This window comes from Haematobia irritans, chromosome 2 (assembly GCF_050003625.1).
Source record: "Haematobia irritans isolate KBUSLIRL chromosome 2, ASM5000362v1, whole genome shotgun sequence".
Taxonomy (NCBI): Eukaryota; Metazoa; Arthropoda; class Insecta; order Diptera; family Muscidae; genus Haematobia; species Haematobia irritans.
In genome coordinates, this window is record NC_134398.1 from 9,592,400 (window position 1) to 9,736,578 (window position 144,179).

A 144,179-nucleotide genomic window follows, 5' to 3' on the forward strand; every position below is an offset into this window, starting at 1 on the left:
CTGGCCGAACTTACGGCCGTATATAGTTGTTATTTTATTATAATTTTATTTTTATTTTACTTATTTTTGTCAAATCTTTGTTTTTTAGAAAATTTTGTCCAAATTTTATTTTTGTATAGAATATTTTGTCAAAATTTTATTTTTTATACAAGATTTGTGAAATTCCTCTTAGTTGGAGAGGAATATTTGGCAAAATCTACCAAAACATCAAGAATTCTACCAATCTACCAAACAGTAAAAAAATCTACCATTGTTGGTAGAATTTTAACAACTGTGACAACCATGTTCTCCACCCATTATCTTCAATGCGGACTCGTCATGCGTCCTAAGATTCTCCCGTTCACTTCACTCTTATCGCCGCCATTATTTGTGCCACGAACCGTAAACATTTACATAAAATATTACGTTATAAAAAAGTTTACTAAACAAATGGCATAAATGAATCAAAAAGTGGCAAAAATTATAAAATTAAGGGAGTTAGTGGCACATATTGGGTAACTTCGGTCTACATAGGACATGATAAGGAGATGCCTCCATGTGTCGTTAAGACATTGGTTGAGGAGTCACTGAAAACAACGACAAAACTCATTATGGTATGTGATGCAAATGCACATCATAGTATTTGGGGAAGTTGTTATACTAAAGGAGGGGAGAGTCGCTAATAGAATTTATTTTGCTTACTAACCTGCTAGTTTGCAATAAGGGAGATGCACCAACCCGTCGTCACCAAAAATAGGCAAGAGGTTTTGGACGTCGCATTGGCCTCTCCGGAACAGAATGATAAGATATCTGAGTGGCAAGTTTTGAGGGAACATAGCTTCTCAGATCATCGTTACATCAGTTTCAAATTGGCTGTTCGTACTTCAAAGTCCATAAATATTTCCGCCAAATGTGAGGAAAGCTGATTGGAATAGGTATAGGGATACGTTCAATATGATATTACCAGAATTACCGGAGATACATATAAGCACTGTGCAGGATATCGAACAAACCGTGGAGCGGATTTCAAATGCTTTCAACATCTCACTAAAAGCTGCATGCCTTAAGCTGAGTACTATGTTCATTTTTCAAGCTGAAAATCTGCTTTTTTTCACGGTTACTTTTCTTAATTAATTCATTTAGAAATATAAAATGATTATCAATCAATTCATTGGATCTTTTCCATCCATTATTTGATAAGACTTGATAAAAATATATAAGTCTTCATAAACATTTTTGTACTTTTAATTTAGTGTTTTGGTGAAAAAAACCGAACATAGTACTCACCTTTAGAGGAAAGCCAAGGGGGAAAAATCGACCGCCATGGGTCTACAGAGTTAAGTAATATGAGGAAATCCTGCAGGAAGCTCTTTAAGAAAGCAAAGTCCACAAGAGCTCCGGGGGATTGGGACACTTACAAGATTAATCTGAGAGGATATAAACGAGAACTGAGAAGGGCTCAGCATAATTCTTGGAATGATTAGTGTAGCAGTATTGAGAACATGTCCGAGGCTTCCAGACTGCGGAAGGTACTAGCATCCACTAACTCCGCTCCAGGTTTCATTAAAACATCGGAGGGCAATTGGACAACGTCCAGTGAGGAGACGTTGGAGGTACTTTTGGACACAATTTTTCACGGAAATCAGACGGTTGAACCATGTTCTAGCGGTGCGACAGAGGCTCAGCGGGCATTTCCTATCGACGAAATTGTATCGGAATCTAGAATAAAATGATCTTTAAATAGTTTTGGGCCATTAAAATCCCCCGGCCTGATGGAATTACTCCGGCGGATATTCCAGAAAAGGGTAGGGAAACAAAAGTCTTTTTCATACCTAAAACGGGAAAAGCCTCTCACTCGAGTGCGAAGGATTTCCGACCAATCAGCTTATCCTCATTCCTACTTAAGACTCTGGAGAGTATGCTAGATATTTATCTTAGAACTAGCGTCGATTCAAGCTTGATCTCGAAACGACAGCATGCATACTCGAAGGGCAGGTCTACTGAGACGGCATTGCATGAACTAGTCAGATTTATTGAAAGCTCACTATCTGTCAATGAATACACAATTGTGGCGTTTCTAGACATCGAAGAGGCATTCAATAACGTCCATCCGAGCTCGATATTAAATGGACTGACAACTCTGAATGTTGATCGAGGTATTAGACCAACTTCTAACGAAGCGACTTATTTCAGCCACACTATGACAAGCAAACATACAAAAGTATGTGAACAGAGGCACTTCCCAAGGAGGAGTTCTATCGCCTCTTCTTTGGAATGTTGCTATAAACAACCTTCTGGTTTCCCTAGAAAAAGAAAGGATAAAAGTGGTGGAATATGCAGACGATGTAGCTCTAGCAGTCAGGGGAAAATTCCCATCCGAATGACTGAGAAATGGGCGAAAGAAAATGGTCTTGGGGTAAATCCTGCTAAGACAGAATTAGTCATGTACTGCAAAGATAGCAAAACTCCCACGATTGAGCCCATATCCTTAGGAGGTATTGAAATTCCCTTTGGTGAATGTGCAAAATATCAGGAAGCTGAACTTTAAGCTTAATATTGAAGAAATGGCGAGAAAAGCAACGGTAGCTTTGTACTCGTGTAAAAAGGCAATACGAAAAAAGTGGGAACTAAAACTGAAAATCGTGCATTGGCTATACACGGCAGTGGTTGGACCTATAATGCTATATGGCGTTGTAGTCTGGTGGTCGGCACTTCAGTAGCCGACAAGTTTAGATAAAGTTCAACGTATGGCTTACTTTCAGGCGCATTCATTAAGACAAGAGCAGATTCCCTTAATGTCATGCTGCATCTATCGCCTTTAGACAGTCAGCTGCAACAACGGCAGTGAGGTTGCGCGAGCTATCGCTGTGGTCCGACCACAAAAAGGTACGGTCACAGTTCGGTCCTCAAAATAATGCCAGAAGTCCCAAACGTAGAGGATTACACTCTGGCGAAACCACTTTTCGACAAAAAGTTTGAAACTCTAATTCCCAACAGTGAGGTGGTGCATACAGACCCCTGGGAATATCACTCCTGATATCTGCTGTAACGGGTCGCTGTCTGATAGGCGATTTTGCAAAAACTATTTGCGCGACTACTGTATGAGCGGTCATGATGCGGAGGAAAGAAATGAATTAAACACCTTTTGTGTGAGTGTCCTGCATTTTGTGTAAGGCTTTAGATTACTGGCGGACCTGGAAATCGTTAACTTAAGCAGTCTGCTAATGTTTTTGAGACAATCTGGTTGGTTCAACATAAGAAAATAATCGAGAAGGTTCAGCGGTTAAAACTAGAAGTGCCCATATGTAATAGGTACTTTTAGTTAATGTGGTATCACAATGGACTGAATAGTCTAAGTGAGCCTGAAACTTAATCGGGCTGCCAATTTAACCTAACCTAACCCAACATACAAATATCAACTCATCGTCTAATGAAATATTGTCTCTTTTTGATTTAGTTTTCATGTCGTGATACGTTTTCTTTATTATATTAATTTATGATTTACTTATATAGATATATGATTGGTTTATTTATTATTATTATTAATTTATACGTTTTAAATTAAGGCCAATTTAAAAAATTGATATCATTTTTGTGTATATATTTATGAATAAAAATTAAAAATATGTTGTATATATCATATATTTCGTAATTAATGTTTAAAATAATTCCAAATTACTATTTCCGGCAACCGAATATGATAATAAATGAAAAAAAAAACATAATGATAATAGTAATATTGAAAAACAAAATATACAAGAGCAGATCGTTTAAAATGATTCAACATTTCCCTATAAAGAAAAAGTAAAGGAATATTTTAAATTAATACTATAGAAATGATAAACATGGATGAGCGAGTAAATAAAAAAAAATAAAAAATTAAACAAATAATAATACATCAATAGATTGGGGAATATTTTCAAAAAAGTATACATATATAAAAAAATAAGAATTTAAAAAAATACCACATTAACTAAAAAAGATGGAAAGATATGTAAATGAATCTTAAAAAAATTTTTTTCAATAATTACGAAAAAATTTATAACAGACAATATCGAAATAGTTGTTTAAAATATAAAAAAAAGTTTCGAAAAGTTTTATAAAAATCAATAATTTTGTCTCCACATAAAACAGGTCTAATATTTTGTTTTTGTTTTTAATATATAATAGACTTAAACAAATGTTAATTTTTTTAGCAATGATAATTATTTCGGTTTGATTAAGAAGTTGGGAAGTATCGTGGGTACTATTTACCCCAGGTATTCTTTCCAATGCTTTTATGAAAGCCAATTAGTCTTTTTTATTTTGTTGTTATTCTTCTCATTTGATAAAATATTTTTGAACAATAAAGAAATTGAAAAAAAAGTAGAATAGTTTTTTTTACATAAAATCATAGACTAAAATATACCTCCATATCAAAATTTTCTACTCAAAAGATCGAGGTTATTTTCTGTTTTCTTTAATAGATATTTTAGCTTATGATTTTTCTTTGTTTACTTATTTGGAGGCTTAGAAACTCATGTAGCCACGAGAAGAGGAACGGCGACGAGCACACAGATATGAGATCAAAACAATCAAAATTAAAGCTCCCAAAGCAATGCCCACAGCTATGGGGGCAACATCTGAGGTCTCCGAACTGTCACAGTCACGGGCTGTGGAGAATCCAGAAGTATTAGCACTACGGAAAGCTTCAACTTGTACATCATGCACTTTAACGGTTCCAACAACTTCAAGATCTTCTACAGTTTTGGTTAGATTGAACATTTGTGGACGGGTGCAATGGTAAGACATCTTAGATGGAGCACTGAATTCACCAGAACGATGTACCAATTGAATAGTTTGATTTTCTGTAAAAAGTAAATTTTAAAATTAGTATTAGCAAAAAATAAAAATAAAATCAAATTAATAGGAACTCTATATATCCTACAATACTAGGTGATCAGGGCATTGTGATCTTTATAAAAATTAGCTACCAGACTCTTCGATTTCTGAAAAGTCGAAGACTAACACGAGTGGATAAAATTATTTGTATATGACTTCAGACTTAAAAAATTTCAAAATCGACTCTAATCAAATTTTATTCAGAAGTTAAATTTCGCAAACAACAATTTCAGGGCGACAACAATTTCTTGATTTTCGTACGCACATTAAAATATGTATAATGCCGCCAGAGGTAGCAAGAATAAATGACAGCTAGAGGTTGATAATGTTCGAGATGGATGGATGATGGAATTTAACCAGCGGAGGCAAAATGCCAGAGCAAGGGCTAGACCGGTTATGTCCGCACAACAGCCACCTTAAGTCCTGACTTCATGAATTGCAGTCGCCATCTTACGAACTACAAATTCATGTGGACAGGTGGACAGACAAATGGAATTTAACCAGCGGAGGCAAAATGCCAGAGCAAGGGCTAGACCGGTTATGTCCGCACAACAGCCACCTTAAGTCCGGACTTCATGAATTGCAGTCGCCATCTTACGAACTACAAATTCATGTGGACAGGTGGACAGACAAATGGACAGACAAAATCAAATCATTTAATGATTCTGAATTGATGGATATATGACTGATATTTCAGTTGAGTTCACTGTGATGAAGAACAAAATTTCCGTACCCTGATGACAATGTGGTATGGCTACGAAAAGCAACGCCCAAAAAAAACACTTTCGAGTATATAAACTTACCCTTAGCATCGGGGAAATCGGTGGACAACAATGGCAACGTAAACATAATCATAGTCATATTGGAAACTCCTTTAACATTATCGAATTGCATAAGCATTATGTGTTGAGCGGTGGCAGGTCCCCAGTTAATTTGTAAGAATTGAGTGGTGTTCATATCACAGTGTTGATCATCGACAATTGCATTCTTGGGAATGTTATATAGACCTCTAGCAACTTTGTTATCTGAATTGGAAAAATTAGAAATTAAAATATACTTTCTCAATTGTGAAATGTTTTGTATCCAATTACTTACCTTTGGTTTCATAGGTGAAATTCAATTGTACTGCCATTCTTACCATAATGCAAGAGGAATTCCATGTTACCACTTCTGGTTCAGGGAAAGGCTTGGGAGATGGTGTTGTAGTAACAGGAGCTGCGGTTGTAGTATCAGGGGCTTTGGTTGTTGTAGGAGCAGCAGTAGTTGAAGTGGTAGTTGTAGTTGTTGTTGTTTTTGGCGTGGGTGGCTTGGGTGGCGTGGGTGGCTTTGTAGTTGTAGTGGTTGTGGTTGATGTCGTGGAAGTGGAGCTCGATGTCGATGTGGTACTTGTAGATGTAGATTCGGTTGTTTTATGTTTTTCAGGCAAAATGGGCACAACTGTAGAGGGTATTTCAGCTTGACTCAAATTTACGCTTATTTGAGCCGCTAAAAAGATTCAGAGAAAATACGTTTAACGTTAAAATGAGTCAATACAGATATTAAATACCAATAATTTAGATTCAAAAATTAGAAGTATTAACATAAAAAAATGGATATAAGTTATGCTAAATATTCGACAGATATAAAGACATTTGATTTATGCAAATATATAATGTGATAAGCACGATTGCTAATTGAGCCCAAAAAACCTACCAAAATTTGAAAAAAATTACCAAAAAACTACCAAACAAAAAAATATTATTTTACAAAATTTTTTTCTTCGAAAATTTTGTCAAAATTTTATTTCTATAGAAATTTTTTTCAAAATTTTTACTTCTATAGAAAATTTTGTCAAAATTTTATTTCTAGAGAAAAATTTTGTGAGAATTTTATTTTTCTGGAAAAATTTTGTGAGAATTTTATTTCTATAGCAAAATTTGTCAAAATTTTATTTCTATAGAATATTTTGTCAAAATTTTATTTCTATCGAAAATTTTGTCAAAATTTAATTTCTATAGAAAAATTTTGTCAAAATTTTATTTCTATAGAAAATTTTGTCAAAATGTATTTTATAAAGAAAATTTTGTCAACATTTTAGTTTTATAGAAAATGTTGTCAAATTTTTATTTCTATAGAAAATTTTGTCAAAATTTAATTTCTATAGAAGATTTTGTAAAAATTTTATTTCTATAGAAAATTTTTTCAAAATTTTATTTCTACAGAAAATGTGTTCAAAATTTTATTTCTATAGAAAATTTTATCAAAATTTTATTTCTATTGAAAATTTGGTCCAAATTTAATTTATAAAGAAAATTTTGTCAACATTTTATTTCTATAGAAAATTTTGTCAAAATTTAATTTCTATAGAATTTTTTTTCTAAAAATCGTATCTCTATAGAAAATTTTGTCAAAATTTTATTTCTATAGATTTTTTTCTAAAAATCGTATCTCTATAGACATAAAATTTTGTCAAAATGTTATTTCTATAGAAAATTTTGTCAAAATGTTATTTCTATAAAAAATTTTGTCAAAATTTTATTTCTATAGAAAACTTTGTCAAAATTTTATTTCTATAGAAAATTTTGTCCTAATTGTATTTCTACAGAAAATTTTGTCAAAATTTTATTTCTATAGAAAATGTTATCAAAATTTTATTTCTATAGAAAATGTTGTCAAAATTTTATTTCTATAGAAAATTTTGTCACAATTTTATTTCTATTGTCAAAATGTTTGTCAAAATTTTATTTCTATTGTCAAAATTTTATTTCTATGGAAAATTTTGCCAAAATTTTATTTTTATGGAAAATTTTGTCAAAATTTTATTTCTATAGAAATTTTTGTCAAAATTTTATTTCTATAGAAATTTTGTCAAAATTTTATTTCTATAGAAAATTTTATCAAAATTTTATTTCTATAGAAAATTTTGTCAAAATTTTATTTCTACAGAAAAATTTGTCAAAATTTTACTTCTATCGAAAATTTTGTCAATATTTTATTTTAATAGAAATTTTTATCAAACTTTTATTTCTATAGAGAATTTTGTCAACATTTTATTTCTATAGAAAATTTTGTCAAAATTTTATTTCCATAGAAAATTTTATCAAAATTTTATTTCTATTGTCAAAATTTTGTCAAAATTTTATTTCTATAGAAAATTTTGTCCAAATTTTATTTCTATTGTCAAAACTTTATTTCTATGGAAAATTTTGTCAAAATTTTATTTCTATGGAAAGTTTTGTCAAAATTTTATTTCTATAGAAAATTTTTAAATATTTTATTTCTATAGAAAACTTTGTCAAAATTTTATTTCTATAGAAAATTTTGTCAAAATTTTATTTCTATTGTCAAAATTTTATTTCTATAGAATATTTTGTCCAAATTTTATTTCTATTGTCACCTCCAATGTTTTAATTTTCTAAACTCTACTCGTAATACTCAAATTCTAATAGAGACTTTCGTTTATCCAGATTATGGAATGCAATTCCATCTGATTATAAGAACTTTTCCGTAAGTCTAAGCGGTTTTAAAAGTAAACTAATTCAGTATTTTAATTATAACAATTAACTTTGTTTTTGTATCATCACTGATAATACCTCCATATGCGGTGTTGCGTTTTTTTTGGTGTTTAGGTAAAGAAATGTGCGTGTAGTTTTTCAGCTATTGAGAATATTGTATTCACATTAGTTTGATTATGATTTTTTCCTTTGCATTTGTAATTTCTTTAGCTTGTTGTACTTTTTTTCAAATCTATCAATGTATGGTCCAAGAGGGCTTAATTGATTAAATAAATGTTTGAATTGAAAAAATTTTATTTCTATGGAAAATTTTGTCAAAATTTTATTTCTATGGAAAATTTTGTCAAAATTTTATTTCTATAGAAAAATTAGTCAAAATTTTATTTCTATAGAAAATTTTGTCAAAATTGTATTTCTATAGAAAATTTTGTCAAGATTTTATTTCTATAGAAAATTTTGTCAAGATTTTATTTCTGTAGAAAATTTTGTCAAAATTTTATTTCTATAGAAAAATTTGTCAAAATTTTATTTCTATAGAAAATTTTGTCAAAATTGTATTTCTATAGAAAATTTTGTCAAGATTTTATTTCTATAGAAAATTTTGTCAAGATTTTATTTCTATAGAAAATTTTGTCAAAATTTTATTTCTATAGAAAAATTTGTCAAAATTTTATTTCTATAGAAAATTTTGTCAAAATTTTATTTCTATAGAAAATTTTGTCAAATTTTTATTTCTATGGAAAAATTTGTCAAAATTTTATTTCTATGGAAAATGTCAAAATTTTATTTCTATAGAAAATTTTGTCAAAATTTTATTTCTATAGAAAATGTTGTCACAATTTTATTTCTATAGAAAATGTTGTCACAATTTTATTTCTATAGAAAATTTTGTCACAATTTTATTTCTATAGAAACTTTTTTGTCAAAATTTTATTTCTATAGAAAAATTTGTCAACATTTTATTTCTATCGAAAATTTTTCAATATTTTATTTCAATAGAAATTTTTATCAAAATTTTATTTCTATAGAAAATTTTGTCACAATTTTATTTCTATAGAAAATTTTGTCAAAATTTTATTTCTATTGAAAATGTTATTTCTATAGAAATTTTGTTAAAATTGTATTTTCATAGAAAATTTGTGAAGTACCTCTTAATTGGAGAGCAGAGAATTTGCAAAATCTACCAAAACATCAAGAATTCTACCAATCTACCAAACCGTGGTCATAGGACCCTTGGTTAGATATGACAGCGTAGCTACCATCCCGCCACTTGGCACTCGCCTCCTATGGATGAATATCGCAACATAGTCAAATCAAAACGGAATCCTAGTGGCACTAGTTCTAGTGATGCTTATTGTAAACTAACTAAAGTGGCTGCAATAAGTTATTGTGGCGCCATGGTCTGCATTCTTGCGTTCAGTATGGTTAATGCTATGTTTGTACAATCATTCAATCATGGCTCAGATTCAATAATTGTACAATCATACAATCGTGACTCATATGCAGAGGATGAAGACGACCTACACATTCACCAGTCGACTGCGTTTGCCACTGTCGACAGCGTTTGGCACTCAAGTATTGAAATCGGAAATGGCATTCAAGTCTTCGCTTCATATCGACTGAAATGTAGCCACCAATCGATCAACATATATTCCTTAAAATCTGATTAAACGTTTCAAAATGTTCCCATTTTCCCCTAAAAGTTTAAACTTTCGCCCAGAATATTACATCACTACGATTTTATAATAATTTAGCAAATAGATCAGAGAATTAATTCAGCTTATCTTCACTAAAATGTAGCAGCCAACCAATCAGTAAACATTCCTTGAAAGCTGAAAAAACTTCAAACATTACTAACAACAAATGTGAATAAATTGTAAATTTGATTATAAGATTGGTTGTAGGATTTATCTCATAGGGGTTTGGATACTTTTAGTTTGATTTTTTGATGGACAATTGACCGATGCCGACCAAAAATATTGGTTTCGGCTCAGACGCCATAATTTGGCCAGCAACATTCTGTGATCATGACCCATATACTGTGGTATCACAATGGACTAAATAGTCTAAGGCTATGATCACACTAGGCAAATATTTGACCAAAATGAGTGTCAAACAGTTTTCCAGAACTATTTTCCATATATCTGGATACGGTTTTTGGAAAATAACCCTACCGTGATGTTGGGAGCCACTGTGGTGCAATGGTTAGCATACCCGCCTTCCATACACAAGGCCGTGGGTTCGATTCCTACTTCGACCGAACACCAAAAAGTTTTTCAGCGGTGGATTAGCCCACCTCAGTAATGCTGGTGACATTTCTGAGGGTTTCAAAGCTTCTCTAAGTGGTTTCACTGCAATGTGGAACGCCGTTCGGACTCGGCTATAAAAAGGAGGTCCCTTGTCATTGAGCTTAACATGGAATCGGGCAGCACTCAGTGATAAGAGAGAAGTTCACCAATGTGGTATCACAATGGACTGAATAGTCTAAGTGACCCTGAAACATCGGGCTGCCACCTAACCTAACCTAACCTAACCTATGATGTTATATATCCAATATGAGCTCAAAATGTTTGCCTGAAATATCGGGCTACCAATATATCCAACCTCACACCTAACGACAGCATCGAGTGCCCAAAATCCTCGGTGCGACTCGACGGCTTCATTCTCTGTTCCATATGCCATGATTGTATATTGTGATTGTACAATCATACATATATTATTTATGTTAGATTTTTACTATTGAACATAAAACCAAATTTCGAAACAAAATTAATCAAACAAGTTTTACAAATTCTCCATTAAGGGCCAAAGTCTGCATGTAAAAATAAGAGAAGTCAACGTTTTAAATTAATAATCACCAGAATAACATGAAGCTTGTGATAAGAAATTTCCAAATATATATGTATGTATATTTGCATTTATTTTTATGTCTGTAAATGATATCTATAAATGAAGAAATTTTTTAACTTCCTTTGTTTAAAATGAAAATAGCTTTTATTTTCATATGTATATCTAAGAACAATGCCAGTCAAAATCCATTGGTGTTGAATTTTCGCATAAACTCTCAAATATAATATACTGCGGTAGTTTAATATGGCTTGTTTTTTTATCAAAGCAAATGAGTCATTAATCCGTCAACTGCTTTCACCTCCAACCCTCCCCCCATCAAATATCGCTCACCCTTTGGGGACGATAATTTTTGATGAGACATACAAGTAATTTTTTGTACTGTTGTTATTGTTTTTGCAAGCTTTGAATAAAATATAGCAAAAAAACAAAACAACTATAATATAATATCCAACTGGTTGCCAAGTGTAACTAATAAAAAAACCTTTGGAATATTTTAATAATAGAACACCAATAACACAAAAACACAATCATTTTTAATATAAACAAAAACCATCAAATATCGTGTCAACTGTTCACCACTATCCATTAAATGGTTATTTGAATTGTTTTGATTTTTAATTGATATCGAGAAGATTCAAATATTGCAATGTTTCTAAACATACTGTTTGTATGGTATGGAAATCACAGTGTACGTTAGGTTAGGTTAGGTGGCAGCCCGATGTATCAGGCTCACTTAGACTATTCAGTCCATTGTGATACCACATTGGTGATTATTACTGAGTACTGCCCGATTCCATGTTAAGCTCAATGACAAGGGACCTCCTTTTTATAGCCGAGTCCGAACGGCGTTCCACATTGCAGTGAAATCACTTAGAACAGTGTAAAGTAATATCTTTAAAATGTATGTATATAAAAATGTAAATACAGTTGCAGGATTTTTCATATTTCTGTCGTTTTCTAAAAAAAAAGTCTATGCCACAAATTCACATTTTTCAGTAGAGCAAAATATCTTGGTTTTCGAGAAACCGAGAAAAATTTGTCTACTACAGCCAAATGGCAAAATATGGGATTGAATCTGGAGGCCTATTTTTTTCATTTGACCATAGTGATCATATTTCACTCGAGGAGCAGTAACTCCGCTGTTTCGTAGAATTCTTGATGTTTTGGTAGATTTTTCAAAATTTTCTATAGAAATAAAATATTGAGAAAAATTTTCTATAGAAATAAAATTTTGAGAAAAATTTTCTATAGAAATAAAATTTAACAAAATTTTCTGTAGAAATAAAATTTAACAAAATTTTCTGTAGAAATTAAATTTTGACAAAATGTTCTATAGAAATAAAATTTTGACAAAATTTTCTATAGAAATAAAATTTTGACAAAATTTTCTATAGAAATAAAATTTTGACAAAATTTTCTATAGAAATAAAATTTTGACAAAATTTTCATAGAAATAAAATTTTTAGGAAATTTTCATAGAAATAAAATTTTGAGGAAATTCTCTATGGAAATAAAATTTTGCGAAAAATTTTCTATAGAAATAAAATTTTTCTATAGGAATAAAATTTTCACAAAATTTTCTGTAGGAATATAATTTTGAAAAAACATTTGTATAGGAACCAAATTTTCTATAGGAATAAAATTTTGACAAAATTTTCTATAGGAATAAAATTTTGACAAAATTTTGTAAAGAAATAAAACTTTAAAAAATTTCTTTAGAATTAGAATTTTGCGAAAAAATTTTGTATAGATACGATGAGAAAAAATTCTATAGAAATAAAATTTTGACAAAATTTTCTATGGAAATAAAATTTTGCGAAAAATGTTCTATAGAAATAAAATTTTGATAAAATTTTTCTATAGGAATGAAATTTTTACAAAATTTTCTGTAGGGATAAAATTTTGACAAAATTATCTATAGAAATAAAATATTTACAAAATTTTCTATAGAAATAAAATTATGACAAAATTTTCTATAGATATACAATTTTGACAAAATTTTCTATAGAAATAAAATTTTGACAAAATTTTCTATAGAAATAAAATTTTGACAAAATTTTCTATAGAAATAAAATTTTGACAAAATTTTCTATAGAAATAAAATTTAACAAAATTTTCTGTAGAAATTAAATTTTGACAAAATGTTCTATAGGAATAAAATTTTGACAAAATTTTCTATAGGAATAAAATTTTGACTAAATTTTCTATAGAAATAAAATTTTGACTACACTTTCTATAGAAATAAAATTTTGACAAAATTTTCTATAGAAATAAAATTTTGACAAAATGTTCTATAGAAATAAAATTTTGACAAAATTTTCTATAGATATAAAATGTTAACAAAATTTTCTATAGAAATAAAATTTTGACAAAATCTTCAAAAGGAATACAATTTTGACAACATTTTCTATAGAAATAAAATTTTGACAAAATTTTCTAAAGGAATACAATTTTCGCAAAATTTTCTATAGAACTAAAATTTTGAGAAAAATTTTCTATAGAAATAAAATTTTTACAAAATTTTCTATAGCAATAAAATTTTGGCAAAATTTTCTATAGATATAAAATTTTGACAAAATTTTCTATAGAAATAAAATTTTGACAAAATTTTCTATAGATATAAAATTTAGACAAAATTTTCTATAGAAACAAAATTTTGACAAAATTTTTCTATAGAAATAAAATTTTGACAAAATTTTCTATAGATATAAAATTTTGACAAAATTTTCTATAGAAATAAAATTTTGACAAAATTTTCTATAGATATAAAATTTTAACAAAAATGTTTATAGAAATTAAATTTTCACAAAATTTTCTATAGAAATAAAATTTTGAGAAAAATTTTCTATAGAAATACAATTTTGAGAAAACTTTTCATAGAAATAAAATTTTGACAAAATTTTCTATAGAAATAAAATTTTGACAAAATTTTCTATAGAAATAAAATTTTGACAAAATTTTCCATAGAAATAAAACTTTGACAAAATTTTCTATAGAAATAAAATTTTGACAAAATTTTTTATAGAAATAAAATTTTGAGAATAATTTTCATAGAAAAAAGATTTTGAGGAAATTTTCTATAGAAATAAAATTTTGACAAAATTTTCTATAGAAATAAAATTTTGACAAAATTTTCTATAGAAATAAAATTTTGAGGAAATTTTCTATAGGAATAAAATTTTGACAAAATTTTCTATAGAAATAAAATTTTGACAAAATTTACTATACAGATAAAATTTTGACAAAATTTTCTATAGAAATAAAATTATGACAAAATTTTCTATAGAAATAAAATTTTGACAAAATTTTCTATAGGAATAAAATTTTGACAAAATTTTCTATAGGAATAAAATTTTGACAATATTTTCTATAGGAATAAAATTTTGACAAAGTTTTCTATAGAAATAAAATTTTGACAAAATTTTCGATAGAAATAAAATTTTGAAAAAATTTTCTATAGAACTAAAATTTTGACAAAATTTTCTATAGAAATAAAATTTTGAGAAAAATTTTCTATAGAAATAAAATATTGAGAAAATTTTCTATAGAAATAAAATATTGAGAAAATTTTCTATAGAAATAAAATATTGAGAAAATTTTCTATAGAAATAAAATTTAACAAAGTTTTCTGTAGAAATTAAATTTTGACAAAATGTTCTATAGGATTAAAATTTTGACAAAATTTTCTATAGGAATAAAATTTTGACAAAATTTTCTATAGAAATAAAATGTTGAGAAAAATTTTCTGTAGAAGTAAAATTTGAGAAAATTTTTCTTTAGAAATAAAATTTTGAAAAAATTTTCTATATGAATAAAATTTTGACAAAATTTTCTATGGAAGTAAAATTTTGAGAAAAATTTTCTATAGAAATAAAATTTTGAGAAAAATTTTCATGAAAATAAAATTATGACACAATAGTCTCAAATACCAAATACAAATTTTCTATAAATGACTTTAAAATGTTCAATTTTTGTTTTAGGCCATACTATCACAGTCTCAAGGGATATTCATACACTTAAATAAATTGTCGCTATTAGGGGTGATCAAAAAATAATAAATAAACTGTCCAAAATAAAATAATAAAAAACATTTTTGCATAATAACCACCAAAATTTGATCAAACTCGGCAAAACATTTTTTTTGTAGGTTTTTGGTAAAATTTATTCAAATTTTGGTATATTATTTTTGGCTCGAGTGGCAACCGTATTCATGACAAGAGACTTTAGTTTTATAGCCGAGCCGAAGTGCGTTTTACATTACAATGAAACCGCTTAGAGGGGTAAACTTTTTGGTGTTCGGTGAAAACCGTGATTTAACCTACGACCCTTGTATGCAATGCGAGACTGCTAACCATCACACGACGATGGTTGAATAATATTGAGATTTAGATTCCCAAAGTTGCTTGGGCTCATTCTTAGTATTGGACAAATATCAATATATTTGACAAACCTAACCTTAGTTTTAATTACCAAAATTTCGCGTCTTTACCACATAGACGTTCGTTTTCTGGCTTGGTCAATGAACCATATTTCTACCTCTCTCCATGTTCAGCCATTAACAGACTACAGAATCTCAACTTGTCCAAATTTTCAACAAGTCCAGATATCTTTTTTTTTGAGACCAATTATTTTTCTAAATGATAGTTATTCCTATGAGATTTTTGTAAAAGAATAAAATAATCTTAGTAGGCCTTTCTTCACTGTCCCATATTTCCATTCTAGTTCTAGCAATATTTGTTGTATTTCATTTCTAATCACGCAGATGTTTTAATCACCAACTATTATTTTTAGCCTCATAAGACAAGCGACCGATTGTTGAGCAAAACAAAAAAAGTCTAGAAATGTGTAAACAAATCTTATATATGTACATTAGATTCCAAAATAGATTAACTTATCTTATCGAAATTAAGCAACGACTATGTAAGTACCCATAGGATTTATATGCAATGCTGATAATGTTCAAATTAAAAGAAGAAGATACCCTTAAAACTCCACAAACAATTAATACACTATAAGAAAAAATGTTCGATATAGACAATTGTTCGCTACAGAAAAAAAGTTTATAAAAAATAAATTCATATAAAAAAAAATCAGGTGGTGGTGGTTTCTTATTTTAAGCAACTAAGATAATGACAGAGCACCAGACTTAAATTTAAATTTCATCTGCAACCCCGCCAAATGTATACCTTGATGCTCCATAGTTTTAGTACAATGCTGATTCAGCAAAATTGGTAAAATCTAGAGCGTAGTACGTAACAAACAACCGCTGAGTATAAACAATTTTTAAATAACAATCTGTGAGATGGATGACTACCGTATAAAAAAAAGAATCTCTATATTTTGATTTGCGTCTATTGTTGCATCAACAAAAAATTATTTTATACTGATCTTAAATTATGTGATGTAAAATTATTCCTTCATCCCTCTTATTCCAGAGGCAGAGTCCATCCATGTGGACTCAACAATGCTAAACTCCCATCTAGAGTAATTTACACTGATTGATGTTATTTAATTCATTTGCATTAGGTTGTCCAGGAAAAATACCTTAGACCTCATACACATCATACACTTTCAAAATCCACTTTAAATGGATTTCAACTGTAATTTGCCCAATAAAAAAGGGATTTCGTTCCATGTTTTCCAAAATTTAGATCAAAATCAATGGTTGAGGTGATAATAAAAAAAGTATTTCAGACTCATTTTGTAAAAACAACACAGGTGGTTTTAATGCTACGTTTGAGCTACTGACATTAAAAATAGATCCTGAGTGAAAATCCGGGCAAAGCAAGGATCCAGCCTCGTCGTGCATTGGTCCAATACAAGCGAGAAAGTTGGCACGAGCATCTGAAATATTCTGATATTGAATAAAAGCGTATGTGGACCAGAGAATGGAGTATCTTTGCTATGAAAGCCAGGCCACCACCTCCACTTCTTGTGTGATCCTTTCGAAGCACATTGTATCCATCACAATGGCGTAGGCTGCAGGTGGAATTCAGCTTAGTCTCCTGGATCGCCGCGACCCTTATCCTTTTCCGATTCATAAAGTCCACGATTTCGCTAATCTTACCTCGGAGCCCGTTGCAATTAAATTGCAAAAACGATGCACTATCCGGAACTGGAACAACAATATTGGGTGTAAGATGCTGCGACGGAGAATATTGTTGTACGGGAGATGTCGTGGGGGTCGCATAGTCAAACGACCCACTGCTGCTATCGCTGGCACAGCATTCTGCCACGTAGTCAGTATGACTATACTCCCGCAGCGATGTTAAGCCGGAGCAGTTCCGGTAATGCACCCACTCCAAGCACCGGTTACACCTGACCGAAACCGAACGGCGGTGGATCAGATTTCGGCGGACTGAACAATACCATGGTCCGGGATTTTCCTCTATACCGGCTCGGACCAACAGCAAACGGAGAAGGCTCCCAGGGAGCCTTCACAAAAAGACGGACAAAACAACACGTACACTGATGTGGCAGCCGCTGGCCAATAGAGTATCGTTGCTGATTCTTGTCGCCGCCTATGATCATCAGTAAGTAAAATGTATTCCAATAAATAAAGGCCATCAAGGGCCCGGCAGCTACTGATCCAAATGACCTGGCCAAGAGAATACTAAAGAACATTAAAGAGAATATCGCTTTATCTTCATGTGGGAAGCCACCTTAAATATCCTGGAAAATAGATAATTTCTTATGACACTTAAACTGAAAACAGGCACGAATTCCCCCAATTACTCTACTATTCCCGCTAACGAATATTTTGCAAGTTAGATTTTTCGCTCGAACAGGACAACTACTGTTTTGTGTGCGTGAAAAATCTTCAATGCATTACGTTACTGAAAATATATTTCGTTACACCCTATTAAACACATACCAATGAATTTGATTACTAAGTACTTTTATTGTGATCTCCGCCGAGTGTCTTCATAAATGTATGTTTAAATAACAAACAACATCTCTTGCTTTGGATAGAAATGTGCTTACTTTGTATATGGGGTTTTTGATACTATTAAGAGCAAGCATCGCACAGGGAACAAGGGAAAATTGAGTAAGTATATCACACTGTGGCATAACTTTCGTCTTCTTAGGAGTTTGTTCAGCAAGTGCTGTCCACTATTTCCGGTGTGTACCATATTTCATTGTGTGAGAAGTGAGAAAAACGAGACATTAATCGAGGCTGCTGCTTTGTCATGCCCCACAATATTGTGCAGGTTAGGTCAGATTAGCTATAGTGGCAGCCCAATAAATCAGGCTCACTTATGCTATGGCCACACTGGACAAATATTTGACAGAAATCTAAAGAGGATCCGTCGCCACAACCACACCAGCGGACATTTTTACCTCATATTGGATATATAACATGATGATAGGATTATTTTTCAAAAACCAGATATTTGGAGAATGGTTCTGGAAAAATGTTTGACACTCATTTTGGCCAAATTTTTGGCTAGTGTGACCATAGACTTAGACTATTCAGTCCCTCGTGATACCACAGTAGTGAACTTCTCTCTTATCACTGAGTACTGCCCGATTCTATCGAGTCCGAACAGTGTTCCAAATTGCATTGAAACCACTTAGAGAAGCTTGTGTATATTGAATTTTTTTCACTTTTTCCTTCATGACAGTCATTCTCGTCTTGGCTCATCAAAAACCAATTTTTAATGTTAGACATTGAGAGTACCGAGGGTGGTACCTCGTATACCGTTTACAATGGGTTTGAATCGCTGGTCTCTCAAATTTTAATACCAAATTGTGATTATTAACCGTCTGCATAAAATATGAGTTTTTAGAGCCAGAACTCAAAGAATCAAAATCAGGGCTTCCAATAAAATTTCAAGAAAAATCGTCACTTTTTCCGAAGAAATCGTCATAATCGTCACTTCTATTTTAAAAATCGTAAAAAAACTATGTAAAAATATTAAAACAAACTAATTTTTTGCTTAAAAGAACAGAAAATTAACATGCATAACTATGTATTTCATCAACAAAAGCATAATGAATTCAGTTTTGTATAAAAACTAACATAAAAAGCAAACATTTTTAAGATTAGATTTAAATTTTTATTTTGTTTTCATTTCATTTATTTCATAACATTCCGTTTCTGCTTTTTCTTTACATTTATACTTATTTCTAAAGAGATTTTTTTTATTTAAATTTTTATTTAAAAATAAAAATAAAGATATTTAATATTTAAGTATATAATCTGCCAACGATCTTTCAAAATTTGATCATAAAACTTATTGATTGACTCTCTAATAAAGAGGTATAATTTTCTATAGAAATAAAATTTTAACAAAATCTCCTATACAAATTTTTTACTATAGAACAAAAATGCCAAAAATGTTCTATAGAAATAAATTTTCACAAGAAAGAATAGAAATAAAAATGTGCAAACATTTTCTACAAATATAAAATTTTGACAAAATTTTTTATAGAAATAAAATTTTAACAAAATCTCCTATAGAAAATTTTGCTAGAATTTACTATAGAAAAAAATGCCAAAAATCTTCTATAGAAATAGAGTTTTGCAAGAATGTTCTATAGAAAATAAAAATGTGCAAAAATTTGCTACAGATATCAAGTTTTGAGAAAGTTTTCTATAGAAATAAAATTTTGACAAAATTTTCTATAGAAATAAAATTTTTAAAAAAACTTTATATAGAAATAAAATTTTGACAAAACTTTCTATAGAAATAAAATTTTGACAAAATTTTCAATAGAAATAAAATTTTGATAAAATTTTCTATGGAAATGAAAATGTGCAAAAATTTTCTACAGATATAAAGTTTGGAGAAAATTTTCTATAGAAATAAAATTTTGACAAAATTTTCTATGGAAATAAAATTTTAAAAACCTTTCTATAGAAATAAAATTTTGACAAAACTTTCTATCGAAATTAAAATGTGCAGAAATATTCTACAGATATAAAGTTTTGAGTAAGTTTTCTATAGAAATAAAATTTTGAAAAAATTTTCCATGGAAATAAAATGTTTAAAAAACTTTCTATAGAAATAAAATTTTATTCTGATTATTAATTTTGTTTGGCTTGAGGTCATAGAAACAATCGATTATTGATTTGTTTTAATATTTATTTCCAATATTTCGGTTAGTGCCACTAACCATCTTCTGGGATTTTGTATCTACATAAAATACAAAATTTTAAATTACTTTTAATGTTCACAAATCACAATATTATGCCATTGGGCATATGTTGGCTTTGTCTCCATTACATTTAATTTTGTACACTATATTACTCCTGTCTTCATTCTTTATTTTTGACTTTGTGTTGCTGAATAATTCCTTTACTGTTCTCGATGTGCGTGAAGCAATTTGAATCTTGTCCTTGTTATATACGTCCGATTTGAAAAAACGCTCTGAGAATCCTTCAACGTAAGTCATGGGTTTGTATGACTTATCCTTTTATGTTCCAGCTCTTCAATTGTCTTTAATTTTGACAAAACTTTCTATAGAAATAAAATTTTGACAAAATTTCCATAGAAATAAAATTTTGACAAAATTTTCTATTGAAATAAAATTTTTAAAAAATTTATATAGAAATGAAATTTTGACAAAACTTTCTATAAAAATAAAATTTTGACAAAACTTTCTATAGAAATAAAATTTTGACAACATTTTCTATAGAACTAAATTTTTCAAAAAAAACTTTATATAAAAATAAAATTTTGACAAAACTTTCTATAAAAATAAAATTTTGACAAAACTTTCTATAGAAATAAAATTTTGACAACATTTTCTATAAAAATAAAATTTTGGCAAAAATTTCTATAGAAATAAAATTTTGACAAAATTTCCATAGAAATAAAATTTTGACAAAATGCATTTGAAATATAATATAATGAAATATAATATAAACTTATATTTATTTATTGTTTCCTATTTAAATAATGTTCACCCATAGTATTATTATTATTTCTAGTCTTAAGTCATAATGTTTATATAATTTTGTATTCTATATTTTGGAGTAGTTTTTATTGTAATTTAACCTATATCGGCCCATGGCTTCAAATTACAAAATCGAGCAAATAAATAAAAAATAAAATACAATTTTCTTCAAATGAGGTATAGCTCCTACATGTATGAACTTTTTAGCAAAAACTCTCTTTTGCTGGCTCTAAAAGTGTAAACAAACTCCTTCTGCTCAAAATTTTTGAACGGACCTAATATCGTCATTTTTGGGACAAAAGTCGTAAAGTCGGCATTTGCTATTTTTTGGGTAGAAAATTGTTCAAATGCCGATAAATCGGCCAAATTGATGACCCTAAAGATGCTCTATCGAGAAACTAAGCCTTCAAGATGATCAAGAAACAAGAAATCATACGTCCTCTAAAACTCTACAGGAGGTCATTCCATATTCAGTAACAAACGTATATATCTACGATCTGTCTATTTTCGAGCGAAATTCGATATGGTCTATTTTTTGGGGTATTTTCTGTACAAAATCAAATTTGGGAACCCCCTCCCATATGATATAACCTACACAAATTCCATGAAATATATCTGTTATTATATACAGTTTTTCCACTAGTTTTCCACCAAATACAAATGTGGTTTCTTCTATTCCCTTGGACTTCTAATAGGTATCTCAGCAATGGCAAAGACATTTAATACCTGCAACAATACATTACTAATCATATTAGATGCATCATTCACCGCCATAGGGGTTTATTGATTTTTTTTGTAGTTATGTTAGCGGTTATGAGATTTTTGCATTTACCGCCACCATGAACTTCATAATATTCCCTGAACTTGGTGGATGAAGATAAAATACAAAACGACGCCCACTAATTTAATCGAAATTATGTAGAGAATGTTTAGATCACCAAAAAAAAACAGAAAAACCACATGGCATAATCATGGTGGTTTATTGTTCCAAAAGGGAAAGGGAGGTATATACCAACAACACGAATGTCTCCACAATCACTCATCATTGTAAACATTATTTGTTTGTATTTAATGTCATCCATTTGTGGTGGCATGGCGGTGTCACTAGTCAGACTTAGTTCTCTCGTAATGTTTGTTTTGAAAATCCCATAGGGTAATTAAAGGAATGAATGTATGCCAACTTATTGTAAAATATAGGCGATTTCTTAGAACTTCTGGAAACCATTATCACTATTAGTTTTACAATAAAATTGCTTCTGTTTGATATGGACATAAAGACATAAAGAACTAGCATTCATTCATTTTAAAATTCCCGCTGATTGATTTAAAATTTTCCATAGTTTCTGCATATTGAATTTACAAGACTTTACAACTGCAATATGTACATCATCATATATTCCGAAGAGATGACTGATAAGCATACATGGACAATGTTTGGTATATACACTTAATTATATACCAAGTAAATTGTTTAATCACAGTTCACAATTGTTATATACAAACATGTACATATAAACTTCATATATTTACACAAGTTGTTTTATTTTTTGTTTTTGATCGGTGAATAGTGGTATCAATGTCACAGATTGAAGGCAATACCCCCAAACCAGAACTAAATTGAATCATTGAAGCCAAGCGATATTTTTAATATGAAATAATTGTGTTTTATCAATTGCATTATTTGTGTTGCTTTACAAGTTTATATCATGAACGGGGTTTATTCATTTTAAAAGCAATTGTTGGCAAATAAATAAGTAAATAAATATTTGCCCCAATCCTATCAGAGACTCGCTTAAAATCCTTCTTCAAATAAAAGTTTAGAATTTCTTCGAATAATATCATACATGTTTTATTTTTCATTTTTAATTCCCTAATTCAATAGAAATATAAGTTAACCACTATGGTATCACAATGGGCTGAATAGTCTAAATGAGCCTGAAATATTGGGCTGCCACTATACCCAACCCAATAATATTTTGCCCCAATCCTATCAGAGACTCGCTTAAAATCCTTCTTCAAATAAAAGTTTAGAATTTCTTCGAATAATATCATACATGTTTTATTTTTCATTTTTAATTCCCTAATTCAATAGAAATATAAGTTAACCACTATGGTATCACAATGGGCTGAATAGTCTAAATGAGCCTGAAATATTGGGCTGCCACTATACCCAACCCCCAACCAACCCCATGTGACTATGTTACCAAAAAAGTTATAACATAAATTAGAACATAAATTTTAATTTTGGTTTTAATTAAAACAAATCTAATAAAGAAAATTATTAAAATTGCTTCTGCTTTAGATAATTGATTTTGTACAGAATACCTACTAGAGCTACGCTTTGAAGCTACAAAATCTAAAAAAATAATCAGCTGATGGCTTTCCAATATCTGTCTAAAAGTAACCCCACCCAACACAAATCTTATTATAAACACATTTTAAACTTTCCATTATATCCACATTAGTGTAATCATTTCATAATCGTCATATGTAAGCGTTCGAGTTCATTGACTTTGCATTTGTAAATTTAGTGAAGTGTAACATTTCACTTTCAAATGATTCTTATAACCGTTAATGGATTTTAGCAACAAATTAGGAATAAAAGATGTTAATTAAGTAACAAAGAAATGTTACGATACCCACAAATAACTTAAATGAGGCCACACCTGCATTAGACGAGAATAAAGTCAGAAGTAACTCGATTCAAATTCTTTGGAAAGCGCTATAGAGAGGCAAGAGATATGTACCAATATACTTGTAAAGTAGGGAGAAGTAAAGATAGGACCATGACAGAGGTTGAAATTCATCTTAAGACCAGGGATACAAAGGTAGATGTTTTTCTCAATAAATGTCGAAGTCCATTATTGATTTCTTTTTTTAATCGAGCCAAATCTTATTATCATAGTGACTAAAACCGAATAATCGAACGAAAGACACGAAAAGTCGAATATGTTTTGTACGGATATTTTTATGCAGAAAACGCATCAAAAAACGCGCATAGCAACCACAAAAGTCAACTTTAAAGTTTCCAAAATTGGTGATAAAATAATTCTTATTGAATTTCCCAATTTACAGACAAATCCCACTTCCCTCAATGGACACTTGAAACACTTAGTCTTTCGAGGCTAGCGCAAATATTCTTTGAAACTGTTTCCGGAAACCGGGAGTAAGGCTATACATATTATTACCACCAACCAAACCGTGTGACAGAATGGATGGTACCGCCAATGAAATTGCAAACACACCGCGGCCGAAACATTGGTCCATGAACATTATTTTCGGATACTAATCGTACGTTTTATATTAATACTCACAAAATATAGAAAATTTTAACAACATTTTATTTCTATAGAAAATTTTAACAAAATTTTATTTCTATAGAAAATTTTGCCAACATTTTATTTCTATGCAAAATTTTGTCAAAATTTTATTTCTATAGAAAATTTTGTCAATATTTTATATCTATAGAAAATTTTGTCAAAATTTTATTTCTATAGAAAAATTTGTCAAAATTTTATTTCTATAGAAAATTTTGTCAAAATTTTATTTCTATAGAAAATTTTGTCATAATTTTATTTCTATAGAATTTTTTTTTCAAAATTTTATTTCTATAGAAAATTTTGTCAAAATTTTATTTCTATAGAAAATTTTCTCAAAATTTTATTTCTATAGAAAATTTTGTCAAAATTTTATTTCTATAGAAAGTTTTGTCAAAATTTTATTTCCATAGAAAATTTTGTCAAAATTTTATTTCTATAGAAAATTTTGTCAAAATTTTATTTCTATAGAAAATTTTGTCAAAATTTTGTCAAAATTTTATTTCTATTGAAAATTTTCTCAAAATTTTATTTCTATAGAAAATTTTCTCAAAATTTTATATCTATAGAAAAATTTTGTCAAAAATTTTTTTCCATAGAAAATTTTGTCAAAATTTTATTTCTATAGAAAATTTTTTCAAAATTTTATTTCTATAGAAAATTTTGTCAAAATTTTATTTCTATAGAAAATTTTTTCAAAATTTTATTTCTATAGAAAATTTTGTCAAAATTTTATTTCTATAGAAAATTTTGTCAAAATTTTATTTTTATAGAAAATTTTGTCAAAATTTTGTCAACATTTTATTTTAAAGAAAATTTTATTTCTATAGAAAATGTTGTCAAAACTTTATTTCTATTGAAAATTTTGTCAAAATTTTATTTCTATTGAAAATTTTGTCAAAATTTTATTTCTATTGAAAATATTGTCAAAATATTATTTCTATAGAAAATTTTGTCAATATTTTATTTCTATAGAAAATTTTCTCAAAACTTTATTTCTATAGAAAATTTTGTCAAAATTTTATTTCTATAAAAAATTTTCTCAACATTTTATTTCTATGGAAAATTTTGTCAAAATTTTAGTTCTATAGAAAATGTTGTCAAAATTTTATTTGTATAGAAAATTTTGTCAAGATTTTATTTCTATAGAAAATTTTGTCAAAATTTTATTTGTATAGAAGGGAGCCATCGTGGTGCAATGGTTAGCATGCCCGCCTTGTATACGCAAGGTCGTGGGTTCGCTTCCTGCTTCGACCGCTCACCTCAGTGCATTACTGATGGTGATATTTCTGAGTGTTTCAAAGCTTCTCTAAGTGGTTTCACTGCAATGTGGAACGCCGTTCGGACTCGGCTATGAAAAAGAGGTATCTTGTCATTGAGGTTAACATAGAATCGAGCAGCATTCAGAGATAAAAGAGAAGTTCTTCACTGTGGTATCCCAATGGACTGAATAGTCTAAGTGAGCCGGAAATATCGCGCTGTCACCTAACCTAGGCATCACCCACCCAAGAAAGTCGAGTCCGATGTTCACTATCTAGAGTGCGAGACCTAGCGTTACAAAACAGAAAATTCGAAAATTCAGTTCATAAAGTCTCAGTTCATTAATCTCGCTTTTGCAGCTCACATGAACGTGATCTCCAACGGCATACCAGAGAAATTTCATCCCTAACAAAATCCCCAACTACTGCCAGAAGTGTGACTGACTTGCATTCCATTTGGAACCAGATATCATATCACCTCTTTTTATTGCTGTGCCTGAACGCCTGTAGGATTCTATAGCCCTTCATTACATGGCGCTAGTCTTATATGTGGCTATAAGAAAAAGACTCCCCCCATTGAATTTGAAATGAAAACACCAATGAAATTACAGAACTTCCTCCCTTGTTATTAAAAAATTCGTCAATGATCTTGGCAAATTTCATCAAAATCTTGAGCTTCTTTATCCTTTTCTTTTCTGCCATTTCATTGGCATGTAAAGAACATTTTTAAAAGTCATAGCTCCCACCAAAAATTTATGATGGCTATATAAAAAATAAAATATATATTTTTTGCATTAAACTGTCTGCATAAAAACCAAAGTCAATAGCAGCAGCTAACACAGCAAAACAAAGAGCTAGCAAAAACATAAAAATAACTGGAAATTTTGTTGTTTTTGTTTGTGCGAATTTGCATTCGCTTTCTGCTCATCGGTCGGTCTCTTTATAAAATTTAAAAGAACAGTGTTGTAAAAGAAGTTTTACATTAGCTAGACACAACAAGAACAAAGTAAACAGCACTGCTCTCAAAACCCCATCATTTGTGGGGGGCTCTACCCCCCCCTAAACCCTTTTCACCTTTCAATTACTTTTTCCAAGTGATTTCCTTATATTGCAAAGGGTAGAGATGGAAAGAGAAAAAAAATAACAACTACAGTGACGGGCAATGACGTTGGTGGAGACTCGATAGATATGAAGCTAGCTAGTCGAACAAAGAACAAGCAAAAATTTAATAAGAGTTGTCATTTTGCATATCCAAACTTTTTTTCTATAAATTTTTTCTCAACTCACCTGTAATCAAACATGCCGAAGACAAAAGTAAAAATAACGCCGTTTTATTATGAAACATTTTAGTGCTGGAAATTCAATTACTTATGTATTTTTACCCGAAAATATTATATATCAATTGGTTTTCGAGTTGACCTTTCTATTTTTTTTTTCTAATTATTTTGCACCAGTATGTGGAATTAGGTCTAGTATTCCTTCCCGATTTCTATTTTTTCCAATTTTTATGCGTAGTAATTGAATTATAGTATGCGTTTTTGCGTTTCTTTTCAACCTTTTCACAGCAAAAAAACAATATGACGAACAACGACGACGCGAAGTGCAACAGTGAATTGTTAAAATAACTATTGAATTCAAGATTATCTGAGTTCTTCAACACTCTAATTCAAAATCGTTCCATAGTTACCCCCTCACCACATACTGAATACGTCAAGGAACATATACTGTCGTTTAATCAGTCGAATACGAGGGGATGCGATTCCATTTGGAGCGCTTTTTTGGAAATAATTGGAAAGTGTGAACGCCGTTGGTTGATGACAAACAAAATTCAACAGTGTTGCCATTTATTTGAGCTGCTACATTTCTAATTGGCAACGCGGGATTGAGAGATAGCAGCACAACATACTAGGTAGTTTCATTTTTACTAAATGCTCATTTTCTTATATTTTATTCTCTGGTTTTGTCGTGTTTAGGTGGGTATTAAGTTCGAGTTTAGCCGCTAAAAACGTCATTTTTTCACGATTACTTTTCTTTAATAATCAATTTTCAGGAATACAAACTTTGTGAAAATTTGCTTTGGGCTTTTCCCCATCAAGTTATAATAAAATTTGCAACAAATACGTATAATTTCATGCATTTTTCTTACTGATTTAGTTTTCACTTTAGCGATTTTAGCAGCTAAACTTGAACTTAATACTCACCTTTTTAAGCTGAGTACTATGTTAAGTTTTCAAGCTGAAACCCAGCTTGTTTTCACGGCTACTTTTTTTAATTAACTAATTTAGAAATATAAAATTATTTGCAATCAATTCCTTGGATCTTTTCCATCCATTATTTGGCAAGACTCGATCAAAATATAATCGTCTTCATAAATGTATTTGTACTTTTAATTTAGTGTTTTGGTGGAAAAAAGTACTCACCTTTAAGGCCGGTACTCTGTTCGGTTTTCGTGTTGAAACTCCATACAAAACCAAAAAATGCGAAAAACTAGCGAAATTTTTTCCATTTTGGGTACTTTGTTTTTTCGAGTTGAAAAACTGACGTTTATAGCATGGCGCCATTTGCAATGTGAATTAAGAAATAATTTATTTATTAAAACTATTTGTGTGAGTTTATAACGCAAACACGGATCATATTGTTGTTCCGAAAATATACAAAGGATCAAAGGAGTAGCAGATCAATTGCCCAAGGAAAAATAAAATGTTAATTTTATAATAGCAAGCAGCAACCATCAAATTAATTCAATATCGCTCACAATTAAATAGCACCCCTTGTTACCTAAATAAACACCGCTTTCTATATGCGAAATAATGGTTTCTATAAAATTTTTCGCAAGAATGAACATAGTCTATAGACTCTAGTTTGACTGAAGTGCAAATGCAACTCTTTCGTTTTCTTTTTTTGTTTAATATGCGCACATATTTTGCATTTTGCCGAATTCTATTGTAAAACTAAAGCCTCACACAATGGCGAAAATGCGGCTATTGCTCTTAAAAGCACAGTTTTATATGCTGTTGTAGTAACTTGAATAACTGATTATGGTTTTAATGAAAATTTAATAATTTCAACCTTTTAAGCCCTATTTTATATCAAGGAAATATATTGCACAGGTATAAGGATATAAGATATAAGCAATGTTTATATTTTATTATTTTTTTGTGTTAGCTCCTTTGAGTTCTATTCTGCCCGTTAAGATGACAACATTTTTTAGGTTGCTGGCAACATTTTAAAAATGTTCACTCGTGTAGTCATATAATTTTTTTTTATAAAAAACACCATTAATTTATAATAGCTCCCGTTTTATACACAGAAAAAATTTCACCAAAATATTCCCAATTAAAAAGTTGATTGAAGTTGGAAACGTTTTCAATTAAAAAATTAATTGATACTATTAACCTTTTAATGAAACTAGAAACATTAAGTCAATTAAGTTAATGATTGAAAATTTTTAAATTTTCAACTAAAAAATTAATTGATAAAATTAACTTTTTAATCAAACTCGGGAGAGTAAGTCATCTAAAAAATTATAGATATTTTTTTTAATTATACCCTGCGTCACACTGTGGAACAGGGTATTATAAGTTAGTGCATATGTTTGTAACACCCAGAAGGAGACGAGATAGACACATGGTGTCTTTGGCAATAATGCTCAGGGTGGGTCCCTGAGTCGATATAACCATGTCCGTCCGTCCGTCCGTCTGTCTGTCTGTGAACACATTTTTGTGATCAAAATCTAGGTCGCAATTTACATGTTCCCAATTTGGGTCAGAATAGAACCCTATTGATTTTGGAAGAAATCGGTTCAGATTTAGACATAGCTCCCATATATATTGTAGTGTCATGAATTGAATTCCCTATTTAATAATTGCATTTATTTACATTTCCCCTTTTGTAACATAGAATATATTTCCAATACAATTCCAATATAACGTTATGCGTAATGTGTACATAATTATGTATTTCCAATATGCATCAATATTCTCATTATAAATAAGAATCTCAGTGAATAAACGGTACAGTAAAAGAATAACCTTCAAAATATCAAGTGTTTCAATTGCCTCGGTTACAACAGTTGGCGACGAGGCTAAAAGTTTTGCCAATATTATATCCGTGATCAAATTTTCTACAAAATGGATGAAGAACAGTTTAAAATGTTTATGGACGTCCACAATCGTTTAATCGAAACAATATCCAGAATGCCGTCGACAAGTCAATCAAGTACTGCGGCTTCCACACCGGTACTTGTGCCCAATTTCGATGTATTTGATTCAACAAAGGAAACCTACAAAAATTATTTTCGAAGGTTCAAAAATTACATCGAAATGAAAAACATAAGTGAGAATAAGGAGTACTGTGCTAAGCTTTTGTTAAATTCGATAGGAGCAAAAATGTTTAATATGGTGGCTGCCTTGGCGGCACCTAAAGAAGTGAGTGCTCTGAAATACGATGAATTGTGCAAAACCTTGGAAGCACATTTATCCCCAAAAATGAACCTCTTGGTTACACAGCACAAATTTTTGAGCAAGTATCAGACACCAGAACAAACAATTTCGGAATATGTAGCTGCCTTAAGGGAAGAGATTGGAGAGTGTGCTTTTGTGTCCCCATGTAATTGTAGAACGTCAGTGGCGGACCTGTTTTTGCGCGCTCAATTTATACGAGGTATAATGGACAACAGTATGAGGGAACAATTGTTACAGTCCGAAGCTGCGGAATTCGACGAAATAGTCAGAAAGGCAATTAGTTTAGAATCTGCTAGAGCTGATGCCCGAACAATGACAAACTCAACGGGGGACGTCAATAAAGTAACTCACATAAACAGGAAGAAAGCAAGTTTCACCAATCGCAAGAAAAACTTTCAAAATACAAAGGTTGATTATGTTAAACTTGGAATCAGTGGATTGTGCCTACGTTGTGCCAAAACTGGCCATTTTGCTAAAGATTGCCGCATTGACAAATCCAAATTAAGTTGTTCTGGGTGTGGTAAAAGTGGGCACCTGGCTAAAGTATGTATATCAACGATTATGAATAAAAATATAAACAAAATAGAGGATGAAACAGCATATTCACAAAGTGCACAAAGTGACTATGAAGGTGATGACTACGGGGTGTATACCATAGTGAATGTATATCAAAATGGCTCAGATTCTAGAGCACGTTATATGGCAACAATTGATATCGAAGGAGAGCCAGTGCGATTTGAAATTGATTCCGGTTCTGGATATACTTTTCTTCCCAGGAAAATTTTCAAAAACCTGAATATTAAGAATTCAATCACGTCAACCAACATCGTGTTTCGATCATATACACAGGATACCTTTGTCCCTGATGGGAAAGTTCGGGTAAACGCCAAGTTTAAGGGAGTGTCGATTACGGATGAATTGTACATTGTCCCTGACGTATGTCCTCCACTTGTAGGACGATCATGGATACGTAAACTGAGAATCAATCTTAATGATATCGATAACAATGTACAATCAGTCGAAACCCAAAACGTTGACGTATCCAATCAAGCAGTCACCGAGAATATAATCACAGAATTTGCAAGTGTCTTCGAAGAAAAGGTGGGGTGTACACCAGGGTACAACGTATCTCTAAGGCTTAGAGAAGGAACAACACCAATTTACATCAAAGAGAGAAATGTACCCTATTCGTTGCGAGAGCGTGTTGAAGCAGAACTGGACTCACTGGAAAAGGCAGGTATTATCTCGAAAGTTCAAAACTCAGATTGGGGCTCCCCTCTTGTGGTAATACCTAAAGCGGACGGTGGTGTCCGGCTTTGCGTGGATTATAAAGTGGGTGTAAACCCGAAATTAGTTGATGCACATTATCCTATAAGACGCATCGAAGAAATCTTTAGTTGCCTACGTGATTCGAAATGCTTTTGTCGCCTCGATCTATACAAGGCTTATCTGCATATCCCAGTAGATGAGGAATCCAGTATTATACAAACAATTTCGACACATCGAGGAACCTATCGGATGCAAAGGCTGTCCTTCGGCATAAAAACAGCGCCAGCGGAATTCAATCGGGTGATTGACCAAATTCTGCGAGACGTCCCTAATACTGAATCCTATTTCGATGATATCATCGTGCATGGTAAGTCAACTGAAGAATGTGTTACTAATCTAAAAAGATGTTTGAGACAATTGCAGAAGTATGACTTACATCTAAATCGAAAGAAATGTTCATTTTTCAAAGAAAGTATCGAATTTTTGGGGCAAGTCATCGAACACAACAAAGTAAAAAAATCGCCATCAAAAGTAGAGGCAATTATCAACATGCCTCCACCAGGAAATATCGATGAAGTACGGCGTTTTTTGGGGATGGCAACGTACTACGGCCGTTTCGTACCAAATATTTCAACAATTAGTGCACCTTTACGAGAGCTTCTAAGGAATAATGCTAAATTTAGATGGTCACCAGGATGCAAAAAATCATTCGAAAAAATTAAAGCGGAATTGGTTAGTGATAGAGTTTTGTATCCTTTCCATCCACTATTGCCTATTCAGGTGGCTTGCGATGCGGGACCAACAGGTATCGGTGGGGTTCTGTCACATTTGGTAGATGGATGCGAGCGACCTATTGCCTTTGCCTCTAGAGCTCTTACGTCAGCCGAGAAGAATTATTCTCAATTGGATAGGGAGGCATTGGCAATCGTTTTTGCAGTGCGCCGTTTCCATGAATATCTGTTTGGCCGTCATTTTAAGCTCATAACAGATAATCAGCCGATAATGCGAATATTTCATCAAACAGCAAAACTACCACATATGACATCAGCACGCTTGCAACGGTATGCAGCCTATTTATCAGGCTTCGATTATGAGGTGGAATTTAAAAAAGGCTCAGAAAACGTTAATGCAGATTGTCTCTCAAGAGCACCGTTGCCTACAAACTCATCATCTGTATGTCCATTTGATAGAGAAGTACGTCATATATGCCACTTGAGTGTGCAACAAATTGGGAACCGGCATATAAATTTTCAAACAATTCAAAACGAAACATCTACAGATATTGAACTATCAAACATATTGGAAGAGCTACGTAGTAAGAATATTGAATCGGAGTACACTATTGAAGACAACGTTTTGTTACGAGGACATCGAGTTGTGGTACCAAAAACCTTACAAGAGCAAGTGCTACGAGAGCTCCATTCAACCCATGTCGGGATTACAAAAATGAAACAATTGGCACGTCGTTATGTGTATTGGAAGAATATCGACAAAGACATAGAACACTTGGTGCGCTCTTGTACTTCATGTGCGAAAATTAGGAATTCCCCTCCGAAAGCTGAAGTGCACCCTTGGGATGAACCGACTTTTAATTGGCAAAGGGTCCACATCGACTACGCGGGACCAATTCAAGGCAATCATTTTCTGGTAGTTGTGGACGCGAAATCGAAATGGGCTGAAATCGGAATAACTAAATCCGCACCAACTTCTGCGTCGACGATAAAAATTTTGGAAGAAATATTTTCAAGAAATGGAATCCCGGTTATCTTGGTTTCGGATAATGCGTCAATTTTCACTGGTGAGGAATTCTCCTTTTTCTGTAAAAAATATTCAATTTTCCAAAAGTTTATCGCTCCGGGCCATCCAGCCACTAATGGGCTGGCAGAGAGGAATGTACAGACGCTAAAGCGCAGAATAGTGGCTATGTCTGAGGAAGTCCAGTCGATCAATGAAAAAATTAGAGAAATATTATTTAAATACCGTGCAACTCCTTTGAAAAATGGTAAGACTCCTTCAGAACAATATTTGGGAAGGCAAATTAGATCCCAGCTGGACACACTTAAACCCCCAATAATTGGTAAAAACCAGATGTCTTACAAAAGTGTTAGGAAGCTTAAAGTTGGCGATAGAGTGCAAGTTCGAATTTATAAAAATAATAAAAACTGTTGGGAATTTGGGATAATATTAGAAAAACTCGGCGAATTACATTACATCATTAAGCTCGACAGTGGATATGTATTGAAAAGACACATAAATCAACTTTGTTCCACACAAGTCCCACCAGACAACAATAATGGCAGCGTTGAGCCGGAGTCAAGTTTAGAGGCGCCATCTTCTAGACAGGATAACATATTGGATAATTTAGTATGGATGGGAAATTCTCAAACGTCGCATTCACAACATCAAACATCAGTGCACGAACCAGACGATTCAAATCAAAGCCAAGCTATTGAGCCACAACGTCAAGAAGAACGTACAACGCAAACTCCACCAAATATTGTTGAGCAATCGCCGGTACACACGGCAACTACAACAACTACACCTGAATTAGCTCGCCGGATTTCAAAGAGATCTAAGAAGATGCCAACACATTTAAGGGACTATATTGTATCCAATCAAGTTCCAAATACTTCTAAAGAACCACCATTCCACACGTCGGGAGCACTAACCAGTACCGATACGGCTAGCCGAGTATCAACTAGACTCAGGAAAATACCCACACATTTCAATAACTATGTTGTAGAATCTGATTAATATTTTTTTTAATATTACTCTATAAATCGTATATGAATAACTCTTATAATGTTTAAATAAGTGGGGGAGAATTGTAGTGTCATGAATTGAATTCCCTATTTAATAATTGCATTTATTTACATTTCCCCTTTTGTAACATAGAATATATTTCCAATACAATTCCAATATAACGTTATGCGTAATGTGTACATAATTATGTATTTCCAATATGCATCAATATTCTCATTATAAATAAGAATCTCAGTGAATAAACGGTACAGTAAAAGAATAACCTTCAAAATATCAAGTGTTTCAATTGCCTCGGTTACAACATATATCTTTCGCCCGATATGCACTAATATGGACCCAGCAGCCAGAGTTTTATACCGATTAGCTTGAAATTTTGCACAAGGAGTACAATTGGTAGTATAGTCATGTGTGCCAAATTTGATTGAAATCGGTTCAGATTTAGATATAGGTCCCATATATATGTTTTTCTGATTTCGACAAAAATGGTCAAAATACCAACATTTTCCTTGTTAAATCGCCACTGCTTAGTCGAAAAGTTGTAAAAATGATATTTCGTCCGTCCTCAGGGAAATTAACTTTAACAAAAGAAAACAAACACAAATTAACCAAACAGAAAGACAAATATGTAAAAAAAATATGTCACAAAAATTTATTAGGACATTTACATTGTTTTAATAAGACAAAGTGACTTGCTCGCCACTGCGTTTGAGTTTACACTAAACACTATTACTTTTTACTGTATTTTTTAACTATATTTCTATATATGTGCGCACAGTGGTCCGTGTCAGTCTTATAATTTATTCTTTTTTCCGTCGGTACTTTTATAATATTGTTACGAATTTGATAATTATAGATATAAGTTTATTTAAATTAGTTTCCGTTAATTTAAAATTTAAAATTGTAACGATAAAATTTCGCTATCACTTGTTGGAATCATCCATTCATTTTCTAGTATTTTCCTGAATTTCTTTTATGTTCTTTTGTTTGCTTACCGAAATGTTAGTTCTTACTCTCTCATAGAATAACAACCCCTTTGCTTTGTTATTTTGCTTTCTCATTTCATCTCATTGTCTATTGTCATTGTTGTTGTAGTAATGCGAGCATATATCTATGTGAGTGTGTATGTGTTTGGCAGCCACCAGACGAATTACTTAATGGTCGTAGATCCTTCTAGCATTGTCTAAGAATGTTCTGGCGTTGCCAGAATATTGTAGTGCTACCAGAATGTTCTCGTATTGCCACACCGTCATATATAAAAGCGCTCGCATGCTGCTAACGAGTCAGTCTTAATTAAAGCGTCAAACGAATAACTTCAGTGTGAACGAATTGTAAAGTGTGAAGTCATAGTAAATAAATTGTAGATTGCCGTTATTTAAAAGAACTGTGTTTTAATTGTCGGGTAATTAAAAACGCCTAAATATAAAAACGTAACAATTGGTGTCGGAAGTGAAATAACGAAAAAAATCTACAATGAAGTTTAATGAGCTTCGTGTGGAAGGCTTAAAAAAGGAATTGAGCAAACTGGAGCTGCCGACAACAGGCAATAAGGCCCAGCTTCAAAAGCGTCTACTGGAAGAGTTTGAACGGCGTAATATGGACATTGCGACGCATGAGTTTGATTATAAGGAAGACATTGATGAATCAATACTCGTCAATACAAGCAGTGTAGAAACTCCATCTGTGGCTTCGAGTGTTGTGGATTACACATCAATGCTCAATGTTTTGAGCAAAATGATGGAAGCAAATTCTAGAAAAATGGAAGAAAAATTCGACGAAAATTCTAGAATGGTCAACGAAAAATTACAACAAATTTCTGAAGGCATGGAGAAACGTGTGGACCATATAGAAAATCAAATTGTGGAATTGGATAAGAAAGTTCTTTCCGTGGATGAGAAAATTATGGTTCATGATGAGAAGTTTCTGCACATCGAGAAAAAAATGTCAGAGCTGGAAATTAAAGGTGGTCCAGTGCGCGTCATCGAGGGCTCAAAAATCAAAACTCCTGTTTTCGATGGCTCAACGTCATTTGATGTCTTCAAATTCCAATTCGAAATGGTTGCTTGTAGAAATTTGTGGAATGACGATGATAAAGCAATTGAACTTCTATTGGCATTAAAGGGCAATGCTGCTGATGTGATACAAAGCATTCCCGCTGCTTCTAGAAATAACTATAATGAAGTAATAGCGGCACTTCAACGCAAGTATGGTGGAGAGCACAAGCAGGACATCTTCAGAATGGAATTGAGAGGAAGAATCCAGAAATCGAATGAAACCCTACAAGATTTCGCAACAGAAGTTGAGCGGCTAGTGCTTTTGACATACCCAGGTGAGAGTCATCCTCTTGTGGACCGCATCAAGATTGAAACCTTCGTCAATGGAATTCGAGACCCAGATATAAAATGTGCAACATATGCGTCACAAAAGGCTACATTCGCTGAAACAGTAACATTCGCACTTGCACAGGAGACTGCGAGATTGCTAGCGCGGCCTCAAATTCACAAAGTACGTAAAGTAGAGACAGAGTGTGATGAATCAAAGTCCGTTATTGAGTCGATGAAAGAGGCCATGAAGCAGGCAATGCAAGAAATGAAGCAAGAGGCAAATAAATCCCGGATCAAATGCTATAACTGTGATAAGCCGGGACATCTAGCTCGAGAATGCAAAGCACGACGCAAACGGTCAAGGTCCACATCACCATCTCCATTAAACAATAGCCATAAGAAGGTGACCCCACAGTCAAGTGAGTCATCTTTAAACTAAATCGAGCTAGTTCAGCGGGGCAAGAGCTGGCTCCCACAGACGATGGCCCCACCATCTCCATAGCAATAGTTCAACAGAAAAATAACAATTTAACTATTGCGGGTGTTATTAATGGCGACAAGCGTACTTTGACGTTGGATACTGGTGCATCAAAGTCTATCATTAGATCTGATTTAGTAAAAGGAAAAGTTACACCACTGATTGGAGTCAAGCTACGCACGGCTACAGGGGAACCCGCAACCGTATATGGAAAGGTCACCGTAAAATTAACTATTGCTAACAAATCCGTTACTTATGATTTCATTGTGGCCGATATTGTAGACGAAGTTATAATTGGAGCGGATTTCATGATTGCTTTTGGCCTCAATCTGGATATGAAGCGTCGTGTAATGACATGGTGCGATGCCGAAATAACGGTAAACGTGGGATACGACGAGAATACACCTGTCAGACGTTTGACAACGAGCCAGTCAGAGTCTATACCACCGAATGCCGAAGCAATTATATGGGTTCCTATGAATGGAGATTGTGAAGTCGGCCAATTGTGGGTTGTTGAACCAGCAGAAAACAAAAGCAACAACATCTTGATAGCAAATGCCCTGGTAACAACGAACGAAGAGAGACTAATACCAGTTCGTGTCTTGAACTTGTCTGACAATCACGAGCAAATTGTAAAATTTTCTGACATTGGCAAATGTACACCAGCCGAGGCAATAGTCAATTTGGAAGGCAACTCATCAAAGACACATGGAGCAGTGAGAAAACATCTAGAAGCGTATGTCGAGGCTTGGACACGTCATCTATCGCCGTCAGAGAGAAATAAAGCCAAGCAATTGTTGTGGAAAAACGCCTGTGCTTTTGCTTCTGAAAAGGGAAATCAAGGAAGAACATCTGTAGTGAAACATGAAATTAAAACCGCAGAAGAAAAGCCCATAAAGCAGGCACCACGAAGTGTTCCCCTGGCAAAAAGAGACGAAGTTCAAAAGCTCATAAAGGAAATGGCGGAGAGTGGAGTGATCGAGCCATCATCAAGTCCTTGGTGTTCCCCAGTTGTGCTGGTCAAAAAGAAAGATGGAAGTACCCGATTCTGCGTGGACTACAGAAAACTGAATGATGTCACCAAAAAGGACAGTTATCCGCTTCCACGCATTGATGACACGTTGGACACACTAGCCGGAACAACATGGTTTTCTACGCTTGATTTGCAGAGTGGATATTGGCAAGTAGAGATCGCCGAGAAAGACAAGGAAAAGACGGCTTTTGGCGTTAATGGCGGTCTCTGGCAATTCAATGTAATGCCGTTCGGGCTCTGCAACGCTCCGGCTACCTTCGAAAGATTGATGGAGCGGGTACTGAAGGGGTTGCACTGGAAGTCGTGCTTGATATACTTGGACGACATCATAGTGATGGGCAAAACATTTGACGAGCACCTTAAGAACTTGAAAGACGTTATCCAGCAATTGTCAGCCGCTGGTCTACGCATTAACGCAAAGAAATGCTCCCTTTTCCAGCGGGAAGTTAAATACCTGGGTCATCATGTGACTGCAGAGGGCATATCCACCGATGAAGACAAAATCCAAGCTGTCAGAGATTGGCCACGACCCCGAAATCTACACGAATTAAGAAGTTTCCTTGGGTTATGTACATATTACCGACGATTCGTCCCAAACTTCGCCAGCATCGCCGCTAGTCTCCATAAATTGACGCAAAAAGGTCAGAAGTTCCAGTGGAGCGACGAACAGGAGGATTCATTCCAACATTTAAAAGAACTTTTATGTTCAGCTCCTGTTCTAGCGTATCCTATTCCGGGCGAAAAATTTGTTTTGGATACAGATGCTAGCGCGCATGGTATTGGAGGTGTGCTATCCCAACAGATAGACGGCAAGGAGAAGGTCATCGGATATTTCAGCCGAACGTTGTCCAAGCCCGAAAAGAACTACTGTGTAACGCGACGAGAGCTGCTAGCCGTCATAGAGAGTGTAAAACATTATCATAAATATTTGTATGGACAACACTTCTTGCTCAGGACTGATCACTCAGCTCTACGATGGTTGCTCCAATTCAAGAATCCGGAAGCTCAACTGGCACGTTGGATCGAGAGGCTCCAAAGCTATGATTTCAGTATCGAGCATAGAAAAGGTGGAAAACACGGTAACGCTGACGCCTTGTCACGTCGACCTTGCAGTATAGAATGCAAGCACTGCTCGAAAGCTGAACACAAGGAGGAGATTGTTGATATTCGGCTGTTACACGTCGAATCTGGAGTGGACTGGCCAACAGAACAGCGTAAAGATCCCATTTTGATCAAAATTATTTTGGCAAAGGAAGAGAACAAGAAGCCCAGTAAGAAAAACATTGCAGCCGAAAGTCCACTTATGAAATCATACTGGGCTCAATGGGATAGTTTAGTTCTAGTCAATGGATCCCTGCAACGTAAATGGGAAAGCGAAGATGGCAAGAGCAGCCGAAATTTGATCATCGTTCCAGATTCCAAAATAAGAGATGTTTTGGCGGAGTTCCATAATGGTCCCAGTGGAGGTCATCTGGGAATAACCAAAACCGCCGAGAAAGTGAAGCAACGATTCTACTGGGTTGGATGCCAGAAATCAATTGCTGAATGGGTAGCCAATTGCGAGAAGTGCATGAAGGCGAAAGGTCCAACAAGGAAAAGTCGAGGTCCTATGCAAGAATATAGACCAGGAGCCCCGTTTGAAAGAATAGCAATGGACGTGGCAGGCCCTTTCCCAGTAAGTGATTCTGGAAACCGTTATGTCCTTGTGGTCATGGATTACTTCAGCAAATGGCCGGAGGTGTATGCAATTCCAAACCAAGAAGCAAAAACGATTGTGGATGTTGTCAACAAAAACTGGATATGTCGCTACGGTGTGCCGTCCGAGATTCACTCAGACCAGGGAAGAAATTTTGAATCGGCCATATTCAAAGAGATGTGTGAATCCCTTGGTATCAAGAAAACGAGGACTACACCATTACATCCACAATCCGATGGCATGGTAGAAAGGTTTAATCGCACTCTGGAGGAACATCTTCGAAAAGTAGTGGACAACGGCCAGAGGGACTGGGACGAGCATATACCAAAGTTTTTGCTGTCGTATAGATCTGCCATTCATGATTCCACCTCTCGAACACCGGCCAATGTTCTATTCGGAACTGAGTTGAAGTTGCCTGGTGATCTGATATTCGGTGCTAAACCTAATGAGCTCGCCATGGAAGAAAACAGAAACGACATCCCAAACACTTTCGGTGAAGTTCACGAATCAGTGCGCAACAAAATAAAAATGGTCAGCAACAGAATGAAGGCGAGATACGATCGTGCTGTAAATACTGAAGGCTTCCAAGAAGAAGAATTGGTTCTGCTATTTAACCCGCAACGAAAGAAAGGATTGTGTCCTAAACTGCAAACACAGTGGGAAGGCCCATACAAAGTCATCAAGAAGATCAATGATGTTGTATACCGGATTCAGAAGGACGACAGCCCTAGATCAAAGATGAAAGTTGTACATCTGGAACGATTGGCTCCTTACGGAACAGGTTCTGTGCCTGTTCGGGACGAACAGGCTTAAGCGGGAGGCAGTGTTACGAATTTGATAATTATAGATATAAGTTTATTTAAATTAGTTTCCGTTAATTTAAAATTTAAAATTGTAACGATAAAATTTCGCTATCACTTGTTGGAATCATCCATTCATTTTCTAGTATTTTCCTGAATTTCTTTTATGTTCTTTTGTTTGCTTACCGAAATGTTAGTTCTTACTCTCTCATAGAATAACAACCCCTTTGCTTTGTTATTTTGCTTTCTCATTTCATCTCATTGTCTATTGTCATTGTTGTTGTAGTAATGCGAGCATATATCTATGTGAGTGTGTATGTGTTTGGCAGCCACCAGACGAATTACTTAATGGTCGTAGATCCTTCTAGCATTGTCTAAGAATGTTCTGGCGTTGCCAGAATATTGTAGTGCTACCAGAATGTTCTCGTATTGCCACACCGTCATATATAAAAGCGCTCGCATGCTGCTAACGAGTCAGTCTTAATTAAAGCGTCAAACGAATAACTTCAGTGTGAACGAATTGTAAAGTGTGAAGTCATAGTAAATAAATTGTAGATTGCCGTTATTTAAAAGAACTGTGTTTTAATTGTCGGGTAATTAAAAACGCCTAAATATAAAAACGTAACAATATATATCATTTCTAACACATATATCCCTTTGTTATTGTTCTCCTGAATATTGCAATTAACATCAATTAAAAATTGAATTGAATCAATTAAAAAATTAATTGAAATTTGCAAACGAAATCAATTAATTTTGTGATCTGTTTTAACTGATGCTCAATTAAAACAGTGATTGTTACTATCATTTTCGTGATTGAAGACATTTAATTAAAAAATTAATTGGATCAATTAATATTTTGATTGAATCAGAAAAATGTTTTTTGTGTGTATATGCTTTTCTAGCATAGTTGAGTCAGTCTCTATTTTTTAGCTAACATTGACTGCTTTTGCTTTTTTCAGCAATTTTTTGTGTCTACTTACAATTTTATGTTTACTTGTGGAATTATATTTTCAGTCATTTAATATAGAACGTTTTTTTTATCAAAAATAATGTTAATATAAAATTCGGGTGTTATACAATATATAATAAAACATTTTATAAATAAATATACATGTTTTTTTTAACTTAATTATGTACAATTTCATATCGATTATTTAATTCGATAGTATTAGAATATCCTAATATCTACTACCTAAAAAATTCATTAAATTCACTGCGTAACTTGGTGTATATCTTCAATAAATTCTCTAGATGTAAGGAAACTGTTCCAGAATCGTTATTAACATGGTCGGTGGACGTGAGAGAAGTTGATCCGTAACCATTTTCAACGTTCGCCTGGTATTGCTAAAAAAAAAGAAGAAACAAACTTTAGAAAACTTCATAATTAAAATTTAAAACTGTAAAGCTTACCATAATCTTTTGAAGAATTTCTTTATTGTCTTCAGGTTTATCAAACAGCGGTTTGAATTCATACAATAAAAATATTTTAAAATAAAATAAAGCTTCTGGTTTGTGTGTTTTTACGACCAATTGTTGTTGACTTTCATCATAATTTAGGTGCAAAGCATGCTCGCGAAGAAAATACAATTTGAACTCTAAATTTAAATTATTTTCATAATTTTTGTGGAAAATTTTTAGTATATGACTCATTTTTTGATGACTTATTTTATGGAATTTTTCTTCTATTATTGTTGTGTTGGGAAACTTTAATCTAGCCGACATATCATTTGATGGATGATTATAATCCTGTAATAGATTATCTATCTCACTATTGTTATGTCCCTGTAGAAATATTTGTGGAGCTAGGGAAAATAGACGTCTATATGTTTTTTCGCTTTTTAAAACATTCAAAGTGTTACTTATGCATAAATACACAGAACTGTGTTGGACAAAGGTTATTAGGCTTACAGAGAAGTCGGGTAATAAGTGTCTTTTCCTTGTTGAATGTTTTATAAGAAAACAAAGTCTCCTGTTAACAATTTCCGAGGCAGGGGGTAGAGTAAGAAATAAACTTTGTCCATCTACAGAGAGCTGTAATTTCCAAGTAGCCATTTGTATAATGGATAGAAATATATTGTCTTTACTTGCTATGGTTATATAGAGAGCTGTATACACACTACTAAAATCGCGACAATCTCGATCGTTATCAAAGGAAGCTCTTATAGTTAGTTCATCACTTTCACATTGCATTGATGGTTCTAACAGATATTCCAAATTACATTGTAATATCTTATTCCATATCTTCTTCTTGCTGCCCAATGCAAGAAGTTGTTGTTTTTGCCATTCAGCTTCAACACGTTCATGCAATTTTTTTGGTTGTTCCATTAGTTCTCTAACAATTTGAGCCCTACCCAATATATCCTTCATACGCTTACTATTTAAGGTATAGAGAGTATTGAAGTTTTCATATTCCACATTAGTATCCTTAATATTTGCGTTTTCATTTGTATTACTAAGGCTATCAAAATGCAATCTATAGAATATGTTATTGAAACTTAAACAAATCAATTGTTGAAGATTTTCAACCCATGTACATGCAATCATACCAGCTATAGCCTTATTAACTTCTTTAATTGTACATTCCTTTCCATCTGCTGACTCTCTATTGACGAATATACGAAGTTGTGTTATTTCATCAGGTTTTGTAAAATAAAACGTATTATCTCCAACACTATAGTCGTAATGTGTGAAGTTGGGAATTTCATGGCTTAAGTGGCATATCGACCCAAAAATATGTGAACTTTTATACCATATGTCCATGTGACCTGATTGTAGGAGTACTATGAGAATATTTTTTTCATGATCAATTTTTATGCATTCAATTGTTGCCGCATATGAATTAAGTAATTGTATAGTGTAGTCCTGAACTTCTGCATCTGAAGATGAACTGCTTTCATTGTCAGAAATTATAGCTGTAAATAAAATTAAAAAATATAAACAATGGATATTAAAAAGTGATATTACACAGAAGTTTAAAATATGGTCCAATATATCTACCAATATCGGTGGAAAGCAAAATGAACGATGGTATTTATACAGGGCAGATATATATGAGGATCTATGTGCTCTAGATGCGAATTAAGTAGGTTTATTAGGAAAAGCTAACATATAGTCAGATAAAATACTCCAACTGGGCAACCTGGGGGAAATACGGTATTTCTTGCTAACTTCTTAGGGTACGTTAGGTTAGGTGACAGCTCGATGTATCTGGCTCACTTAGACTATTCAGTACATTGTGATACAACAGTGGTGAACTTCTTTCTTGTCACTGAGTGCTGTCATGTTAAGCTCAATGACAAGGGACCTCCTTTTTAATGCCTAGTCCGAACGGGCTTCCATATTGCAGTGAAACCACTTAGAGAAGCTTTGAAACACTCAGAAATGTCACCAGCATTACTGAGGTGGGATAATCCACCGCTGAAACTTTTTGGTGTTCGGTCGAAGCAGGAATCGAACCCACGACCTTGTATATGCAAGGCCGGCATGCTAATCATTGCACCACGGAGGCTTCTAAGGGTAGATATTTGAAGATTTGCTCGACTTAAATGGGAATTGCTCTAGTATATCTAGCTTAAGTATATCTAGCTGTTTGCAGCTCACCCACATCAGTTGGGCTTGCTTAGAAATAGTCAGATATGATGATGTACCACCATAAGCGAATTGTATTAAATTATATAAAATATTTTTGGTGTATTTCCTCCCATGGTATTACTAATGACATTGGCCATAAATCTTAAAATAATTTACATACCTCCGATTAGAACAAACAAATTCCCCGATATTGCAAATATATGCAATTCTTGATTTAGTTCAATGGTAGTCTTCTCCTCTACAGGACGTATAATATTTCCAATTGATATTAACTGTGTTAGATAATCAATATTTGACTTGTCCACAATCAAAGATATCAGAATATAATTTTCCATACTCCAATTACAATCGAATATGTTTTGCTGATCAAAACTTATATCATACCGATGACGGATAACATCATCCACATTGGCTATTTTTCCCAATTGAGGTATATCTCTATAAACTTCCAGAAGTAATTGTTTGGCTCCCTTCTCCAGGGCCTCGGAGAAGCGTATGACACTAAACTGTGTTTTCGGACAACTGCAGAAACATCGAATATTGTTTAACCATGGTACAATATGCATGGATTTCACAGAACTAAAATAGTAAACACAACCACTTTTCATTAACAACAAAGTATTCATTTCCAGTATTAACATATCTAAGATTTCCTCAGTTTCATCGTCCTCCGGTGACTTGGGCATGGCAAGACGGACTTTTGTTAGTGTGGTTTTATTCGTTTTACTCGATGTTTTAAATACAAAATTTAGTAGGTAGTTTTCATTCCATGTAACAAATACCGATTTTCCTCTTCCAGCACTATGATTTCTTAGACCTTGGGCAAAAAACATTGAGTCTTCGATGGACCAAAGAGACGAAGATTCATCGCCTCCGTCATCCTCGAAATCATCATCGTCCTCTTTTGTAGACGTCGTTGAACTTGTAAAAGCATCTTTCATTTCAATATCATTTTCATTCATTATTTAATGCAAAAAATACTCGCGGGTTAAGTTTGTTTACTTTTAATTTCATTCACTACGAATTGCTAACCCCTATTATTACGTATGTATTTGGCTACACTATGATAATTGGATTGGCAACACTAGGAACATATGTCCAGTCGGTGTTGTGTTTACTATTAGAAGTGTCTGCTTATTTGAGTTTCCTTTTACAAGCAGTTTGTTATTTAGTTTTATTGTAAATAATGTCGCGATTTAGTGGAGCTTTGCAGTTAACAGATTTGGATGATTTTATTACGCCATCACAGGTAATTAGTATGTGAATTTTACAACGATTTTTGTTCCTACGATTCCAACTATCATATCTATGAAAAGGGAAGTATAGCCAAGTGAAATTTAAAATTTTAAAATCACTTATTGGCTTAGACCAATCGGGCCACTTGTACTAAAGTAGTACAAGTGGCCCGATTGGTCCAATTTCAGCGTGTAGACTTTTCGATTCTAAACACAAAATGTAATATACCACTTTTTGTCGGAAAGACATATTTGCGAAGTTACGGGCCCCTAAAGTTTTCATTATCATTTGATTTAGTATCCATCGCACATAATCATCCTAAAAGTAATATATTTAGAATAACATAGACTCGGAGAGGTCCTAGGTTTGCGTTAACCCACTTTGGACTCTGTCCATAGGAGAAAGTCTCAAACCCAGGCCAAAAGCTGAGGCGGCCTACAAAATTTTTACTTTACATTTTCGCTTTAAAATCCCTTCTCCTTCACTCAAAATGGTTTGTTTTTAACAACTTTTGTTAAAGTAGATTTGTTCTAAATAATTTATTATTGGAACTGATCGTTGTCACAAGTCAAAATTTCGTCTCCCTACCGAAATTTTCATGTAGATGCTCGAAAATTTTCTGCAGACTAACTTAACTTCCAATTTAATAATAATTTCCCCATTATTTTACAGGAATGCATAAAGCCGGTTACAATAGAAAAAACTAAAACAAAAACTGGAGCTAAGATATCAATACAGGAAGATGGTTACTATGAAGAGACAGAGGTAATATAGAAATATTATTAATACAATTTCTGCTCAATTACTTTATAAATATTGAATATATTGAAAGTAGACAGGGAAGCAAAAGCTGCAAAAGGTTGAAATTACTCTACAAGATTGTTTAGCTTGTTCTGGCTGTATCACATCTGCAGAAGGTGTTCTAATAACCCAACAAAGTCAAGAAGAAGTTATGAAAGTTTTGAAAGAAAATCAAGAAATGAAATCGAATGTTTCTGAAGCGGATAAAACGAAACTGATTGTGTTTACAGTAAGCCAACAACCCATAATAAGTTTGGCCCAACGTTATGGCTTAAGTGTAGAAAAAGCAGCGCAGCACTTCTGTGGTTACTTGCGTAATTTGGGTGCTGATTATGTTTTGACCACCAAGGTTGCAGACGATTTGGCTTTATTGGAGTGCCGTAACGAATTCATTGAAAGATTCCGTGACAATGCACCCGATAAACCTTTTCCCATGCTATCGTCTTCATGCCCTGGTTGGGTTTGCTATGCCGAGAAGACACATGGAAATTTCATTTTACCATACATAGCAAGCACACGATCACCGCAACAAATAATGGGTGTATTGGTCAAACAATGGCTGGGACAAAAACTAAACATTTCATCAGATAAAATTTACCATGTAACTGTTATGCCATGCTATGATAAGAAGTTGGAAGCATCAAGGGAAGACTTCTTTAGTGAAGCTTTGAATTCCAGAGATGTTGATTGTGTTATAACATCAAGTAAGTTTTTGTAACAAGCAAATAGTTAGGTATATTTTTAATTATTTATTTGTAGTTGAAATTGAGCAAATGCTTAATGACAGCAATTTGGATACATATCCGTGTTCATCATACGATTGGCCATGGGATGACAAAAGTACTACTGTGGATGATAGTGTTCATGTATGGGGTCATGGACTTAGTACTTCAGGTGGTTATTCTGAATATGTATTTAAACAAGCCGCTAAAGAGTTATTCAATGTGGAATTAACTACATTGGAGTATAAAAATTTAAGGTGAATGGCTTTTTGTCACCTTTTTAAAAATTGTTAATGTCAATAATTTTATTTCCAGAAATCCTGACTTTCGTGAAGTTTCCTTAGAAGTCGAAGGCAAATCTGTTTTAAAATTCGCTATAGCTAATGGTTTTCGTAATATTCAAAATTTAGTACAAAAACTAAAAAGAGGAAAAGTTCAATATCATTTTGTTGAAGTAATGGCATGTCCCTCAGGTACGAAAATGATTGTGTGCTTACTCTATATATAATTCTACAAATGGAATTTGCATGCTTTTATACAATTTCTAGGATGCATTAATGGTGGGGCCCAAATACGACCTCAAACTGGCCAACATGTACGGGACCTAACTATACAGTTGGAAAAACTATATCGTGAATTGCCTCAGTCCCAACCTGATAATGCCACAACAAAAATGATTTATAACAGTTTCTTTGATGGTGCTCATACGGATAAGGCAAAAGCCCTACTACACACCAACTATCATGCGGTGGAAAAAATGAATACGGCTCTAAATATAAAGTGGTAAAATGTACGTATGTACGTAAAAAATTACTTTTCAATGGTTTGTACAAAAATAAATAAGAAAATTTTAAATACATAAAATTGTTTTATTTGTGGGGTTTCGATTGGTAATCCTATATAAATATTTTATTTATTTGTGGGCATATTCAAATAAAATAATTAGATACATGTCTGTTTAATTTGCTGTCTTGAGATTAACGCATATCTATCGACAACAGTTTACGTAGTATCGTTTTAATTAGTGTTTTATATATATTTTTTTGAGATCCCACTGTTAGGAGTCGGGTTAACATTGGCAACGCCGTTAATATATATTATTGACCAAACGCAGGTTAATATTGGCAATGCCGTTTACAAATTATTGACCAAACAGCTGATCCACATATTACGTTACCTTTGCGTCACTAACTGATACTAATTACCTTTTAGGTAAGTATATTTACCTTAAAAACTGTGAATATCCACATCATTCCTATTTAATCCTGCGTGGTATTTATCCTGGGATTACGTCCCTTGATTATATTTATTTTTTCATCATTCCTACCTCTAATTCATTACATCACAAACATGACGGATAACAAATTAAGACAACGCCAACAGGATCGAACGAAAGGATCCCCTCCGCAGGATAAAGAAAAAACAAAGCCTGCCAATAAAATGTGAGTATTTATTTTCAGTCAACGATAATTGCCCAATGTAATAATTAATGATTTAACGATGCCGCTTAAGTTAGTTCTTGAGAAACTGCGATAGACCATGCTAACAACTTAACGAATACAAAAAAGTATAAATATTGCGCCTATCCACACACTTACATTTTCCTCCAAAGATCTTATCTGTTTGGCAGTCCGATATTTCAGGCTCACTTAGACTATTCAGTCCATTCTGATACCACAGTGAAGCACTTTTCTCTTATCACTGAGTGCTGCCCGATTCTATGTTAAGCTCAATGTCAAGGGACCTCCTTTTTATACCCGAGTGCGAACGGCGTTCCACATTGCTTTTAAACCACTTAGAGAAGCTTTGAAACACTCAGAAATGTCACCAGGATTACTGAGAATTAATTTTTGGTCTTTGGTCGAACTTGGGTTTGAACCCACGACCCTGTGTGTGCAAGGCGGACATGGCTCCTATATTATTAGCTATTACAAACCTACGAAACTTTTCTTTTTCTGGCACTTCCCTAATATCTTCTTGAGAGTTCTCCTTATCTTACAGCTTAGCTACTCACAATGAATTACAACAAGCGACAAGTTCTTTTACCCACCGTTTCTGGACACGTACCGTAGTTGTCCTATCAGTTATGACTATTGTATATTTCTATAGCAAAAACCAACCTAAAGAAACTAAATTCGCATTAGTTCGTGAGACATTACCGTTGCGAATGCAAAAATTTAAATGCTCCGCAGAGTATGAAGAAGAAATGCAAAAGTTTCCCCAATGTGTTCCAAACAAATGTGGACGTTTTGTTGCTGATAAATTAATTGATGGTAAAGAAGTTGAAATACTTTTGGATATGGCGGAAAAAATAATAAATTTGGCTGGTTCATCAGGGGGAGCTTCAATATTGGATATACATTCAGGGGCTCTTTCATATGGAGATAAATTTCTGAATGTTTTCCAAATGACCAAAGCAATGGATATTATAAAGCCGGAACATATAACAACCTACAATGTAAGATGATTAAAAATATAAAAAATATTTATATATAAATTGGTTACAATTTAAATTTTTGTTTAAATATTTTTAGCTGGTCAAGGGTAAAATAAAATTAGCAATTGCTGAGCAATTTGGCATAGAACCTGAAAATTTGTATTTAACATATCCCACATTTTTCTCAAGGATAACGAATGTCACAGCAAAAACAATTCATGATGAATACTGGCATGAACATGTAGATAAGGTAATTTCACATTGTATATCCAACAAAATGTGTCCTTGCTTAACATATTTCATATTTCAGGAAACTTATCCCTCATTCCATTATACCTCCCTATTGTATTTAACAACATTCAATAAGGACTTTAAGGGTGGTCGATTTGTATTTGTTGACGGTAATGCCGAAAATCGTACAACATCTAGTATAGAACCTAAAAAGGGAAGAGTTAGTGCATTTACTTCGGGTTCCGAAAATCGACATCATGTAGAACAGGTGTCGGAGGGTACAAGGTATGTTCTTTATTTAATAAAAGTAATAAATATGCCTAATATTCAAAACTTTATTTTAGATTTGCTGTTACCATATCATTCAGCTGTGATAAAAAACATTCCATAAATGACCCCAAGATGGCTTCTCTTAATCAATAATAAGAATAATAAAGTTAACTACCTTCCATGTAGTTATTCCATTTTCATTTCCTTACCTAACAAAGTATTATTTACAATTGTAAGACCTATTGAGTTAAGACCAAATATACACCGTCCAAGGTGAGTGTAGTTATGCGCAATTAGTCATAATTACCTAATCAGGATTTGTAACTGTAAGTAATAATTGTGGGTCCATATTTATTTACATTAAGGTAATATGAAATTGTTTTCACTCACGATAAATACAGGGTACAATAAACCATGGTGGTTTAATGGGAATAATATGCTCGTAAAAACTAACAAAAAAAAAAAACAAGTTCGGCCAGGCTAAATCTTATGTACCCTCCACCAAGGATTGCGTAGAAACTTCTACTAAAGACTGTCATCCACAATCGAATTACTTGTGTTGAGGTAACTGTTGCCGATGGCAAGGTATCTTAAAACTTCTTCACACCTTCTTCTAAATTGTAAGTTGGTCCATACGGGGTATATATTAAACAAAAAAAGGCCGATTAAATACGTATATATGGGGGCTATATATAATTATGGAAATGGACCAATTGCATGGTTGTTAGAGACCATATACTAACACCACGTACCGGATCGGATGAATTTTGCTCCTCCAAGAGGATCAGCAAGCTAAATGTGGGGATGGGTTTTGTGGGAGCTATACGTAAAAGTGGTCCGATATGGCCCATTTGCAATACCATCCGACCTACATCAATAACAACTACACATAAAAATTTTTTTTTCTAATTCAATCACGAAATTAATATATCCAATTAATTTTTAATTGAAATGTCTTCAATCACAGAAATGATAGTATCAATTAAAAAATTAATTGAAGGTCAATAAAAAAGTTAGTTGATCCAATTAAAAAATTAATTGATACTATTATTTTTGTGATTGATTTTTGTTTCAATTAAAAAATTTGTTGAATCAATTAAATTTTTGATTGAATACTGTTTAAAACTCAATTAAAATTTTAATTGGAAAAATTTTCGTGAAATTTTTTGTGTGTACTACTTACCCCAAGTTTCAAGTCGATAGCTTGTTTCGTTCGGAAGTTAGAGTGATTTCAACAGACGAACGTACGGACATGCTTAGATCGACTCGGAATTTCACCACGACCCAGAATATATATACTTTATGGGGTCTTAGAGCAATATTTCGATGTGTTACAAACGGAATGACAAAGTTAATATACCCCCATCCTATGGTGGAGGGTATAAAAATTATGGTTACGCTGGCACAGATGGGTCAAAGATTGAGTTTGGAATTATACATTATCCAACCCGGAATTGTGATATTATTCCGATAGCCACTAGCGACATCTACTACAGTCCAAAACTTGTTTTTTCGAATCTTTTGTAAATCTTTCTTCAAAAAAAATTCTCTCAAATTCAAATCTATTTGAGTACCAGACGTTTTTTTAAGTGTGAATTAAGTTAAACATTTTAATAGAAATGGATAAACGGGGCCTTTAATACCCTGAAGAAATGAATTCAGGGGATCGGTTACGGTCGATAGTCTTAGATTACTTTTTTTTGTTTCAGCCAAACTTAATATAATAAAATAATAAAGTTTGCTATTTCAGCAAACAGTGACTGCATTCCCTTTGTCAGCAGACTTCTTCGCTATTTTAGCATATTTTTATGCTATGCCGAACAACAAATTACTTTGGTTGTATGACTTATAAAAATCTAAATTGGTCCAACAAGACTCTCAAAAACTAAATATTCCTAAAAAATTTAATTTAATTAATTTTAAATATTAAAAAAGTATTAGTTTGCTGTTTTTACGTTTAACAATCCTAAATAATGAAAACAACATTTTATTTAATTCCATTTAATGATTTTCTGTTGAAATTTCATTTTTTATATTTTTATTTTATTTATTTTTTTAATTCCAAAGGAAAGGAAACATTTTCTGTTATTGACATTGGAAAAGAGTTTTGCTGTAACATTGGTAAAGTTAATCATATTTCATAGATGTCGATGTGGGTGTCGTCGACGTGCTATTATAAGTATCCATGCGAGGCTTATATGGTGCAGCCAAACAATTATTGATGAAATTACAAACACATCGTATATATTTTTGGGGATATTTTGTATAGATTTTAACATGTTCGGCATCCTCAAAACAAACTGAACTAACATCGACACCCTGCTGTTGACGTAAATTTATGAAATGCTCCACATCCTGTAGACAAAAGAATTTGGAATTAAATGCAAATGCGTTAGGAATAAAAAAAAAGAACACAATATATATTTTTTATTTGGGATTGTCTGATTTATATTGGCCATTATATATCCTAAGTGCTTACCGTATAGGGTATGACGACATCACCTTTAGAGTATAGAAATAATTGAGGATATTCATTTGGTTCATTCTTAAGATCATGAAAAGGATTTGTTTGTATTGGTTCGGTTTTGACAAAAAGGCTCTTAAATGCAGAGAATGTTTCCTAAAATGAAATAAATTGCAATAAAAATTTATGAGTCTTTAGTTATCAATAAATAAAGTCATATTTATAAGTTAGAAAAATTTACACACCATACACTCAGAGAAATAGGTTTGCTAAAAACAGCAGTGGGCGTTTAATGTTATTTATTTGTAGTTTGATCTAACCGACAACGATTCGTAAAATTTTTAGATTCTACAATGTTACCCAAACAACCAACCCAAACCAAAAAATTGTATATTCCGGACCTATAATATCCTAAAAAGCTTCTAAATGCTACCTTTTCCAGCGTTCTTTATTTTAGCAATTTTTTGCTGCTGCGTATATTAATAAAATTTCTGCGACTTTAAATGTTCTCAAAGGGCTTTTATATATATTTCATCCAAATCGGATGAATATATTTCATCCAAAGCAGGAGGGTATGACGATTCAGAAAAAAGAAAAATCCGTCGTTATTTTTGTTTTGGAAGGTAAATCTAGAAGCAAATAAGAGTGTTTGGATTCTTTTCAATTTCAATTTACATTTATTTCGCAATACAAAGCCAATGAGGCCAAATAAAAAAAATATATTACATGACTATAGCCTAAGTAAACATACATAAAATAATAAGTGTGTAAATTTAAAATTGTATAACAATTTTTACATGAGTAACTCATAAAGGGCCCCCCGCCAAGTAAGTATAATGTAAGGGAATACGAATTCAAAAGACTAAATAACAGATAGTGTCCAGTTATTAGCACCAAAAATATAGAGCATTATAGAATATCAATATCAACTTAAAATTGATGCACCCGAACAAAACGATACATTTTTAAGCGAAAAGCATTATTCGAATGGGAGAAAATTCTCAAATCAAGAGGCAACATGTTCCAGATACGAGCGACTCGCACAAGAAATGACTTTTCATATAAAGAACAACAGATACGAGGAATCACAATCTGAGGATTTCTCGTAGAGCGAGAGAATCGAAAATAGTCACATAGAGTGCTAGGTACCCCACTACGAATAACTTTATATAAAAAGAGCAAATTGGCACACTTGACATAATGAGAAAACGATACACCAAGGAACCTCACCACAAATTCTGAAACATGATCTCTTCTTCTTAGATTGAAGACAAATCTGACAATAGTATTCATCGCGTATTTCAATCGCTGAAAATGGGCAGCAGTCACTCCCGAAAATATCTCCAGACCGTATCTTATAGCAGGCAACAATAACGCATGTGCAAGTCTGTATCGAATCCAAGGTGGAAAGACTAAATTGCATGAATAAATTCGACGCAAGGTAGAATATAATTTATTCAGAACCAATTCAATATGAGGAACAAAACTTAAATTTTGGTCAATTAGAACTCCTGACTAACAAATTCAATCCTATCCATCCCCAAACGGACATCGATCACATCACTTGGCGGTGATAGTGATGCTTTCGTTTTTTGCGGGTTTATAACAAAAGAATTATCACCTGACCATTGTGCGACTCTACCCAAACAATAATATTGCTTTCCAAAAAATCAGAAAAACCGCGACGAGAGTTAAAGAGAAAGAAAACATCATCAGCATATATAAATAAAGAGCAAGCACAACCACTTAAATATTCCCCCAAATCATCCATATAAAAAAGGAAAAGCAGCAGACCAAGGATCGAGCCCTGGGGAACACCCGAATTTAAAGGCAAAATACAAGAGGTTCTGTTATTCAAATCCACAAACTGAATCCTTCCACTCAAATATGAAAGAATAAATCAACACGCGGTTATGGAAAAATGAAATCTGAGGCATAGCTTTTTAATAATCACCCAAGGTCCATGCTAATAAATACGGCCAGAAACTTAGTAAACAGAGTACTGACAATAAGCGATAATAAATTCCATAAAAACAACAGAAAAAAGCTGCAAAATATACTTCAGGAAAATAATTTTCCACCAAAACTAATAAAAGAACTAATTTCATCTTACAAACCCTACTTGGACAAAGAAAATATAGAGAAAGAACCCAAAATTTACAGATCCTTATCCTATGTAAAAGGAATTTCGGAAAGGATAACAAACTCTAACATAGTAGACAAAAATAAAGTCAATATTGCCCATAAAAATTACAATACACTAAAAAACATTTTCACAAAAACTAAAGACAAGACGCCTATTATGGAAACATCTAATGTTATCTATCAAATAACATGTAATGGAGATAACAAAGAACCATGTGACAAAATGTATATTGGAACTACGAAAAATAAATTAAAAACAAGACTGTCGGGACACAAATCAGACATAAAACTCCGCAATAACAACAAACTCCAAAAAACCGCGCTTGCAACACACTGTGCGACAACGAAACATCACCCGAACTTTGACGATGTGAGAGTATTGGAGAGAGAGAGTAGCAACAGCAAAAGATTAACATTAGAAATGTTGTACATTAACAATGTACCCACAGAGAAGAGAATGAACTACAAATCAGATACAGATAACATTGCTCACATATACAGACACATCATAGACAAGACAACTAGATATGCAAGTACTCAGCATCAGAGAAAGCAAGAGGGAAATCAGTGCAATAAAAGTAATAGACGAACGTAGTGATACTACTCTAGTTTTAAGCTTTATGTGTTGTTGTTGTGTTACACTTAAATGTTTTGCATACGTAAGTGTATAATGTAATTCCTTTTGTTTTTCCTGGTCTCCTGATACTTGTTAATTACAATTATTAAAATCTTTAATTATTTATAAAAAATTTGTAAACTAAAACCAATAGCTGTTATTAGCATAAACCACTAAAATTATTTGCGATTTGAAAAACAATTTTGAGAAAGAATTTTACATGTCATGATTAAAAATTATCAAACCACTTTTATTATAGATCGACTCCTGATGAAGCAATTCAATGTAATTGCGAAATATTGAAAAATAAAGAAACCAATACATACAAAAAACGATCTCAAGCTTGATTAATTATTTTCTATTGGAAAAAAGAAAGATCGAATAAAATCAAAATCTCTAACATAGCTTTTTAATCAAAGTTAGAAAACAAATAGAATTAAACACCTTCGTCAAATCAATAGAGACCAGAGCACAGGTATTGGCGGAGTTGATATTCCCTCGGATGGAGTCAGTGAGGTGCAATAGTAAAGATGTGGTGCTATGGCCCTTACGAAAACCATGCTGACTACTCAAAATCTTGTTCCCAAACTTAAAAATCAACTGATCCTTAATCAAATGCTCACTTCAATGTCTGCCATCATCGAATTTCAACGAGGTCCCAGGCCAGTTTTTAATGAGCCACGTCAATGTGTCCGGTGCGTAATGGATAAATATACAAATATACGGACTCAACCCCACACTCAAAAAAAGTTTACTTGCATCCAAAGATTTCGACTTTCCCTTAAGAATTTTGGTATTGATTCCGAGCCAACGATCCGGCTTTTTTAAAATAAAGAAATTTTTTAGCGACCTATCTAGCTTTAAATCTTGGACCAATAAAATAAAAATTAGGGCACAGATCTCATTTATCAAATTTTCATTCTCTTATTAATAAAGGTACTCACGGTTTATTAATAAAGAAACTCACATGCAAACAAATGCCAGTTTAAAAATCAAATTATAACGGATATTTCAAAGTAAAACATGTTTTCTTAATTCCAAAAAAACTTTAAACCAAAGACGCTAAATCCTCAAAATAAGTCTTGGCCTATATTTGAAGCGTTTTTATCTTAAATCTAAAGTTTCAATATTTCAGTTAATTTAAGGACAATTTCTTTAAATCAAAATTAGCCTTCGTTCAAAGATATGCGTCTTTAACGGAGGGACGCAAATTAACAAAATATGTGTTCTCAATTTAATGAAAAAAAAATTGAAGCAAAGATTATAAACTTTACTTGAATTAAAATTTCATTATTTTAAATAAATTTGTCCTTAATATTTTGTAAATTTCACATCCTAAAATTTAGGTTGCGTAATCTTTAATATCACATAAATATTTTTTTCAGTGCATAACGGCGAGTTATGTGTACCTGAGGCCCTCGATGGACTATACCCATCTTTCGGCCTGTATCTGCAGCTTCAATATTATATATCTGTCGGCTCAACCATTAAGTAACCACCGCCGAGAATAACATCTTAGTGTTTCATCCCAAAGTCCCCAATAAGAAATCTGAAGAATACCCCCAAAGTTTTACAAACCGGAGAACACAAAATTCTCCTTCACTCACCTCAACAAACCACATAATGCCCAAAGTTAAGGTTATAATAATTGCTGTAACGCAATGGCATTTCTTTCTCTCCTTGCCATAGATGGCGGTAACGGCACGATATAAGCCCAGCATACGTCTCTCACCAGGAGCTGAATCTAAAATCATGCCTCTTACTTGCAATGGAGTTTTGTGCTTACGGATGGCCAATGATATGTGTTGATACAGATAAGCGCCGCCATTTGAGAATAAATGAAAGATAACAGGATGTGAATCGAAATGCATGTCATAGATTAGTTTGAGAATTTTCTCGCCAATTGGTAACATTTCACGGCGTTTCCAAAATAGTGTATCAACAGGTGCCGTATAACGGACGGTAATCAAACTGTGGACAGAAGAAAACAAAATCATGAACAAAAAAAATTACAATACACAAGAATTTTCGAGGCCAACACACTTACCCTCTATCTTCATAGATTTTTGAGTATTTCATTAAATAACGATCCTGACAACCAGCCCATCCCAATAGCATAACAATGGGTACATGTGTATCATTGTATACGAAAACAAAATCTTCTCCTTCTGGTTGATCAAATCCATTATTTGGTTCATGACGATATTGTGGTGTAGGAAACTTGATTATATATTCCAGAGTATCATTGGGTTTAACGATATTTTGTAGTAACTCCTGTTGTTGATTTTTTGCTGTTTGCGTTGCCCCCTTGGCTGGTGGTTTTCTAGGAGCTGCAGATTCTAGAAACCTTCTGGCCGTAGAAATTGCTCCACCGCCACCAGCCCCACCATATTGCTCATTATCTCCCTTCATAGATGTTGTGGTTGTTGTAATTGTAGTTGTTGTTCCCGCTACACTATAGGATTTGGAATCGCCCATGCCCGTTGCAAGATATTTGATCTAAAAAACAAATGAAGAATGTACAATATGAACCAATCATCAATGTTCCTTTTGGGTTTACGATCACTCCATATGGATGTTACCCTTGCTGTTGGTATAATATCAAGTGTATACTCTACTTTCGACGATTTTACAATAAAATTGCTATGGGGCGTATGGGTATTAGGCTCAATAATCATCATTCATCATTCGCACCCAAGGCCAAAAAGAGCAAAACCAATGAAAGATTCGCAAAAGGTAATCCTTTATGATACCAATATATAAGTTTCTTGGGGCGAATGAGTACTGCTTATTTTAGTATGAATCATTCGACACGCTTAACAGCACATGATGTTGCCGTGTGGTCAGATTTCAGTAGGTTTGATAATGTGACTACCACAAACCTTAGCCCTAATTTCCACTTTACTTATATTGAACGATTGAAATTCACCTCTTGCGTCGATCTAGCTTTGGCCGTCCGTCCCTATATCCATGTATTTGATACAGACTGATAGAAGTTGAAATTCTTTACCGATCATCATGAAACTTGCTACAGAATACTTTTTTGGCAAAAGGATCCCTAAATAAATTATCATCTACTTAAGATATAGGTCCCAATTTTAACGAATAGGATGATCTCGTTTTGGTTTCCATCGCTATGATAACAATCGTCAACTGTAATTGAAATGTATCAACAAATGCTGAAAATATTTTGACATCAATGGATGCTGTTTAGGCACAATTTCAACTTGATGGTTAGACCAATAAGTGTAACCCTCATATTTATATCGCTCGGTTAACTGCATTTATTACTCGATCTTATTCCAAAAGTCAACTTTTTCCAAAGTGGGATCTACCAATTTCCTATATTAAAATTTTTTTTTTTAACAATTTCGTCTTTCGAGATCATGGAAGGTCAACTTTTTTGGATGAAAAAGTCTCAAATTGGTGTTAAAAGGCGATTATCGATTTTAGCCAACATTAAAGTCCGGTTAGACGATTAAAAAAATTAGTCGAATTTGAAGTGTAACCCTAATATTTATATCATTCGGTTTTCACTAATGTTAACCCCATTTATTAAACGATCTTATTCCAAAAGTCGACTTTTTCAAAAGTGAGAACTACCAATTTCCTACATTTAATTATACCCTTCACCACTACTGTGGTACAGGGTATAATAAGTTTATGCATTTGTATGTAACGCCAGGAAGGAAAAGTCTGAGACCCATTGTTTAGTATACCGATCGTCTTAGAATTAAATTCTGAGTCGATTTAGCGATGTCCGTCTAACTGTCTGTCTGTCCGTCCGTCTGTCTGTATATGTAATTTTGTGTGCAAAGTGCAACTCGCAGTTTAAGTCCGATCGTCGTCAAATTTGGCACAGAGTTTTACCTTGGCTAAAAGACAATCGCTATTGATTTTGAAAAAAATCGGTTCAGATTTAGATATAGCTGCCATATATATTTATCGCCGATCAGGCCATAATTGACGTATTTATCAACGTATTTTCTCAAAATTTCGGGCAGCCAGATATTTTGGGGCTTTCGTAAGATATGCAAAATATCAGCTTAATCGGTTCAGATTTAGATAAAGCTCCCATATATACCTTTCGTCCGATTTGGTATTATATGGCTTCAAAAGCCAGAGTTTTGTCCTGAGTTGCTTCAAATTTTGCATAAGGAGTACGTTTAATAGTATCATTAAGAGTGCCAAATTTGGTTGAAATCGGTTCAGATTTAGATATAGCTCCCATACATATCTTTCGCCCGATTTACATCCATATGACCACGGAGGCCAAAATTATTTTCCCATTTACGTTTTTTGTTGAGATAGCAGGATTATTATTCTAACTATACATGTCAAATTTAATCAAAATCGGGTCATATTTAGATATAGCTCCCATACATATGTACGCCAGAGTAGGAGAAATATGGTAGAATGTTTCATATTTTAGACCCATTTTCAATGGAAGTTTCCTCCAATTGACTCGATAGATTCCACAGAGAATACATTTAATATGCTATTTAAGTGAGCCATCTTGATCTAATATGGCCAAAATACCCACATTTTACACAAAATTCTGTGATTATTTCTCCGACTTGTGGAAATATCGCCCGAATTGGCCAAATAACCAATATCCTTATAAAATCGCCACTGCTGAGTAGCAAAAATTGTAAATATTACTCAAATTGTCCTATATCTCGAATACATATGTATCGCCCGATAAATCATAAATGCTCTTTTGTACAATTGCATCTTGCATTTAATTTTTAATTTTAGCATTTAATTTTTAATTTTAGCGATTTTGTAGAAATACAAAAAATTTTCTCCAAATATTTGTATATGGGAATATAAACCCTGATAATAACTCCCAACAAATTTGAAGGAGTTGAGATGGTAACACAAATTTTGGTCTATATAATGGTGAAGGGTATAATATAGTCGGCCACACCCGACTTTTGACTTTACTTACTTGTTTTTTTTTTTTTTAATTTCGTCTTTCGAGATTATGGAAAGTCTCCTTTTAAGGATGAAAAAGACTCAAATTATCGTTAAAAGCCGATTATAGATTTTAACCAACATTAAAGTCCGGTTAGACGGTTAACAAAAAAAAAAACAATCCAAAGTCGATTAGTCGAATTTGAAGATTAGTAAAATTTCGAATTTAGATTATTGGGTTGAAAATGCAATTAAACTAGTATAATTTTCGCATTCAAAAAATTGTAAGCCCGAATGTTGAGCAACAAAAATCTCAAATACTTTAAAAATTGTAAATTCTTGCAAAACTTTATTTTTACAAAAATTTTTCCTAAATTTTATTTCTATAAATTTTTTTTGCAAAATATCATTTCTATAGAAAATTTCGTCAAAACTTTATTTCTATAGAAATGTTTTAAATTGAATTTATAGAAACTTTTGTCAAAATTTTATTTCTATAGAAAATGTTGTCAAAATTTTATTTCTATAGAAAATTTTGTTACATATTTTTTTTTGTATAGAAAAGTTACTAAAATGTTATTTCTATAGAAAATTTGAATTTATAGAAAATTTTGTCAAAATTTTATTTCTATAGAAAATTTTGTCAAATCTTTATTTCTATAGAAAATTTTGCCAAAATTTTATTTCTATAGAAAATTTTGTTATAATTTTATTTGTATAGAAAATGTTGTTAACATTTTATTTCTATAGATTTTTTTTTCCAAAATTTTATTTCTATAGAATTTTTCTATAGTAAATTCCTGCAAAATTGTATTTCTAAGAAATTTTTGCAAAATTTCATTTCTATAGAAAATTTCGTCAAAATTTTATTTCTGTAGAAGATTTTGTTAAAATTTTATTTCTATTGTTGTTGTTGTTGTTGTTTTTTTTCTTTTTTGTAGCAAAATATACCTCTTAATTGGAAAGCCAATCAATAAGAGTTTTATGGTCAAATTTTGGAAAATCGTGCAAAACATACGTAAATATTAAAGATCTTTATTTTTATTTTTAAATAAAAATCGTACTGAATTAGTAACTATATAATAAAAAAATAATTTTTTATATTATTTTTGGAGTTGTATGGCATAACATTGCATAAAAATGTTTTTGTTTATGTTATTTTTATACAAAACTTAATTCATTATGCTTTTGTTTTTGTGAAATGCACCAAGAAAAAAAGTGGCTTCGGAACTAAAGGAAAAAATGTTCATCAATTTAGTTTAGCCAATTTATTTCCATTAAGTTAAATTTTTGTTTAAAATAATAAAATTTACTTGCTTCAGTAAAAAAAAAATCCTAAACTTAAAGCAGTTAGGAATAGTTAATTAACTAGAATAAGGCATGGAATTTTACTAATACTGTTTTCTTCGCTGGGTATAAGAATTTACTACTGAACAAGAAAATTTTATTCACTGATAACAAAGCATTCGTAAAAATAAACAAAATATGAACTGAAACCAAGTTTCCTCAAAATTTAGTAAAATTCCTTATAAAATGATAATTCTGAATTCCTTTATTATATAAAGCTTATCATACATACGAATAACACTTGGCATAGAAAAATATTTTAGTTCATTCGTACTAAGAAGTATTCAATCCTTTTAAAACTTAAGGAGACACACTTGTTAGAATATAGGAAATTTCTATTATCTACCTGTAATCGATAACTGTCATCGATGTAATCGGTATGTTTGCGCGTGGGTTGTTTTTTTTAGTTGGATTCGCGTTGTTATGCTATACGGAAGGATTGTTAAAAAAAATATAGTAAAATAATATAATAAACAAAATATATAAAATATTTGTTATTTTAAATTAGTGAGAAAAAATTATGTTCGTGATGGTGTATAAAGAAAGAAAACAGAATAACAATCCCTTCATTCGTCTTCTTTTTGGAATCTTCAATTAACAGGTAACATTCAGTGACGCTAACCTTTTGTGAAAAAATTGGTTTATGATTTTTTTATTTGTAGGTATTGAAATTGTACAAGAAGGACAAACTCGTTACGCAGCAACTTATTAAATGTGAAAGGTACAAAAAGAAGGGAAAATGCGTTTTACAGTCGATGACATTACATGGAAATTGGAAATAGTGGAATAATAAACTAATATTTTAAGGCCAGTCGATGCTGTTGATTCTTAATAAATATATTTAATATATTAATAAACCGTGTATTTTATTGAAGAAAAAATTGCCTATATAAATAAATAAAATTGTATTTAAAAACGAAGGTAAGCAGTTCTAAGTTTGAAGTAAAAAGGTTTACCACAAATATGTAAGATTTGTCCCAATGAATGAAAAAAGTTCAATAAGATCATTCCATATATGAATTCAATTCAGTTAAAATTTTTCATTCTGTAGTATAGTGGTACATAAATATAGGAAAATGTTAACTAATATATGGAATACATTCTACCTAATTTCATCGAAAATCACATCGTTCAAAAAAATAAAAATGTCTTTGGCGGTATACGAAGTTCAACTTTCTTCACAATTAGTTCATTTTAACTTAAAGAAGGGGTCACTTTTTTCTGGGTGTAGTTATGTGTGTTAGTTTTCTGTTCTTTATTGAAATAAGTAGCTTTGATTTTAACCAAAAAAATTAGTTTAGTTTCAAATTACTTACATTACAGACTTTTTTACGATCTTTAAAATAGAAGATTTCTTTGGAAAAAATGGACGATTTTTCTTGAAATTTTATTGGCAGCCCTGACGTTTACCTATGATTTGGGTGTGCACCCAGAGAAAAATGATAAATCAATCAAATAATAAAAAATCAATACCACTCGATATCGATAACGAATCAATACCATATGGCGTAAAAATGGTACCATTTGGTATTAAATTTGTTTAAGTTTTGATAGAAAATCCATATACCAGTAATGTAAACTGTTAATTCCATACCGTGATAGGTTATAGCATGATTTTTATACCCTCCACCATAGGATGGGGGGTATATTAACTTTGTCATTCCGTTTGTAACACATCGAAATATTGCTCTAAGACCCCATAAAGTATATATATTCTGGGTCGTGGTGAAATTCTGAGTCGATCTGAGCATGTCCGTCCGTCTGTTGAAATCACGCTAACTTCCGAACGAAACAAGCTATCGACTTGAAACTTGGCACAAGTAGTTGTTATTGATGTAGGTCGGATGGTATTGCAAATGGGCCATATCGGTCCACTTTTACGTATAGCCCCCATATAAACGGACCCCCAAATTTGGCTTGCGAGGCCTCTAAGAGAAGCAAATTTAATCCGATCCGGCTGAAATTTGGTACATGGTGTTAGTATATGGTCTCTAACAATCATGCAAAAATTGATCCACATCGGTCCATAATTATATATAGCCCCCATATAAACCGATCCCCCGATTTGGCTTGCGAGGCCTCTAAGAGAAGCAAATTTCATCCGATCCGGCTGAAATTTGGCACATGGTGTTAGTCTATGGTCTCTAACAACCATGCAAAAATTGGTCCACATCGGTCCATAATTATATATAGCCCCCATATAAACCGATCTCCCGATTTGGCTTGCGAGGCCTCTAAGAGAAGCAAATTTCATCCGATCCGGCTGAAATTTATTACATGGTGTTAGTATATGGGCTCTAACAACCATGCAAAAATTGGTCCACATCGGTCCATAATTATATGTAGCCCCCATATAAACCGATCCCCCGATTTGGCTTGCGAGGCCTCTAAGAGAAGCAAATTTCATCCGATCCGGCTGAAATTTGGTACATGGTGTTAGTATATGGGCTCTAACCACCATGCAGAAATTGGTCCACATCGGTCCATAATTATATATAGCCCCCATATAAACCGATCACCAGATTTGATCTCCGGAGCCTCTTGGGAGACCAACATTCATCTGATTCAGTTGAAATTTGGTACGTGGTGTTAATATATGGCATCGAACACCCATGCAAAAATTGGTCGAAATCGGTCAATAATTATATATAGGCCCCATATAAACCGATCCCCCGATTTGGCTTGCGAGGCCTCTAAGAGAAGCAAATTTCATCCGATCCGGCTTAAATTTGGTACATGGTTTTAGTATATGGGCTCTAACCACCATGCAGAAATTGGTCCACATCGGTCCATAATTATATATAGCCCCCATATAAACCGATCACCAGATTTGACCTCCGGAGCCTCTTGGGAGACCAAAATTCATCTGATTCAGTTGAAATTTGGTACGTGGTGTTAATATATGGCATCGAACACCCATGCAAAAATTGGTCGAAATCGGTCAATAATTATATATAGGCCCCATATAAACCGATCCCCAGATTTTACCTCCAAAGCCCCTTGGAAGGGCATAATTCTTCTCATTCGGTTGAAATTTGGTACGAGATGTATATGGTATCCAACAACCATGCAGGAATTGGTTCCTATCAGCCCATAATTATATATAGCTCCCATATAAACCGATTCCCAGATTTGACCTCCGGTGCCTTTTGGAGAATCAAAATTCATTCGATCTGCTTGAAATTTGGTACGTGGTGATCGTATATGATATTTAACAACCATGCCAAAAGTGGTCCATATCAGTCCATAATCATATATAGCCCCATATAAACCGATCCCGACATTTGGTTTTGGAGCCTCTTGGAGGAGCAAATTTCATCCGAGTGAGTTGAAATTTGGTACATTGTGCTAGTATATGGTCGTTAACAACCATGCCTTACTAGGTCCATATCGGTCTATAGTTATATATATCCCTCAGATAAATCGGTATCCAATCACACAAAAATTGGTCCATATCAAGTTCATAATTGCATATAGCCCCCATATAAGTGACCCCCATATTTAAATTCTGGCTCTGTACGTACCGTGCAAAAAGTCCATATAGATTCGTAATTATTTGTAGACTTAACTATACATAACTTTTTTGTCTAATATATACCGCGTATGGACTAACTCACAATTTAGAAAACGATGTTAAGAAGTTTTAAGATACCACAACCCAAGTATTTCGATTGTGGATGACAGTCTTTCGTAGAAGTTTCTACGCAATCCATGGTGGAGGGTACATAAGATTCGGCCTGGCCGAACTTACGGCCGTATATACTTGTTATATCTGGTTTTAATTGTTCAAATTACAGTACACATATTAATTACATATGTCACAATTGCCTAGAGCGTATGAGTGTTATTTACTTAAATTTAAATGAATCATACGTCACCATAACTATAGTCAGTGTACGCATATTGATTAAAGCGAATAAAAAAAAACAAATTTTGCGCAAAAAATATATGTTTTACTATGATACACGGCGGACTTTTCAATTAACCTGTTCATATCCCTCAAATCAACTATGTCGAACTTGATTGGACCATATTGAATGAATCATTCGCTACCATTAACGGATAAGGAGCAGTATAATAAATATTTCTAAGTCCATATTCTGAACAATTCATTTGCAGCTTATTGAAGGTATTTACATTGTAACAGTAGGATTATATTATTTACAAAACAAAAAACGAAAATAGATTTTTAACACATACCACATTCAGTTTAAGTTCTTTTTGTAGTGACTTTGCTTCACGGTACAATATATTTAAGTTTTCAAAACAAGGCAATTATGGAGTTATGCCTAGGACTCTTTGAGTTACAACTTTATATGGATACCCGGATGATAATACAAGTTCATGGAAAATTGATAAAAATGCATTAAACGCTGATATTTTGTATGACTATTCGGTATAAAACACCAAAATTTCGTTTCCTATATACTTAGAGGGGGTATTTACATACATACATACATATACAATATATTAAACGCTTTTATGTAATACATGCAAGCTTAAATACACATATACTGTTACATATAGTATATATTGAACGAATATACAATTGCCTTCATGCACTGTACATGTGTCCAATATAATTTGGTGAAAGTCGATATGTTTGTTTAATTGCCATCGACGATAACAACGACATTGAATGGAAATCATTTGCAGGAAATTGAAATAATCTGATGTGTCCTAGTTTCAGTGATTAAAAGATGACAGGACGCCTTTTGTGATCGATTTCAGCAAAACCGAAAAAAATTTCCAATATCCTTTTAAAAATTCTTTTGCTTTCGTTCACAAATGTTTTTCCAAATCACTTACCTCAAACGCCCTTCGACGTAGCCAGTTCTTCTTTTATGGGAATTATCCAAAAAGAAAAGTTATTAAATAAGAATAAATTCTTGACCTTCCTCTTAGCCACCGTTAGAACTAAACACAACAAAAAAATCAAAATGAAAATTTCTATTGCGAGTGACTAAATGTTTGTTGGGGCTTAGTTGTGCTGGTTATGGTGGTGGTGGTGCTACTACTTCTGCAGTTTGAAAGGCCAAAATGACATGTAGGGAGGTGAAGAGAAAACATGTGTTTGGTTAAATTGGGTTGTCAAGGTAGCCGTGCTTATCTCTTGCTCTACCTCTCTCTTTCGCTCTCTCGCTCTCTTTGACTGTGATGTTTAGCTTTAGCTTATAACCATTGACAACGTGAGAAAAAGTCTCTCTTTCCTTAGTATTCTCACTTTGTAGGTAAAGGATGGTAATGAAAATGAAAGTTTTATCCATGTGTGCATCAAGGACATGCGCACAATGGTGCATTCAACCTTTGACACTTCTCTTTTTGTACCGGTTTATGTCAAATGAGAAACAAAAATTCTTTATAAATTACTATTTTGAATTAATTTTGTTGATAGCCGGATATATTAAGCGAATATCCGGGTTTTTTTAATTTAATATTTTTGGACCTTTATTGCTGAACAAATGTTTGTATTATAGAAAGCTGCCACTGTAGCAAGGTAAAAAATAATTGTATTAATCTTGTATGAAAACAGCCAAGCTCCAACGTTGTTTCTAACATACATTGTAGGAGTTAGAACTACAAAAAAAAAAATACTTTCCTCCGAAACGAAATTTTAGACAAACGAAATTCCCCTTGCTTATAAATAAATGCTTATGAATAAATATAGTAAGCAAGACAGGGAGCCACCGTGGTGCAATGGTTAGCATGCCCGCCTTGCATACACAAGGTCGTGGGTTCGATTCCTGCTACGACCGAACACCAAAAAGTTTTTCAGCGGTGGATTATCCCACCTCAGTAATGCTGGTGACATTTCTGAGGGTTTCAAAGCTTCTCTAAGTGGTTTCACTGGAATGTGGAACGCCGTTCGGACTCGGCTATAAAAAGGAGGTCCCTTGTCATTGAGCTTAACATGGAATCGGGCAGCACTCAGTGATAAGAGAGAAGTTCACCACTGTGGTATCACAATGGACTGAATAGTCTAAGTGAGCCTGATACATCGGGCTGCCACATAACCTAACCTAAGACAGTATTCAGAAATAAGGATATTCGTAATGGAATTTAAGCGTGATAGTGTGATTACTATATATTTGGCTGGAAAAACACAAGTGGCTATTGTTAGAGCCTTCCAACGTCTAAATTTGAATAAATCTTTTGTATCCCGTACCATTGCTTATTGACATGATACTGGCAGTGTTGTATTGTGTCTAAAAACGGCAATAACGCCAGAAATTGTCCGAAAAGTGAAGGCCAGTTCGAAGTAGAGGTGTGCACGTGACACGAAATTGTCGTGACTCACGAAAATTTTCGTGACTCACGCGTGAGTCGTGAGTCACGCTCATGGCAACGGCGTGAGTGTGCGTGAGCGTGATTAACAAACCAAAATGTCGTGCGTGAGCGTGAGTCACGAAAATATTATCTTCGTGAGTGTGCGTGAGTAAAGATTTACGCTCACGAAAATAATCCTGCTCACCAACATAAAACGCTTAAGAGTTAAATTCATTTACACTTTTAGTGACACCTGGGATGTTAAGAGTGTAATAACGCTCTCGATTTTAATAATGCTCATGTTTTCAGACGCGTCGCTAAGGTAAATTACTCAAAAAATTGTTCGTGAGTCACAATATTTTTCGTAAGTCACGGTATTTTTCGTGAGTCACGACATTTTCGTGCGTGAGTGTGCGTGAATACAAATTTTCTTTTCGTGAGTGTGCGTGAGCGTGAGTCCTACCAAACAATATCGTGCGTGAGTGTGCGTGAGTAAGATTTTTCCGTCGTGAGTGTGTGTGAGCGTGAGTAAAATATTACTCACGTGCACACCTCTAGTTCGAAGTTTACGCCGCACTGGTAGAAAATTTACTTGTGAACCGAACATATCGCGGGATCGGGATGCAACACACATTGAAAAAAATGGACCATTGACGTTTCAAAAGGTGTAAAAGCTCACTGATATGATGGGTATTAACTACGAGTTTAACGCACGATTGCCACTGTTGGTAGAATTCTACCAAAAGTAGTAAATTTTTTACTGTTTGGTAGGTTGGTACAATTCTTGAAGTTTTGGTAGATTTTGCAATATATTCCTCTCCTACTAAAAGGTACTTCAAAGTTCTATAGTAAAAACATTTTGAGAAAATTGTCTGTAGAAATAAAATTTAGACAACATTTTCTATAGAAATAACATTTCACAAGATTTTCTATAGAATTAAAACTTTGAGAAAATTTTCTATAGAAATAACATTTTCACAAGATATTCTATAGAAATAACATTTTGATAAACTTTTCTATAGTAATTTTGGCAAAATTGCTATAGAAATAAAATTTTGGCAAAATTTTCTATACCAATAAAATTTTGATAGAAATAAATTTCTATAGAAATAAAATTTTCAGAAAATTTTCTATAGAAATAAAATTATGACAAAATTTTCTATAGAAATAACATTTTGACAAAATTTTGTATAGAAATAAAATTTCACATATTTTGACAAAATTAAAAAAAAATTGACAAAATATAAAAATTTACAAAATTTTCTACCGAAATAAAATTTTGACAAAATTTTCTATGGAAAAAAATTTTGACAAAATTTAAAAAAAGAAAATTTTTGACAAAACACAAAAATATTTACAAAATTTTCTACCGAAATAAAATTTTGAAAAATTTTGTATAAAAATAAAATTTTGACAAATTTTTCTATAGAAATGACAAATTTTTCTATAGAAATAAAATTTAGACAAAATTTTCTATATAAATAAAATTTTCACAAAACTTTCTATAGAAATAAAATTTTGGCAAAATTTTCTATAGAAATAAAATGTAGACAAAATTTTCTATAGAAATAAAATTTAGTCAACATTTTCTTTAGAAATAAAATTTTCACAAAATTTTCTATACAAATAAAATTTAGACAACATTTCCTTTAGAAGTTTTATTTTGTTTGGTAGATTATTTTTGGCTCAAGTGGCAACCGTGGTTGCTTCATTTCCACATAAATGGAATTTAATTTTCTCCGATGAGAATCCATTCAATTCAATTCCATTCCATTAAATTAAAAACTTAATTGTTTAAAATTTAAAAAAGTGTAAAAGCTCACTGATATGATGGGTATTAACTAGAGGCGTGCACGTGACACGAAATTTTCGTGACTCACGCGTGAGTCGTGAGTCACGCTCATGTCAACGACGTGAGTGAGCGTGATTAACAAACCAAAGTGTCATGCGTGAGCGTGAGTCACGAAAACAATATCTTCGTGAGTGTGTGTGAGTAAAGAATTACGCTCACGAAAATAATCCCACTCTCCAACATAAAACGCTTTAAAGTTAAATTCATTTGCAATTTTAATGACACCTAGGATGTTAAGAGTTTAATAACGTTCTCGATTTAATCGTGCTCATGATTTCAGACACGTCTCTCAGGTAAATTGCTCATTAAATTATTCGTGAGTCACGACATATTTCGTGAGTCACGATATTTTTCGTGAGTCACGGCATTTTCGTGTCACGTGTACACCTCTAGTTAATACCCATCATATCAGTGAGCTTGAGTACAAGTTTTCTTTCCGTGAGTGTGCGTGAGACCTACCAAACCATATCGTGCGTGAGTAAGATATTTTCGTCGTGAGTGTGCGTGAGTAAAATATTAATCACGTGCACGCCTCTAGTATTAACTTCAAGTTTAGCCCACGAATTCAGCAGATCAAAATACAGAAGAAAAGTCGACTCTCTTCAAGTGTATAATTTTCAGTGTAAACTAGTGTCATTAATAACATGGAAAATAAAAACAGAAGCCAAATTTTTGAACATCTTAAAGTTCAACTTAACTAAATATACAGGGTGACTAATATGTATAGCAATCAACTTCAGGTTGCTATCATCTCTAAACCGCTGCAAAACCACAAGTGGCTATTAACTTCAAGTTTAGCCCACGGTTGCCAGAATTCTACCAAAAATGGTAAATCCTTTACTGTTTGGTAGATTGGTAGAATTCTAGAAGTTTTTGTAGATTTTGCAATATATTCCTATCCAACTAAGAGGTACTTCAATTTAATAACATTTTGAGGAAATTTTTTATAGAAATAAAATTTAGACAAAATTTTGTATAGAAATAAAATTTTGAGAAAATTTTCTACAGAAATAAATTTTTCGCAGAATTTTCTATGGAAATAAAATTTTGACAAAATTTTGTATAGAAATAAAATTTTCTATAGAAATAAAATTTTGACAAAATTTTCTACAAAAATAAAATTTTCACAAACTTTTCTATAGTAATAATGTTTTGACAAAATTTTCTACAGAAATAAAATTTTCACAAAACTTTCTATAGAAATAAAATTTTGAGAAAATTTTCTATAAAAATAAAATACAAGAAAATTTTCTACAGAAATAAAATTTTCGCAGAATTTTCTATGGAAATAAAATTTTGACAAAATTTTCTATAGAAATAAAATTTTGACAAAATTTTCACAAATTTTTCTATAGTAGTAACGTTTTGACAAAATTTTCTACAGAAATAAAATATTGACAACATTTTCTATAGAAATAAAATATTGACAACATTTTCTATAGATACAGAATTCTGAGAAAATTGTCTATAGAAATAAAATTTTGAGAAAATTGTCTATAGAAATAAAATTTTGGGAAAATTTTCTATATAAATAAAATTTTGTCAAAATTTTCTATTGAAAAAAAAATTTTGACAAAATTTTCTATAGAAATAAAATTTTGAGAAAATTTTTTATAATTTTTTTTTTGTTTGCTAGATTATGTTTGGCTCGAGTGGCAACCGTAGTTGCTTCACTTCCACAAAAATGCAATTTGATTTATCCGATGAGTAGCCATTCAAAACCGAGCAATTTGTGAACAAACAAATTCATCGGGTTTACTAGCTCTAGAAATCAGATGAATATGTACACTTTCGATTGACCACCAGAACTCAAGTGCCGCTGAATGGATCGAAATGTCATAAAAACAGTATTGAATATTCGTCGCAGACAATAGACCTTTCAAAAATGCTCAACACGTGTCAATCAATAATTACTTAAAAATGTGATGATTCGCTTAATTTCTACCTTACAATGGCCACCGATATCTCCGGATCTAAATCCGTTGGGATTTTGACCTTTGACTTTGCAAAAGGACTCAACACGTGTCAATCAAGAATTGCTTAAAAATGTGGTTCCTCGCTTAATTTCGAATCTAAATTCGCTGGATTTTTGCCTAGGGCATTTTGGCGCTAAAAATACCATAGTGTCGATTATCTCAAGACGGCGCTTCGCCGAGAACGGACCAAAATATGGCAGAGTCTCTTTCATGCAGCAGGGCTTGTCGGTCGATTGAAGGCCATATTTCGTGCCAAAAGTAACCAATTCGAAAAAATCTAAATCTAAAATTATAAAATTTTATGTTATTTCCGACATTTCTACTTTTAATAAAATTTAAAAAATATGAAATTTATAGCACTTTTCTATGTTGGATTATCACAATGGACTGAATAGTCTAAGTGAGTCTGAAATATCGGGTTGCTACCATACCTATTGTTGGATTACATATAAACCACCCTGTTACCATCATTGTTTTTTATAGTCTTTTCTATGATATAACGAATTATGCCTATTAACAAACTAAAAATCATGCGAGTTAATTTTAACCCTGTTCTACTGTAACTGTATGAAATTAAATTAAAACGAATTGAACTAATATGATATTGTATAAGCAAACTAAATTTACTTACCTCGCTCCAAATAATATTTACCATAGGCCTTTTCTGTTGAGAATATTTTAAGTTGTTTTACATAATTGATGTAAAGTGAAATGTGCTTTAAAAAATAATGCTAACGTACTTTTACCTATCAGAGTTGATTTTCTCAAATACAACTGCGCATAGACGGAACACAAAAAATCCTTTCAAACAAAAAAATATCCTCTTACTCTTTTTCTCTCTCTTCTTATGGAAAATGTCAAAAGCAAAAGTGTTTTCATAACTTTGACGTCATTGCCTGCTGAGTGATTAAAAATTCAATAAAAATAAACAAAGTTCTTCGTTTTGGTTTAATCCAAACGATATTCGTTACAGCAGTAATATGAAATTAACTCTAAGCCGATATCGTATCCTTTTGGTTTTACAGTTTTCTTTATTGGTGGCTGATTTATTCTTTAATACATTTGCCCATTTGTTGTTGCCACAAAAACTCCAATTTACCATATTATTATTTGTGTAAGTGAAGCACTGAGACGAAGTTATGGAGGTTTTATAAAATTGATATTTTTTTTTTCTTTTTGTTATTTTATTCTTAAACAGTACCCAGGATTTATTCATTATATGTGAATATTTATTTTTCACCTTTGCCGTCCATGCTACATGCGTTTATGAGGTACATAGGACTAGAAAAATATAATACAAAGATTTGTATATGGAATTAAAAATTATATCCATTTTTTTCTGTTTTAGGTTGGAGCAACTCATGTTATCCTGAGAAATTGTAAATTTTTCTTATTTACAATTTTATTATATTTCCTGCTTTCGGTGTCTCAACACTTTTGGTTCGTCTACAATGTTTTGTGGTTCCCCTTGTCCAACTGGTCAACAACTATGAAAGCATTATCTTTTGTGCAGAGAATGGGTAAGGCATCTAGAAATGTTAAACTTTCAAAAACAAATCGTATACAAATCAAATGTTCCAAAAAGGAACAGTACAAACTTTTTGGAACGGTTGCCACTTAGTTTTCAACATATCTTCCATTAGGCAGAACGTACGGGATCGAATTTGGAAAATGCAAATTTTCAATTGTCAATCTGAAGCCACCGTGGTGCAAGGCGCCTTGCATACATAAGGTCGTGGGTTCGATTCCTGCTTCGAACGAACACCAAAAAGTTGTTCAACGGGGGATTATCCCACCTCAGTAATGCTGGTGACATTTCTGAGTGTTTCAAAGCTTCTCTAAGTGGTTTCTCTGCAATGTGGAATTCCGTTCGGACTCGGCTACAAAAAGCAGGTCCCTTGTCATTGAGATTAACATTGAATCGGGCACAGGGTCCGATCGCACCAAAATTGGCCCAAAAAATTATTAATTTTTATGGTCGGATGATCGGACCAAATGGAATTTAGTTGATTTTGGTCCATTTTCGTCAAATCGGTATTTTTTTTTTCAAAATTTTCTATAGAAATAAAATTTTGACAAAAATTTCTATAGAAATGAAATTTTAACAATATTATCTAAAGAAATAAAATTTTGCCAAAATTTTGTACAGATATAAACTGTAAAAAAAATTATAGGTACAAAATTATGCAAAAATTTTGTATAGGAAGAAAATGTTGTAAACATTTTATATAGAAATAAAAGTTTGACAAATTTTCTATATAAATAAATAATAATAATAAATAAATAAATTTGACAAGCATACTTTTCCTCTGTTGGTTAAGCTACACTTGTAGTTTAGTCAATGCATGGCTTTAAGCTGAGATCAAAAACAATAGAAATAAAATTTTAGCAAAATTTTCCATAGAAATAAAATTTTGGCAAAATTTTCCATAGAAATAAAATTTTGGCAAAATTTTCTATAGAGATAAAATTTTGGCAAAATTTTCTATAGAGATAAAATTTTGACAAAATTTTCTATAGAAATGAAATTTTGACAAAATATTCTATAGTAATAAAATTTTGCCTGAATTTTCTATAGAAATAAAATTTTTGTATAGAAATAAAATTTTGGCTAAATATTCAATAGAAATAAAATTTTGGCTAAATTTTGTATAAAAACTAAATTTTGAAAAAATATTCTATAGAAATAAAATTTTGACAAAATTTTATATAGAAATAAAATTTTGACAAAATTTTCTATAGAAATAAAAGTCGAAAAAAAAAAATTATATAGAAATAAAATAAAATTTTGACAAAATTTCTATAGAAATAAAATTTTGGCTAAATTTTCTATAGAAATAAAATGTTGGCTAAATTTTCTATAGAAATAAAATGTTGGCTAAATTTTCTATTGAAATGAAATTTTGACAAAATTTGCTAGCAAATCTTGTTCCAAAATAAAAATTCATTGTGGCTATATTTTGTATAAAAATTAAATTTTGACAAAATATTCTATAGAAATAAAATGTTGACAAAATTTTATATAGAAATAAAATTTTGACAAATTTTATATAGAAATAAAATTTTGGCAAAATTTTCTATAGAAATAAAAGTTTGACTAAATTTTCTATAGAAATGAAATTTTGACAAAAATTTTCTATAGAAATAAAATATTGACAAAATTTTCTATAGAAATAAAATTTTGGCAAAATTTTCTATAGAAATAAAACTTTGACTAAATTTTCTATAGAAATGAAATTTTGACAAAAAGTTTTTATATAAATAAAATATTGACAAAATTTTCTATAGAAATAAAATTTCGGCTAAATTTTCTATAGAAATAAAATTTTAGCTAAATTTTCTATAGAAATTAACTTTTGATAAAATTTTCTATAGAAATAAAATTTTGACAAAATTTTCTATAGAAATGAAATTTTGGCAAAAATTTTCTATAGAAAAAAATATTGCCTAAATATTCTATAAAAATAAAATTTTGAAAAAAATTTCTATAGAAATAAAATTTTTGTATAGAAATAAAATTTTGCCTAAATATTCTATAGAAATAAAATTTTGCCTAAATATTCTATAGAAATAAAAGTTAAACAATATTTTATATAGAAATAAAATTTTGACAAAATTTTCTATAGAAATAAAAATTTGGCTAAATTTTCTATAGAAATAAAATGTTGGCTAAATTTTCTATAGAAATAAAATGTTGGCTAAATTTTCTATTGAAATGAAATTTTGACAAAATTTGCTAGCAAATCTTGTTCCAAAATAAAAATTCATTGTGGCAACGCTGATCGGGTAGCACTCAGTGAAAAGAGAGAAGTTCACCACTGTGGTATGACAATGGACAGATAGTTTAAGTGATACATCGGGCTGCCACCTACCTAACCTAATTGTCAATCTCTTTCCGAAAAATTTCTTCAAATAAAATTTCTTATTCATAAGAAAAATGATTAAAAATTATATCTTAGTCTGATATAATAGTAGCACGGGGCCAAATCGGAGAGAGAGAAATAAGAGCCTGAAGATGCAATTTTTATCTTATAAATTATTTTATATCTTATTTTTCATACCGGGATTAATCAATTAACCCTGCTTACTGTCCCACTTTACTTCCGTTTCAGTTTCATTTTTTTATTACTACACATATAAACGTACGGCATTAACCATATCGGATCCACGATATTATGAGGAAAATATTGATTGGATTGCAGAACAATTGAGTGATAAGTAAATCTGTAAATCAAAGTTTAAGACATACATTTACAAAAAAAAAACAAACAAACAAAAAATAAGAATAATAATCGAAAAACATATATAAGTTTTTCGAGCAATATATAAGTAAAACTTAAAAAAAAATAATATGTAATAAAAACTGCTATTGTTTTTTTTTTGTTGTTTCACTAGAAAATGTGATTTCATTTACGAAGGAAAATTTATTTTCTCATTTCATTTTATTCGTTCTTGTTTATTTACAAAGGTAAAGTACGAATAAATTTAAACGAATAATATTGCAAATAATTATGGCAGGAGAGTTAATAAAATTTACAAAAAGATATTCAATCTACGTATAGTTTCATGGATATAAAAAACAACTCTCTAAGGAATCAAATTTGCCATTAACAAAATTTTAGGTTTATACATGAAAATTAGATATGTAATAGGTATCCCGTAGTTGTGTATATAAAATTATAGGGCACCATAAAAATGTATATTAAATTTATTGAAATTGGTTATATAGGACTTTATACTCGTTTAAAATTATAATCGTAAAACACGCACTTAATCTTTATCACTAAGAAAAAGACAAAAATGACAATAAGACTTCATAATATACATATACAATATTTTTTTTAATCTAAATTTGGGAAAGGTAAATTTAAATATAGATTAATATAATTATTGTATTAATTTTGAGTCATGTTTAAGATCACTTCAATTCAATTCAATGGCTTAGTTTTCAGTTTTGTTAGAGAGGGGGCGTTTTATGTACTTATCAAAGGTACACCAAAAAGTTTTTCCCACGATTGTGCTATAGCATTTAAACAGGTATTGGCATTTTCCACTGTTTCAAACTCACACTTCCATAGTTCATTTTTATCTTGGGTCTCGTCCATGAACTGCATAATGAATATATTTTCACTGTGATGTTCAACTTCAACTAAATTTGACATAAATTGTGTTACACTCAATTCGATATTATCATTCGATCCTGGGGTTCCCAATGATAGCCATCCCACATTTTGAGTGCTTAAATATAATCGCGAATCAGTTGTTAGAAGACAACAGATATTAAAAGACCTTTTAGCATTTTCACAAGTAATTTCACAGCCATTTAGTACAGAGCACATATTCAAATGTTCATCTATAATAGCCGAATTTAAGCGTTTAACAATTGTCTCATTCGGTTTATAGATGAGATCACAAGTAGTGGGTAAGGAGTTGTCTGAAAATATAGTAAAAAAAGATAATACATAAATTTGTTAAATTACATCAATATTTCAATGGTATACACAGAAAAAAATATCACCGAAATATTTCCAATTAAAAAAATGATTGAAGTTTAAAAAATGTTCATGACTCACGCGTGAGTCACGAAAATGTTCGTGTCACGTGCACACCTCTTGTAGAAACTGGTAATTTATACAAACTTTCAGTAAATTTAAATTTTATAGAAATTTTTGATGAAATTAGATTCAAAAAATTAAAAAAAAAAATAAATTTTTGTCATAAATATAGTTTTATAGAATATGTAAACGAAGTTAAATTTTTATAAAAATATCATCGCGATTTAAAACGGTACACAGAAAAAAATTTCACGAAAATTTTCCAATTAAAGTCTTAATTGAGTAAAAACTGTTAAAAAAAAACAATATTGAATTAAAATTTTAATTGATTGAACAAATTTTTAATTGAAACAAAAATCAATCACAAAAATTAATAGTATCAATTAATTTTTTAATTGGATCAGTTTATTTCTTAATTGACTTTCAATTAATTTTTTAATTGATACTATCATTTCTGTGATTGAAGACATTTCAATTAAAAATAATTGGATCAATTAATTTCGTGATAGAAGACAAAAAATATTTTTTTGTGTGTATATAGTAAATTATGTCAACATTTTGTAAAGGTAAATTTTGTTAAAACTGGAAATTTATACAAACATTCAGTAAATTTAATTTTTTTGACATTTCTGTAGAAAGTGAAAAAAAATTTTTAAAGGTCATTTTGTTGAAACTGGAAATTTATACAAACATTCAGTAAATTTGATCTTTTTTGACATTTCTGTTGAATTTGAAAAAAATTTCTAGTTATTAAATTTTCTATGATAATTTAGACGAAGTTAAATTTTTATAAAAATTATCATCGGTATTTAATTGTTGATAATTTCCACGGGATATATGGCATGGACATTTTTTAGAAGTAATTTCGTTAAAAATGGAATTTTATAAAAATTTTTAGTAAATTTGAATTTTCTAAAAATGTTCATCAAAATAAATTTTCATAGAAAATTTAATTTGAATTTTTTAAAAAATTATCATTGGAATTTTATTTTTAAATATATATTCAGTAAAAAATTTTCTAGAATATTTTAATTGATTTTTGTATGATTTTAATTTTTTTATATTTATGGTTTACAATCCTTTTTTTATTCTTGAAAATGTTGCTTTTTTATCGACAGAATTACTTTATATTACTTACTTGCAAAAAATAGCAACAACGAATCCGTCCTTAAGATATCTTGCAGCAATAACAAAAATCCACCCCAATCTCTTAGATGAAATGATAAACCAATTTTCCAAGGTAACAGTTGTATCGTTTCCAAACGATCTATCGTACATGTGATAATAGGCTTCAGCCATTTTGTAACATCATCATGTTCCTCTCCAAATATTTCCATCAAATATATTTTACATGTGGAGACCACAACACAACCCTCACATAATTGTTTGGTATTTTCATTGTAAATTTGTCCCTTCACTATCCATTTGAAATGTTCGCCTTGCTCTTCGAATTTCGTTTGATAGAAATATAATTTTAAACGATGATCGATATCATTAAAATCGGTATAGTTAAATTTATATAATGTCGCACTAGTGGTTGTAGCTGAATTTATAGATGCTGTATTGGTGGTGGTGGGTAGAGGAGTTCCTGATTTAATATTCGATAATTTTTCCGTGTCAATAAGTTTTTTAGAACTGGTCATTAGCATGCTGGTAGAGTGCATAAAGGCTGTAATAGAAGAAAAATTTGATATACATCAAATTGTTTTGCTAAATAAAATAGATTTAAAATAGATTCCCTATATAGGGTTTGTAGTATTTCGAAAAATTTTCATAGTTTTTTTTTTGATTTTCAAAGCCATTGATTTATTGAAGAGGCTATTAAGACAATTAATGCTTTTTTATGTTAAAGCTCATATTTTTTTCTTTGATGTCACAAATGCTATACATTTTTTTGTCAATTTAATCTTTTTTATTTAATTTTTGTCAATTTGTTCTATGGACTTACCACTAAGCATTGACAAATTGTTATTACTTCCATCCTTCTTTGAATTATCATTGACTTCTTGTTGCAAAAACTCTGTAGTAGCATCGGTTTTATCCTTTTGCTCATAGGTTGTGCAAATACTATCGGTTACAGAACCTGAAGAACTGCTTTCTGTTAAATTATTTTGTGTAGAATTTGAAGTTGTGGATTTTTTCATTTTCGCCCCATTCTCCATTCTAGAAGATTCATCATTTTCGGATGGATTCTGAATCTTTACATGTTTCTCCCTCGGTAATTTTTCTATATATTCTTCAGGATGATCTTTGGCAGCAAAATTGATCATATTATCAAATTCTCTTTCCAAAAAGGTTTGCGTATAACTTTGATCATCAATTGTCTCCAAATTTGGTATATGGGATATACGACGTTCTTCTGATGTTTTGCGACTAGCAAAATTATCTAAAACTTCTATACTGGATTGACTGGGATTTGATATAATGTCAACATCACTTTCACCATTTGTCCTGAAATCCATGTCACGATCAGTGTTGGTACTACCCACCAACGATTGATTGGAATTGAAAGAACTTTCTGAATTTGTGGTAGTGATTTTCGAGCACGATGATTCATTGAGAGATGTTGCAGAACCTAGTTAAATTTTTTGGTTTAATAGGAAGGAAAATTCTATATGTTAGAAGATGTTAAATTTGCAAAGAGAGAGAGAAAAAAATGGTGCTAGACAATGTGATGAAACAAATCCTCAAAGACCATGTCCAATCCGATACCTTAATTTTTTGCAATAGAAAAAAGTCTGGAAATTATAGTAATTTCTTCTTGGATTACTATGCAATTAAGATATAGAAATGCTTTAAGGCTTGCCTCATCATATTGTTAAGAAACATTGGATTGTTAGTAGCCAAATAGAAGAGCGGAAAGAAAAAGCGAAAAAACCAATTGCCAAAATAAATTTTCAATTTTTTTTTCACAAAGCCAATGCTTCTTTTTAAGTATTTTTGATTTTTTTAAGGAAACTTTGTACTAATAAAGTGATATTAACTTTTTACAGTTTGCTTCTGTGTTGTTGCTTGCTGTGGTTTATTAGTTGTAAGCCTTGTTTTGCCTTTACCTTAGATGACCATTTGAGTTTTGAGTAAAATTTTAAGTATACAACAAATCAAGAGATCAACGTAAAAAAAGAAGAGCATACAAAAAAATAAAATCATAAAAATTATCAGTTAGTTTATAAAATCAAAAAAAGGGAAACAATTAAACATGCTGCAAATTTGCACAAGTTTCGATGTTCAAACATACCAATACTGTTGCTGTCTGCATCTTGTATGCTAAGGGGAACAATATTTGCTGGTAATTCTTCGACTATTGATGCAGGTGATAATTTATCCACAAGAGAAGTGGTTGCCGCTTTTTCCAATGACTTTGGAATCTCATGTATTTCAGCGATAAAGGTTGATTTACAATCTGGACATCGTATGTCTGTTTGCGGAAAAATATGACATTAATTTTATTTATTCAGATTTTCTCTGAGAAGTGAAGGACATACCAAAATGTTGTTTTGTATTTTTAATCTCTTGCGAGAATTGACAATTACAATTGACACATCGATAAATGGTTTGATTCATTTCCGTTAGATCTCTTTGGGATAAAATATCACGCAATTTTTTTTCCAATTCCTGTAATGATATAAAATTATAACAGTTAGTTTAAAAATTATAACAGTCCTATGTGTTTTGTTATAATTATACCCTGCGCCACCCTGTGAAACAGGATATTATTAGTTGGTGCATATGTTTGCAACACCCAAAAGGAGACGAGATAGACACATGGTGTCTTTGGCAAAAATGCCCAGGGGGGCTCCTGAGTCGATATAGCCATGTCCATCTGTTTGTGAACACATTTTTGTGATCAAAGTCTAGGTCGCAGGTTTAGTCCAATCGACTTCAAATTTGGCACAAGTATATATTCTGGGTTCAGATTTAGATATATCTCCCATATATATCTTTCGCCCGATAAGGACTTATATGGCCCCAGAAGCCAGAGCTTTACCCTAATTAGCTTTACATTTTGCACAAGAAGAACAATTAGTACTATAGTCTAGTGTGTACAATTTTATTGAAATCGGTTTAGATTTAGATATAGCTCCCATATATATCTTTAGCCCGATATGGACTTATATGGCCCCAGAAGCCAGAGTTTTACACCAATTTGGTTGAAATTTTGCACTGGGAGTACAATTAGTAGTAAAGTCAAGTGTGCCAACTTTTATTGAAATCGGTTCAGATTTAGATATAGCTCCGATATATATCTTTCGCCCGATATGGACTTATATGGTCGCAGAAGCTAGAGTTCTACAACAATTTGGTTGAAATTTTGCACTGGGAGTACAATTAGTAGTAAAGTCAAGTGTGCCAAATTTCATTGAAATCGGTTCAGATTTAGATATAGGTCCCATATATCTTTCGCTCGATATGGACTTATATGGTCCCAGAAGCCAGAGTTTTACACCAATTGGTTGAAATTTTGCACTGGGAGTACAATTAGTAGTAAAGTCAAGTGTGCCAACTTTTATTGAAATCGGTTCAGATTTAGATATAGCTCCATATATCTTTCGCTCGATATGGACTTATATGGTCCCAGAAGCCAGAGTTTTACACCAATTTGGTTGAAATTTTGCACAGGGAGTACAATTAGTACTATAGTCAAGTGTGCCAAATTTTATTGAAATCGGTTCAGATTTAGATATAGCTCCCATATATCTTTCGCTCCATATGGAATTATATGGTCCCAGAAGCCAGAGTTTTACACCAATTTGGTTGAAATTATGCACTGGGAGTATAATTAGTAGTAAAGTCAAGTGTGCCATCTTTTATTGAAATCGGTTTAGATTTAGATATAGCTCCCATATATATCTTTCGCCTGATATGGACTTATATGGCCCCAGAAGCCAGCGTTTTACCCTAATTAACTTGAAATTTTGCACAAGAAGAACAATTAGTACTATAGTCTAGTGTGCTAAATTTGATTGAAATCGGTTCAGATTTAGATATAGCTCCCATATATATCTTTCGACCGATATGGACTTATATGGCCCCAGAAGCCAGAGTTTTACACCAATTTGGTTGAAATTTTGCACTGGGAGTACAATTAGTAGAAAAGTCAAGTGTGCCAACTTTTATTGAAATCGGTTTAGATATAGCTCCCATATATATATATATATATATATATATATATATATATATATATATATATATATATATATATATATATATATATATATATATATATATATATATATATATATATATATATATATATATATATATATATATATATATATATATATATATATATATATATATATATATATATATATATATATATATATATATATATATATATATATATATATATATATATATATATATATATATATATATATATATATATATATATATATATATATATATATATATATATATATATATATATATATATATATATATATATATATATATATATATATATATATATATATATATATATATATATATATATATATATATATATATATATATATATATATATATATATATATATATATATATATATATATATATATATATATATATATTTCGACCGATATGGACTTATATATGCCCAGAAGTCTGATTTTTTGTCCTGATTTGCTTGAAATTTAGCATGGAAGTGCAATTGGTACCATAATCAAGTGTGCAAAATTTGATTGTAATCGGTTCAGATTTAGATATAGCTCGCCAGATTTACACTCATAAGACCATAGAGACAAATTTTCTACTCCGATCTAGTTGAAATTTTGCACAGGGAGTAGCTTTGTTGCTATGAATGCCAAATTTGGTTGAAATCGGTTAAGATTTAGATATTGCTCCCATATATATGTATTTCTGATTTCGAAAAAAATGGTCAAAATACCAACATTTTCTTGTAAAAATGACTCAAATTTTCCTTCTTCTTACATATCTATCGACCGATATATCATAAAAACACCCAGCAAAAAAAACTTGTAAGTTCTTCCAAAGGCATAACTTTAAAAGCACTTCCAGAAGATGTACTCCCAATGATGTTCTCTATTTTAACTACACAGGAAGTTCTTTTCGTTCAATTTTTTTATAACATGCTTCTTTCATATTTTTAATGGGTAATTTTAACTTTTTTTGTTTCAAATAGGTTAAAAATAGAGTAAGAATTCATAAAATGGAACAAATTATTTAAATTTTGTCGAAAAAAAATGATAAATCCATTCTGAAAAATTGTGCATTTTTGAAAATATTTGAGGTCAAACGTTTCAGAGAAGCGTTAGAATCCATTAAAAATTATAAAAACTATCTATTTGGCAAAATATCACAGAATTTTTTTAATTTACATCCAAAACATTGAATCCGGATCACACGTAAAGAAGTTATGCAAATTCAGTGCAACGGCTGTTGAAATGGAGAACTTCCGTCCTATGACAAGCCCATGTTAAATTCATCGTTAACTAAAATTTTAAGTCAATAGATTTTCTAAGAAGTCTTAAATATATTGTCGGTTCAGATTTAAATATATGTATATAGGAACATAACCCTTTATATATATCATCCAACACATTGTACGGATTTGATATGCTATGGAAAATGTGGATCTACAAAGTGGTGCATGGTATAATATAGTCGGCCCCACCCGACTTTAGACTTTCCTTACTTGTTTTAATTAACAAATAATTTGTGTTTAATATGAAGTTCTATATATAAAACAAAAAGACTTTTAAATACCTGACATAAATCTTCCTCCACAGTATAAACACGCTCTTGTTTATCCACTTTAACAGTATCAAAATTTATACGTAATGTATTGGATTTTATGCGATCACAAGATTCCAAAATTTTCAAGCTCCATTTTGTTAAAGTCCTTAGAAAAAAATAATTGAAAAATTAAAAACAATAATTTTTTAACTTTATAAGAGTATACTTTTCTGTTAGGGGATCTCTTTCTCTGAGGAAATTTGAGGATTTTGTTAAAAATATGGCTTCATTGCGATTTGTGGTGTAGACAATGTAGGTTTCCTCATCCTCTTCACGTTCCGAAACTGAAATGATAACATAAAATGGACTATTAAATTGTCCCTCAATACGTGGATAAACTGATAAGTACTTAGCCTTACCGCTTAAGCAATTTATTATTTGCATTTTTTTAATTCGCTTAGTATCCCTTTCTCTTGGCTAAGTACTTATGCGATCGTCCACATTTTTACAAGTGGATGGTCTGATAAGTACTTAGCCTTACCGCTTAAGCAATTTATTATTGTTTAAAACATTGCTATTTTTTTGCATTTTTTTTAATTCGCTTAGTATCCCTTTTTCTTGGTCAAGTACTTATGTGATCATCCACGTTTTTTAAAACTATCATACTTACACTCATCTTCATCATTCTCTTTCGATGAATAGACATATTTCAAACGATCGTCCTCTTCTTCTTCCACCACCACATCATTATCCTTTTCACTAGGCTTCTCCACATCATCACCATTATCATTGTTTGCCACATCATTATTGTCTTCATCTTCATCAAATGGATTGGTGGTATTTTTAGAATTTTTACTTTCGTCTAAAGATTTATATACAGTACTTTCTTGGTCCACATTCGAATTAGTTTCGGTATTATTAACAATTGTTTGGGTTTGATCTAGACTTTTATATATTGAAGTATCACTTGTTTCAGATTGGGTTTTTATGGGGGACATAGTCAATTGAGTTAGAGTATTGTCTAAGATTTCGTTGGTGGGTGTCGAAGTATGAACAGTTGCATTTAGATTCTGGCTATCCGTAGCTGAGGTGAAATCCCCTGTTACATCTTTTATGTATTCTTCAAACATTTCTCTGGATTTTTGTCGTTCTAAGTCCATATCATTAACTTTTCTAGGTGAGCCATTATACAGCCTTTCAGCATTGCCCGAATGCAACCAGTCATTTCCATATTTTTCTCGTAGTTTAACAATTTGTCGTTTTGTTTCTAAATGTTCCTTACAATGCTCCTCAGTAAAGGTTATATGTTTATTTGTCGATATAGTCGACCTATGCATAACATCCTCTGCGGCTTCATTGCAAATTTTGCCATTATCTAAAGATTGGTCTTCGATTTCTACACATCGTGTCTTGGAGGCTTTTTTCTTTTGTTTAACTATAGACGATTCATTGCCTTTAACATCGGTATCGGAAGAATTGTCTGCACCTAGCTTAAATGAAAGTAACGAACCAACACTAGATGCGGGGGTATTAGATCCACGCAATGGTGTCAGTCCTCCTGCAGTCGAAATGGATGTTGATGATGAACGCAAGGCATAACGATTGAGGGCTCCAACTTGTCTCAGTTGATATGTCCCTGTCACGGATTTTTCACTTTTCGAGAGGGTATCAAAATCCAAAACAAATTTTACTGTAGAACAATTTTTGTGCAAATATTGACACGTGACTAAACGATGCTTGGGATGACAATGTAAGGGATTGCCAAAAAGCGATAGAAATTTCAATGTAATCAGAGCACTAAGAGGCAGAAGAAATGTATGGTCCAATAGGAAATTATCCGATAAATCCAAATCGGTGAGAGCATCCAATTTCACTATGCCCATAAGATCTTCCAGTAGATTATTACTCATATTTAAACTTTGCAATCTTTTACAGGCATCCATATGGAATTGGGGTATTTGTGTTAAACGATTAAAACTCAAATCCAATGTTTTCAAATGGGGTAACCATTTGATTGCTTGCACTGAAGTCAAATGATTGTGTCTCAGATTCAGATGTTGTAGATATTGGGCGAATTCCAACGACGTGTCTACACATTTCAAATTATTGTAGCTAAAATCGGCACTTTTCAATTCATTCCATACAAATCCATTAGAGTTATCTCCACCACAATGGGTTATTATATCGTCGACGGTTTTAAGGCTTTTTACACATATCAAATGCTCTAATTGGCCACGTAAACGTTGTATACCTGCCAACTGTTTTATATCAACTTTTTGCACTTCTAACCTCTTGAGAGCTACAAATTTGGTTATATCAATTTTACCAAAATATTCATCACTTGGATAATGCACCAGACATAGTAAAGCTGTTTTCTGTATAAAATCGTGTATTAATTGAAGATCACGGAAGACTGGTGGTTTTGAGTTCATGGGTTTCAAAACTTGAAAGTTTTGAACTTCACCGACTTCCAGTGAATCGGCGATCAGTGTAAAGGCATCGTTAAGTGCACGTAATAGCGAACCTGGAAGAAAGAAAAGATAGAGTTTTTTAGCATTGTCATATTTTAATGGTGGTAGTTAGACTTTTGGGAATGAAAAAATTAGGAAAATGATTTCGGATTTTTTCTCATGCGAGGAACATTTAGGCAAATGACTTTTCTCAATTTTGAAAAAAAAAAAATACTTTTTCGACTTTGATCTACTTTGTTGATTATAGACAACATGTAAAAGTCGAATCTTCGTTTAAAAAAAAATCGAGGAAGAGATGTAATAGCCAATTTCTCATATCCGAAACGTTTTCATTCGACTAATTGCCTTAAGGTCCCAGCAAAAAAAGCGTCTCTCTGGAACCGGAAGTGGGGGCAAAATTGGCGCAGAAGCGATGAATTTAATAGGGGCTTGTCATAGGACGGGTGTCCACCATTTCAAGAGCCGTTGCATTGAATTTGCATGACTTCTTAAGATGTGATCCGAATTCAGCGTTTTGGATGAGAATTAAAAAATTTTGTAATATTTTGATAAATAAATAATTTTTTACGATTTTTAATGCATTCTAACTCTTCTCTGAAATCTTTGACCCCAAATATTCGCCACACTGTGGAACAGGGTATTGTAAGTTAGTACATATGTTTGCAGCACCCAGAAGGAGACGAGATAGACGGACATGGTGTCTTTGGCAATAACGCTCAGGGTGGGTCCCTGAGTCGATCTAGCCATGTCCGTTTGTCCGTCCGTCCGTCTGTCTGTGAACACATTTTTGTGATCAAAGTCTGGTCGCAGTTTAAGTCCAATCGCCTTTGGCACAAGTTCTTATTTTGTGTCAGAATAGAACCCTATTTATTTTGGAAGAAATCGGTTCAGATTTAGATATAGCTCCCATATATATCTTTCGCCCGATATGCACGTATATGGACTCAGAAGCCAGAGTTTTACCCTGATTTGCTTGAAATTTTGCACAAACATAGCACTTGGTCGTATAGTCAAGTGTGAAAAATTTGATTGAAATCGGTTCAGATTTAGATATAGCTCCCATATATATCTTTCGCCCGATATGGACTTATATGGCCACAGAAGCCAGAGTTTTACCCTAATTTGCTTGAAATTTTGCACCAGGAGAACAATAAGCACTATAGTCAGCTGTGTCAAATTTGATTGAAATCGGTTCACATTGAGATATAGCTCTCATATACATCTTTCGCCCTATATAGACTTATATGGCCCCAGATGCTAGAGTTTTAGCCCAATTTGGTTGAAATTTTGCACTAGGAGTACAATTAGTAGTGTAGTCAAGTGTGCTAAATTTTATTGAAATCGGTTCAGATTTAGATATAGCTCCCATATATATCTTTCGCCCGATTTTCCGTCATATGACCACAGTGTTCAATGTTGTAGTCCGATTTACGTGAAATTTTGCACAGAGAGTAGAATTAAAATACTAAGTATGCATGTCAAATTTGTTTGAAATCGGTTTAGATTATATAGCTTCCATATATATGCTTTACCGATTTGGGCAAAAATGACCAAAATACCCACATTTTCCTCATAAAATCGCCACTCCTAAGTCGAAAACTTGTAAAAGTGACTCAAATTTTCCTTTATTTCTAATACATATCTATCGACCGATAAATCATAAATACACTTTTGCGAAGTTGCCTCAAAATTGGTTCAGATTAAAATGTTTCTCATATTTTTATACCCACCACCATAGGATGGGGGGTATATTAACTTTGTCATTCCGTTTGTAACACATCGAAATATTGCTCTAAGACCCCATAAAGTATATATATTCTGGGTCGTGGTGAAATTCTGAGTCGATCTGAGCATGTCCGTCCGTCCGTCCGTCCGTCTGTTGAAATCACGCTAACTTCCGAACGAAACAAGCTATCGACTTGAAACTTGGCACAAGTAGTTGTTATTGATGTAGGTCGGATGGTATTGCAAATGGGCCATATCGGTCCACTTTTACGTATAGCCCCCATATAAACGGACCCCAAAATTTGGCTTGCGAGGCCTCTAAGAGAAGCAAATTTCATCCGATCCGGCTGAAATTTGGTATATGGTGTTAGTATATGGTCTCTAACAACCATGCAAAAATTGGTCCACATCGGTCCATAATTATATATAGCCCCCATATAAACCGATCCCCCGATTTGGCTTGCGAGGCCCCTAAGAGAAGCAAATTTCATCCGATCCGGCTGAAATTTGGTACATGGTGTTAGTATATGGTCTCTAACAACCATGCAAAAATTGGTCCACATCGGTCCATAATTATATATAGCCCCCATATAAACCGATCCCCCGATTTGGCTTGCGAGGCCCCTAAGAGAAGCAAATTTCATCCGATCCGGCTGAAATTTGGTACATGGTGTCAGTATATGGTCTCTAACAACCATGCAAAAATTGGTCCACATCGGTCCATAATTATATATAGCCCCCATATAAACATATCCCCCGATTTGGCTTGCGAGGCCTCTAAGAGAAGCAAATTTCATCCGATCCGGCTGAAATTTGGTACATGGTGTTAGTATATGGTCTCGAACAACCATGCAAAAATTGGTCCACATCGGTCCATAATTATATATAGCCCCCATATAAACCGATCCCCCGACTTGGCTTGCGAGGCCTCTAAGAGAAGCAAATTTCATCCGATCATCTGATTCAGTTGAAATTTGGTACGTGGTGTTAATATATGGCCTCAAACTCCCATGCAAAAATTGGTCTATATCGGTCCATAATTATATATAGGCCCCATATAAACCGATCCCCAGATTTGACCTCCAGAGCCCCTTGGAAGAGCAAAATTCTTCCCATTCGGTTGAAATTTGGTACGTGATGTTAGTATATGGTATCCAACAACCATGCAGGAATAATAAGTTTTAAGATACCACAACCCAAATAATTCGATTGTGGATGACAGTCTTTCGTAGAAGTTTCTACGCAATCCATGGTGGTGGGTACATAAGATTCGGCCTGGCCGAACTTGCGGCCGTATATACTTGTTTTTACTAACATAGTGTACCATCCCAGGGCATTATCCGACTTAAATTTTAAGTCTGTAGATTATAAATTTTGTTCAGATGGAGTCAGATTTAAATGTATGTATTTGCGACAAAAACCTTTATATATAGCACCCAACACATTTGTCGGATTTGATATATGCCCATGTTCCCAATTCCAGAAGAATGTGAATCAATTCCACGATTTTCGTGTCCTATAATCCACTTTCACCGGAATTTTCGTGAAATCAATTCACTTGCAAAATTCTTGGTGAAAGTTGAATTAGGTCCAAGATGGGCGTATTTCCGGTTAAAAAAAGTACTCGCGTAAAAAATTTGAAATTTTTTATATTTAATACAAGAGTTTTATGAAAACTGCGTCATCATTAAAAAGATAATAAATTATAATAAGTCTATTGATTCCTCTTATTTTGATTTCCGCCTTAGCGAATGTTTGGGTGATTTGTCCAACCCAGCTGGAAAGTTCAAAAAAGAACGTGGAATTAAGAACACCAAATTTTCACGTTCGTGGATTTGACGTGAATAGTGGAATTGAAGTGGATATCGGAACATGGGTGATAGTATCGAAAATGTGGATTCACAAAGTGGTGCAGGGTACGAAATAAAAAAAGAAATTTATTTTTAAAAATTTCATTTGTAGTTAAAATAAATAACATCTTAAGGATGCCATATTTGGAAGTGCTTTTAAAGAGTTGTGTATTTAGAAGAAATTCCAATTTTTTTGCTGAGCGTGTCTCATAACTAAAGTTTTTATACAATTGTACAACGAAGTAATCGATTTAGCTCACATTTGGAATGAATTCAGTTTAGTAATAAACAAGGACTCAATTTAAAATTTTATGTAAGTCGACCCTATTATTGCGTTTTATTTTACAAAAAATTAAAACATTATCAATTGGGTATACCAAAATGATTTCGCACATGTAGAGATCTTCGAACTCTGTTTATTGTATGTTGGAGGATGAGTATTAGCATTATGCTAGTGATTGTACAAAAAGTACAAAAAGTATGTTAAAATTTTTTGGAAACTTGGATTATTCCAAAAATGGACCTTATAATATTAAGGTGTTGAACACACTTCAAAAAGTTAAGAAGGGAGATCACTGTAGGTATAATCGGAGTGCCCAAAAAACAATGCGGTGCCAACATTGTTTTTAGATATAGGCCCTATTAACTAGGGCTGTCACCCGGGATAAATCCCATCCCGAAATCCTGGGATTTTTGGGACAGCATTTATCTACAATCCCGAGATTTTTGTATTTTGTTTCCCGGGATTTTTCGGGATCCCGAAAAAATAATTCCAATTTGTTAACATTGTTGGTTTTCATGATTGTTTATTAAGGTCTTCATTCATTGTAAACGGCCCTTAGATTTCATACCTGACAAATTGAGTTAATAAACATTTATGGTACACCTTGAGTAAGAATGTGTTATACATGAGGTATACTAAACAGCATAATTTCATCAAAAATCGATGTAAACGATAAGGTTCTTCGAATAATGAGTTCATGTGGAATCCGTCCGTCAAAAATATAACAAGATCGCGTTTATCTGATAAAAATTTTGAAGCCTGGATATTTTTACTTAAAACGAAGTACAAAAGTATTATCACAAGTATACGAAAATACGCCTAAACTAACATAATCCTTAATATGTTTTGCTGAGTAAGATAGCGATATGAAATGGTTCTTTTTTATTTATTTTTGTCATAATATTTTAGTTTTTCTTTTCTTGACAATGTTGAATTGGACTAAGTATTCGTTAAGTATGATGGCAATTTTAAATTGCTTTTTAATTTACTCTTATGTTCTTTTGTTTTTTTTTTTTTTGTTAATAAAACTAAATTAAACTAAATTGGTTTAATGTACAACAATTTTTTGGCGCTGTAGATTATTACTTAAAATATTTAAAGAATCCCAAAAAAATCCCGGGATCCCGTGATTCTATATTTAGAAATCCCAAATTCCCGGGATTTTTAAAAATCGATCCCGAATGACAGCCCTATTATTAACCCATTAAGATACACAATATAGCAAATTACCCAACGTGTATTGGCAAACGACCCTTAACTCTCACTTCACCGTTAAACCTTGACAGACTATAGCCATAATGATCACAGGTGACATTTGATCTCCGAGTGCTTAAACCTAAATTTCCATTTCAACTTAATTTCCCATAATTCCAAAATTTTATGAATTTTAAATGTAACAACACAACGTCAATTGTCATAAACCGACCTTGAGATTACAATCATACAACTTAGAGGTATTTGATAGGTATTAACCTAGTAAATTGCTCGTGAAAGGATAGAAATGTCATTTATTAAACTAAGTAAATATGATATTTAAATCTCTTACAAAATAATACTGTCTGGCTATCAATATAAATTTAACCTTCAATGCCCAATCCTGCCTTTAGGCGGGCTTCGTTATATGAGGGAGCCTTTAGTAAAACATACCTTAAGCCAACAAAACAGGGTAAAATAAAAAGAAAATTTTGTTAAAACTGTTCAAGAGGCTTTGCAGCATATACTGAATTTTACCGTATAAATTTTTCTTGTGTCGTTTTCTTGAGTTTGTATCGCTAACATTGAGTTTTAGTCAGCTGGCAAAAAAATTGGGGCATTAGAGGGTTAATAAAGTTTACTTGTTTCTGACAATATTCAGACTCTGACAATTATTTTAGGTCGTATTACACAATTTTGTTTAACTTCCATATAGACAATATTATCAGATATTGAATATTTCCTTGAAATTATAATCCTAACTATTTGTCAATGATCACAATGTAATTTAAGACGGTATGCTTGTATGACACACATCGAAAAAAAAAAATCAAAATTGTAGTGGTTTTTCATTGCAAATGAAATGGGTAAACAAATAAAATCGATTAATTATAATTACGAGCAGGCGAGATGTTCCACTTTTGTTTTCAAATGCAGTCTAATTTACTTTTAATGTAAACAAAAAGATAAGCTGCCTTATAGTGTTTGTATACGTTATATTCATATTAAGGCATGTATGTATGTATATCATTGTACTTTAATTAAAATAAAAATGTTAGAAAAACTGAAAAGGGGAATCACCTACATATACATAATAGTGTTGCAAGGAAGTAAAAACAATGTTGATTTGTTTATATTACCTGATAAGGTCAGAGCAGATTCACAACTTAATATTTTGTCGCCATTATTTCGTAATAGTTTAGCCAATTCAGATATTTTTTGGGGATCCATATTCAGCGATAGAATGTTAGCTTTGTTGACTTTCCTTGTGTGTTATGAAGAGTGAGTTGTTTGCCTTGTCATCGATCTGAAGGCGAACCATTAAATATTTCGTGTTCATGCAAATGCAAAGACGAATTATTGAAATATGAATTTACACATCCGTAAGATAATGTTGGCGGCAATGATGATGCTCGTGTGATGGCTTTGAGTTTGGAGGGCAATATTGTCAAAGCACCAAATCATGACGCGTTGATACTAAACAACAAAAGAATTTTCCTTCACCAGCAAGGGGCTAGCAGGGAGCGAAATGAATTTTGAATTTCCACACAAAACACCAATAATTACTGCAAAGAAAAACCCATAGAAAATAACATTAGATTATATAGTATATTGCACAAAAAAAATCATACTTCTAATTGTTCTTGGTTTGTTTTTCTTCACAAATGTTTTGATCCACGCGATCAATATAATTCACTTGCTAGCTTTCATTACTCTGTTTTTGGGAATTTCTAATACTTTTAGACAGCAATCCGTTTAATTTTTTCCTTTGAAATGCTCAAATTATCAAATAAATTTCACTTATTTGTCACTCTAATATTAATACGACGTATTGTATTGTTTTTATTTTATGAACTTTGTTTTTGCGTTTTTATTGTGTTGTTTTTTCTTCTACATTTCCTCAAAATATGACAGCCACTTGTCAAATATTAAAACAGCTGTAATATACAGGGTTGCCAAATACTGTAGTAGATGACCAATCCACTGGTCAGACTGTATGAACATGCTTGTTTTCTATTTGTTATTCCGGACGACGGTGCTCCTGTCGAACATATCCCATAAATTGTGCACCTTATTAATTAAGTCCGAAGGCATAATCGATACTTCTGCATGTTTATGGGTTCGATAACACATTAACCGATTAGTTAGTCATCGCCGACAAGTCGTATCGATGCGACACACTGTAATGCGCTTTACAGACTATCTGTTATTCCGGACGACAGTGCTCGTGTCGAACATATCCCATATATTGTGCACATCATAAGTTAAGTCCGAAGGCATAATCGATACTGCTGCATGTTAATGGGATCGATAACACATTTACCGATTATTTAGTCATCGCCGACAAGTCGTATCGATCCGACACACTGTAATGCGCTTTACAGACTATCAGTTATTCCGGACGGAATGTCGGTGTTTGTAAAGAATCTTACAGTGTGTCGGGTCGATACGACTTGTCGGCGATGACTAAAAAATCGGTAAATGTGTTATCGATCCCATAAACATGCAGTAGTATCGATTATGCTTTCGGACTTAACTGATAATGTGCACAATATATGGGATATGCTCGACACGAGCACTGTTGTCCGGAATAACTGCTAGTCTGTAAAGCGCATAAGGTTCTTTACAAACACCAACATTCCGTCCGGAATAACTGATAGTCTGTAAAGCGCATCAGATAAAAGCAGAGAATGAAGCCGCCAAGTCGACGCCGTCAATTAATCAAAAATATTGATTTATATAAAAAAAAATATTAATAATTGTTCAAGTTGTCCAAGTCGCTATAATAGTTTTAAAAAAATTTAGCTCAAAAAATGTAAATGTGATTGTAAGATTGGTTGTACAACTAATCTCATTACCATTCGAATAGCTTCAAAATGATTTTATAATGGATAATTGTCCGCCGCCGAATAAACAGATTTATATTGGCATAGCCGTCAATATGATATTTTATGCGCTTTACAGATTATCAGTTATTCCGGAAGGAATGTCGGTGTTTGTAAAGAATCTTACATTGTGTCGGATCGATACGACTTGTCGGCGATGACTAACTAATCGATAAATGTGTTATCGATCCCATAAACATACAGCAGTATCGATTATGCCTTCGGACTTAACTTATAATGTTCACAATATATGGGATCTGTTCGACACGAGCACTGTCGACGGAATAACTGATAGTTTGTAAAGCGCAGCAGTTGATTGAGGAGTTGAATTTTCTTTTTGAAAGCAACAGTTTTTTTATGAGTGCTTCAAACTGAAAAAATTAAACCTTCCATCAACGCACGGATTAACGCATGATATGTAACTCAACCTTTAGATTTGTAGGCGATAAGTAAAAAATCGATAAATGTGTGCACAAAATTAGATCAGAAAATTTGAAAGAATTGTTATATTTGATTTCATGATTGGCTGTACAACTAATCTCATTGCCATTCGGAAAATGCGCCTTTCAATTTATAAGTTTAAGATTGAGTTACATATCATGCGTTAAGTTCAGTGTGTGATTTTTACATGTAAACGATCCATTACATTTCCGCAAGTTCCGTATTTTGAACCAAAGCAACCCGGCATAGTTTCCGTTGTTATGGAAATTTGAATTTTTTTGTTAGATCAATAAACAAAAAAAGAAAAGACTTGCCGAATCGAAGAGATATTACTTTAAATATAATTTAAAGAAAATTAAAACCTCTAATAAATACTACGCCTACCAATTGAAAAATAAATGGCGACCACGAAAAAATCTTGTACAGAGCCAAAAGAGATTGGCGGTCTTAATCGCATAACGAAAAAACGAATTTTAGAATTATGTAAAAAGGACAAACTTTACCAAACTCCATCACTAAATGATGTTCTTTATTTGCACTATCAGGGTAAGGTTTTTTTTTGTATAGAAATAAAATAACAGATCTTTAATAAAACATTAACCCTTTAAGGATTTCAATGTATCGAGAGTTTAGAGGACTATACCGAATTGAAATGCCTATGGCTTGAATGTAATGCTATATCAGAGATACAGGGATTGGAAAATCAAACTAAACTCAAATGTTTATATCTGCAAAGTAATTTGATAAAGAAAATTGAAAATCTGGGCTTTTGTAAAGAACTGGACACCATAAATTTATCACAAAATCATATTCGAAAAATCGAAAATTTGGGTTGTGATATTTTACCGGTACTGAATACCTTAAATATATCCTCAAATTATATTAAGGACTCAGATGGACTTAAGGAATTGGAAAATTGTACAAATCTTTCGGTTTTGGATTTATCCAATAATCGCATAGATGATATATTGGTGGTTAAGGTAAGTGGTACATACATTGCAAGGATATATTAGAGAAAATTATGGGGAAAGATTCTTTGTAGATCTTTGCAAAAATGCCGGAATTAAAAGTTCTGGTTCTACAGGGGAATCCAGTGGTTTCGAAAATACCTCAATATCGTAAAACTTTGATTTTGGAATGTGTAAGTTATTTCTTTGATATTTTATTTTATTAAAAGTTATCAAAATTTCTTATATTTAACATTTTCTAAAATCTCTTTCTAGAAAAAACTGACATATTTGGATTCAAGACCAGTATTTCCAAAGGATCGAGCTTGTGCCGAGGCATGGTATGTATACTAAAATAGGATGCGTCGATAATGCAGTCTTTGTGCTGTTTACTATCCTTAATGAGCCTTACAGACTATAAGTTATTCTATAGGATATCTTAATGTCTGATCAGCGTTGCCACAATAAATTTTTATTTTGGACCAACTTTTTTTCCAAAATTCGACCAAAATCCGTACCAGCGGACCATTTTTCTAAATTAAATTAATATAATTTAAAAGTTAAAAATTTTCAAAATTTTTTATTTTTTAATTTTTATTTCTATTCAAAATTTTTATTTATACTTATTTCTATAGAAAATTTTGTCAAAACTTTATTTGATAGAAATTTTTATTTTATAGAAAATTTTGACCAAATTTTATTTTTATAGAAAAATTTGTCAAAATTATATTTCTATGGAAGATTGTGTGAAAATTTTATTTCTATGGAAGATTTTGTAAAAATTTTATTTCTATAGAAAATTTTGTGAAAATTTTATTTCTATAGAAAATGTCAAAACTTTATTTCTGTAGAAAATGTTGTCAATGATTTTCTGTAGAAAACTTTGTTAACCTAACTTAACCTTCACGGGGAATATGTAACATGTTTGTCGCAACCATATTATGTTCTCGGAAATTATGTATCTTTCATGGTGGGTTCATTTTTTTTTGGGTTTAGCATTGGCCGGAAGACGACCAACTCCATGTAATTAATTTGCCATTTGTATTTCCTTTTTTCTCTAGGAAACGTGGAGGTTACGAAGAGGAACGCAAGGAAAATGATCGTTGGAATCGCAAAGAACGCCGAAAGATGAGGGATAGTGTGAATGGTATGTATTAATTTTTGACGTCCATTGATAGGTTCATTAATTTCCAATATTTTTCAGCTACTATAAGGATGCGCAATAAATTCCGTAAACCTGAAGATCAACTAACTCTACTTGTGTCCTCAGATTCTGAAGATGAATCAAAGAAAATTAAACGTAGACGTCAACAAGAAGAATTGGATGCTGGAGTTGATATGGAATTGGGAATATGGGAAGAAGTGGCTGGAGATGATAATAAATCAGAAACTACATCATCATCGGATATGAATGTCAGTTCATCGACGTCCGTATTAAGCAGCAGTAGTACCGATTCTACAGCTGAATGTTTTAGTGTGACTTCGAAAACGGATGTGGATCCCCAAGTGAAGAATGAAACAGTGAACAACGTTAGGGATGATAAGGACCCAGAGATTGAAACTATGGCTGAGAGCATTAATATGGGAGATATTTTGAAGTTGGTTAATAATAAAAAAATAGGAAACAATGAAGAATCAGCAAAAGAAGTGTGGAGGGATAAAGAAGAAAATGGAACAAACCCCAAAAGTGTGGTTGCAGAAGGAATAAAGAGAGGAGTCGAACCTATTGAGGGAGATGAAGATAGTGAAGAAATTGAACCAGGAAATCCTGACAATAATGTATCTGATTCACATAAAGACATAGGTCAAGCTATTAGCTCTCTTCCCCAGGATTCTGAAGCTATTAACTCTTTATCACATGATTCTGATCTGATTTCCCCCAGGCGTGTATATTTACAAATTGAAGTCGATAATGGTAATTATGAACCTTTGGAAGTTATGGAAAAGGCCATGGAATCTATAACAAATACCGAAATAGGCGCCAGAGATAGAATTAAGGAGGGTATCACAAGTGAAGGAGTTACAAATGCTTTGGAATACAAAAATGAATATAATTCTGTCAATGATCAGATTGTGAAAGATTTTGAGAACATGTCATCGAACATGGACATTCATTTAAATCAATTACAAAAGGACCAAAATGAAAGAAAGGATGTTATAGAAGCATTATTTACTCAAAGTCAAGAGGAACCTCCTAAGGAGATGAGTACCAGCAGCAGTGATGAAATTGACAATCTTTATGAGGAAGAAAGACGTTTTGAACGTTTGGTAGATCACTGGGATGGCATAACCAAGATGAAAGGGAATAATCCAGTGAAAGAGAGTCAACCAATTAGCGATATCATAAAATCCTCTGAAAAGAAGTTCCATAAGTCTTTAACAGATTCTGTAGAATCATCTGCTGTAAAATCTACCCTTAAATCCTCTCTTATTGATGATGACTTCGTTTACGAACCTTTGGATATAACCTGTTTAACTCGAGCTTCTAACCAGGCTCTTGATTCTTTTGAAAGAGAGACTAATGAGCTTAGAAATATTTTGAATAAACTTGAACAAGAAAATAATGAATTGTATAAAGATTCAAGTAGTGAAAGTCAAATTGAAGTTTCAGTTGAAGATCTTAATGCTAAAGAGTTGCAAAATCTTTTGACAAAGCTTGAGAAGGAAAATATTGAGCTCTATCAAGATATTATAACGAAAAGTAGCAGTGAAATGGAACAATCCGAATTGTCAAACATTCAAAAGCTCAAACAATATTTGATGAAACTTGAAAATGAAAATAATGATCTCTTAAAGGAGCTTCTTGATAAATATAAGAAAGATGAAAATTTCTCTGATATCAAAAGAGTTAAGAAAGATATGGATTTCCCAAAGCAAAGAGAAATAGACCCTAGAATGGGTCTGGGTGGTGATAATTCAAGGGAGATTAATTCTCTTAATAAATGTGCTGATCAAGAGAGAAAAAAGCATGCTACCAATGAGAATGATATAACAGAGAACCATGGAGTTTTAGAGATTATTGAAGGAAAAGAGAATATATTGCATACAATGGAAAGTAATAGTGGTGATAACTCAAGGGAGCTTAATCCTCCTTATAAATGTGCAGATAAAGAGAGAGAAAATGAGAATGATATAACAGACAACCATGGAGTTTTAGAGAGTATTGAAGGAAAAGAGAATATATTGCATACAATGGAAAGTAACGGTGATGATAACTCAAGGGAGCCTAATTCTCTTTATAAATGTGCAGATAAAAAGAGTGCAAATCTTGTAACAAATGAAAATGATATAACAGAGAAACCTGGAATTTTAGAGAGAATTAAAGGAAAAGAGAATATATTGCATGCAATGGAAACTATTAACAAAAATCCAAAAGAGAGTAATAGCGAAAGAAAAGAGCCATCAATTGGAGCCAATGAAAAAGAATATTTTGGAGAACATGCAGTATCTCACCAAAATTCAACAAAGCAATGTAATATTGAAGAAATATGTGCGGAAACTGTGGAAGATATTATAGAAACCTTGCCATTAAAATCCTCATTGAATGTTTCCTTGCCCATAGAATCCGATAATGATGACATAGATTCTCCAGATTTAAACAAGGACACAAATAACATACAAATGCCTTTGGCTGGAACAATACGTGGCGTTATTGAGTCCTTAACAGATATTTTCAAGAAACCAATTCAGCAAACTACCAAAAGAACTCCTAAGATTTGCATTACGCAAGAGGAAAAGTCTTCATGTTTAAAAAATTTGCTACAGCACCGTGATCTCGACAATTTCAATAAGGATACACATGAAAGCTTAGATAATCTCCTGGCGGAATATAAAGCTGAGGAAAGCAAAGATTTAAGAGATTTGGTGGATCGTGTATATGCCCAAAAGGATCTTTATGATGATAATATAGAATTTATAGAAGGTAAACTAATGGTTGTCGATAAGAGCACAGGTTTGGTCAAGAGAGAATTATCCACCCAAACTTATGATAGTGATAGGGATTATGAGACAGCTGAATCGGCAGATGAGGGAGCCTGTTGCAGTAAACCAAGAAAGGTTAAAAGAAGGACTCCTCAAAATATTCCAGATTTACACAAAATTCCCAATGAGTGCGAAAGTGATAATGACGATGAGTTTTATTCATTGGAGCCTCAGCCAAAGCCAAATCTCTATGAAAATATTGATAAACAATTTATTGATCATTTATCCATGGAACATTTGAATGATAGCCTGGATTTAGATTCTCTTCACCAAAGAGAACAACAAAATCTTCCCAAAGACGAAAATGGTTTATTAAAATCCATGTTAGAAATATCTGACTTGCCTGAGAAAAAGAGAGACCATATTGAAAATCATCTTCCCATAGAAGAAGAGAGGCTTTTGAAGAAAATGATTGAGAAAACCAAAGGCAAAGAGAGAATCAAATCTGAGGCAGAGAAATCTCTAGCTCTCAACAATCAAACTAAGGAGAAATCATTTAATAACTCATTTTATTGGTCCCAAAAGCCCAAAGAAGCTATCACAATTTATGAATATAAAACTGCTAGCAAAATGAAAACGGCGTCAATCCAGGACGGTGATGGGGACTTTGGGTCTTATAAGTTCATTCATAATGATTTAAAAGGAGAGCGTGGAATCTCTGAGCAAACTATTGATATGAAGGATATGGAAGAGAATTTCAATAACATTGTAGCAAAGAATTTAGATTCCGGAATTGTTGCATCTATATCTCGGTTGAATTCTTCAGAAAGATTGAGTGATGAAGGAAGTATAAAGAAGGAGGTTAGTGTAGAAACTCCAGGAGAGCCCATTCTGCAATTGGAACACGAAAATGACGAAAAAACTGCTCTTGATGATCGTCAAGAGTTGCCACATGATTTAAAAAATAATGACCAATCTGAGGAATTGCATAAAAGTTTAGATGAAATAAATGAATTGAATCTTGAAAACATGGATATGCTATCAAAAGAAAAAAATTCTGAAGATTTATATAAAAATGTTGTTGATGAAATTCCAGGAGATTTATGTAAAGATTATTGCGAAAATAATAAAATTAATAATAATGAAACCACAGAGAGTGACATTGTATCCAAAAACAAAGATTATTCAGATTCTCAAAATAGCAAAACGAAAATTGTCAATAATTCCCAGAATTTATTGGAAAATCCCAAAGAACTATATGCCACTAATAAAAGCCCAGATAATATTTCCAATGATTCAGATTCTCAAAATAGCAAAACAAAAATTGTCAATAATTCCCAGAATTTATTGGAAAATCCCAAAGTACTATATGCCACTAATAAAAGCCCAAATAATATTTCCAATGATTCCAATGAAAAACAGGATTTTGTAGAAGAAAAACTGTTTGTTCCAATCGTAACCAAAAACGAAGATTTTTCAGATTCTCAAAATAGCAAAACAAAAATTGTCAATAATTCCCAGAATTTATTTGAGAATCCCAAAGAACTGTATGTGACTAATGAAAGTCCAGATAATATTTCCAATAACTCCAATGAAAAACAGGATTTTGTAGAACAAAAACTCTTTGTTCCAATCGATGAGATAAAAAATATACAAGAATTTTGCACACAATATGGTACGAATATTGATGATAATTTATTGGAAAATCCCAAAGAACTATATGTCACAAATAAAAACTTAGATATTTCCAAGGAGTCCAATTCTTCTTGTAATGAAAAACAAGATTTTGTAGAACAAAAACTCTTTGTTCCATTAAATGAGACAAGAAATTGTCAGGAATATTGCACACAATATGGTAAAATATCAATTACGGGGAATATTGATCAGGGACATGGATATGCTAATACTTACGAATTGGAAGAAAAGCAAATGAAAATTCAAAATAAGGAAATAGAAGGAAAACGCTTCAATTTAAAGGAAGATATTAAAGAAATCTCTCAAATCCCAAATTGTTCTATGGATAATCTCCCAAAATCACCTATAATAACTGAAAAATCCCAGGATATGAACTCAATAATCACCACACAAATTCCCCAAACAGATAATGATAATCAAAATACCACCGAAATATCCAATTTCAATGAAAACATGGTTTCCCAGAATATATTGGAAAATCCCATAAAATTTCCTTGCTCAATAAAACCTGCAAGTGAATTGAAATTTCCACATGAAAATTTCCCACATCATCTAATAACCATAAAATCAAGTAATTCTAACGATAATATTGAAGGGAAACTTAATACAAATTCATTCGAGAACTCTCCATTAAATACTACTTCCATGGCCAATGAAACTACTTATTCAACATTTTTGGATAATTCTAATAATATATTAACAGATTCCTTAACATCTACGAAATTAAAAACAACACACCGAAACAACAGTACACCGAAATCTAATAGCGGCAACCCTAAGCCAATTTTAGACAAGAGCTCTCAAGAATTTCATGAAATACCCATTGTTCATACGGAAGAAGAAATATCCCAGAAATTTAAGGAAAATCTTAAAGGAATATCACAAATTCAAGCTCTATTTAATTCCCAGCAAAATGTATCGAATTCCCCTTTAAATTTAGAATCATTCGAAATATCTACAAATGAAATCCCTAATCCCCTTATGGAAGAGAGTAATATTTTAGAATGTAATCTAGAAATATTGGATTGTAATGATGATGTAATCGATACCATTACCGTTAATGCCGAAGTCCATTATGAATTTTGAATATATACATATGTAGAATTTCAATTAATTTATAATTTTGTTTAAATATGGATTATTCAATGGATTATGGATTATTTTGCCTGTGCACCTAATGGGTTAATTACAATTTGGGGTGATAAAATATTTAATAAAATTCAGCACTTTCCAATATATTTGCGGACATTTCTAACTCAAGATATAATTTGTTTAGCGAAAAACTATAAATACCCAGCAAAAAATTTTGGAAGTTATTCCAAAGGCACAACTTTAAAAGCACTTCCAGAAGAGGCAATCCCAATGATGTTCTTTATTTTAACTACCCAAGAAGTTCTTTTAATTCTATTTTTATAATTTGTTTTTTTTTTTTACTTTTAATGGGTAATTTTAACTTTTTTTGTTTCAAATAGGTTAAAAACAGAGTAAGAATTCATAAAATGGTACAAATCATTTAAATTTTGTCGAAAAAAGTGCTAAATCCAATCTGAAAAAATTGTGCATTTTTGAAAATATTTGAGGTCAAACGTTTCCGACAAGCGTTAGAATCCATTAAAAATTATAAAAATTATTTTTTTGACAAAATATTACAGAATTTTTTAATTTACATCCAAAACATTGAATTCGGATCACACCTAAAGAAGTGATGCAAATTCAGTGCAACGGCTGCTGAAATGGAGGACTTCCGTCCTATGACAAGCCCATGATATATTTATCGCTTCTGCGTCAATTTTTCCGGATCCAAAAAGAACATCTTCATTACTTTTTTTGCGACGTTTTTTTTCTGAGTAACGGGATATCTCAAAAACTTTTCCATAATTTTTTTTTTAATTTTTTTTTTTGGAATTCAGCAGATCAAAATACATAAGAAAAGTTGCCTCTCATCAAGTGTACATGAACAAACTTTTTTTGTAAACTAGTGTTATTGTCAAGAGATTCCTAAGGTTGAATTTTAAATAATATAAAATTTTGTTTGTCGACTCCTCAATTATATATATATTTTTTATACCCTGCGCCACACTGTGGAACAGGGTATTATAAGTTAGTGCATATGTTTGCAACACCCAGAAGGAGACGAGATAGACACATTGTGTCTTTGGCAAAAATGTTCAGGGTGGGCTCCTGAGTCGATATAGCCATGTCCGTCTGTCCGTGAACACATTTTGTAATTAAAGTCTAGGTCGCAGTTTTAGTCCAATCGACTTAGAAAATTTTCTATCAAAATTTTCTATAGAAATACAATTTTGATAAAATTGTCCAAAAGAAAAAAATGTTGACAAAAGTTTAGAAATATTTTGATAAAATGTTGACAAACTTTTCTATAGAAATAAAATTTTGACAAACTTTTCTATAGATATAAAATTTTAACAAAATTTTCTATGGAAATAAAATTTTGACAAACTTTTCTAAAATTTTCTATAGAAATAAAATGTCTACACAAAAGGTACCAAATCAATCGCGGAGGTACTACGGTACTGATCGAGAACTGAAAAAAGTACTATAGTGCTGCATTTTCCATTCCTGGTTTCGTTTGCTTTCTTAGATATATCCTTATTTTAAAGAACTTGCATCTTTGGATCTGGCATGTTTTGCGTCCATTACCCTTTCGAGCGATACATATAGAAAGTAGTAATAGTATTTTATTGAGATACCCTATCAGTCTACAAAGTAGTAATTTAAAATTGCATCTGCTTTGATTCGCAATGAACTGAAAACGACACATAAATCATGCTTATCTATCATGTGCAAATGCATGTACATGATTTTCACCCCTTTCCAATCGAACATCAATAACCGCTTAAGACCAGTTAGAGGGATTTTATTTAAAAAACGCAACTGTCTTGTATTATTAAAACAGCATGATCATCATCACATCACTAGCCGTAATAGAGTGATGAGTTGCACTTAAATAACAATAGAAAAGAATATAAAAATAATAATCACATCATAATGAAATAAGAGGTCCATAGGGTCTTATCAATATATGGAACATCAATAAACTGCCTAAATCTGGTTTTAAATAAAAATCGTTAGTTTGTCATATATTAAAAAAAAAACATTGTCACTTAGTTTAGTTCATATTCTATCCAAGATTAAATAATTGTATATGTCATAATTATTGGGTATACTTGCAATAATATTTTCTTTTGCGAAATTTTAGACAGACAAATTGACGAATTTTTTATTAAGAGCATATAGACAATCACAGATTGGGCTAGGTTAGTTTAGGTATAGCAGCAACCCGTTTAACGCTCACTTAGACTATTCAGTCCATTGTAATACATCACACAAAAATATTTATACCCTCCACCATATGATGGGGGTATATTAACTTTGTCATTCCGTTTGTAACACATCGAAATATTGATCTAAGACCCCATAAAGTATATATATTCTGGGTCGTGGTGAAATTCTGAGTCGATCTGGGCATATCAGTCCGTCCGTCCCTCTGTTGAAATCACGCTAACTTCCGAACGAAATATGCTATTGACTTGAAACTTGGCACAAGTAGTTGTTATTGATGTAGATCGGATGGTATTGCAAATGGGCCATATCGGTCCACTTTTACGTATAGCCCCCATATAAACGGACCCCCAAATTTGGCTGGCGGGGACTCTAAGAGAATCAAAATTCATTCGATCCAGCTGAAATTTGGTACATGTTGTTAATATATGGTATCTAACAACCATGCAAAAATTGGTCCACATCGGTCCATAATTATATATAGCCCCCATATAAACCGATCCCCCGATTTGGCTTGCGGAGAAGAAACAAATTTCATCCGATCCGGTTGAAATTTGGTACATGGTGTTAATATATGACCTCAAATACCCATGCAAAAATTGGTCGAAATCGGTCCATAATTATATATAGCCCCCATATAAACCGATCACCAGATTTGACCTCCGAAGCCTCTTGGAAGACCAAAATTCATCTGATTCAGTTGAAATTTGGTACGTGGTGTTAATATATGGCCTCAAACATCCATGCAAAATTTGGTCGAAATCGGTCCATAATTATATATAGCCCCCATATAAACCGATCCCCAGATTTGACCTCCGGAGCCCCTTGGAAGACAAAATTCATCCGATTCGGATGAAATTTGGTACGTGATGTTAGTATATGGTATCCAACAACCATGCAAAAATTGGTTCATATCAGTCCATAATTATATATAGCCCCCATATAAACCGATCCCCAGAATTGACCTCGGGTACCTTCTGGAGAACCAAAATTCATCCGATCTGGTTGAAATTTGGTACGTGGTGGTATTATATGATATTTAACAGCCATGCCAAAAGTGGTCCATATCAGTCCATAATCATATATAGCCCCATATAAATCGATCCCGAGATTTGGTTTTGGAGCCTCTTGGAAGAGCAAATTTCATCCGAGTCAGTTGAAATTTGGTACATTGTGGTAGTATATGGCCGTTAACAACCATGCCTAACTAGGTCCATATCGGTCTATAGTTATATATAGCCCTCAGATAAATCGATCCCCAAAAATTGGTCCGTATCAAGTTCATAATTGTATATAGCGCCCATATAAGCGACCACCATAATTCAATTCTGGCTCTCTACCACGTATGGACTAACTCACAATTTAGAAAACGATGTTAAGAAGTTTTAATATACCACAACCAAAGTAATTGGATTGTGGATGACAGTCTTTCGTAGAAGTTTCTACGCAATCCATGGTGGAGGGTACATAAGATTCGGCCTGGCCGAACTTACGGCCGTTTATACTTGTTTTTTTCTGATACAATCACGAAATTAATTGAACCAATTATTTTTTGAATTGAAATGTCTTCAATCACGAAAATGATAGAATCAATCACAGTTTAAATTACGCATAAAAAATATTTGATAAAAAATTAATTGATTTAATATGAAAATTTCAAGTAATTTTCAAGTGATGGCAAAACTCAATTATTTTTTTTTGAATTAAAAACGTTACAATTTTCTATTACATTCTTATCTGACTTTGCGTTTTTAGTTTGATTAAAAAATTGTTTGTTTGAAATAAAATTTTATTTAAAAATTAAAATAAAAAATCCATGACTTTTCTTTAACTGTCTTAGTCTTCCGAGTTTGATTAAAAAGTTAATTGTATCAATTAATTTACTAATTGAAAAAAATTACAACGTCAATCAACTTTTTAATTGGAAATATTTTGGTTATTTTTTTTTTTTTCTGTGCACAAGTGGGGAACATCTCGCTTATCAATGAGTGCTACCGGATTCTAGGTGTAGTACAATGACAAGGTACCGATTCCGAACGGCGTTCCGACCCTTTGAATGCAAGCGGGCATGCTAACCATTACACCACGGTGGCTCTGATCACAAATACATATGCTTCAAATGATTACGAATTTGTTTGATTTTTTGTTTATTTTCAAAGATTTGTAGATTTTCCATACACAACAGTTCGAATTAAAAAGTAAACTTCTATAAATTAATTCATGGAATGGAACCACGGTTGCCACTCGAGTCAAAAATAATCTACCAAAATTGGGGGAAAATTTTATCGCAAAAATCTTATTTTGACAAAATTTTATTTCTATATAAAATTTTGACAAAATTTTATTTCTATATAAAATTTTGTCAATATTTTATTTCCATAGAAAATTTTGTCAAAATTTTATTTCTATAGAACATTTTGTCAAAATTTTATTTCTATAGAAAATTTTGTCAAATTTTTATTTCTATATAAAATTTTGTCAATATTTTATTTCTATAGCAAATTTTGTCAAAATTTTATTTCTATAGAAAATTTTGTCAAAATTTTTTTTCTATAGAAAATTCGAAAATTTTGTCAAATTTTATTTCTATAGAAAATTTTGTCAATATTTTATTTCTATAGAAAATTTTTTCAAATTTTATTTCTAAAGAAAATTTGTCTAATTTTAATTCTATAGAAAATTTTGTCAAAATTTTATTTCTATAGAAAATTTAGTCAAAATTTTATATTTTTTTGTGGATGGGGAGATGAAAATCGCAAAGCTTTTCATACATATATTTTTTTTAGTGTAGCTTAATTCTATTTTCAAATATTTAGTCTTTCTCTTGGTAGTATCCAAGAGAAAAGAAAAATGTTTTTGTTTTTTTATTTTTATTTTTATAATTGTTTAAATCATTGTTATCAGCATTATGTAGTTTTTATGTAGCGATGACCCCTTATGTCACATCATCAGAACATGCGATTTTTGGCACAATAATTTCGATAACAAATTTTTAAATTTTAAATAAACAAACCCAGCAAAGTTGCATTGTTGTCATAGTAATATGTCCATTATATTTACACTATTGTTAAATTTATACAACTGTATAGCTGATGGCCTTAGCAGCCAATGCTACTTTTCCCTTTTCTTTTTTATCATACATTTACTGTATGATTAAAATAAACAATAAATTAATAAATAAATAATGTCCATTATAATACGAGTAATAATACAAATTTCTTAAATTTTATACAAAATACATTTCACTTTATTTCAGTCTTTCTCACATTAGTTTTTGTGGTTCCTGCCTCATTTAATTATCGTTATCTTGTAAATTTGTTGCCAACATATAAATTAACTTTGCCTTTTTTAGATGATTGTTAAGATCTGTAGTGAAGGTGGTGCCATCAAATTTACTTTTGTTCTCATTTTTTAATATGGCACTTTGCCCTGTGGTTGCATATTCAAATGTAATTAGCGAAAAATAGAGTATATAAAAATTAGCACAGTTATTATGGGGCTAGACTTATTTTTGTATTACTATAAGCGCTCGTATATAATTGCAACACTGGCAAAGTCATCTCCTTGGAGTTTCTTAAGGACATATTGGAGGATATCTTTGAAAAAATCCCTCTAAACTCATAGATTTTATATCACACTGATGGATATTTTTTTAGGGTTAAAAAAATTGATTTTGATTTCTCATCACGCTTCAGCATGTAAATCATGTAAATGCATGTCAATAAGAAGTTATAAATATAAGACCCAAAATAAATCATCTCCCAAACAAACTTATTTGCTAATAGTCTCTTACAAATTTGGCAAAACAGACAAGTTCATGCGGAAAGAAAATCTCAATTTTGTAAGGCCATAGTAAAAACCACGATTTTCTTGAATTTAATGTTTTAGTCTAAAAAAACAAAAAACATGTGCTTCTATATTACGCTTACACACGAACACTTTCTTGATAAGAAGTTATCGATCGTGTACTAAAATAATAACGAACATTTTGCGAAAATTTTGCAAAAGTTTTATTTCGGTAGAAAATTTTTTCAAAATTTTATTCCTGGTGAATAAGTTGTTAAAATTTTGTTTCTGTTAAAATTTTTAGTCAAAATACCATTTCTATAGAAAATTTTGTCAAAATTTTTTCCATAGAATATTTTGTCAAAATTACATTTCTGTTAATAATTTTGTCAACATTTTAGTTCTGATGAAAATGTTGTCAAAATTTTATTTCGTTAGAAAATTTTGTCACCATTTTATTTCTATAGAAAATTTTGTCAAAAGTTTATTTCTATAGAAAATTTTGTCAAAAATTTATTTCGGTAGAAAATGTTGTCAACATTTTATTTCACAGAAAAAAATTTCACGAAAATTTTTCCAATTAAAATTTTAATTGAGTTTTAAAAAATATTGAATTAAGAATTTAATTGATTCAACAAATTTTTTAATTGAAACAAAAATCAATCACAAAAATTAATAGTATCAATTAATTTTTTAATTGGATCAATTAATTTTTTAATTGACCTTCAATTAATTTTTTTAATTGATACTATCATTTCTGTGATTCAAGATATTTCAATTAAAAAATTAATTGGATCAATTAATTTCGTGATTGAACCAGAAAAAATTTTTTGGTTCAAAAAATTTTTTCTGGTTCAATCACGTTCTCAAAATGAAAATTTCGTAAACATTTCATTTTGAGAACATTTTCTCAAAATTTTATTTTTATAGAAAATTTGTCAAAATTTTATTTCTAAAGAAAATTTTGTCAAAATATCATTTCTATAGAAAATTCTCTCAAAATTTTATTTCTATAAAAAATTTTGTCAAAATGTTATTTCTATTTAAAATTTTCTTTGTAAAAATTTTATTTCGGTAGAAAATTTTGTCAACATTTTATTTCTATAAAAAATTTTGTCAAAAGCTTATTTCGGTAGAAAATTTTGTCAAAATTGTATTTCGATAGAAAATTTTGTAAACATTTTATTTTGAGAACATTTTCTCAAATTTTATTTTTATAGAAAATTTTGTCAAAATTTGATTTCTATAGAAAATTTTCTCACAATTTTATTTCTATAGAAAATTTTCTCAAAATTTTATTTCTATAAAAATTTTTGTCAAAATTTTATTTCTATAAAAAAATTTTGTCAAAATTTTATTTCTGTAGAAAATTTTGTCAACATTTTATTTTGAGAACATTTTCTAAAAATTTTATTTTTATAGAAAATTTTGTCAAAATTTTATTTCTATAGAAAATTTTCTCACAATTTAATTTTTATAGAAAATTTCGTCAAAATTTTATTTCTATAGAAAATTTTCACAAAATTTTATTTTTATAGAAAATTTTGTCAAAATATCATTTCTATAGAAAATGTTCTAAAAATTTTATTTCTATAAAAAAAATTGTCAAAATGTTATTTCCATTCGTTTTGTTTTGTTCTTTAAGCATTGTTGTTGTTTTTTACTGCAGCTTAAAACCATACATTGCCTAAACTGCAAGTGTAGCTTAACCAACAGAGGAAAAGAATGTTTGTCAAATTTATTTGGGCAAAGCCCTATAGACTGCAAGATGGTTGGATGGACGCACGTTTCGGAATTACCACATTCCTCATGAGCATCCTCTACTTGCAGCAAAACTATCAACCAATTATCAGAATAAATTCAGGCAGTTCATTAAACCCAACAATGAACCACACTTGAACCTTCCGAATGTTATTTCTATAAAGAATTTTGTCAAAATTTTATTTCTATAAAAAATTTTCTCAAAACTTTATTTCTATAAAAAATTCTGTCAAAATGTTATTTCTATAAAATTTTTTTTTCAAAATATTTTTCTATAGAAATTTTTGTGAAATATTATTTCTATAGAAATTTTTGTGAAATATTATTTCTATGGAAAGTTTATTGCTATAGAAATTCTTCTAAAAATTTTATTTCTATAGAAAATTTTGTCAAAATTTTATTTCTATAGAAAATTTTGTCAAAATTTTATTTCTATAGAAAATTTTGTCAAAATTTTATTTCTATAGAAAATTTTGTCAAAATTTTAATTTTATAGAAAATTTTGTAAAAATTTAATTTCTATAAAAAATTTTGTCAACATTTTATTTCTATAACAAATTTTGTCAAAATTTTATTTCTATATAAAATCTTTTCAAAAGTTTATTTCTATACAAAATTTTGCCAAAATGTTATTTCTATAAAAAATTTTTGTCAAAATATTTTTTTTTATAGAAAATGTTGTGAAAATATTTTTATAGAAAATTTTATTGCTATAGAAAATTTTCTCAAAATTTTATTTCTATAGAAAATTTTTGTCAAAATATTTTTTTCTATAGAAAATTTTGTGAAAATATTTTTATAGAACATTTTATTGCTATAGAAAATTTTCTCAAAGTTTTATTTCTATAGAAAATTTTGTCAAAATTTTATGTCTATATAAAATTTTTTCAAAATTTTATTTCTATAGAAAAGTTTGTCAATTTTTTTTTTTCGGTGGAAAATTTTGTAAAATTTTTTTTATTTTGGCAAACAATTTTTTTAAATTTTGTGAAAATTTTTTTCCATAGAAAATTTTTTCAAAAGTTTATTTCTATAGAAAAATTTGTCAATTTTGTCAAAATTTTATTTCTATAGAAAATTTTGTCAAAATTTTATTTCTATAGAAAATTTTGTCAAAATTTTATTTCTATAGAAAATTTTCTCAAAATTTTATTTCTATAGAAAATTTTGTCAAAATTTTATTTTTATAGAAAATTTTGTCAAAATTTTATTTCTATAGAAAATTTTGTGAAAATATTTTTATAGAATATTTTATTGCTATAGAAAATTTTCTCAAAATTTTATTTCTATAGAAAATTTTGTCAAAATTTTATTTCTATATAAAATTTTTTCAAAATTTTATTTCTATAGAAAAGTTTGTCAAAATTTTTTTTTCGGTGGAAAATTTTGTAAAATTTTTTTTATTTTGGCAAAATTTTTTTTTTTTGAAATTTTGTGAAAATTTTTTTCCATAGAAAATTTTTTCAAAAGTTTATTTCTATAGAAAAATTTGTCCATTTTGTCAAAATTTTATTTCTATAGAAAATTTTGTCAAAATTTTATTTCTATAGAAAATTTTCTCAAAATTTTATTTCTATAGAAAATTTTGTCAAAATGTTATTTTTATAGAAAATTTTGTCAAAATTTTATTTCTATAGAAAATGTTGTAACAGTTGTATTTCTATAGAAAATTTCGTCAAAATTTTATTTCTATATAAAATTTTTTCAAAATTTTATTTCTATAGAAAAGTTTGTCAAAATTTTTTTTCGGTAGAAAATTTTGTAAAATTTTTTTTTATTTTGTCAAAAAAAATTTTTTTTTAAATTTTGTAAACATTTTTTCCATAGAAAATTTTTTCAAAAGTGTATTTCTATAGAAAAATTTGTCAAAATTTTATTTCCATAGTAAATTTTGTCAAAATTTTATTTCTATAGAAAAATTTTGTCAAAATATCATTTTTATAGAAAATTTTCTCAAAATTTTATTTCTATAAAAAATTTTGTCAAAATGTTATTTCTATAAAAAATTTTGTTAAAATTTTATTTCTATGGAAAATTTTGTCAAAATTTTATTTTTACAGAAAATGTTGTCAAAATATAATATATATAGAAAAATTTGTCAAAATTTTTTTGTGTGGAAAATATTGTCAAAATTTTATTTCTATAGAAAATTTTGTCAAAATTTAATTTCATGTATATTTTTGCAATTTTAATTTAGATGTTTTTTTATAGAGTTATAAACAAACATTTCAAGTAAATGGGCGCAATAATTTATGAGTATATATACCGATCAAATGAACAAACATTGTCTGCAGCAGCACACGTGAAAAAAATCATATTTGAATAATATTGGAGAACTTGCCTTAATTCTTCACATTATGTAATATTAAAATTTTATAAAAAAAGATATCAATTAATAAAAAAATATGCATAAAGCCATATGAAATCTTTGCTTATCTCTATTTTGTTATGTTTTTGTTTGAGTCAAAAAGGTGATTCAAAAAAAAAATTTTTTTAACATAACAATTTTTTTTTTACTTATATTTATTATCTATGTTAGGCTTTATTTATTGTTGGCAACGTTTGATTTTCATAAAGCGATTTAAAATTGATAATACATTGTCCAAGTGCTACTACTATGTATGCTGCCATACATTCAGCCAAACGGCTATACATCAGTCCGTCCGTTCATCTTTCGATCACAAAAAAATAAATGTCTAAAAAGAAAGCGATCGCATGCAGGAAAATGCTATAAATACTGATGATTAGCTTGCATATGGTTTAATCAAGTTTTGAATTTTATAAAGAAACCAAGCATCCAAACATATATTATCATATAGTGGCATAAAGATTAAAAGAAAAGTGAAGTTTTTATATTAGACAAAAAAAAAAATAAAAAATCTGAAGAAAACTAAAATAAAGTTTTGAATAAATTTATAATAAAATATATTATAAAAAAACAACGAAATGAAAGTGAGTGTTATTCTTAATAGAAATTATAAGTGCCCAATATAATTCGATATATACCAAAATTTAAAAAAATATATATATAATAATATAAAATAAAAATTATAAATATAATTTTATGGAGAAAGTGAAAGAAAAACCATCATCATAGAGCTAAACTCAAACGAATCTGCATACCTACCCTAATGACTTAGTGGTATTGGGTATACTGTCAGGGTTTTTTTTTCGCAATTACGTGTAATCGAACGAAATCTTTCGTTCGTTTGAAATATTAAGAACAAAGTTGTACACTTTAGTGAAACAAAAAAAGCAACCAAGGGCTTGAACTTGTGTCAAAATTTAATAATTCATGAGCAATTGCCAATTTTTTTTAGTCGAATGTGTGGGAGCTGAATTAGCAGGGTAGCTGACACGAAGTGTTACCAATACAAATAATCATTTTTTTTTGTGATTCTAATGACAACAATTGTGTGCACCACAGAAAAAATATTTTTTAGTTTCAATCATGAAATAAATTGAACCAATTAATTTTTCATTAAAATTGCTTTAGTCAAAGAATTTATAATATCAATCACCGACAAAAATTAGAAAAATATTGGATACAATTAAAAAAATTATTTAGTTAAATAATTTGTTTTGATTAAAAATGCAATTCAATCATATTTTTGATATCTATTTACATTTAAATGAGCTGATCACACAGAAAAAAATTTCTGTAGTCAAAACTAATGCCAAATTTAACTTATTTTTATTGCAAAAAAAATTATTTGTTTTTAGTTAAATTTAATTATTTTTTGCGAAATTTTCCACAGCCCAATGAAAGTATATCTCAAACATTTTATGAACTAAACGTGGTTATAAAGTTCTATGGCCGTACACATTAGATCAATATGAACTAAAACAAATGAAAATTTTCGTACGATTCCCAAAAATAGTAAGAATGGTTGTCATGATTTGGCGCCAATGATTTTCTTCTTTACTTTTAGTTCATGTTTTCTTCTATGAGAGGGTGTAATTTCGTGCACTGCAGTTAAAAAGTACAAGAGAGCATTAAATTTTCCTGGTTCTAACAACGCTTTGTGGAAATCTCAAAATGTGTAGTACAATTTAGTTCAATTTTCGTACGAGTTAGTTTATTCTTCCTATAAAACAGTTCATGTGTAACCTTGACTACTGCATGTGTAACCTTGACTATTGCTCTGAATCGATCAAATCAAAGAGCTGTACCGGCTAGCCGAATTCCGTTCTAAAAACCGAACCGGATAGTGAAAAAAATGTTTGGAATATCAATTTCACATTTTTTTATACCCTCCACCATAGGATAGGGGGTATATTAACTTTGCCATTACGTTTGTAACACATCAAAATATTGCTCTAATACCCCATAAAGTGTATATATTCTAGATCGTGGTGAAATTCTGAGTCGATCTAACTATGTCCGTCCATCTATCCGGCTGCCCGTCATAAGCGTAGGAAGGCCTCTGGGGAGGGGGCTCAGACCCCCCAGAAAAATTTTAGCCCCCCCCCAGAATTTGAAACTCTATTTATGATTTTCCATTTTTCAATAAATGTCAATAGTTTTTTTTTTTAATTTTTAGAAAAATAAAACAAGTATATACAATTGCACAAAGTTCCGCTAATGACTTTCATGAACAATCGAATTACTTGGGTTGTGGTAGCAGTTACCGATGGAAATGTTTGAAGTAAGATATTTATGAAATAAAGCTGTGGTTGAACTTATGATTGATTTAGTTTAGTCAATTTAATTAAAAAAAAATAGTAATTGATATTAAAACATTCTTTCATAAATTAATATCTTAATAATGCTGCGAAAAAGCGTTGCCTAAAAAGTAGTGAATGTAATATGAACTTGTCATAGGACAAATGTTCACCGTTTCAACAGCCGTTGCAATGAATTTGCATCACTTCTTAAGGTGAGATCCGAATTCAGTGTTTTGAATGTGAATTAAAAAATTTTGTGATATTTTCCCAAATAAATAATTTTTATTTTTTTTATGATTTTTAATGCATTCTGACGCTTGTTTGAAACGTTTTTCCTCGAATAATTTCCAAACTTATCGATTTTTCTATAATGTATTTAGCAGTTTTGTGACAAAATTTGAATAATTTGTACCAATTTATTTATTCTTACACTTTTTGTTAAACTATTTGAAAAAAAAGAAAACAAACAATTACACATTAAAATATGACAAAAAAAGTAAAAAATGAAGTAGTTAAAATAATAGAGGACATTTTTGGAAGTACTTTTAAAGTTGTGCCTTTAGAACAACTCACAATTTTCTTGCTGGGAAAAGTGTGGAACTACTTTTAGTTGCTTTATTATAAATTAATTGTCGAGTTATTTTGATGCCCAATTTTTTATTCAATTTTATGAAATAAAACATTAAATGAACCTATAAGTTCAGTCTATAAATTTTTAGCTGGGGGGGCTATAGCCCCCCCTAGGAAAATTGTCTAGCTACGCTAATGCTGCCCCTTTGTCTGTGGAAATTACGCTAACTTCCGAACGAAACAAGCTATCGACTTGAAACTTCGCACGAGTAGTTGTTATTGATGTAGGTCGGATGGTATTGCAAATGGGCCATATCGGACCACTCTTACGTATAGCTCCCATATAAACCGACCCCCAGATTTAGCTTGCGGATGCTCTAGGAGGAGCAAATTTCATCAGATCTGTTTGAAATTTAGCACGTGGTGTTAGCATATGGTCTCTAAGAACCATGCAAGAATTTGTTTATATCGCTCCATAATAATATATAGCCCCCATATAAAACGATCCCCAGATTTGACCTCCGGAGCCCTATGGAAAACCAAAATGCTTCCCATCCGCTTGAAATTGGGTACGTGGTGTTAGCATATCGTCTCTAACAACCATGTAAAAATTTATCCATATCGGTCCATAATTATATATAGACCCCATACAAACTGATCCCCAGATTTGGCTTTCGGAGCCTCTAGGAGGTGCTGGCATAGGGCCTCTAACAATTATGTAAAAATTTATCCATATCGGTCCATAATTATATATAGCCCCCATATAAGCCGATCCCCAGATTTGACCCCCGGAGCCTCTTGGAGGAGCAAATTACGTCCGATTCGGTTAAAATTTTTCTACGTTATATTAGTATATGGACGCCAACAACCACGCAAAAATTTATCCATATCGGTCCATTATTATATATAGCCCCCATATAAGTGATCCCCACATTTGACCCCGGAGCCTCTTGGAGGTGCAAATTTCATCCGATTCGGTTTAAATTTTCTACGTTGTATTAGTATATGGACACCAACAACCATGCAAAAATTTATCCATATCGGTCCATTATTATATATAGCCCCCATATAAACCGATCCCCAGATTTGACCTCCGGGGCATCTTGGAGGAGCAAAATTCACCCGATCCGGTTGAAATATAGTATGTGATGTTAGTATAGGGTCCCTAACAACTATGTAAAAATTTATCCATATCATCCATAATTATATATAGACCCCATATAAGCCGATCCCCAGATTTGACCCCCGGAGCTTCTTGGAGGAGCAAATTTCATCCGATTCGGTTGAAATATAGTATGTGATGTTAGTATAGGGTCCCTAACAACTATGTAAAAATTTATCCGTATCGGTCCATAATTATATATAGACCCCATATAAGCCGATCCCCAGATTTGACCCCCGGAGCTTCTTGGAGGAGCAAATTTCATCCGATTCGGTTTAAATTTTCTACGTTATATTAGTATATGGACTCCAACAACCATGCAAAATTTATCCATATCGGACCATTATTATATATAGCCCCCATATAAACCGATCCCCAGATTTGACCCTCTTGGAGGAGCAAAATTTTATCCGATCCGGTTGAAATATAGTATGAGATGTTAGTATTGGGTCCCTAACAACCATGTAAAAATTTATTCATATCGGTCTATAATTATATATAGCCCCCATATAAGCCGATCCCCAGATTTGACCCCCGGAGCCTCTTGGAGGAGCAAATTTCGTCCGATTCGGTTAAAATTTTCTACGTTATATAAGTATATGGGCACCAACAACCATGCAAAAATGTATCCATATCGGTCCATTATTATATGTAGCTCCCATATAAACCGATCCCCAGATTTGACCCCCGGAAACTCTTGGAGGAGCAAATTTCATCCGACCCGGTTGAAATATAGTATGAGATGTTAGTATTGGGCCCCTAACAACTATGTAAAAATTTATTCATATAGGTCTATAATTATATATAGCCCCCATATAAGCCGATCCCCAGATTTGACCTCCGGAGCCTCTTGGAGGAGCAAATTTCGTCCGATTCGGTTAAAATTTTCTACGTTATATAAGTATATGGGCACCAACAACCATGCAAAAATTTATCCATATCGGTCCATTATTATATGTAGCCCCCATATAAACCGATCCCCAGATTTGACCCCCGGAACCTCTTGGAGGAGCAAATTTCATCCGATTCGGTTTAAATTTTCTACGTTATATTGGTATATGGATACCAACAACCATGCAAAAATGTATCCATATCGGTCCATTATTATATGTAACCCCCATATAAACCGATCCCCAGATTTGACCCCCGGAACCTCTTGGAGGAGCAAATTTCATCCGATTCAGTTTAAATTTTCTACGTTATATTAGTATATGGGCACCAACAACCATGCAAAAATTGGTCCATATCGGTCTATAATTATATATAGCCCCCAAATAAACCGATCCCCAGATTTGACCTCCGGGGCATCTTGGAGGAGCAAAATTAACTCGATCCGGTTGATATTTGGTACGAGGTGTAAGTATATAGTCTCTAACAACCATGCAAAAATTAGTCATTATCGGTCTATAATTATATATAGCCCGCATATAAACCGATCCGCAGATTTTACCTACGGAGGATCAAAATTCATCCTATTATGTTGAAATTTGGTACATTGAACTAGTATATGGCCGCTAACAACCATGTCAAACTTGGTCCATATCGGTCTATAGTTATAAGTATATAGCCTACAGATAAACCGATCCTCAATCACACACAAATTGGTCCATACGGGTTCATAATTGTATATAGCCTCCATATAAAGCGACACCCATATTTCAATTCCTCCTCTCTAAATATCGCGATAAGGTTCATATCGGTTCGTAATTATTTGTAGACTTCCCTATATATACCGGTCAAGAACTGAATTATATACGTATTTAATTTACCTTTTTTTGTCTAATATATGGTATGGACTAACTTAGAATTTAGAAGACGATGTTAAGTTTTTAGATACCTTTCCATCGGTAAGTATTACCACAACCCAAGTAATTCGATTGTGGAGTAGAACTTTAGAACTTTCTACGCAATCCATGGTGGAGGTTATATAAGATTCGGCCTGGCCGAACTTTCGTCCCTATGTACTTGTTTTACCTCTAATTGATAATATATTACCTCGTTTTGGTTTTGCTTTCAGGATCCTTTAAGAATTGCCATCATAGGGCAAAGTAATTTTGCTGCCGATGTCCTTGAATTGCTCTTGGAGAAACGTTATAATGTTGTGGGGGTCTTCACCATTCCCAATAAAGGATCTAGGGAAGATATTTTAGCCACAACTGCCAGCCGCTACAATATACCCGTTTTCAAATTTTCAACATGGCGCCGCAAGGGTGTTGCCATACCCGAAGTATTGGAACAATACAAATCGGTACAGGCCAATTTGAATGTCCTACCCTATTGTTCACAATTCATACCCATGGAAGTTATTGATGGGGCCCCTCTAGGCAGTATATGCTATCATCCCTCCATTTTACCTCGTCATCGGGGAGCCAGTGCCATATCTTGGACCCTTATAGAGGGTGATGATATTGCAGGATTTTCCATATTCTGGGCTGATGATGGTTTGGATACAGGTCCAATTCTATTGCAGAAACAAGTGAATGTCGATGCCCAAGATACATTGGATACTTTGTACAAACGGTTCTTATATCCTGAGGGAGTCAAGTCAATGGGCGAAGCTGTTGACATGGTGGCGCAAGAGAAAGCTCCAAGAATTACACAAACAGAGGTGGGAGCCACCTATGATCCGGCCATGTTTAAAGAGGAAAATCAATATGTCGATCTAAATCAATCGGCTGAAAGAATATGGAACTTTATAAGAGCTTTGGATTCGGTACCAGGAGCTTTGGCTGTAATTCTCAATGAGGATGGCAGTGAGGAGAAGGTGCGTCTATTCGGAGCCCATGTATATTCCGATAGAGCTTTTAAAAAGGTTCAAGCCTTACGTTTGAAAGGTTTGAAGAATAAGGCTTTCATACATGAAGAGGGTTTGGCCATTGAAGGTACCGATGGCCAGCTGGTCAACGTTAGACGCATCAAGAAGGGATCCAAAATGATTAATGCCTGCGATTGGTTCAACCTCTCACAAGCTCCCCAGATTACCGATTTCTCGGAAGATGAATTGGCCAAGAAGGAAATTTTACGCAATGTCTGGCTTTCCATATTGAAATGTCCCATTGAAGCCGAAACAGATTTCTTTGCGGCCGGAGCTGGATCTATGGATGTGGTGCGTTTAGTGGAGGAATGTAAGGACGCCTTTGATGTACCGCTGGAGAATGAGCATGTCTTCATGGCCCCCGTGTTTGATGAGTTCTTCTGTGAACTAGTTAAGGCTTTGAGGCAAGGCTCCTCCACTGGATCCGTTAAGGTTCATTTTGATGGTTTTGTTTTAAAAGCCAATAAGAAGGAGATTTCTGTACCCACTCAATTATTTATCAATGGAGAATTTGTTGATGCCGAGAATCGTAAGACTTTGGATATCATTAATCCATCCAATGAGGAGGTCTTATGTAAGGTGGCTTGTGCCTCTCTTGGAGATGTGGACAAGGCAGCTGTAGCAGCGCATAAGGCCTTCTATGGAGCATGGCGTCAGGTATCGGCTCGTCAAAGGGGTCAACTAATGATGAAATTGGCCGATTTAATGGAGGAGCATAAAGAGGAATTGGCCACCATCGAATCTGTAGATTCGGGAGCTGTATACACCTTGGCTCTTAAGACGCACATTGGTATGTCCATAGATGCTTGGCGTTATTTTGCCGGTTGGTGTGATAAGATCCAGGGTAATACGATACCCGTTAACCCGGCCAGACCTAATAATGTATTGACTTTTACCAAAAAGGAACCTTTAGGGTAAGTTTTGTCAGGAGAGGCTAGTAAAACAGTTACTTAATGTATTCAATATTTCCCATAGGGTTGTGGGTTTAATTACTCCTTGGAATTATCCTCTAATGATGTTATCCTGGAAAATGGCCGCTTGCATAGCTGCTGGCAATACCTGCCTTATTAAACCTGCCCAAACTTGCCCCCTAACTGCTTTGAAATTTGCCGAACTTACTGTTAAGGCTGGTTTCCCAGCTGGTGTCATAAACATTGTCACTGGCCGAGGTTCCGAGGCTGGTCAAGCTATTTTGGAACATAATTTGATACGTAAATTAGGTTTTACTGGATCCACAGAAGTTGGCAAAAGTGTTATGCGTTCTTGTGCCGAATCGAATTTGAAGAAATGTTCCTTGGAATTGGGTGGTAAATCTCCTCTGGTGATTTTTGCTGATTGTGATTTTGATAAAGCGGTGAAACATGTAAGTCAAATATTGATATGTTTTTCTTAGAATACTGTTAACCTATTGTCTTCCCCTATATCCATCCAGGGAATGTCCTCGGTCTTCTTCAATAAGGGTGAAAATTGCATTGCTGCCGGAAGAATTTTCGTTGAAGATCGTATACACGATGAATTTGTTCGACGTGTTGTCAAAGATATCCGATCAATGACCATTGGTGATCCATTGAATCGTTCCACAGCTCATGGTCCCCAAAATCATCGGGCCCATTTTGAAAAGCTCATTGAGTTCTGTGAACGTGGTGTCGAGGAAGGAGCTACTTTGGTGTATGGTGGAAAACCCGTGCCAAATACCAAGGGATATTTCTTCCAACCCACTGTATTCACAAATGTCGAAGATCATATGTATATTGCCCAAGAGGAATCGTTTGGTCCCATTATGATTATAACGAAATTCCATGGCAGCGATATTGAATCGGTTATGCGTCGGGCAAATCGTTCTGAATATGGTTTGGCCAGTGGCGTTTTTACCGGTGACATTAGTAAGGCCTTGTCATTTGCCGATAACATCGAGGCCGGCACTGTGTTCGTGAATGTTTACAATAAGACTGATGTAGCAGCCCCATTTGGTGGTTTTAAACAGAGCGGTTTTGGCAAGGATCTCGGCCAAGAAGCTCTTAATGAATATCTCAAGACTAAATGTGTCACAATTGAATATTAGTATAAGATTTAAAGTTTAAATATTAGAAAGAAAACAAAGAAGTTATTGATTTTAAATTAAGTAAATAAAAGAAATATATAAAAAATGTGATATTTTTGTAAATACTTAATTACAAAGTCGATCGAATTGGTTTATGGATAACGGCCTTTTGGATTAAAACTTTGATTCTACTTCCAAAAACAGGTGGCAATATATAAAAACATATGGGGACACGTGTTATAATGCGGGACGTCTTTGCTAAGCTTAGTCTGTAAGGATTGTAATGCAAATCCAAAGACTGAAATAAATAAATAAATAAATAAATAAATTTGATTGCATAAAACTATCGACCGAAGGGATGTCCTCCTCCACACCCAAAAACACAGTTACGCTTTCTTCACCGCATAATTTGGGAGCCACCGTGGTGCAATGGTTAGCATGCCCGCCTTGCATACAGAAGGTCGTGGGTTACTGCTTCGACCAAACACACAAAAGTCTTTCAGCGGTAGATTATACCACCTGAGTAATGCTGGTGACATTTCTGAGTGTTTCAAAGCTTCTCTAAGTGGTTTCACTGCAATGCGGAATGCCGTTCGGACTCGGCTATAAAAAGGAGGTCCCTTGTCATTGAGCTTAAAATGGAATCGAACAGCACTCAGTGATAAGAGAGAAGTTCACCACTGTGGTATCACAATGGACTGAATAGTCTAAGTGAGCCTGAACATCCTAGAGTAAAATGTTGAACATGTAACATGTTTGTCGTAACCATTTAATTTTCTCGGACATTATGTATCTGCTTTCGATATTCATTTTATGTTTAGCGGGAAATCATTTTTGCAGCAAAAATTTCCCATGTTCCCCCATCCAATAATAATATTTGTTCTCTAGGAGGGCCTTCTTTGCGTGTAGATCCCCAATTGTGAAGAAATTCTATTAACCCTCGAATGTCTAAGCCTACCTTTACACCAGATTCTCGAAAAGCTTGCCAACGATAACAAAAGTGAACAAGTAAGTTCGGCCATGCCGAATCTTATGTACTCACCACCATGGATTGCGTACAAAATTCTGCTAAAACTGCCACCATAATCGAATTACTTGGGATGTGGTAAAATTTGCCGATGGCAAGGTATAGTTTTGGTACATAAAGGGTGATACGGTCAAAATTTGGTCAATATAAACTTGACGTATTTCTTTCAATTTTGCATTTAAAAAACCTGAACACCCCTCATTTTGAAGGTGTGTGTGTGTGCAGAATGTTGCTCCTATTTTGATTTTGGAATTCACTCTTCAGTTGTCAAAATGCCGTCCAAGCAAGAAGAGCAGCGTATCAAAATTTTGCTCGCGCATCGCGAAAATCCGAGCTACTCGCACGCAAAGCTGGCAAAATCGCTAAAAGTTGCCAAATCAACCGTTACAAATGTAATTAAAGTGTTTGGGGAACGTTTGTCGACAGCCAGGAAGTCTGGATCGGGGGGAAATCGAAAACCGGAAGCAAAGAGAGTTGCCGGTAGTTTCAAGCGAAACCCTAACCTCTCTCTCCGAGATGCCGCAAATAAGCTGGGTGTATCGTCTACAACCGTTCATCGAGCCAAAAAACGAGCCGGAGTATCGACTTACAAGAAGGTAATGACTCCAAATCGCGATGATAAACAAAATACGACGGCCAAAGCGCGATCCCGGAGGCTGTACACGACGATGCTGACGAAGTTTGACTGCGTGGTAATGGACGACGAAACCTACGTCAAAGCCGACTACAAGCATAATTATGGACTGATATGTTCTCGCAAGATTGTTAGAGCTCACAGACTAAGAACCGGATCGGATGAAATTTGCCCCTACAAAAGGCAAGTCTGCAAGTCAAATCTAAGAATAGGTTTATATGGGGGCTATGGACCGATATGGACAAATTTTTGCACGACTTTTAAAGGCCATAGACTAACACCACGTACCAAATTTCAACCGGACCCGATGAAATTAGCTCCTTCTAGAGGCTCCGCAAGTCAAATCTAGGGAATAAGTACCGGATCGGATGAAATTTTCCCTTCCAAAAGGCAAGTCCGCAAGTAAAATCTAAGAATAGGTTTATATGGGGGCTATGGACCGATGGGGACAAATTTTTTCACAATTTTTAAAGGCCATAGACTAACACCACGTACCAAATTTAAACCGGACCCGATGAAATTAGCCCCTTCTAGAGGCTCCGCAAGTCAAATCTAGGGATCGGTATATATGGGGGCTATGGACCGATATGGACCAATTTTTCACAACTTTTAAAGACCATGGACTAACACCACGTATCAAACTTCGACCGGAACGGATGAAATTTCAAGGCTCTGCAAGTCAAATTTTGGGGGTCCGTTTATATAGGGGCTATACGTAAAAATGGTCTAATATAGTCCATTTGCAATACCATCCGACCTACACACAAAAATTTTTTTTTTTTTCTGATTCAATTACGAAGTTAATTGATCCAATTAATTTTTAATTGAAATGTCTTCAATCACAGAAATGATAGTATCAATTAAACAATTAATTGAAGGTCAATTAAAAAGTTGAATGATCCAATTCAAAAATTAATTGATACTATTATTTTTGTGATTGATTTTTGTTTCAATTAAAAAAATTGTTGAATCAATTAAATTTTTAATTGAATATTTTTTAAAACTCAATTAAAATTTTAATTGGAAAAATTTTCGTAAAATTTTTTTGTGTGTACATCAATAACAACTACTTGTGCCAAGTTTCAAGTTGATAGCTTGTTTCTTTTGGAAGTCAGCGTGATTTCAACAGACGGACGGACGGAGGGACGGACATCGCTAGATGGACTCAAATCCAACAACAAATCCCAAAATGCAGTTAATACAGTACTAAAGTCTTTTCAATCCGATTAAAGTATGTTACTTGAACCCTGAAATATTCGGTAGAATGCATTAAATTATACATATAACTCAATTGTCATACTTTCCTCGTATACATCTATTCATATGTTATTTTCTGTCAGACTATCCTTAAAAGACTCAACTGAAGCTATTGGCATTAAATCATGTAAAGACCATATGTGAGGAAGCAAATATGTCTTCAAAATGACATAGTAAATCACTTATATTTAAAGCAAATATTCCATGTACCATTTTAAGATCCAAGACTAAAATATACTCTAGATCGTTTTTCTTCCCTTATATTCTTAAATTAGTTTCATTAAAATTAGTTGTCTTTAATTAAATTTTGCCAAATTTAAGAAAATTTTCTTTATTTTATTTGATGTACACAATTTTATTACGAAATTCGCACAAAAGAGTTCTGTATTTAATATTTCCTAAAATGAGCAAATTTTACTAAATTCTAATTTTTATTATTTACTTAATTTATTCTAATTAAAATTTTAATTCCATTTTTTTTTTCTCTCAAACAAAAAGTGTTAAACATCTGAAAAAATTGTGTGTCCTAAATTTTAGGTTGCATTATCTTTCATATTAGGTCTAAATTTTTTCAGTGTATAATACATAAGTTAAAGCAAAAAAATATGTGTATTTGTATGTACATCTAATATGTAACCGCCAAGCATGCATAAGTCTCTTCAATTTGTTAACATCTAAGCCCCTATATGTGTGTGTTTGTGTGTGAGTTTTAAAAAATTTGTATGGACATGAATGGCAGTAGCATTACATGGGTATGTCGGTATAGATGTCCAACGACATGTTAACCTACATGAACCAATTCAAGATACGATATAAAGTAAAACTAGTATAACGAAACAAGCTAAAGAAAACAACAACAACAAACAAACAAAAACAATGGAGAAACTTTGTTGTTGTGTTAAATAAAAGCCTGTTAACTTTCGAGCGAAACAAAACACACAAAAAAAAACAACAAGAACACTGAAGGTGCAAAACTAAGATGATAGAGTTGGGAGATATAGGGTAGAGGGTGGAGGGTGGCTATGACTTAGGCAACAAGAAGTTATGTCTTTTTGCAAATGCAAGTAGATTTTCATAATGAAACAATAACAAACAACAGTAATACTCTGAGAGTGGAGTGAGTGAAAAGTCGAGAACAAAACTAGAAGAAATAGTGGTCATAAAATGACCCACTTTATTATCTGTAAATGTATGGGTGCGTATGAGTATTATTGTTGAGATACTCTGCTCGCGTATGCGAGTGGGTATTTATGTGTTGTGCGAGAGAGGGAGTGTAGGTATGTTTAGCTAGTCCCTTGGATGTGTGCGGTTGGCATAAGTACGAAATGTTGTAAAATGTTTGGCTTAAATACTTGTGAATAGCAATGGAGAAAAGAAAAAAAAAAAAGAAGAATAAATCCAAATCTAAAGAACCAGAAAATTATATGTAATAGCCCACATCTACATACATGCACATATGAATGTGAAATTTGGTTCATTCGAGTCGTACTAATATTAATGTAGCGAAAATTTGTTATTTCATAAAATATACACTGAGAAAAAATATGTTAGATATGATAATACATGCTCTTTGTTGTTGTAAAACAATATAAAAGGGAATAAGCATTCATACAACAACGCAACTAAGTCCACTACAAGAAGAGTTTTCTTTTCTGAGGAATGAACAAAATATTGTTAAGAGACAATTGCTTATCATAAATTTGCGTTTATTTTCTAAAAAAAAAAACATGACCATTAACTGCATCTACAATTTCTTTCCGGGGGAAATTATTTTTCTTTTGGTGTACATAAAAAGCAATGCGAGAACCTGGAAATACCGAAAATACAGAGCCGTCTGAAGTTCCTATATTTTTTCTAAGGGTGAGCTCATTATTTCGAATACGAATACCATCACAATACTCAACATAGCGTCTACTCTAGAGGTGTGCATGTGAGTAATAGTTTACTCATGCTCTCGCACACTCACGACTGAAAAATCATACTCACGCACGATATTTTTTGGTAGGACTCACGCACATTCACGAAAAGAAAACTTGTACTCACGCACACTCACGCACGAAAACGTCGTGACTCACGAAAAATACCGTGACTCACGAATAATTTTATGATTAATTTACCTTACCGAAGTGTCTGAAAACATGAGCATTATTAAAATCGAGAGTGTTATTAAACTCTTAACATCCCAGGTGTCACTAAAATTGTAATTGAATTTAACTCTAAGCGTTATATGTTGTTGGTGAGCAGGAATATTTTCGTGAGTGTAATTCGTTACTCACGCACACTCACGAAGATATTATTTTCGTGACTCACGCTCACGAACGACATTTTGGTTTGTTAATCACATTACACGCACACTCACGCTCTTGTCATGAGCGTGACTCACGCACGAATCACGAAAATTTTCGTGAGTCACGACAATTTCGTGTCACGTGCACACCTCTAGTCTACTCCACAATGGACTTCAAAAATGCGAAGCTATTTGTGGGCTTAAATCTTGTCTTGTCTGTCGAACTCGTATTTTCATTTTTAACACACTCAAAAAATATTTTTGGCAATATTTTATTTCTATAAAAAATGTTGTCTAAATTTTATTTCTATAGAAAGTTTTGTAAACATTTTATTTCTATAGAAAATTTCGTCAAAATTTTATTTCTATTAGAAATTTTGTGAATTTTTTCTATAAACAATTATGTCAAAATTTTATTTCTATAGAAAATTTTGTCAAAATTTTATTTCTATAGAAAATTTTGTCAAAATTTTATTTCTATAGAAAATTTTGTCAAAATTTTATTTCTATAGAAAATTTTGTCAAAATGTTATTATTATGGAAAGTTTTGTCGAACTTTTATTTCTATAGACAATTTTGTCAAACTTTTATTTCTATAGACAATTTTGTAAAAATTTTATTTCCATGGGAGAGTTTGTCAAAATTTTATTTCTATAGCAAATTTTGTCTAAATTTTATTTCTATAGAAAATTTTGAAAAAAATTGATTTCTGTAGAAAAATTTGCCAAAATTTTATTTCTGAAGAAAATTTTGTCAAAATTATATTTTATTTTTATTTCTATAGAAAATTTTGTCAAAACTTTATTTCTGTAGAAAATTTTGAAAACAAAAAAATTATTTCTGTATTTTAATTTTTAACACACTCAAAAAATATTTTTGGCAATATTTTATTTCTATAGAAAATTTTGTCTAAATTTTATTTCTATAGAAAATGTTGTCAAAATTTTATTTCTATAGTAAATTTTGTGAATTTTTTATTTCTATAGGAAATTTTGTGAATTTTTCTATAAACAATTATGTCAAAATTTTATTTCTATAGACAATTTTGTCAAAATTTTATTTCTATAGGAAATTTTGTCAAAATTTTATTTCTGTAGAAAATTAAAAAAAAAATATTTCTGTAGAAAAATTCGACAAAATTTTATTTCTCTAGAAAATTTTGTCAAAATTTTATTTTATACTTATTTCTATAGAAAATTTTGTCAAAACTTTATTTCTGTAGAAAATTTTGAAAAAAAAATATTTCTGTAGAAAATTTTGTTGAAATATTATTTCTATAGAACATTTTGCTAAAATATTATCTCTATAGAAGGTTAGGTTAGGTGGCAGGCCGACGAATCAGGCTCACTTAGACTATTCAGTCCATTGTGATACCACATTGCTGAACTTCTCTCTTATCACTGAGTGCTGCCCAATTCCATGTTAAGCTCAATGACAAGGGACCTCCTTTTTATAGTCGAGTCCGAACGGCGTTCCACATTGCAATGAAACCCTCAGAAATGTCGCCAGCATTACTGCGGTGGGATAATCCATCGCTGAAAAACTTTTTTGGTATTCGGTCGAAGCAGGAATCGAACCCACGATCTTGTGTATGCAAGGCGGGCATGCTAACCATTGCAACACGGTGGCTCCCGTGGTGGTGAAAATTGTGTCAAAATTTTATTTCTATAGAAAAATTTGTCAAAATTTTATTTCTGTAGAAAATTTTGAAAAAATTTTATTTGGGCAAAGCCCTATAGACTGCAAGATAGTTGGATGGACTCACGGTTCGGAATTACTTGCAGCAAAACTACCATCCAATTATCAGAATAAATTCGGGTAGTTCACTAAACGCAAAGTAAACCACATTTGAATCTTCCGAAATAAGATTTAAGATAGTCGGCTTTTTGCCGAAATAAATCTTTGTACAAACATTTCTCTTTTCCTTTGCCAGTGTCAAATCATCGAGTTGAGTGCAGTTGGCTGGGTTTATTTGTGGGTGCTTCCCACAAATAAATATAAATAAATATAAATATAATAATATTTTGACAAAATTTTCTATAGAAATAAAATTTTGACAAAATTTTCTCTAGGAATAAAATGTTGACAAAATTTTCTCTAGGAATAAAATATTGACAAAATTTATTCTAGGAATAAAATTTTGACAAAATTTTCTATAGAAATAAAATTTTTATTATATTTGTTATAGAACAATGAACTTTTTCGCGAACGAGTAGATTTACATTGTTCTTTACTTCTAAAAAAAATTCCCTGAAGACGAACATCGGAGATGTTTCGAAATATTGGATAATTTTAAATAAAAAGTACAACTCAAAAAAAAACATTTGTTTTTATTGAAATAACCTCAAGCCGAACTAAACAAATATAATAAAAATTTTATTTCTATAGAAAATTTTGTCAACATTTTATATCTATAGAAAATTTTATTGAAATGTTATTTCTATAGAACATTTTTTTTTAAAATTATATTTCTATAGAAAATTTTTTCAAAATTTTATTTCTATAGAAAATTTTGTCAAAATTTTATTCCTAGAATAAATTTTGTCAATATTTTATTCCTAGAGAAAATTTAGTCAAAATTTTATTCCTAGAGAAAATTTCGTCAAAATTTTATTTCTATAGAAAATTTTGTTAAAATATTATTTCTATAGAAAATTTTGCAAAATTATTATTTCTATAGAAAATTTTGTCAAAATATTATTTCTATAGAAAATTTGGTCAAAATTTTATTTCTATAGAAAATTTACGAATTTACGTGTTGACAAACAAAATTGTATTGTCTTTAAAATTCTGTCTAAAAAAACTCTTAACAATAATCTTCCAATGGAATTTTTGTTGAAGTTTAGTGAAAAGTACTTTTTCGCTCAAAAAAAAAAAATATGTTGTTTGTACTTTCTTAAAAATGGTATTTTCCATCCCTGCTCACTGGGCATAATTTTCATTCAATGGACAAGGTCATCACAGCCACCGGGGCCTTTTCAGCAGGCCCCAAGAAAGACTATTTTTCAGATGGGGTACAAAAAAGTTGGACACTCATTGGCCCAAGTGTATTACATACCTATTCCTAAAAACATAGCATAGAGTGCAAACCCAGTACGGAAACGGAAACAACAACTACCAAATAAAAAATAACCTCAAAAGCACAATTGTATTACACCGATGAAGATATTACTGTTTAATGCAATGTCGTTTGGGGTTTTTGGAAAAAGGTCTATCTCTACATACACACATACATATCTACATCTAAATAAACGTATCGTATTGAAATATGTATGTACGAGTATATGTATGTAAGTTTGTTCCCACCATTAAATACATAGATACAAATATAGATAGAACTGATGGTAAAGCTTCAAAAGGGGGTTTATAATGTTGGTGACAGCTATGCCATGGAAAGAAATACACTGTCTGCGAGGACGATGATGACGTTTTCGGCGCAGAGGTAACACTTGGCAACCGAAAAATGCACCCATCCAACCAGCTAACAGCAAGTCAACAACAACAACAACACATTTGGAAGTAATGAATAGGAAAATACAATAAAGAAAATCGATTTCCCAGCTCCAACGCCAACATGGAAATAATACAAACACACACACCCATATATACATATATACACATAAACCCACCATTAAATATCCCAAAGTTATTGAACAATCATACACCATACCAGCAATAAATTATAATGAACGTCTACACCACATATCAGAAATGCAGCCACACCTCCTCAAGGATGATTTGAAATTAAATGAAAAAACATTAAAAAAAATGGAAAGATTACGAGAATAAATGCATATATTTAATCATAATATTTAAATGAAGAATGCAATAAATATAGACATATATTTTTGTAAATTTTGTTTTATGCAATTTAATAAAAATTACAAAAAAATTTACTTGAAATGCCATTTTCAAAAAAATGACATTTCAAGTAAATTTTTTCGATTTTTCTATTATATCAGAAATGTTTGCCGAAATATTTTAAAAACTGAGAATATTAATGTGAGTCAATGGATAAAAAAAACTGAACTGCATTAAACCAAATTTTGGGGAAATTTTATCTATACTCAAAAAAAGGTTTTTTAAAAAGCCATTCAAAAAAATTGAAAGATTAACAGAATAAATGCATGTATTTAATCATAATATTTAAATGAAGAATGCAATAAAAATACACATATTTTATTGTAATTTTTTATGAGATTTAATAAAAAATAGCAAACAACTTTTGTTCAAATGTCATTTTAATATAAAACTATTTTTCGATTTTTTTAATTATATCAAAAATGTTTTCCGAAATATCTTAAAAACTGAGAAAATAAATATGAGCCAATGGATAAAGAAACTGAACTGCATAAAACCATATTTTGGAGAAATTTTATCTAAAAAAATGTACTTGGGTTACAACAATTTTTTGATGTTTCCTTAAAGATTTTGGTATTCAGCCAAAGCCAACGATTTTTTGCTTCTAAAAATATTTTTTTTTTTTCAATATTTAATATTTTCATTTTCCACAGGGTAGCATAAACTAATTATTACTAATTGATAATGTTGTTTATGTGATTATTTTTTATTTAAATGGCAAAAATTTTAAGAAAAAAATATAAATTTCAGAATCCTTTCCCTTTTTTTTGATAAATTCAAAAATAGGAGACTGTTTTTAAGATTTTGCGTTGCGGTTGATTTTTTAAGTTGCGGTTAATAAGTTTATGAGGGACTTCAATATTACATGACGAAAGCATAGAGAAACGAGTAAATGGAGATTTGTGTCCTATACTCAAAAAAAAGGAAACCTTCCCAGAACTAACAAGTATATATACGGCCGGGTCGAATCTTAAATACCCACCACCATGAATCAAATATAATAGTTTCCTTTGAAAACTCTTCGTTGTAGCGGGTTGATTTATATATTATCAACCCAATTTCTGGGGGGTTCAACCAGTACGCTTCCCGAAGATAAATTTCTAAAGATTCTACCTATATCAGATTCTGGATTTATAACAACCATTTTTGTTTGAGTTTTAGAGGAATCACAAATATCTCTTGTATGTGTGCAAGAAAATGATGAACTAACGCCTTGATTTGAAATCCGAAATCTGTAGATTTTTTACCTCCATTATTCAAATGATAAGAAGAAATAAAATCTGGAAATTTTGCTTTCAGTTCTATGCTATAGCCTCAAGAAGTGACATCGGTGTATATGGAGGCCTTACCAAATGGACTTAATCCATTAAACCTTCAGGCATATTTGATATCAACTACGGTTTATATAAGCCCAAGGAGTTAAATCGGGAGATCAGTCTAAATGGATGTGAAATGCCAAAAACAAAAACCTAATTGAGGTTCTGAAAACCCTACAGAATCTAGACCCCAAATCGGAGAGCGGGTTTATAAGGGTGATATATCAAAATCTCTACCGATACACAATATATTCGGAACACCTATCTAACATATGGCCCTGAATCGATAGATCTTATGTTCGGCAAACCTATTTGTGGTCATAAAATACCTCTAGATTTTAAATTTCAAGCAAATCGGATTGAAAATATACTTTCTTGAAGCTAAAGAAGTAAAATCGAGATATCGGTCCATATGGGGCTATAGCAACTAATGGACCGATATGCTCCATTTTCACTAAACCTATTTGTGGTACTAAAATACCTCTAGATTTCAAATTTCAGGTAAATCCGATTGAAAATACGGTTTCTCGAAGCTCAAGAGGTAAAATTTCTAAGTGGTTTCACTGCAATGTGGAACGCCGTTCGGACTCGGCTATAAAAAGGAGGTCCCTTGTCATTGAGCTTAACATGGAATCGGGCAGCACTCAGTGATAAGAGAGAAGTTCACCAATATTGTATCACATTGGACTGAATAGTCTACGTGAGCCTGATACATCGGGCTGGCACCTAACCTAACCTAACCTAAAATCGGGAGATAGGACTATATGGGGGATATAGCAAAACATGGACCGATATAGCCCATCTTCAAACTTGACCTGCCTGCAAACAAAAAGCTGTAGCGTGATTACAACAGATAGACGAACTTGGTTTTATCGTCGTAGAATTTCTTCCTGATCAAGAATATATATACTTTATATAGACGCAAACCGATATTTCGATGTGTTACAAACGGAATGACAAACTTATTATACCCCCATGCCAACGTAAAAGTAATACGGAAAATTGATAGGAAACGTGGAGTACTTGTCTCGACAAAATCGGTAGGATATAATCAATTTGGTAATGACGTTTTTTACCACTGGGTTATAAAACCTCAATCTTCAGGTTTTACCTTGACTTCTTAACCATATAATTTTATTTTCATAGAAATTTTTGTCAAAATGTTATTTCTATAGAAAAATTTTATAAAAATATTATTTCTATAGAAAAATGTTATAAAAATTTTATTTCTATAGAAAATTTTATCAAAATTTTATTTCTATAGAAAATATTGTCAAAATTTTATTTCTATAGAAAATTTTGTCAGAATTTTATTTCTATAAAAAATTTTATCAAAATTTTATTTCTATTGAAAATTTTGTAAAAATTTTATTTCTATAGAAAATTTTGTCAGACTTTTATTTCAATAAAAAAAAATTATCCAAATTGTATTTCTACAGAAAATTTTATCAAAATTTTATTTCTATAGAAAATTGTATTTCTATAGAAAATTTTGTCTAAATTTCATTTCTATGGAGAATTTTAGCAAAACTTTATTTCTATAGAAAATTTTGTCACAATTTTTATTTCTATAGCAAATTTTGTCAAAAATTTTGCTTCTATAGCAAATTTTGTCAAAAATTTTACTTCTATATAAAATTTAGTCAAATTTTATTTCTATGGAAAATTTTGTAAAAATATTATTTCTATAGAGTGTTTTGTCAAACTTTTATTCATATTGAGAATTTTGTCAAATTTTTATTTCTGTGAAAATTTTGTCAAAATTTTATTTCTATAGAAAGTTTTGTTAAAATTTTATTTCTATGGAAAATTTTGTCAAAATTTTATTTCTACACAAAATTTTATTTCTATAGAAAATTTAAACAAAATTTTATTTCTATATAAAATGTTGTCAAAATTTTATTTTTATAGAAAATTTAAACAAAATTTTATTTCTATAGAAATTTTTGTCAAAATGTTATCTTTATAGAAAATTTTATTTCTAAGCATCAATCCTACGTTTTTTAATCGACCTATAGCCGAAACTATGATAAGTATTGCTTAAAAATAAAATAAAAAGGTCAATCAATCCGAAATTAAAATTTTATTTTCATAGAAATTTTTGTCAAAATGTATTTGTGTAGCAAATTTTGTCAAAACTTTATTTTCATAGAAATTTTTGTTAAAATTTTATTTCTATAGAAAATTTTGTCAAAATTTTATTTCTATAGAAATTTTTGTCAAAATGTTATTTTTATAGAAAAATTTATCAAAATTTTATTTCTAAGCATCAATCCTATGTTTTTTAATCGACCTATAGCCGAAGGTCAATCAATCAAAAATTAAAAGTTTATTTCTATAGAAAATTTTTTCAAAATTTTATTTTCATAGAAATTTTTGTTACAATTTTATTTCTATATAAAATTTTGTCAAAATTTTATTTCTATAGAGAATTTTATCAAAATTTTATTTCTATAGAAATTTTTGTCAAAATGTCATTTTTATAGAAAATTTTATCAAAACTGTATTTCTATTGAGAATTTTATCAAAATTTTATTTCTATAGAAAATTTTGTCAAAATTTTATTTTCATAGAAATTTTTGTCAAAATGTATTTCTATAGAAAATTTTGTCAAAATTTTATTTTATTTTTATCTCTATAGAAAATTTTGTCAAAACTTTATTTTCATAGAAATTTTTGTTAAAATTTTATTTTTATAGAAAATTTTATCAAAAGTGTATTTCTATTGAGAATTTTATCAAAATTTTATTTCTATAGAAAATTTTGTCAAAATTTTATTTTCATAGAAATTTTTGTTAAATTTTTATTTCTATAGAAAATTTTGTCAGAACTTTATTCCTATAGAAAATTTTATTTATACAGAAAATTTTATCAAAATTTTATTTCTATAGAGAATTTTATCAAAATTTTACTTCTATAGGGAATTTTATCAAAATTTTATTTCTATAGAAAATTTGGCTAAATTTCATTTCTATATAGAGAATTTTATCAAAATTTTATTTCTATAGAAATTTTTGTCAAAATGTTATTTCTATAGAAAATTTTATCAAAATTTTATTTCTATATAAAATTTTGTTAAAATTGTAATTATAATAGAATTTTTTTTCAAATGTTATTTCTATAGAAAATGTTGTCAAAATTTTATTTTATTTTTATTTCTATAGAAAATTTCGTCAAAACTTTATTTCTATAGAAAAATGTGTCAGAATTTTATTTCTATTGAAAATTTTGTTAAAATATTATTTCTACAGAAAATTTTATCAAAATTTTATTTCGTTTGTGTTTTTTATTTTTGGTTTGTACTTCAATCATAGTTGTTGTTTTGGTCTCATTTCTATAGAAAAATTTGATCAAAATGTTATTTTTATAGAAAAATTTTATAAAAATTTTATTGCTATAGCAAATTTTGTTAAAATTTTTACTTCTGTAGAAAATTTAGTCAAAATTTAATTTCTGTAGAAGGTTTTATTAAAACTTTATTTCTATAAAAATTTTTGTCAAAATTTTATTTCTTTTTGTTTGTTATTGTTGGCTTCTCTTCAATCGTTATTGTTGTTTTTTTGTTTTTTGATCTCAGCTTAAAGCCATGCATTGACTAAACTACAAGTGTAGCTTAACCAACAGAGGAAAAGTATGCTTGTCAAAAAACAAATTTTATTTCTATAAAAATGTTTGTCAAAATTTTATTTCTATAAAAAATGTTGTTAAAATTTTATTTCTATAAAAAATTTTGTCAAAATTTTATTTCTATAGAAAGTTTTATTAAAATTTTATTTCTATAAAAAATTTGTCAAAATTTTATTTCTATAGAAAATTTTGTCAAAATTTTATTTCTATAAAAAATTGTGTCAAAATTTTATTTCTATAAAAAATTTTGTCAAAATTTTATTTCTATAGAATTTTGTCAAAATTTTATTTCTATAAAAAATTTTGGCAAAATTTTATTTCTATGGAAAATTTTGTCAAAATTTTATTTCTATGGAAAATTTTGTCAATATTTTATTTCTATAAAAAATTTTGGCAAAATTTTATTTCTGTAGAAAATTTTGTCAAAATTTTTATTTTCTTTAAAATTCACTCTAAAGGAGCTCTTGACAATAATCTTCCAATGGAATTTTAGTTGAAATTTAGCGAAACGTACTTTTTCGCTCAAAAAAATACCTTTCTTAAAAATTGTATTTTCCATCCCTGGCTCAGAGATGTTAAATGTATCCTTTATCTTATAGCCCGCTAGATGGTGCCATCTAATCTAACATTCCCTTAAAATTAAATTTTGAAATAATATGGCGCTATATTAATTCTCTTTCAATGTATATTAAAAATGCCTAGGCTCGCTAATAAAAGGGAGCATTCATAAATAATTCTGCCATATATGGCAACAAACAAACAGTACCATTTGTTGTCTCTGTCCATCGCAAAAAAATCACAAAAAAATCGGTGTCCCCCATAATGTTAATAAACTATGAAATCTTTTTAAACTATGCCATTAAAATGGCATACAATAATACCAACTAACAAAGTTAAATCTTCATCACAACTACTAAGCTATCACTTTTTTGTTTCAAATCCCCAGAGTTGTTGATTATTTTCCAACTTTCCACTTGTGGTCACACCACTTCAATGTAACAATGTACTAAAATATCCGGCTAGCAACTGTGTGATTGGTATGAAATTCCCTCTAGGACCATGGGGAATACATAGTCACATAAATGAACTTATTATGAATTAATGAGATTTCTCATCCAGATTTGTGCTGTTACCTTTTTGTTCCATGTATACCGAATGATTGGAGTTCAAAGTGAAAATCTTACTAGATACGCGGTTATATAGAAAGATGTATGGGAGAAAGGGGAATGTAGAGCCTTTGAACCCAATAACTACCGAAGAAATACCCATTATCCTTGGGGGGAACTAGAAACCAGTGTAAATGTTAAGTGTGAAGAGAGATTTGTGACAGTATGAAATCTAAGTAGAAAAGCAAATAAGTATGCAAAGAGAATTCTACCCAATTTGTTAAATGATATAAGTACACAGAAATAGGGTTGCCATTTTTCATTAAAAAAAATTATACTTTCATATATTTTGTTGGAAAATTCCTCCGATATGCAAATGCAGCTCAGTTATTTCAAGGTTTATTCCTATAGAAAATTGTTTTATTTACTTTTTTTGATAAATTTTTTCCAATTAAAATCTTAATTGAATTCTAAGAAATATTGAATTAAAAATTTTATTGATTCAACAAATTTTTTAATTGAAACAAAAATCAATCACAAAAGTTAATAGTATCAATTAATTTATTAATTGGATTAATTATTTTTTTTATTGATTCCCAATTAATTTTTTAATTGATACTATCATTTCTGTGATTCAATTAAACATTTCATTTCATTTCAATTAAAAATTAATTGGATCAATTAATTTCCTGATTGAAGACAAAAAATATTTTTTTTTTTGTGTGTGGAGTAAACAGCAGTCGAAACTCCTCGTAACCAGAGAATGAAGCCGACCCATTTTTGTCGGCGGCGGCTGACATTCAATTTTTGCTACCAGATCTTGGTTGCCTCTTTATAAAATAAAACTCTATCAAGGTATGTTAAAATCCTATACAATTGATATCAATTTAAAATATTAGTGACATTTTGTATATTTTACATGTGTGAACACCATGTCCGCCTGATTCTCACAGTATAACTGTCAAAATTCTACCTCTTAATCCAAAAAATTTGTTTCATTATTTGCAAATGTATCACTAATTTCTAACAAAAGTCCATTTATTCGACAACCCTGTTGAGAGGCATACAAGTAGTTGTCGAGAGCATAACCTGAAGCAAAAATTACAATACACAAATATAGAAACCAAAGGACAACAAGCACACACATACACATACTCGTAACAAAAGGAGAAAAAAAAAATAATACAACAATAAAATTCTAACTATTTTTCCACCAAAGACCAGTCCACTACGACATTCTCACCCTCATTGTAATAACAACAAAATCTTTAATTTAACATTTGAAATGACTATAAAACTTTGGGACTTTTGCTCTCTTCATTGTGCTCTTGTTGCAACAACAACAAACACATTTTTGATAGGCTCTCGCGAAATGTGAAACCATGAGAATAAATGAACAGAGTTCGCCGCCTAACAGAGTGTTATACAACCATACAAATTAACATACACACATTTATACTTACATACATACACAAATGCTCACTCAAAGCTCACTTCTGTTTAAGTGAGTAGTGAGTCCTTTCGTAGGTATTGCTTTTTTCGTGATTTCTTTTTTGTTTTTGTATTCTGCCAGAACAATAATGACCAGGCAGGCTGTATGGCTGGTAGTTCGCGCTGAAACGGCGTGTAGATAGAAGGCATTTCATTTGTTCATTATAACAATATTGTGTCATGTGAAACGTCCTTCAGCCTAAAGGGATTACTTAACTTGAGATGAATAAATGTCTCTATGTTTGATATGCTTATGTATATATCTGTATGTTTCTTAATAATTATGTCCTTACAGACAAACATTGCGATTTGGCGTTGTGTGTGTTTGTTTGTGTAAGTCGGCAAAACCAAAAGACCAGCCATTGCAAGCCCGAGAAATGTAATGTAGATTTTTTGTAAAAAAAATCAAAGATTTTATTTAATCTTAATACATGGGAGTAAAGTAATGGAGGGGACCATTAAAGTATTTATAGACCATAATATATGTATGTATTTTGATATATCATTTCTTTTCTGAAATTAAGACACATTTTGGATTTTCATAGTAAACATTTAATATAGTAGCATGTAATGCCAGAAATCTTTGCGAACATTTTTTTGTTGTTTGTAACATAACATTATTTCCGATTCCATTACTATTTTTAAGAAAGTGGCCAACTAAAGGTATGTTTATAATAAATAAAGTTTCTTTACATCGGCTCGTGAGTGCCCGAAACTATGCTCTGTGAATATAACTGCTTGACTGTATGGGTTGCTTGTGTGTTGATGGCTGTATTTTAAAAACAATTTTTTCTGCAGAAAACAAAATTTTCTATAGAAATAAAATTTTGACAAAATTTTCTATAGAAATAAAATTTTCACTAAATTGTCTATAGATATAAAATTTTGACAAAATTTTCTATAGAAAAGAAAAATTTGACAAAATTTTCTATAGAAATAAAATGTTGGCAAAATTTTCTATACAAAAAAAATTTTGACAACATTTTCTATAGAAATAAAATTTTGAAAAAATTTTCAATGGAAATAAAATTTTGACAAAATTTTCTATAGAAATAAAATTTTGACAAAATCTCTATAGAAATAAAATTTTGACAAAATTTTCTATAGAAATAAAATTTTGACAAAATTTTCTATGGAAATAAAATTTTCACAAAATTGTCTATAGATATAAAATTTTGGCAAAATTTTCTATAGAAATAAAATTTTCACAAAATTGTCTATAGATATAAAATTTTGACAAAATTTTCTATAGAAATAAAATTTTGACAAAATTTTCTATAGAAATAAAATTTTGACAAAATTTTCTATGGAAATAAAATTTTGACAAAATTTTCTATGGAAATAAAATTTTGACAAAATTTTCTATAGAAATAACATTTTGACAAAATTTTCTATAGAAATAAAATTTTCACAAAATTGTCTATAGATATAAAATTTTGACAAAATTTTCTATAGAAATAAAATTTTCACAAAATTTTCTATGGAAATAAAATTTTGACAAAATTTTCTATAGAAATAAAATTTTGACAAAATTTTCTATAGAAATAAAATTTTCACAAAATTGTCTATAGATATAAAATTTTGACAAAATTTTCTATAGAAATAAAATTTTGACAAAATTTTCTATAGAAATAAAATTTTGACAAAATTTTCTATAGAAATAAAATTTTCACTAAATTGTCTATAGATATACAATTTTGACAAAATTTTCTATAGAAAAGAAAAATTTGACAAAATTTTCTATAGAAATAAAATGTTGGCAAAATTTTCAATACAAATAAAATTTTGACAACATTTTCTATAGAAATAAAATTTTGAAAAAATTTTCAATGGAAATAAAATTTTGACAAAATTTTCTATAGAAATAAAATTTTGACAAAATCTCTATAGAAATAAAATTTTGACAAAATTTTCTATGGAAATAAAATTTTGACAAAATTTTCTATGGAAATGAAATTTTGGCAAAATTTTCTATAGAAATAAAATTTTGCAAAAAATTTCTACAGAAATAAAGTAAAATTGTGACAAGATTTTCTATAGAAATAAAATTTCGTACAGAAATAAACTTAAAAAAATTGTATAGAAATACAATTTTGACAAATTTTGTATAGAAATAAAATATTTAGAAAATGTCTGTTTAAATAAAATTTTGCTATAAAAATAAAATTTTGGCTAAATTTTCTAAAGAAATAAATAATAAAATTTTCACAAAATTTTCTATAGAAATAAAATTTTGGCAAATTTTTCTATGGAAATAAAATTTTGACAAAATTTTCTATAGAAATAAAATTTTGACAAAATTTTCTATAGAAATAAAAATTTGACAAAATTTTCTAACGAAATAAAATTTTGACAAAATTTCCTTTGGAATAAATAATACAATTTTCTTTAGAATAAATAATAAAATTTTCTATAGAAATAAAATTTTGACAAAATCTCTATAGAAATAAAATTTTGGCAAAATTTTCTATAGAAATAAAATTTTGACAAAATCTCTATAGAAATAAAATTTTGACAAAATTTTCTATGGAAATAAAATTTTGACAAAATTTTCTATAGAAATAAAATTTTGACAAAATTTTCTATAGAAATAAAAATTTGACAAAATTTTCTAAAGAAATAAAATTTTGACAAAATTTTCTAAAGAAATAAAATTTTGACAAAATTTTCTTTGGAATAAATAATACAATTTTCTATACAATAAATAATAAAATTTTCTATAGAAATAAAATGTTGCAAAAATTCTCTATAGAAATAAAATGTTGGCAAAATTTTCTATAGAAATAAAATTTTGCAAAAATTTTCAACAGAAATAAAGTAAAATTGTGACAAGATTTTCTATAGAAATAAAATTTTGTACAGAAATAAACTTAAAAAAAAATTGTATAGAAATAAAAGTTTGACAAATTTTCTATAGAAATAAAATATTTAAAAAATGTCTATTTAAAAAAAATTTGCTATAGAAATACAATTTTGGCTAAATTTTCTAAAGAAATAAATAATAAAATTTTCACAAAATTTTCTATAGCAATAAAATTTTGGCAAATTTTTCTATAGGAATAAAATCTTGCAAAAATTTTCTACAGAAATAAAGTAAAATTGTGACAAGATTTTCTATAGAAATAAAATTTTGTACAGAAATAAACTTAAAAAAAAATTGTATAGAAATAAAAGTTTGACAAATTTTCTATAGAAATAAAATATTTAAAAAATTGTCTATTTAAATAAAATTTTGCTATAGAAATAAAATTTTGGCTAAATTTTCTAAAGAAATAAATAATAAAATTTTCACAAAATTTTCTATAGAAATAAAATGTTGCAAAAATTTTCTATAGAAATAAAATTTTGGCAGAATTTTCTATAGAAATAAAATTTTTCAACAATTGTCTATAAAAATAAAATTTTGCCAAAATTTTCTACCGAAATAAAATTTTCACAAACATTTTCTATAGAAATAAAATTTGACAAAATTTTCTATAGAAAAAATAAAATTTTGTCAAAATTTTCTATATAAATATAATTTTAACTAAATTTTCTATAGAAATAAAATTTTGGCAAAATTTTCTGTAGAAATAAAATTTTCACAAACATTTTCTATAGAAATAAAATTTTAACTAAATTTTCTATAGAAATAAAATTTTGGCACTACATCAAAAATGGCTTCCCTTCAATACGTGAAATCATTTGTATTCTTTGATCCACTGTATTCCCCACTAGAACACTTTTGAAAATACTTTAAACGAGTAGTTGTGAATCTCACATTGAACATGTTGTAAGTACCTATCTACTATACTTGTCTGCCCATTTATTATTATTTTTACCTCATTTTGAAATAGGGGGGTGTTGTATAACACAAGACAACTCAATTCTTAGGTAACAGCTGAGAAATGACGTAAGATTTGAAGGGGTAATAAAATGAACTAGAAGAAGCATGTGAAAATTAGCACAGAAATGTAAAGTCCTCCACTAGAAACTGCAAACAAATATACGAGATACCATAGAGAATAGTTTGAAGAAGAACCCAGAGTATCAAGATGATATTATAAGAGTTGTATCAAAATTTGAGATTAAAATAATCACGTGGTAAAATATTTGTCACCGTTATAAATATTCATCTTGCTCTTTATATTACTCTCAGAATCCAAACTCTCTCCCTCACACTCTCTCTGTGATTATCTAGATTGCTCTTGTGTATAGAATTTCTGCACAATATTCACAATCATTCAATAATGAAAAAATGGGAATTTTATTAAATAATCTTTAATGAGATTTGCATTAGCACAGGGCAAAGAAAATGAGAAACATAAAGCCATGTTTTACATGGCTTGCTAATGTAGATAATATAATTTGGCGTCTATCTACAGATACCCCCTCACCGAAACTAGTGTTCTCCCTGCAAAACAAAAAAATGCTTGTAACCATCCTTCTTGGTAACACTATTTGGTTTATGTATGTAGGTTTCTCTCGATCTCTCTTTCATCCTCTCTTCTTGGTTAAATAACTTTTAATCAATATATATACATATATACCAATATTTTTTGTAACAATACACACATACATTCTCCCACCATCTTCTATTCTAACACAATGTCTTGCTTAACACCACTCGCTGCCTTTGCCTATTATCTATTTTTCCTCTTTGGTTCATTTCATTACATTTCCTTCATATTTATTTCGTTGTTCAAATTACCTTCTGTGTATCTTTTTTTACGTGTACGTACGCTCTCAAAGAGGACTTGCGCTTTTTGAACCTGTTCAAGCCACACATATCTTAGAAAAAGCCATATCAAATAGAACGAAACAAAAAAGCAAAAGGAAAATAACAACAATACACTCGTCAAGAGTATGTGCGTAAAATTGTACAAATACGTACACACATGCATACATATGTATATGCATGTATGTGATGGGGTGTGCGTATGTGTACATACGAAGATTATTTGTATGTTCTTTCTTACTTAATCCAAAGGGCGAATTTTATATTTTTATAGTTTCCGTATACCTTAAGGGTGGAACTTTTTAGTACACGATATTTAGTAGAACTTGGTATTTTTGCATTCCTCCAGTGGATAAGAGAAGGCGCGAAAAGAGAGAGTTGCTGCTATTGAGAGAAAGCTTTAAGAAATATGCACAATTTACAAATTTTGAGAAGTTTCAAAATATATGCATTTTTAATCTATTCAAAACCTACTTTTTGTCGTCCTTTCAGTTATTTCGCTATCAATAACTATAAAATAAAAAAAATTATAAATTGCATATGTATCGTATAACACATTAACATCCAGCGTTGCCACAATGAATTTTTATATTGCAAAATTCGACCAAAATCATATCAGCGGACCATTCTTCCAAATTAAATTAATATCATTTAAAAGTTCAAAATTTTCCAAAATTTTACTTTGATAGAAATTTTTTTCGCATTTTTATTTCATCTCAAAATTTTATTTCTATTTTTTTTTTTCTATAGAACATTTTTGTCAAAATTTTGTTTCTATAGAAATTTTTGTCAAACTTTTTTTTTTCTATAGAAAATTTTGTGAAAATTTTATTTCTATAGAAAATTTTGTCAAAATTTTATTTCTGTAGAAAATTTTGTAAAAATTTTATTTCTGTAGAAAATTTTGTAAACATTTTATGAAAATGCTATTTTGTAAAAATGTATAAAAAATTTTGTCAAAATTTTATTTCTATAGAAAATGTTGTCACAATTTTACTTCTATATCTACACACAAAGAAAATTTCATTAAAATTGAGCCAACGAAAATTTTTCATTGATATAACGAAACATTTTCATTAAGACAATGAACATTTTCGTTAATAGTACGAAACGTTTCGTTGACTAACAGAAAATTCGTTATAATAAAGAACAATTTCGTTATATCAATGAATTTGTTTCATTGGCTCAATTTTAATGACACATTTCATTAATATAACGAAACTTTTTCTACCAGTGTATGTTGTCAAAATTTTATTTCTATAGAAAATGTTATAAAAACTTCATTTCTATAGAAAATTTTGCCAAAATTTTATTTCTATAGGTGGGCACTAAGTTCGAGTTTAGCCTCTAAAATCGCTAAAGTGAAAACTAAATCAGTAAGAAAAAGGCATAAAATTATACATATTTGTTGCAAATTTTTTTATAACTTGATGGGGAAAAGCCCAAAGCAAATTTTCACATAGTTTGTATTCCTTAAAATAGATTATTAAAGAAAAGTAATAACGAAAAAATGATGATTTTAGCGGCTAAACTCGAAATCAACAGGTTGGGTATTAAATGTCGCTAGTATTATATAGTACCAACCTTCAAATGATTCGTGACGTCTGTAAGTCAATTAGTTTGTGAGATAGAGCGTCTTTTGTGAAGCAACTTTTGTTATTGTGAAATAAATGGAAAAAAAGAATTTCGTGTTTTGATAAAAT

At 31.3% G+C, this 144,179-nt stretch overlaps 9 protein-coding genes across 13 annotated transcripts; 5 read left to right on the forward strand and 4 right to left on the reverse strand.

Moving 5' to 3' along the window:
- Window positions 1-3,424: 3,424 nt before the first annotated feature.
- Lamp1 (lysosome-associated membrane glycoprotein 1) lies at window positions 3,425-27,340 on the reverse strand. The gene is made up of 4 exons (XM_075293275.1): window positions 26,971-27,340; window positions 5,956-6,345; window positions 5,664-5,885; window positions 3,425-4,826 (listed from the first exon to the last, which is right to left on the reverse strand). Exons 1-4 carry the CDS (start codon window positions 27,026-27,028, stop codon window positions 4,489-4,491), a joined length of 1,008 nt encoding a protein of 335 aa, XP_075149390.1. The 5' UTR covers window positions 27,029-27,340; the 3' UTR covers window positions 3,425-4,488.
- Window positions 27,341-41,526: 14,186 nt separating this feature from the next.
- Window positions 41,527-45,128, reverse strand: LOC142223396 (uncharacterized). The gene is made up of 3 exons (XM_075293277.1): window positions 44,261-45,128; window positions 41,920-43,421; window positions 41,527-41,853 (listed from the first exon to the last, which is right to left on the reverse strand). The coding sequence occupies exons 1-3, from the start codon at window positions 45,060-45,062 to the stop codon at window positions 41,698-41,700; spliced, it is 2,460 nt and encodes an 819-aa protein (XP_075149392.1). The 5' UTR covers window positions 45,063-45,128; the 3' UTR covers window positions 41,527-41,697.
- Window positions 45,129-45,188: 60 nt separating this feature from the next.
- Window positions 45,189-47,723, forward strand: LOC142223397 (putative cytosolic Fe-S cluster assembly factor GI11683). The gene is made up of 6 exons (XM_075293278.1): window positions 45,189-45,349; window positions 46,009-46,101; window positions 46,172-46,841; window positions 46,897-47,116; window positions 47,175-47,332; window positions 47,408-47,723. The coding sequence occupies exons 1-6, from the start codon at window positions 45,287-45,289 to the stop codon at window positions 47,644-47,646; spliced, it is 1,443 nt and encodes a 480-aa protein (XP_075149393.1). The 5' UTR covers window positions 45,189-45,286; the 3' UTR covers window positions 47,647-47,723.
- A 328-nt stretch (window positions 47,724-48,051) lies between these two features.
- On the forward strand, window positions 48,052-50,005 carry LOC142223394 (2-oxoglutarate and iron-dependent oxygenase domain-containing protein 3-like). Of its 2 annotated transcripts, none has more exons than XM_075293274.1 (5): window positions 48,052-48,301; window positions 48,969-49,317; window positions 49,394-49,546; window positions 49,607-49,812; window positions 49,872-50,005. In XM_075293274.1, the coding sequence occupies exons 1-5, from the start codon at window positions 48,210-48,212 to the stop codon at window positions 49,948-49,950; spliced, it is 879 nt and encodes a 292-aa protein (XP_075149389.1). In that variant the 5' UTR covers window positions 48,052-48,209; the 3' UTR covers window positions 49,951-50,005. The 2 variants fall into 2 exon arrangements, with proteins under 2 accessions (XP_075149389.1, XP_075149388.1); XM_075293273.1 differs by having other exon boundaries at window positions 48,054-48,301; window positions 48,861-49,317.
- Window positions 50,006-51,782: 1,777 nt separating this feature from the next.
- Window positions 51,783-72,142, reverse strand: LOC142223400 (transmembrane protein 53-A). Of its 3 annotated transcripts, none has more exons than XM_075293281.1 (5): window positions 72,013-72,142; window positions 57,070-57,521; window positions 56,630-56,993; window positions 52,277-52,417; window positions 51,783-52,152 (listed from the first exon to the last, which is right to left on the reverse strand). In XM_075293281.1, the coding sequence occupies exons 1-5, from the start codon at window positions 72,034-72,036 to the stop codon at window positions 51,925-51,927; spliced, it is 1,209 nt and encodes a 402-aa protein (XP_075149396.1). In that variant the 5' UTR covers window positions 72,037-72,142; the 3' UTR covers window positions 51,783-51,924. The 3 variants fall into 3 exon arrangements, with proteins under 3 accessions (XP_075149396.1, XP_075149397.1, XP_075149398.1); XM_075293282.1 differs by lacking the exon at window positions 72,013-72,142 and adding an exon at window positions 66,096-66,305; XM_075293283.1 differs by lacking the exon at window positions 72,013-72,142 and adding an exon at window positions 65,487-65,638.
- Window positions 72,143-72,231: 89 nt separating this feature from the next.
- On the forward strand, window positions 72,232-75,780 carry LOC142223401 (transmembrane protein 138). The gene is made up of 4 exons (XM_075293284.1): window positions 72,232-72,495; window positions 72,580-72,652; window positions 72,730-72,901; window positions 75,494-75,780. Exons 1-4 carry the CDS (start codon window positions 72,362-72,364, stop codon window positions 75,601-75,603), a joined length of 489 nt encoding a protein of 162 aa, XP_075149399.1. The 5' UTR covers window positions 72,232-72,361; the 3' UTR covers window positions 75,604-75,780.
- A 5-nt stretch (window positions 75,781-75,785) lies between these two features.
- On the reverse strand, window positions 75,786-93,032 carry LOC142223398 (uncharacterized). 2 transcript variants are annotated; one of them, XM_075293279.1, is made up of 11 exons: window positions 92,790-93,032; window positions 92,298-92,723; window positions 84,306-86,159; window positions 83,862-83,979; window positions 83,666-83,801; window positions 80,422-80,551; window positions 80,175-80,354; window positions 79,921-79,989; window positions 78,885-79,511; window positions 78,075-78,605; window positions 75,786-76,815 (listed from the first exon to the last, which is right to left on the reverse strand). In XM_075293279.1, exons 2-11 carry the CDS (start codon window positions 92,386-92,388, stop codon window positions 76,355-76,357), a joined length of 4,197 nt encoding a protein of 1,398 aa, XP_075149394.1. In that variant the 5' UTR covers window positions 92,389-92,723; window positions 92,790-93,032; the 3' UTR covers window positions 75,786-76,354. The 2 variants fall into 2 exon arrangements, with proteins under 2 accessions (XP_075149394.1, XP_075149395.1); XM_075293280.1 differs by lacking the exon at window positions 79,921-79,989.
- A 1,723-nt stretch (window positions 93,033-94,755) lies between these two features.
- dtr (defective transmitter release) lies at window positions 94,756-102,194 on the forward strand. Its single transcript, XM_075293286.1, has 6 exons — window positions 94,756-95,030; window positions 95,094-95,464; window positions 95,527-95,625; window positions 95,708-95,772; window positions 96,493-96,578; window positions 96,636-102,194. Exons 1-6 carry the CDS (start codon window positions 94,883-94,885, stop codon window positions 102,131-102,133), a joined length of 6,267 nt encoding a protein of 2,088 aa, XP_075149401.1. The 5' UTR covers window positions 94,756-94,882; the 3' UTR covers window positions 102,134-102,194.
- Window positions 102,195-112,678: 10,484 nt separating this feature from the next.
- On the forward strand, window positions 112,679-121,259 carry LOC142223403 (cytosolic 10-formyltetrahydrofolate dehydrogenase). The gene is made up of 4 exons (XM_075293287.1): window positions 112,679-112,849; window positions 118,315-120,026; window positions 120,088-120,475; window positions 120,545-121,259. Exons 1-4 carry the CDS (start codon window positions 112,844-112,846, stop codon window positions 121,172-121,174), a joined length of 2,736 nt encoding a protein of 911 aa, XP_075149402.1. The 5' UTR covers window positions 112,679-112,843; the 3' UTR covers window positions 121,175-121,259.
- Window positions 121,260-144,179: the final 22,920 nt, after the last annotated feature.

What these genes read in the sequence shown, in the direction of transcription:
- dtr (XM_075293286.1), top strand. Translation starts at nt 94,883, where the DNA reads ATGGCGACCACGAAAAAATCTTGTACAGAGCCAAAAGAGATTGGCGGT. An exon ending in TCTTTATTTGCACTATCAGG is followed by an intron (nt 95,031 to 95,093) that starts GTAAGGTTTTTT and finishes TAACCCTTTAAG; the next exon opens with GATTTCAATGTATCGAGAGT. An exon ending in AAACTTTGATTTTGGAATGT is followed by an intron (nt 95,626 to 95,707) that starts GTAAGTTATTTC and finishes ATCTCTTTCTAG; the next exon opens with AAAAAACTGACATATTTGGA.
- LOC142223397 (XM_075293278.1), top strand. Translation starts at nt 45,287, where the DNA reads ATGTCGCGATTTAGTGGAGCTTTGCAGTTAACAGATTTGGATGATTTT. An exon ending in ATTTTATTACGCCATCACAG is followed by an intron (nt 45,350 to 46,008) that starts GTAATTAGTATG and finishes ATTATTTTACAG; the next exon opens with GAATGCATAAAGCCGGTTAC. An exon ending in TTGGAGTATAAAAATTTAAG is followed by an intron (nt 47,117 to 47,174) that starts GTGAATGGCTTT and finishes TTTTATTTCCAG; the next exon opens with AAATCCTGACTTTCGTGAAG.
- LOC142223394 (XM_075293273.1), top strand. Translation starts at nt 48,210, where the DNA reads ATGACGGATAACAAATTAAGACAACGCCAACAGGATCGAACGAAAGGA. An exon ending in ACAAAGCCTGCCAATAAAAT is followed by an intron (nt 48,302 to 48,860) that starts GTGAGTATTTAT and finishes CTTATCTTACAG; the next exon opens with CTTAGCTACTCACAATGAAT. An exon ending in AACATATAACAACCTACAAT is followed by an intron (nt 49,318 to 49,393) that starts GTAAGATGATTA and finishes AAATATTTTTAG; the next exon opens with CTGGTCAAGGGTAAAATAAA.
- LOC142223396 (XM_075293277.1), bottom strand. Translation starts at nt 45,062, where the DNA reads ATGAATGAAAATGATATTGAAATGAAAGATGCTTTTACAAGTTCAACG. An exon ending in TTTGTTTGTTCTAATCGGAG is followed by an intron (nt 43,422 to 44,260) that starts GTATGTAAATTA and finishes TTTTATTTACAG; the next exon opens with CTATAATTTCTGACAATGAA. An exon ending in AAATTCTTCAAAAGATTATG is followed by an intron (nt 41,854 to 41,919) that starts GTAAGCTTTACA and finishes CTTTTTTTTTAG; the next exon opens with CAATACCAGGCGAACGTTGA.
- LOC142223401 (XM_075293284.1), top strand. Translation starts at nt 72,362, where the DNA reads ATGAAATTAACTCTAAGCCGATATCGTATCCTTTTGGTTTTACAGTTT. An exon ending in TTTACCATATTATTATTTGT is followed by an intron (nt 72,496 to 72,579) that starts GTAAGTGAAGCA and finishes ATTCTTAAACAG; the next exon opens with TACCCAGGATTTATTCATTA. An exon ending in ATGCTACATGCGTTTATGAG is followed by an intron (nt 72,653 to 72,729) that starts GTACATAGGACT and finishes TTTCTGTTTTAG; the next exon opens with GTTGGAGCAACTCATGTTAT.
- Lamp1 (XM_075293275.1), bottom strand. Translation starts at nt 27,028, where the DNA reads ATGTTTCATAATAAAACGGCGTTATTTTTACTTTTGTCTTCGGCATGT. An exon ending in TTTCACCTATGAAACCAAAG is followed by an intron (nt 5,886 to 5,955) that starts GTAAGTAATTGG and finishes TTTCCAATTCAG; the next exon opens with ATAACAAAGTTGCTAGAGGT. An exon ending in CGATTTCCCCGATGCTAAGG is followed by an intron (nt 4,827 to 5,663) that starts GTAAGTTTATAT and finishes TACTTTTTACAG; the next exon opens with AAAATCAAACTATTCAATTG.
- LOC142223398 (XM_075293279.1), bottom strand. Translation starts at nt 92,388, where the DNA reads ATGGATCCCCAAAAAATATCTGAATTGGCTAAACTATTACGAAATAAT. An exon ending in AGAGAATGATGAAGATGAGT is followed by an intron (nt 83,980 to 84,305) that starts GTAAGTATGATA and finishes TTATCATTTCAG; the next exon opens with TTTCGGAACGTGAAGAGGAT. An exon ending in ACAGAAGCAAACTGTAAAAA is followed by an intron (nt 79,512 to 79,920) that starts GTTAATATCACT and finishes AAATTTAACTAG; the next exon opens with GTTCTGCAACATCTCTCAAT.
- LOC142223403 (XM_075293287.1), top strand. An exon ending in ACCAAAAAGGAACCTTTAGG is followed by an intron (nt 120,027 to 120,087) that starts GTAAGTTTTGTC and finishes TATTTCCCATAG; the next exon opens with GGTTGTGGGTTTAATTACTC. An exon ending in TTGATAAAGCGGTGAAACAT is followed by an intron (nt 120,476 to 120,544) that starts GTAAGTCAAATA and finishes ATATCCATCCAG; the next exon opens with GGAATGTCCTCGGTCTTCTT.
- LOC142223400 (XM_075293281.1), bottom strand. Translation starts at nt 72,036, where the DNA reads ATGGTAAATATTATTTGGAGCGAG. An exon ending in AAAATCTATGAAGATAGAGG is followed by an intron (nt 56,994 to 57,069) that starts GTAAGTGTGTTG and finishes TTCTGTCCACAG; the next exon opens with TTTGATTACCGTCCGTTATA. An exon ending in GCATTATGTGGTTTGTTGAG is followed by an intron (nt 52,418 to 56,629) that starts GTGAGTGAAGGA and finishes ATTTCATTTTAG; the next exon opens with GAAACATTCTCTGCATTTAA.